The sequence below is a fragment of a genome, unplaced genomic scaffold (genome assembly GCF_019419815.1).
Source record: "Pyrus x bretschneideri cultivar Hongxiangsu unplaced genomic scaffold, Pyrus_bretschneideri_v1 Contig73, whole genome shotgun sequence".
Lineage (NCBI taxonomy): Eukaryota > Viridiplantae > Streptophyta > Magnoliopsida > Rosales > Rosaceae > Pyrus > Pyrus x bretschneideri.
In genome coordinates, this window is record NW_025999813.1 from 1,074,516 (window position 1) to 1,218,694 (window position 144,179).

The window sequence follows — 144,179 nt, forward strand, 5'->3', positions numbered from 1 at the left end:
GCTCCGCCCGTGACAATATTGTACGGATGGTTGTATCTTCAAACCTGCGTTGAGGAGAAGTGTGCACAAAATAGGGCACTTTGGGATTGCTTCTTGTAAAAGCATTTTTGCTTATAAACGCTAGCGCTTAATTACGTTAAAAGTTCACTTTTATCAAAGAAGTATTAGAGTTTCTCTAAAAAGTGCTTCTTCGTGGACCAGAAGCATTTACAAAGTTTTTATTAAATATAGTCAGAAAGAATTTTTAACTTTTTTAGAAACAACCTCAAACATGTTCATAGTATAAAGGATAATGCTAGAGAGACCAATTTTGCTAAACCAAATTTGCAAACCCAATGATGCAGTTGTTAATGATTGGATTATTACTTAACCGTTGATTAACGTGCTTATTTTCTATTGGTGACACATCATTTAATTTACAAATTTAGTTTAAAACTTCAGTTTCCCTGCTTTACCCTAGTATAAATATTTTTTGGGACCTTATTGTAAAATGTAGTATTTGACACCTTAATATAATAAATGCACCCACCACCCCATGTACAAAACTTTCATATCTCGAAATTATAGAGGAACCAAAAGGGCAGAAAAATAAAAGTCACCATGCATGTTTTTTCATATTGTGTTTAAAACCGGAAAATATGATATAAGTTCAAGTTTTTGAGCAAATATTAAAAATAGTCCAATTTATTAAAATGAATACGATTTTTTTTTTAATAAGCGATATTATCTAGACTAAGGAGAAGGGGTGGACTTAGCCTTACAATGGACTAGTAATAATGTGGTTTAAATTCGCCTTAAGCCATAATTGAACCTAAGACCTCTCATTACAAAAAGTAAATGTCTTCCTAATTATCTCTTTAATTATTTCTTCTTATTTCTTTTTGTTGCAGTCCTATTAGATTAGGAATGTGATTGTGTAAATCCTAATAGATCTAGAAATATCTCTTTATATTCCCATTAGGAGTTAATTACCTATTAAGAGTTGTAATCCTAAAAAGGTAAGGAATTAACCTTCCCTACTACTATAAATAAAGGCACAATGTGGTGGAAGAGAACATATCTCACAACTACACATCTCTCTCTTCTCTCTACTATTGCCGCACCCCTCTCTCTATGGTGTAACATCCCACATCGTCCAGGGGAGTGGATCCTGTAAACCTTATATCTATTTTCACATCTCTACCTAGCACGAGGCCTTTTGGGAGCTCACTGGCTTCGGGTTCCATTGGAACTCTGAAGTTAAGCGAGTAGCGCGCAAGAGCAATCCCATGATGGGTGACCCACTCAGAAGTTCTTGTGTGAGTTCCCATAAACAAAACCGTGAGGGCGTGGTCGGAGCCCAAAGCGAACAATATCGTGCTACAGTGGTGGAGCGGGCCCAGGAAGTGATCTGCCCCGGGCCGGGATGTGACAATTTGGTATCAGAGCCTAACCCTGGGCGCATGTATGCCAACGAGGACATCAGGCCCCTAAGGGGGTGGATTGTAACATCCTACATCGTCCGAGGCCTTTTAGGAGCTCACTAGCTTTGGGTTCCATAGGAACTCTGAAGTTAAGCGAGTAGCGCATGAGAGCAATCCTATGATGAGTGACCTACTAGGAAGTTCTCGTTTGAGTTCCCAAAAACAAAACCATGAAGGCGTGGCCAGGGCCCAAAGCGGACAATATCGTACTACGGTGGAGTCAAGCCTGGGTTGTGGTGGGGGCTCGGGCCTGGATGTGACAATTTGGTATCAGAGCCTAACCTGGGCGCGTGTGTGCCGGCGAGGACGTCGGGCCCTTAAGGGGGGTGGATTGTAACATCCCACATCGTCTAGGGGAGTGAATCTTGTAAACCTTATATGTATATTCACATCTCTACCTAGCACGAGGCCTTTTGGGAGCTCACTGGCTTCGGGTTCTATGGGAACTCCGAAGTTAAGCGAGTAGCGCACGAGAGCAATCCCATGATGGGTGACCCACTAGGAAGTTCTTGTGTGAGTTCCTAGAAACAAAATCGAGAGGGCGTCGTCGGGGCCCAAAACGAACAATATCGTACTATGGTGGAGTCGAGCCCGGGTTGTGGTGGGGGCCCAGGCCAGGATGTGACATATGGCCTCCATAATTGTTCAGTAAATTATTCCTACATCACGCTATTGACGTTACGCTAAAGAGAGTTTCATTCTTCCGGGTTGTGGTGGAGTCCGGGCCGGGATGTGACATATGGCCTCCATAATTGTTCACTAAATTATTCCTACATCATGCTATCGACGTTACGTTAAAGAGAGTTTCATTCTTCAATCAAGAGAGTATTACGCTTTAATCATTCCTTTTAAGATTAATTTATTATTTTATTGAATTGATCTACATGCTATTGATTCAATTTAATTTTTTTGTGTTGAATGTGATACAACGCATTGGAGATGCAATTCCGGCTTTCCGAGATGGATCTTTTACAAATTCAAAGGCTTTTGTTGTTTTTTTTTCCAATCAGGTACTCTTAAAATAAAGGAAGATATTTGAAACAACCATGAAGCATGAACCCCCTACATTTATATTTACCTTCCGATATATATATATTGTTTATGTTCCATATATTTGTCAATATATATATATATATATTTATACACACACATACCACACACACAAACACACGTTTCATGCATTACGCAATTATATTTGCTATGTGGAATATATGAGTCAAAGTATATTAATAAATTAGAAGCAAATCTAGGGTTTGTAAAACCTTAACAATTTTGAGAAAAAAAAAGAAGGGAAAATTGGACACCACGACACCACCACAGTCGGCAAAGTCACTGGCCTGAAGCCCAGCTGACCATCACAACAACCAGGCCTTGGCCTGGGGTCAATCTCAACAGTACCTGAAGCTCCGCGCCCACCAAAGCCGTTCTAGCCTGATTGCCAGCAAGCCTTTGTGCTTGCTGGGACTTGTTGCCCCGACTCATAGCCATTCCACCAACCCAATTGGTTGGGTCCCTTCCTACGGCCTGTGCCTCAGTTAGCAAGCCCATGGGGTAAGGTTTAGTCCTCTTATGTATAAACCCATAGGCCCACACTTCGCTAGGCCTGACCGGTGCCCCACTTCGTCCTAAATTAGAAACCCAGCTGCGGTTAGGGTTTCTCTCGCACCCGTAAGCCTTTGGGCTTGCCCCTGTGCTATGGTCTCAGCCCAATCTCACCAGCAGCTTGCTACTGGGCTCCTGTCATTTGGCCTGTGCCCTGAAGCCACTTCATGGGTTGCTATTGCAGCCATACTCGTGCCCTTTGCTCACTGCACCTAGCCCAATTTTTGGGCTATGGTATTTTCAACCCAACACTATTATTTTAGCATTATTTTACTTTTACGATAAACCCCGTTTGGTCCCAATTTATTGAATTAATTAAAAGTGACCTGCAATCCATTAATCTGATAATGAATCCAAAATTATGACCTGAAGATCACTTTTGGACATTAACGATTCAATAATTTATTTTTATACTTTGAACCATTGACATACTTTTGTAGTAACGAAGCTCTCACACTTGAGTTCTCGAAGAAACTCAAATCCACTACACTTAAATTAGTATAATACATTATGTGTTTCTTGCAAGAACCTTTCTTTTATGAACTAAACGTTCATAAACTAAATTGAACCTATAGTTTCAAATTTAGTGCCTTTGAAAACCGAAGATTTCATAAAACAATACACCCATGAAAACCCGATGTTTTCATGAAAACCATGTCTTAGAACTTGAATATTCTAACTTTGATGCTTATGGATGATTCATTCCTATAACACCAACCACGATCTTGTTCCATCCATTTAGTGGATTGTTGAACCGTAACAAGTTCGATTTCATTGATTTGGACGTTTCTTAACTAAAACCACTTTATGTGGGGTATAAGACGTGAATCTCCACTTGACCATCAAGAAACTGAGAAACCATTGTAGCCAACAATGGCATGGAAAAGCTGAATAAGCCTCCGCCATGATCTTCATTCGAAGACTTATTCTCGAAGCATTACAAATGGAAATACCTCCCGAAGCAGCAGTGTAGAAAGCATAAGTTTACCAAATTCTCGGATCTAATTACTACCACAAACGTGAAAGAAAGGTATAGACTCAGTTTGGTTGGAGTCTACCGAATGGCTCGACCTAGTTCAATCAAAGCCTACTGAATGGTGATTCTGCAGGGATACATCAAAAGGCATGCTTTACTTTAGTAGAGGTGCACCAAACGGTACTACTTTGCTTCGGTAGATACCTATCGAATAGACCCCTCCAGCTTCGACTGGAGCCTACCGAACCTAATTCGGGGTCTCTCTTTCTCACAATCCAATTTCAAGTTTGTTTTTACAACTTATGGTAAAATCAGGGCCTACCAAGGTGTGGCATCATGCCCAAAGCATGATCCTTGGTACCTAAGACCTAAAACTTCAAGAATAAGGGATAATATTCCTGAACCTTAACCTTACAGAATCTACTTCCATCTTAACGGAATAGATTATTGGTTATGCACCTGCTTGTGCCCCTACCAATGTTTTTAAGGAGTACCATTATAGTAGTCAATATGTAAGACTAATTTTGCTCCACCAAATACCGTTGGAAAGGCCAAATTTTGACATGAATGGCCTTGTTGGCCGAATCCACCATAGTAACTTTGGTTTACTTTGTGAACATTTTTCCATGTTCTTGGATTCAAGTTTGGTGTATATTTTAGTTATGGATAATTTTATTGATATTGTCCTTGAATATGAGTTAATTGGATCATGTTTCTTAATACATGTTACCCAATTCAATTAAACATGTGATTAGGTAGGAATGTGGGAAAGTTAGTTGTCTGGATGAATGCGATACTACGCACACTAACTTTACACCTAAATCACATCTCTAACAACAACTTCATGTCTATCCAACCTGATTAAGAGCATTGGCACACTCCTCGTTGTATAAATGGTACTGAATTACCATTTAAGGGACCTTAAATTCTCCATGTCGTTGAGTTTTCTTAAGGATATTCAAGTTGACAATGATCATAAATGAAACCAATGAAGAAAATAGAGTGAAATATCTTTGCACCACCTCCAAAAATGAGCCTAAAGCTTTGCTTTGGGGCCAATGGGTTGTCTCCCAATTGGGAACACACCACATGTGGCCAGCCTAGAACCTGGTGATTGAGCAGTTTACTTGCTTTTGCACGACCTTTTGGAACACTTAGGTCGAACAATGATGTTACAACACATCTTCTTACCTGAAGTAAGGAGCTTATGCCTACCAGCACACTTTACCAAACCTGCTCATTAGGGAAATTGATTTCATCCCTCGCAAAGATACGAAACGACCCTCTTTTCACAGTGGATTCAAGGAAATATATGTGGACTAATCCAACGCAAATGCAGACCATATAAATACTTATGGTTTTGGTTGATGAATCGACAAACTAGTCACATGTTTGTCCACACACATTGCTGCTAAACCTCTTGGCCGATTAAGAGCTCGCCACTCTACTTATCCCATAAAGTCCGGCAAACTGGATAATGTCAGAGACTTTATATCGACGGTTTTCGATAAAGTATTGCATGCATTTTGGGTTTATAATTGAACATCGAATTCCCATGTTTACCCTAAATAGCCTTGCCTAGCAATCATAAAACGCAATTTAAATGATCATCCAGATTTTGGTGATCGTACCAAGTTTTCAGTTTTTGCCTAGGGCTATGCAATCTTGTATGCAGCTATGTTGGTCCACCTTGAGGCCCATTGCTACCCAACCTATTTGACGTTACAGTTGGTTACTGGGTATGAACCTGACGTTTTTCATATTTAAGCATTTGGGTGTGCATTCCATGTGTCAAGTTGCGCCACCGCAACGTACCAATATGGACCCTCAACGAAGGATGTGAATCTTTGTTGATTATTATTCTCTTTCACACTAGCTGTCTTAAAGCCCTTGCACGCTATCTCTTTATCGCTCATTTGCAGGTTGTCACTTTAATGAGACAATTTTCCCGCCGTTAGGAGGAGATAAGAACGTCAACGTTCCTGGAGAATGGCGCGAATTTGCATGGATGTCACCCACTATGTCTCATCTCGATCCACAAACTGCACAAGTGTGATAAGCAAGTGCGATAAATTCTATCTCAAATTATTTCTATCTCATAAGATTAATCTGGATTACTCCCGAGGCTTGAAGTTCTTGGTCCAGTATACTAGTTTGGATGAGCTAAATGGAATTGAAATAAGATTACCATCGATTATGTTTTCACTTATATGGTAGCTACCGACATAAATGAAAAGCGACGACATCGAACCGTGTTCCGTTGATTAAGTGACAACGTAGAAACTAATTGGACAACTAAAATTACAATCCAGGTCAAATTCCTTACCAAAATGTGTTTGGACCTATCGTTCCTACACTGCCCAAGGTAACCCTATTGTGTTACAAGTGGGAAAAGAAGCGTTATGAGATGAATGAAATAGTGCATTATGATGCACGCCTTATTGTGCAAGGTTTCTCTCAAACGTCCTGTGATTGGTAGCAGCATTATGAAATGTGGTTAGTGTTTTATCCATTGGGATATTGATACAGAGATTTACATGTAAGTTCTCAAAGAATTACATGGACTGGTTCAAATAGTTCCAAACCACAAAACACCCTCTTAAATTGTTTGTGGCATTCACTTACAATATAACGGATGTGGTATACCTGTCTAAGTGATTATTTGATCAGTCAGGGATGAATTATGCCCTTACGTGTTAAACTATGAAGTCTTATTCGAATTGCTAGAGTTACAGTTTATGTCATTATCACGATTCTCACTAAGATTCTGGAAGAGCTTAAAAAAACTGCTTTGCACATGAAGATGGAATTTGAGATGAAAGATCTTAGGAAAACTCACCTATGCCTTGACTTGAAGATTGAAGCATTGTTCTGATGATATTTTGGTCTACCAGTCGAACTACACCCTGAAGGTATTACCCTTGAGTATACATGTGATCGTTCATACGTTATATGCAAATGAGACATTTGAAGAGGTTATGGAATCTGAAATTTCATATCTAAGTTCAGCTTTGCGCTTCGTTATACTTAGCTCATTGTATTAAGACATGACATCTCCTTTGCTATTGATCTTGGTAAAGATGTAGCCCAACGCATCTCCAACGGATCCAACCCCCTTTATCCTCAGAATGATGCTTGCCTTATTTGTTATGCTGATGCTGGTAACTTATCAAACCTGCACAAGGCAAATCCCCGGATGGTTATGTCTTTACCGTTAGGGATATCGCAATATCTTTGAGGTCCATGATATGACATTAGTTGCGAAATATTCAAATCATTCCAAGACTCACCTTACTTCACTACGCCACAAGTGAGACATGGTTAGGAGTTCTTGTTGAGCATATTTGAAGTACTTGCTGTGTTTTCATCCATCATTGAGTCCCAAAGACGATCCATGAAGATTATGCCGTATGTATCCACCCGACCAAGACATGATACACTAACGAAGTCAATGCCAAGACATATTGCGTCTACATCTATATCAACAAAGCATCAGAAGATTGAAGTCATGTAAGCCGATCCCAGATAACCTTGCCGACCTTTACACGACATCACTTCTGAAGTCAACCTTCTAGAAGCTTGTCCGAGGAATTGGTATGCCTAACTATCATATGCAATGCTTTTCGTTCTCATTTGGAAGTTCTGTCAAACTCGGGGGGAGTATCCAGAAGTATACTTACTTGATCTTAATGTACTTTTTTTCCCTATGATTAGAAGCATTTTTCCCACTGAGTTTTTGCTACCTAACTAGGTTTTAACGAGGCACTCATACTGGGCTGATCATACCCTTGTGAGCTCTTCTACTTGTGTCCAAAAGACGTATAGTTTTCACTTAATGCAACTTCTCACTTTTCTCTTTAGACTATGGGTTTTCCCCCACCTTAGGTTTTACAATACTGATGTTTTGTGAGTTTTACCTTTTTATGCATTCTTCTATTGATTTGAGACTCGCATTTGCTCATTGTGCTGACGACTTCATCAACTTTACTTACTTCATCGTTGAAGACCTAATGCGCCATTTACTTGAGTATTTTATACACACTCAAGGGGAAGTGTTGTGGTCCTATTAGATTAGGAATGTAATTGTGTAAATCCTAGTAGATCTAGGAATATCTCTTTATATTCCTATTAGGAGTTGATTACCTATTAAGAGTTGTAATCCTAAAAGGGTAAGGAATTAACCTTCCCTACTACTATAAATAAAGGCACAATGGGGTGAAATAGAACACACCTCACAATTACACATCTCTCTCTTCTCTCTACTATTGCCGCACCTCTCTCTCTATGGCCTCCATAATTATTCAGTAAATTATACTTACAACACTTTTTATTTATTTATTATTTCTTATTCTTCTTCCTACTCCAAACTCCATTTATAGATTATTTATTTAATTTTTATAATCAACCTATTATACATACTTATTGTATTTATCTACCCATATGACATATTCATTTTTATAATCAACTTGAAAATCACAAATTAATGTCTTGCTTGTAAGTATATTATATTTGTGTACCTTTTAGTTAGGTTTCATATCTCTCTTATAGGTGAAATATGCATTCATATATTTGTTACTTGACTTAGGGTCGTATGTTCTGTAGATGGATTTGTGTTCGTATATTAATTTTTTTTTTTTGTTAGAAGATATCAAGTGGATTGATTGGAATTAGAATATGCTTGAAATTAGAACATTTTAATTTATCTCTAATATTTTTAAATATTAAATGCCTGTAAAGGTAATAAAAGTGGAGAAAAGATAATATACTGGACTTAACCTAATAACATGTTGATTTTATGAACCCAAATCTAAATGCCCCCCAAAAAAACTTGACGGTACAACAGAGTTTTATAAAGTTAAAAAAAAAAAAAAAAAAAAGAAGTAACACTTTGTCAGAGATGTAAACCTTACCCGTTGTAGTAAACAATAAATTGAAATTGAAATACAAAAGATACAAGAAGAAGAGGGTACTTCTCACTTTGCCAAACTCTTGCATTTATAGGAACAGATTACTTGATGTTCAAGTTGTAGAGTTTGATAGTATTCTCAAAATATAATCTTGACATACTTGGAATTATCCTTAATATCCTTACAAATCATTCTCCCACCGAAACTCAATTACCACCAAGTCCCGCCTACATCGACTCAAATTAGGATTTTGAACCTAGACTTATTATGTGATCAAGTCATACTTTTGTTGGGGTTTAAAAATGCTTCACTACTCTAGATATGTTTATCTCACAAAGAAGAATGTAACGCAGCGGAATTGATAGGCAAGAGAAAGATAGAATTCTCAAAGTATTACACAAGGTTTTTATTCACTCACAAACTTAGTAAAAGAGGAAACACTCAAACACTCTCAGAAGCTTTGTTGCTTCTTCTTACTTCTTACTTGACACTCTCACTTCTTACTACTTGCTCTCTTGGTTGTTACAAATGGTGTGGATGCCTTCTCCTTTTATAGGCATGGATGGAACCTTGGAGAAGCATGGAAACATCATGCTAGAGATATCTAGATAATTCCACTACCTTCCTAAGCTAGAATTATCTACATTAATCTTGTATGTTGGTGGAATCCTCACCATTCTTCTAGACTCTTCCACCAACTTGAACTTTGCTAGAATTTTCTAGCATGTGCATGGATCTTTCTTTGTGTATGGGCCGGATCAATTATTTTTGGGCCAAGACAAGATTACAATTCAACAACTTTATCCATAAATTAATCTATTGATCGTCCCCAATCTTTCCAAAAAACCCAACTCTGATCCTCAAATAGTCTTACGTCGACTAAGACTCAGCCACGCCAGAAACCAATCTTGATCTCTAAGCAATTCTACTTCACATAGGATTCGGCCAGTAGGATTCGGCCATGCAATACATTACTGAGCAGAGACTCACATCCTTCTTTCTGGTCTGTCAACCAACTAGTCCAAAACCAGGAACGCAGGCTGAAAATCATCTTGATCTTTTAATTTTACCGCTCCAAAGATATGGGGTTGATAGTGCAAAATTGTAGCAACCAACCGAGCTGGTCAGGTGATGTATCTTACCATAGTATGCCGGCACGGTTTAAAATTCACAACAGAATTCACTTCATGTTGCACTCGTAAAGGCAAACACAAAACTCAAAAATGCAAGTGGAACTCTTGAAGTGTAAAAAGCAATTTAGACGAGAAAAATGATAAAAACTCTTTTATTTATTTATTTTCTTTTAGACATCTATGTTTAATGATTTTGTTGTTTTGTAGATGACATTTTATCACAATAACGAAAAATAATTATATCTATGCACCATAATGTGGATTCCATCCCCTCTCCCACCCCCACAACAACTAACAAATTAATGCACCGATGCTATAGTTTGTAAAAAAAAAAAAATATATAATTTTTGTTGTTTTAATTTAATTTATTCTCTGATTGCAGAAATAAAAAATAGTGTACGAAAGGCAAAAAACGATTGATGAACATTTTGCTTGCATCGCAGCTACTTTAGCGGCATACAACGTCCTTCTCGTGTTATCCATTTTCTTTCACATGATTGATGAATATTAGACCATGACTTCCAACTTCCAAAATAGCATTAAAAAATATATATAACATCAAATCCGCAATAGAAAATTAAACTGACAGAACATAACAATTAAGATGTTGATGATGATGGAATTTATTAATATTATGAATTGGAATTTATTTTTCTGCATCTCTTGATCAAAATTACAACGTGACTGGTGCTCCAATGACTTTTTTGCTTTGACCACAACCATGTTTACTCTATTTTTGTTTCTTCAATGTATCTTAAATAGTCGATCGAGGAAATGCCAAGAAGAAACTGTGAGTTAATCGGAGAGAGAATAGATTGAAGGAATTTGGAGAGAGAGAGAGAGAGAGACTATGTTCAAGAGTTGACTTTCGCGCGGGCAAGGTTGAAGTTTAAGGCAGGAATATTCTAATAGATGCTAGAATTGATTCTTGCCGTTGAAGGATCAGTAACCCTTTAAATGTCCGCTACTTTCTTCTTAGACATCCACGCCATCAACCAACAACACTTCCTCATCTCCCTCCTCAAAATGTCAAGTTCAACAAGCAGCAGGTAATTAGTCCCTGCAAACTCAGTTTTTCTTTGAACCTGCGAAATATGTGTTTGTGTGTGTGTGTGTGTGTGTGTGTGTGTGTGTGTGTGTATTCAGACTTGCATGCATGAAAAAACTTTCACTTTTTTGGAACTGGTTTTCTTAATTTGGGAACTTGATAGGGCTACTTAAAGTAGAGATAGACTTTACCTTTCTAAAAGTTAAAGGTTGTTACCATGCAAATAGGGTAGCACTCGAATATTATTTCTTTTCTTATCTTACGAACTTTTTTACTTGTTCATGAGTCAAAGCTTTTTTCTGCGCACAATTGGGCTCTTCGTTGAAAGTTGAAACTTTCCCAGTTCTTATATTTCAATTTGTTTTGCGTATTCAAATAAATAATCTAAATTTCAGTTTATGAAGTAGATTCATAATCTTCTATTTCACGCAGAGTACAGGGTCCCACTAACTTCAAAAACGTATAGCGAAGATTCATATGTGGAATAGAAAATACGTAGTGTTTGTTGATTTTAGGTCAATGTTTTAGCATCTTAGTATTCACATATGAGATAATTTGATATTTTCTTTTCTTCAATCAAAGCAACTTGCACGTCATCCCCTGCAGGCCTTTTGTTCCACCTTTCTGTCTTTAATTCCTTCAATAGAAAAGATTTTAGCCCAAATTTTCTGGAGTATTTTAGAAAACCCCAGAAAACTTTCGTTTTTTATTTAAACTACCATATCGCTAGCATAACCTTTCGTTTTCGTGTGATACATAAGAGAACTTGATATAAGTCATATTTTTTTTAGTAAATATTAGAATAGTCAACTTTATTAAAATTAGTCCGATGCTTCATTCTCAATCTGTCCCTAAATTTAAAAATGTATAGAAACATAAATTTATTGCTTATTGTCAATTCCATGCTAAGTTCTTCGACTTTTTTTTTTCTTTTTGTCCGTATTATTCTACCTTATATGGAGGAATAATTTATATTGGAATTTGTCATGGTGATAATAATAACTAAAGATAATATATATTTCTTTTGCTTCTACATGTCTTAAAATTTGCTAAATGCTTATATATCTTTGACTTAAGTATATAATTGTTTTGGTATCTTTGGTAAGTAGTAATATTTTCATTTGTATAATTGTTTTGCATCCCTTTTATAGGTAAATGAAAATGTTAATTAAATATTTTTCATAGATATAAAATTGTATTATATATTATTTCAACAACAAAAAAAAGTGTTTTGAGGAGAAAAAAAAAGTATTTTAGATATTTAATTATCATAGCTAAATAAATAAATATAATTATGAATAAATAATTGTCATAGCTAAATAAATAAATAAATATAATTATGTCGGTTGGGCAATGGAAGAGATGATTTTCTTTTCTTTGGCCAATGGAAGAGATGATTCAAATGACAAATTCAGGATAGCTGCGTGAATAGGGTTTTTTGAGTTTTCGGTGTCCAATTTGGACTTCTGATATCTTTCCAGAACTCATAGCTTTGCCAAGATATAAGATGAATTTTGACATATTAATTACGGTTTGAAGGTTAAAAAGAGCATTTAAGTTTTTAAAGGATGTTTTTGGTATTTTTGTTTTTTTTCCTGTTTTGTTTGCTTTTGCTTCTAGTTTTTTTCCCAAGACTGTAGAAACATCGTTAGGGTTGTATTTTATTTGTCTATTATTCAATTGAAATTTGAGAGTTTCTCTCAAATCTCTGGAGCTCCAAAGCTACAAAGATACCCGTTCGTGAACTCGTTATCGTATAACTTCTGCTATTTCAAAACCAAAAGACTCATTTCCTACAAACAAAAAGTTACCATGGGTTAACTGTATTATATATATGTAGTGATACCATCTTGGAACGAGGGATTTTTTTACTACATAATTGAGAAGCTAGGGGGAGAGATACTTAAATATAGTTTGCTATATCAGCTAGGGGGAGAGGTACTTAAATATACTTTAAGCTTGGGGGAGTGATACCATCTTGGAACGAGGTAATTTGCAGCCATCTATAGGAGACGAGACTTGAGACTTTGGTTTTAAAGGAGAGATGCCACTATTGAGAGCCTTTAACAAGAACGATCCTCATTTTTCTTGACCGTTGAATTGACTTTAATGAAATTGTGTGGTTGAGATTAAATTGTGTGGTTAAGATTAAATCTCAGGCTACACAATCTCAACCACACAATTTTATTAAAGCCAAATTCAACGCTTAAAAGGATGTCCTCTTTTTTTTCTTTTTTTTTTTTTAAATGAAGATCCATCTTATTAAAGAATTCCTTGAGTGACGTTTTAAAGCAAAATTTGAAAAACAAAAATATCCCTATTGAATGACGTTTTAGAACAAATTTACTGTTAGGGTGTGAAAGTCAGTTATCAACCACGGTTAATTTCCCAAAATTATTGCTTTAAACACACGCATGTACATGCGTTAGGCTTTAAGCCAAGTCGTTGATCCATCAATTTCATTAATTTAATTTATGCGGGCCCATAGTGAATAAATGACAAGAATTTGAAAATTCAATATCGTACGCTCCCTTTTGTCTCCACTCCACGGACTATATGATTCAATACTAGAAAAACAAAGGGGCTTTTGAACATTAAATATAAAAAAGATAGAAAAAAAAAAATGTTAGATTACATATGGATTTTAATTCTTTGAAGTTTCTTTTTATTAAAATTATATTCTTTTTTTGTTATTTAATGTGTTTCATTTCATGTCACCACATAAGTGTAGAGAAATGTTTGCTTAAGTGTCCTGAAATTATAGTAGCGAATATATTAAATTGATTTGTTTATATTGAAATGTTTGTACTTAAATATTATCGAAATATATTATAATAAATTACTGTATCTAAATATTTCTACCAAAATATATTTTAATGAATTAGTGCAAACTTAGGAAAAGAAAAGTCCTGAAATTACCAAATAAATAAAAAAAATGACATGGTATATAAATGTTGGCATTTAAATAAAATCAAAGGACTCAACTCAATTTTGAATCATGTACCAGGTATTAATCTAAACTTCATCTTATTAAAGGATTAAAATCCAATTTTCTAAAACAAAAAAAAGGTTTCTTCTCCAATATTTCAAATAGTCATGAACGAATTTTTCTTTTAACTGATATGCTTCTACAAAGGTTGTGGATTTTAATTTGTGACAATAAAGATGGGATTTATTATTGTTTTTTTATTTATCATATGCTCAATTAAGTAGCGCATGTAGTTTATTTTCTTTCTATTTTCTTGCTTCAGTTGATCATTACTCCTTTTTCTTATGCAGATGAACTTAATTTACAGTGAACTAGTGGAGAGGAAGATTAACATTGTTATAAGTTGTGACAATTACTAAGCTTTGTAGCAAGCAATGGCTAGAGAGCAATTGGGAGTGCTTAATGCACTAGATGTGGCCAAGACTCAATTGTACCACTTCACAGCAATTGTGATTGCTGGAATGGGATTTTTCACCGATGCTTACGATCTCTTCTGCATTTCCTTGGTGTCCAAGTTACTCGGTCGTATATACTACACCGACCTAACTCACCCAAAACCCGGCACATTGCCTCCCAATGTGGCTGCTGCTGTTAACGGTGTGGCTCTATGTGGCACCTTAGCCGGCCAGCTCTTCTTTGGTTGGCTCGGAGACAAAATGGGTCGAAAAAAGGTCTATGGTATGACCCTTATTCTCATGGTTTTATGCTCCGTTGCGTCAGGCCTTTCGTTTTCGGATCACCCAAAGAGTGTGATCTCCACACTTTGTTTCTTCCGGTTCTGGCTTGGGTTTGGCATTGGTGGTGACTATCCCCTCTCAGCCACAATCATGTCCGAGTATGCCAATAAAAAGACTCGTGGGGCATTTATTGCCGCGGTGTTTGCGATGCAAGGATTTGGGATTTTGACTGGTGGGATTGTGGCTTTGATTGTGTCATCCGCGTTTGATCACGCTTTCAAGGCTCCTGCATACTCTGTGGACAGACGTGCTTCTCTTGCACCACAAGCCGACTTTGTCTGGCGTATCATTCTAATGGTTGGCGCCCTTCCTGCTCTTTTAACTTACTACTGGCGTATGAAAATGCCCGAGACAGCTCGTTACACAGCCCTCGTAGCAAAAAATGCTAAGCAGGCTGCCACAGACATGTCTAAGGTTCTCCATGTTGAGCTTGAAGCTGAAGATGAGAAACTAGAGAAGATTACTGAAGAGAAGTCCAATAGCTTTGGCTTGTTCACCAAGCAATTCGCTGCTCGCCACGGTCTTCACTTGCTTGGCACCACGTCTACTTGGTTCTTGCTAGACATTGCCTTCTACAGCCAAAATCTGTTCCAGAAAGACATCTTTAGCGCAATTGGGTGGATCCCGAAAGCAGAAAGCATGAATGCAATCCATGAGGTGTACAGAATTGCAAGAGCACAAACCCTAATAGCTATGTGCAGCACTGTCCCTGGATACTGGTTCACTGTTGCATTCATTGATTACATGGGCAGATTTGCAATCCAATTGATGGGATTCTTCTTCATGACTGTGTTCATGTTTGCTTTGGCAATTCCTTACCACCACTGGACCCTAAAGGCCAACAATATTGGGTTCGTTGTGATTTACTCGTTGACCTTTTTCTTTGCCAATTTCGGACCCAATGCCACCACATTTGTTGTACCCGCTGAGATTTTCCCCGCACGTTTGAGGTCTACATGTCATGGAATATCAGCTGCAGCCGGTAAGGCTGGAGCAATCGTTGGGGCATTTGGGTTTTTGTATGCAGCACAAGACAAGAATCCTGCAAAGACTGATGCAGGCTACCCACCTGGCATTGGTGTGAAGAATTCTCTAATTATGCTTGGTGTGATCAACTTTTTCGGCATGGTTTTTACACTCTTGGTGCCGGAATCCAAGGGAAAATCACTTGAGGAGTTGACAGGTGAGAATGAAGAAGAAGAAGAGGCCCCAGAGCGGCAGGCAGCTTCTGCTAGAACCCTTCCAGTTTGATGTAATTTTACAATGGGTTTTATTTCATTTGCGAAGCAATAACAAAAATGAAGTTGATATATGTTTGCTTTTGGTTTGTGTAATTGAAGTAGAAGCAACTACAACTTGTTTTGAAATCCTTTTGGTTGTGCATGTAATATACCATTTTTCTTCGCCCTTGTTTTGAAATATATTTCCACCCTTCTTAATTTTAATGGCTATGTATGGCTTGAAAGTCATTGTAATTGTTACTTATGCTTATTGTAGAGGCATTTTCTAAAATGTTGTTAACTTTTGTTATATGATGGACATGTAATAAGAAATATCACGCTTGACTTCTTACTCCTAACTATGAAAGAGACGCCAAAATGAAGGATTTTTCTCTAAAAACTTTGGTGTTATTATCGACAAATATATATAAAAATGTATTGTACTCCTTATACAAGTTCTTTCTGGTAATATAAAAATTATTAAGGGTACAAGTTAGCAATACAATTAGAAATATAGTTAGCAAATTTGTTAGTATTTGGTTAGAGTTGTTGGGCTTACTAGTATAAAAACAAAGTGTGTAATCTTCATTCTTTCAATCAATACAAATCATATTACTCTCTCTCTCTCTCTCTCTCTCTCTCTCTAGATCTCTGTGTTCATCCTTCTGTTCATCATTTCTTCTTGATTTTCTCTTCAATTTCCAAACATTTCAATGTAATTAATATGGTATCATATTTCAATGTAGTTAACATGGTATCAAAGCCATCAGGCTCACGCCGTGGATTTTGGGGGTTCCGTTTTTTCTTTTTTTTTATTAGATTTCATCTTCTAGTTTTAGTTTCTCTTCAGATTTTCTTCAGAAATTCCGTCAAGTTCTTCTGTGCTTCCGCGATCATCCTGTAACTTCTAGGTTGATTTTCAATTCTTGAATTCGGGAATTTTTCAGTGTTTCATCAAGTTTTTCATATTTTAGTCGATCTAGTTTTGAGAAAGAAAATTTTCTGGGAAAATGTCGAATTCCGGGAAAGGAAAAGCATCAACTTCTGGGCAAGTGTCCGATTCCGTTGAAGGAAAGTATGATCGTTATGTTCCTGAGTTGATTGATAACACTCAAGTTCAACAGGCAAAGCTTTAAAGATATGGCGATTGGGGATCCTTCTTTGCTCGCTTCCTCTAACGAGAACTTTGTGCTTCCTCTTGTCGCCGCCTTAATAGAACTCGATTCGCAGCCAAGTGAAAGCGTTGCTGAGAATGTGGAGCCGGGGAAAAGAAAGATCTATAAGAAGGGTCCGCTCAAGAAACAAAATCTACTGCTCACTTGGGATTCAATTTCCTTCATTCTTCTCTCTTATCCCCAAATTAGATTCCGCAACCATGAAACCGCAACTGAATCTGTGTTGGTTGGCACCACGTGGAAAAAAAAAGATCGAGGCAGGGGTTGTCGGTGGAGAGATATATGGCAAGTTGTTCTCCGTCAGGCCTATTGGGGGGCTTCTTTTCATCGATATGTTGTTGAAACTCGAGACCATCAGGTCGACGAAGGGTTCGCCCGCTGCGGGTTTGTTAGACTCTGGAAGACCGAGAAAAGTTGGAGGAGCCATGGCTACGAGCTCTGTGAAAAATCACCGATCGACCGAGTCACTGAGACTTTTGTGTAGTCCAAGTGTTTGCCGAAATGCCTAGCTCAAAATTTTCATGTGAAGGTTAAGTTTTTCAGCCACTTCTTCTGAATTTTTTACTATGATTCTTTCAGTATTATGTGAATCAATTAGTTTGTTGTTGTGGGTATGAAGTCATTCAGTTGATATGTTGAGTATTAAAGAGCTTAAAGTCTTCTTTCTTGTGAATCTTTTCTTGGTTCTTCCAATTGTTTGTGACATTTGTGTTCAAGATTGTTCATTGTGTCAAGATCAGTGTTTATGATGGCCTCCATTTGATTTGTTGAGTTTTTCATAATCATATATTGTGCAATCTGTATAATGTCCAATTCTTGTCTCTCTGCTTCACTGATATTCTGCAACTCTTGATATATTTGCAGAAATGAGTGTGAATTCTTGCATTCTAGCATGTACAAGTTTATGGTTGTTTAGATTATGGTTTGTGCCAAAATGAGAAGTGTAATGTCTGAGAAGATTGTTCAAGTGCTTATTGAGGAGTTTGTGCAGTATATTTCCTTATCACAGCCTATAATGTCGAGTCTAACCAGCTCAGTTGTTAGCATGTATCTACTGTAAGTCCGGTTATACGATGAAGTGTTTGAAGAAGTTGTTAACGATAAATCCCACGAAAGGTAATTCCGTGATGTGAATAGGTAAAACCACGAAGGGTAGAAGAAGTTGTTAACAGTAAATCCCACGAAGGGTAATCCTACATAGATGTTGATTTTCTGTTGTTGAAATTGTGAAGGCTGATGTTATTGTTCAAAGAAGTTTTTTGGTAAAATCCACAACGGGCGATCCCGTGGTGCTATAGTTAAGATCGATGCCACACTATAGTTTGTTAATTCTTTGTTTTTTTGTCAATATTAAAGGCCGAAGCCAAGTTGAATGAGAATGTTGACGGTAAATCCCACAAAGGGTAATTCTGCAAGAAATTGTGACAATCGGCATGAGGGTGTGTTACAACTTTATAAGAGGTTGTTCTTTGATTGAAGCTCCTGCGAGAGGCAGAAGAATATTGGATTTTTTGGATGGGAAGATTGTATATGCAACGAGTGTAATTTGGTTTGCAGTAGCTACAGAGGTGTAGACATCAGTGTCTTTTGCAATCAACTCGAATGTTTGGTCCCAAACAGGATTCAGATTGTTATCAATAACCTTGGTCTTAACCTTGAACAGTGGACGAATGTAGACAACAACTTAACTTGTATCAACAGGCACACCACCATTTGGAACAACAATGGAGTGTGGCCACTGGAGCATGTGTATGACAATGGATCATCAATCATATCTGAAATTCCAGGGAGGGTTGTTAAGCTTCCACCAACAGCCTTCAGAGTGTAATCAATTCTCGCCTTTGGCTTTAACTGAATGGGAATGGAAGCAACAAGTGTTATCAGTGAGCAGAACTTTCAATCATGATTCTCAGCTTTGCTTCCCATATTCAAGATAGCAATTTAGCTCTGCAATTATCTCAGCAACTTTCAGTCACTAGTATTTATGTGCAGAATAATCAAGTTGGAAGGTGTTTACAATAGTAAGATCACTTGCTCAATAACTCAGATGGGAATGGTTTTGATATGGAACAAGGTGATATAAATGAAGATATTATGACATGGAATGAATCTGAGGTGGATGAAGAGGGATTGCAATATTACAGATGGTTCAACTCTATGTTTTGCTTTATGGTTTCATAACAGTGATTGCAGATATGTCCTTCCAATCTCAAACTGGGTTTCTCCAGTTGAGATTGAGGGGAGTATTAAGGGTACAAGTCAGCAATTTAGTTAGAAATATAGTTAGCAAATTTGTTAGTATTTGGTTAGAGTTGTTAGGCTTACTAGTATAAAAACAAAGTGTGTAATCTTCATTCTTTCAGTCAATCCAAATCATATTTCTCTCTCTAAGACCTCTGTGTTCATCCTTCTGTTCATTGTTTCTTCTTGATTTTCTCTTCAATTCCCAAACATTTTAATGTATTTAACAAATATGTATTGTACTCCTTATACAAATTTTTTTTTGGTAATATTTTGGGTGCTATTATTGGCACTCTAAAATTGTAATTCTACAATGTGACAAAAAATTTTTTTAATGTCTAAATAAATTAGAAGTCCAAGATGACCTTCATGGAGTCTTCATAACAACTCACAAATAAATGTCCACTGAAAAACGATGTTAGGCAAGTAGTCGATTGTCATGGTGAGGTTAGGGTTTTTCTCTTCAACCCACTATGTCCCAAGTTTGACCATCCCCTCCCCCTCCCCATTCACCTTGGTCAGCTTAGAGCAGAAATATCGTTTATATTAAAAAAATGATGTTATTAGTTAGAACATGGTTATATTTATTGTTATTGTATTAAAGAAATGCTAAAGGACTCTCTCAAAAGTCATACTCTCTGCCACCTCATATTTTTGGCACAATGTTTTATTATGTTGGCATGAAAAGTAACGTTAAACTGTAAGGTGTAAGGTGGCAGAAAGTCTATGGAGAGTCCCACTTTTAAAAGAGCCCCCTTACCATTTCTCTTATTATTATAGTTAAGCTTAGGTCCAATCCTTATATGGCTTAGGTTCATCCAATCTAATTTGTTAAGTTTTGGTTGATTCATTATATTGACAAAATGAATGCTACATAATTATCTAACACTTCTTAATACATACTAATTGGGGTGACATGACATAATAGTTGTTTAATTGTTAGAGATAAATAACATTCAGATTGAGTTCACTAAAATAAAAATAGAAAATACTGCTACCCTGGTTTATATTTAAAAGTTCGGATTATGATTCAAAAGTTCGGAATATGAGTTGGTGCTCCAAAAAGATTATTGATTTTGAAGTTCATAACTAACCTGTTTGCTTGATTGGGTTTGTTTTTGCCATAAATCAAAGAAAGTATGATTGATGTCAATACTTGATTTGCATCAAGTGTTTATTTCGGTACTAGGAAGCTTGAGATAAAGTATGAGTACAGGTGTCCCATTATTGGAGGTTGCTGACATACATTGTTTGTCACTAAATTTGATTTCTTAAGTAAACAATTGATTACTGAATGGAATGTTAGCTTGGTTAGATTTCTTTTTATGCCTCGAAGAGCGAGGCCTTTGGATACTCTGAGTTGTGCTTGCCTAAAACTTAGGTAAAGAGAAAGAAATGAAAAAAAAATGAAAAAAAAAAAAACTTTTTTTTCATCATTCCAAAACTGAAATACCATTACAATACTCAGGAAGAAATACGAAAGCTATAGGCCAAATTACATAACTAAATGAACTTAAAGGAAATACACATGAAAATACAAAGATTTTGGGCCTCGAAGAGCAAAAATTTAGTTGGAACTAGTTAGTAATGCCCTCGCGTTGTTGCAGGATTACAAATTGCATGAATAATTATGTATCATTCTCTTCAAACAGTTTCTCTAATTATGAGTTTTATTAAACAGGAAATAAGACTGTTTCTTGTCACATAATTAGCATTTTCTATGCATCAAAGCAAGTGGTAATTATTAAAATGAATATGTTAACATATAGCATAAAATCTAATAACCTGAATAATAGTATTTTAATTGACATCAACAATCAGAAACACAATTGTAAATATAAAGTTGGGTGATTTAATGGTTACAAACCATGTAAATCACCTAGACATAGAGAAATAAAAAGTAGATGAAAATTAAGGATTGACTTGAGCTTGGAGTTTACAAAATGCTTTTAAGAGTAACATATGTTCTGTTGGATTGAGTTCTTTGTAATGAGATACTCTTCTCTACACAAATTGCGTGAATAAAATTTCACCTTTCAACCACCCCTAATTTAAAATAATTAAGCTAAAGCAAGTACACAGTAAGCACTGCACAATCACAATAACAATTTTCTAATAGCATTACATTTACCAATTACTGTGCATAGGAATTTCAAAAATGGATAACTAAGCTGTAATTTAAGATCTTGGAAATTGCAATTTTATAAGTCACTAAACCCAAATTACAAATTATGCTGTCAATCTCACAACCCTCCTTATTACACATCGAAAGTTAAAAAACAATATGGTTTCTTTGAGATTTGCAAGTGGAAGTACCTCATTGAAAGTCTTTAGGAAGCACTGCAACACCTTTTGGAACCTTTGCCTCATTTTGATCCAGAGTGCAAAATGCGTAAGCAATTTAAGCATTTCCCAGCACCACAGAGCATCATATTTCCTATTATTAATCCACAATGCCTCCTCCAGCTTTGAAATAGTAGCTGGGCAAACAAACACAAATCTACATTTATAAATTCAAACTCTCAAATAACTAAATGGAAGAAGTCCCAAATTTATATTTTCAACTACCAGATAAAACATGGAGATTTCCTACATCTGAAATAATTAATCCAAAAAAAAAAAAGAGATATTTCAGGAAAATTCAAAGTTAGCACCTTGAGTTAGCTTTTTTTTATTCCAGTACATTCCAAAACTAAGACAGATTGCTCTCCGGTTCCTCTCATAATACACACATGCAGCTTCTGTTTTTTGATCAAGTAAAGCATGGTCTATTTTTTGAATCACAATTAACATTAATTAACAGAATTTTTAAATCATATATCCAATCTCGCAAAGAGATCAATCAAATAGTTGGTATTTGGCGGTGAAACTTAAAAACCAAAACTGCACTTTAATGTCCTAGAGAGAACAAAATTGCAAGCAAAAGTAGAATATTGAAACAATATCGTGATAGTCACAAAATAAGTTTATGGTTTACTAATATTGATTATTAGGTTCCAAGTTTGTCTCAATTTATCATTTTCTATTAAGCTAAAAGTGTAAACATTTTGGTACTTACCAAGAAAAAAGCAATTAATTATTTGATGCTACTTACAAAACCTATTGGCATATATAGGCTTTGATTAAAAGGTTAAGTATTTACCAAAATATTCCAGCTACAAAATGCATGGAAGATCTACAAAGTGTTTGATAAATCTGAAATTTGATTCTTTCTCTTCCTCCGTGTCACATCCCGCCCCCGGCCCCCACCATATCCCGGGTTCGACTCCACCGTAGCACGATATTGTCTGCTTTGAGCCCCTACCACACCCTCACGGTTTTGTTTCTGAGAACTCACACAAGCACTTCCCAGTGAGTCACCCATCCTGGGATTGCTCTCACGTGAACTAGCTTAACTTCGGACACCCGAAGCCAGTGAGCTCCCAAAAGGTCTTGTGCTAGGAAAAGATGGGAATATGCATATAAGGTTTACAGGATCCACTCCCCTGGACGATGTGAGATGTTACAATCCACCCCCCTTAGGGGCTTGACGTCCTCGTCGGCACACATCAGGCTAAGGATTGGCTCTGATACCAAACAGGCACACCCCGACCCAGAATGTCCACTAGGACTCCGAATCAAGATGTGCTGGCCAACACCTGAAAGGTGACAAAGCCATAAAGTGTAGTGATGTGGAAAGTGTGAATAAATTTAAACCTAAGAGTGCCTAAATACCAGAGTGCGTTGGTGAGCGGGAATGAACCCATTCACACGTGACGTTAGAGCATAAGTAAAGTACAATATAGTAGGTAAGGATTATACCCTCAGAAGTAGCCACATATACTGAGACTCACCAAGAATCCTCGTCGATATGAACTTTCAGCAGCTAAAACCTGGAAGGGCGCAAAACAGAAAATGTGAGTGGGCAAAGACAAAGTTTTTGAAAACATATTTCTCTTTCTAAACATAATAACCCATCACCGTAAAACCCGTATAATTTCCCAGAAAATAGTAATACATACCTATGTAGAAATCATGCTCGAGAGTAGTGAAAACCAATTATATGCCATGTGAAGTATCTTAGCAATAAAATAAGTAAGTCAGGTGAAATAAATTAATGTAATTGATATGTCAGCCAGAGTCACCTAACGTGACATGTACGGCTGAGCCTATAGCTCATCTACTAATCCTTGCACACGAGTCGGAACCACCTAATGTGGTCTGTAAGACAGGCTGGCGTAAATAAGTACGTTCAAGTGCTACGATCACGTGAAGGCTGTGCAACGAATCGCAGGTCACCTACCAGTCGGAACCACTTATTGTGGTCTGTACGATAGGCTGGCACCTGCCTTGGATCCAAGTTGAGCGTGTGGTGCGGGAGGTGAACGATCACGTGAAGGCTAGGCCCTGGCCATGGGCGGAGCACTAACACCGGGGTGCAGGACAATGAGCTCTATGTGCATCAATTCATAATCAACTACCATGCAACTATACCGTCAATATATACTCATCTAAACTTACCTAGGCCTCCACAGTATCATGGAATATTATGCAAAGCTATACGAATTCATATGCTAAAATGTAAAGCAAATACAACATGGCATTTTAAATGAATTTCCATTTAAAACAGCTTATGGGAAACGCCTCTGTGTGTGTGTGTGTATAGAAAACCAAAAGCCCACTCACCTCGAGTCCGTGCTATAACTCCCTAGCACAAACATCTAGGCGTCACGAACGATCAGCGCCTAAAACAAATATCAAACCACGTCTCAGAATCCTGACTAATAGAACACGTAATTTACATAAAACACATCCCCAAGGACGTTCTAGCCTTCACATGATCGTTCACCTCCCGCACTGCATGCTCAACTTAGATCTATGGCAGGTGCCAGCCTGTCGTACAGACCACATTAGGTGGTTCCGACTCGTAGGTGACCTGCGATTCATCGCACAGCCTTCACGTGATCGTAGCACTTGAGCTTACTTATTTACACCCAGCCTGTCGTACAGAGCACATTAGGTGGTTCTGACTCGTGTGCAAGAATTAGTAGATGAGATACACTGTTTATGAAACTTACTACACTGTTTATGAAACTTTTTTATAAAAACTTACGACATTGTTTATGAAATTTACGACATTATTTATGAAACTTAACGGTACTACACTATTTATGAAACTTATTACACTGTTTAGAGACGTGGTGTATCACTCCGTGTTCTGGGTACATTGAAAAATCTTTCTTCATCTTGACTACTATTGGGAAACAATACCACAAAAATAAAACTAGAAAAATGTAATTCAATTTGACATCTTTCTCTTATTCTAAGCAACATCAACAACAACAACAACAACAATAATAATAAGACAATGAGGAGAAAACAAAGTGGAAATGGGGGGCGGGGTGGGGTGTATGCGCGCCAGCAGCCAGCGCATGTGGTGTTTTTTATTTATTTATTTATTATTTTGTCCCTTATCATTAAATAAAACTAATAGATGATTTTTTATTAAAATGCAAAAATTTGAAAGCCTTATCATTAGTCCTCCTTTGAATTTAACCAAGGTTCCAAGTATAGATGCAGAGGCATATAGGCCTTAGTCCTCCTTTGAATTTAACCAAGGTTCCAAGCATAGATGCAGAGGCATATAGGCCTTTGCCTCTATTTATAGAGCTTCGTGGAGGGCATCCTTGCTCTTATCGCTGAGTTAGGTGGAGGGAGAATCTGTCATCTGCCCATGGCATTAACTGCATTTCCTATGTGGTAGATTGTTTATGTGCATTCTGGCGTTCATATGCTATTACAATGTCCATCATCTGGCCAGATGATGCTTTCCTTTCAATTTTTTTTTTTTTTTGAACAATGATGCGCTCCTTGTGACATTAAGAAGGTGCAAGATTCTCAAAGTTTTTTTTTTTTCTGGTAGCAAGGTTCACAACTTCATTAAACTAACAAAACAAATCTACATGAAAGAGGTCCAAAAACAACAAACACAAAAAAGATATGGACCCCAATATACAACCCAACACAAAGTTGTGAGCCCAAAGAAAAAGAAAAAAACCGAAGAAACTAAACAACTTGCATTTGCCGCCGTCTTCATAGGAAAGATCCCATCCAACGCCCCAGAAGCGTAGAGAAAGAAAACGCCAGCATCCTCCAAGGAGCACCCCACAGATCTACACCACAAATCGAATGAAAATCAACAGTGCCAACGAGGGAAAACTGAGGAACGGTGGTGGTCTGAACACCCGAGCCACGAGAAAACCTAAAGCTCTACGCACCTTCCCCATGAATTGCAAAAAATCGCAATGTTGATTAGTGCATGCAGAAATAGATGGCATGTTTGGCGGAGAGATGAAGCAATTGAAATAGATAGGGAAAGGATCGGTGAAAATCATGGAAGTGGATGGCAAAATAAAGTGAAATCGGAGCATCAGGACAACAAAATCAAAGGGTGATAAATGATCACCCCAACAAGAATGCAGAGGCAAAACAGCAAGTGAAAAGAGAAAGAAATAAGAGAAAAAGCAAGGAAAAAAGAGCAAAGAGCAGTCACCTACCCTAGCCAAAGCTAAGATCGGCGACAGCAAAAAGAAAACAGAAAAATTGCACAAAAAACTCACACGGTAGTGAGAAAACTCTCAGCAGAGCATAAAGCAGAGAAGTCTGGAAGGCTCTCACAGATTCTCGAAGTTTGGTTGTCTACGTGGAATGTGCCCGACCTAGGAGATGGTGCTTTGGGCTCGAAGATGAAGTCTTGAGCTCGGAGACGGAGCCTCGGGCTCGACCTTGCCACTAGCGGGCCTGGAAAACCATCTCGAATGTCAAACATTGTGGATTGCTAGAGCCATTGATGTTGGACCATCTAAAATTGGATTTGTTGTTGCTCCAAGTCTTTCATGAAAATAGAAGATTAATTTCCGAGTGTGGGACGAGGCAGGAGAATATCACTAGACAAAGCTAATTATTTATTAAATCCTTTAAATTTGAGAAGATTTTTATGGGTCATAAGGTTTTAATTTTCTAACATTGTATCACGAGATAATTATATCAATTTATGTCATTAGTCAGATTGATTGTGAGAAAATTAGAATCTCATTACCTCTTTTAAAATCACCTCAAAGCTAAAGGGTGTAAGAGTAAATAGCCCTAAAAATTTAGAAAAAGATGGAATTTATAAGAGGATGCAAGGGAGAGAAGCTTTACTAGGCTGCTTAATTAGGATAACTCTCACTTTTATATAAGATTAATTGAGATTAAAATAGAAGTGTTATACTTTTGTTAAAGTTGCCCTAAAAATAATGTGGTCAAACAACTCTATCCAATTTTCTCTAGAACTGGGGAAGGTAGACTTTTTAGCTCTTCTTTGAGTTAGAGATAACCCAGAGATAACCCAAATAAAATATAGATAAAAGATATGCATTAATGCAAAATATATTAAGCACACAAATTAAACCCTCTTCTGACAATTGTAGCAAAGTATGTAAGTAGGGATCGTTCAAAACCGGGGATTAGGAGGGATTGCTAAACTCTTGAAAACTGACCTAAGAAGTCCAAAACAAAGTTAAAAACACTAATTTGGACTCAAAGAATGAAAAACCAAAGTTAAAACACTAAAACAAAACAAAAACTCAAAACAGCAACTAGAAGACTCAAAACTGCCTAAAAACCACTTTCTGGGCAGTTTTGAGCACCTACACTAACTTGGACGAAATTGGTTGAAAACATGACTCAAAACACTTAAAAACATGAACCAAAACAATTTCTAACTAAATTGAGACTTCAAAGTAAAGGGGGATTTGATTTGGACGAAATTAAAGTTGAGAAAACAGATTGCAAAGTAAAACTGATCTTGAAACGTTTTTGGGGTTTTTAATGGATGATGGACTAGTTAGGGGTTCTTTCTCCACACATGACAAGTATGCAAATGACTCGATTTCCAGTTATTCCTTCATAGAATTATGAATGACAATGCCCCAAATTAACCGTGACATCACTAGTTAATTCTCAAGTTTTCCTTGTGTTATTGAATTGGATGACATCATACGACAACCCAAAGCATTCTTCAAAAGTTCCTTACATGACATCATAATAAAGATACAATCAAAGATCATTACGTTCAATGAAAACTATAAGCATTAACAAAGCACTTGTGACTATGACATCATGACACTTATGCTAGGAATTGAACTTAACGCGATTGTGACTAGCAATCTTCACTACTTGTGCATATAAGTGTGTGACAATTATGTGAAACAAACTTATATTCTAGCATCATATTCATGCAAGCCAATTAAGTGTCGACCCCTAATTAACAAACACAAATACGTTATTACTCGCACAGTTAAGCCAATTGCATTCACGATTCAAGAACTCATAACTGGAATTTATCAAATCAACTTGCACACATAGTTATGGCTTCGAAATCACCCCTAACCAATAGGGGTTTAGCCACTCATGTTCATAGCAAAATGAAAGGAAAATAAATTAAACATTGAAATCATAAAACGAATTACACCTAGAATGCACCAACGACGAAGCTTGAGCATCCAAGAGTCCTTCCTTCTTTCTCCTTGCTACGGCACAAAGGTGGATGGGATGGTTGGGATGTGTTTTAGGATCAGGGATTATGGAATTGGATGGAGGATAGGCACGGCAAGGTGTAGTGTTTGGTTGGAATTGTGTTTCTAGGATTTTAGGATGTGGAGAGTGGTGTGGCTAGATGAATGGACGAAAATTGGGTGAATGAGTGATTCCCCTAGTGCCTTGCTGCAAACCCTTATTTATAGGGCTAGGAAAGGTTTTGAAACACTTAAAGGATATATGTGTGTAGCTTGGACAAGGTAGGACGGCTAGTGACAAGCTAGGAAGGCTAGGAGACAAGGTAGGACGGCTAGGAGACAAGCTAGGACGGCTAGTGACAAGCTAGGATGGCTAGTGACAAGCTAGGACGACTAGGAGACAAGGTAGGACGGCTAGGAGACAAGGTAGGACGGCTAGTGACAAGCTAGGACGGCTAGGAGACAAGCTAGGACGGCTAGGAGACAAGCTAGGACGGCTAGTGACAAGCTAGGACGGCTAGGAGACAAGCTAGGACGGCTAGGAGACAAGCTAGGACGGCTAGGAGACAAGCTAGGACGGCTAGTGACAAGCTAGGACGGCTAGTGACAAGCTAGGACGGCTAGTGACAAGCTAGGACGGCTAGGAGACAAGCTAGGACGGCTAGGAGACAAGCTAGGACGGCTAGTGACAAGCTAGGACGGCTTGTTCTTCCAATACAGAAATTAGGCACCATGTGTGAATAGATAAAGCCTTCTAGAAATAAGGTTTTTAGGCCCCTTTGCAACTCCCTAACTGAATTCAAGCCTTCAAATTCGTCCATCCTCATGCCTCCATGCTTGCACTATCCAATCTTGGCCCAAAAATGCTCTAGAATGCTCCAAATTGCTTCTTTTTGCATACTTTGACACTAAAACCTGAAATTGCACGAAAATGACTTTAAACACTAAACTAACTAAGGAAAAACAACATAAATGCATGAGAACAAGCCAATTAAGTCACATAAAAATGCTCCTATCAAATTCCCCCACACTTAGCTTTTGCTAGTCCTCGAGCAAAACAAAGAAATAAAACAAGACAAAACAAACAAACATAATCTAAACCTTCCAACGTTTGCCTCAGGGATTTCCAATGCACATGACATGTTAAAGATTATCATTCCCACAGATTTGAGTCAATTTAACACTTAAGCACATGCTTAATCATAGTCACTACTTACTAGTTCACAATTAACCAATTAAAACAATGTTTTGAATGTAGTAACATGCCTTAGAGAATTCCCTCAATCCTTAATAGATTTGCACTCTATTTTCACTCAGATTTTCTAACTACACACCCTATACTAGTTATATGTGAGAGAATTGATGTAGATATAAAAACGAATGCTCACATATATGTATCACAAAGAACGCAATTTCCGGACTTAATAGGCATGTTTAGATATGATCTCATGAATGGAATGCTACTACTTAGATGCGAGAACCAGTGACACCATATGCTCATACCAAATTCAAACTCAACAAATTGAAACACATAACACTCAAGATAGAAGTTTAAGGGTTGCAACGGGGCTTGGGGTATTGGTTAACAAAGAAAGGATAGGGAAAACAAACGTTCTTCAAGCATTAGTAAGCAAAGTAATGAAGTTAAGACTTAGAATTCACTTAGTTTGCAGAAATTAACTTAAAAATACAAGGGGAAGACTTTAAACAACTTCTTGGGGCCGAATTCAACTTTTTGGACCCTTTCTTCAACAAACAACACCTTGGAACTTTTTTTCTCATATTGTTCAACTCTTTTCATACTTTATTTATTTTTTTTTTTTCACGAATTTTTCTTTTCTTTTCTTTCTACCCGTGCTTATGGCACATAATTCTCAAAATAAAAACTTCCCCCACACTTGGTTTCTGTCATAAAGGAATTCCATTTGAATCATGCTTACTATACTTTAAGAACGAGGGTATGGATAGTCCTAATCTAGGCTAGGTGAGGGTAATGTGGGTTAACAAAGAAAAGGCTAAACAAGGCTCAATGGGGTTAACACCTAAACATATAATGGAGTAGGGCACACGGCTTTTTGGCTAAAGTGGTGGTCACTACACAACTTCATCTTGAATATGTGTTATGCTAATCAATACCATGCTTTGAATGAAATGGGCATGACTTCTAGTGTTTGGAACTAAATGATGAAATGCCTTCTAAGTAGCAACCAAGCAAAGAATAATGAGATCATGCAACGATTTTAGAAAACAAAGAATGCACAGATTTGAACTCTCCAAATAAACGTTTAGGTTCAAGTCTCACAAGGTTGTAGCGTTAATTTGAGTTCCTTCCTTCAAGCATGTTACAAAAACTGATTTTTTATTTTTATTTTTATTTTTATTTTTTATGATTGCATGTGAATTCATAAGTTATAACCACAACCAAGCATAAACATAGAGTAAATCAAACTTTCATCCATGTTAATCACTCTCTTTAACAGCCATGTATTTAAAAACCAAATCCTCATCATTGTGTTGGAAGGTACCCTAAGACACAAACAAACACACAAAAACAACTCTTTTTTGGGTTTTTTAAAACAAATTTTTCAAATTTTTCTTTGATTTTCGGATTTTTACTTCAAAACATACTAAAACACACCAAAACTGCTTAAAAACACTTAAAAACAGCAAGGAACAAGTTTTGAAATAATGGGTGATAAAATCCCACGAATTTGAATGAAAAACACTTAGTTACCCCCCCACACTTAAATCAAACATTGTCCTCAATGTTTTAAGCATAGAATCACACAAAGAAACACACAAACAGCAAGTAAAACAACTAAATAGGCAGATTAGAAGGAATCAACAAAGAGAAGGGTTTAGGAACGCAAATCTGGAATTGGAGTGCTTTCTAGGTCTTCCTTTGTTGAATGGCATGGGTTGCCTCCCAAGTAGCGCTTTCTTTAACGTCTTGCAGCCGGACGAAGAACACGTTCAGGCACCATTGGTGCCCACGGCATGGAGTGAGATCTCCTCCACAACCTGCCCCATGGCATTCTCATAGTATGGCTTCAATCTATGTCCGTTGACCTTGAATTCCACCCCATTCCTTAAGCTTTGGACTTGAACTGCACCATGTGGGAAAACATTAGTAACAACAAAAGGTCCAATCCATTTAGAACGTAACTTTCCGGGAAATAAACGTAAACGAGAATTAAAAAGTAAAACTTTCTGCCCAATTGTGAAGGTTTTGCCCCTAATCATCTTGTCATGAAACGCCTTCGTCTTTTCCTTGTAAATGCGGGCATTCTCGTAGGCTTCATTCCTTAGTTCCTCAAGCTCATTCAATTGGAGCTTCCGATGCATTCCAGCAGCATCTAAGTCCAAATTGAACGTTTTGATGGCCCAATGTGCCTTATGCTCTAGCTCCACGGGTAAGTGACAAGGTTTTCCATAAACTAGCCGAAATGGAGACATCCCTAGGGGTGTTTTGTAGGCAGTGCGATATGCCCATAGTGCATCGTCTAAACGCATGCTCCAATCCTTCCGGTTAGGCCCCACGGTCTTCTCCAAGATTTGCTTGACCTCTCTATTTGATACTTCGGCTTGGCCACTTGTTTGTGGGTGATAAGGTGTTGAAACCTTATGCTTGACATTGTACTTCTTGAAGAGTGCCTCAATGGTCCTATTGCAGAAATGTGAACCTCCATCACTTATAAATACCCGCGGCATCCCAAATCTAGAGAAAATGTTAGTCTTGATGAAATCTGAAACCACTCTAGAATCGTTAGTACGGGTAGCTTTTGCTTCTACCCATTTAGAAACATAATCAACCGCAAGCAAAATATAAGTGAAACCAAATGAAGAAGGAAAAGGACCCATGAAATCAATACCCCAAACATCAAATATTTCAACATTGAAGATGGGTGTTTGCGGCATTTGGTCTTTTGCACCAATAGAACCTGTTCTTTGACATCTATCACATGTTAAGCAAAACATTCTAGCATCTTTGAACAATGTAGGCCAATAAAAACCAGATTCTAACACTTTACGAGCTGTCCTTTGGGTACCAAAATGGCCTCCACATGCATAAGAATGACAAAATGCTAGAATTGAGTTAAAATCAGAAGTTGGCACACATCTTCTAATAATCTGATCTGGGCAATATTTCCATAGATATGGATCATCCCACACATAAAATCTTGCATCATGTATCAATTTATCACGTTGGACCTTGCTTAGGGTGTTAGGAACTTGCTTAGTCACCAAGAAATTGACCAAATCGGCATACCAAGGGGTACTTACCTCAATGGACAGAAGTTGTTCATCCGGAAACATCTCAGAAATGGGGAGGGACTCTTCTTCACGCACCAATCTACTCAAGTGGTCAGCCACCACGTTTTCACAACCTTTCTTGTCCCTAATTTCAATATCGAACTCTTGAAGTAGGAGCATCCAACGAATGAGCCTTGGTTTGGCCTCCTTTTTGGTGAAAAGATACTTCAAGGCTGCATGGTCAGTGAAAACAATTACTTTAGTGCCAATAAGATATGATCTAAACTTATCTAAAGCAAATACAACCGCCAAGAGTTCTTTTTCGGTTGTAGAATAATTCAATTGAGCATCATTTAAAGTGCGGGAAGCATAATAAATAACATGTGACTGTTTATTTTTCCTTTGACCCAAAACAGCCCCAAGTGCATAATCCGAGGCATCACACATCAATTCAAATGGAATGGACCAATCCGGGGGAGTTATGATGGGTGCCGTGGTTAGGAGCTCTTTGAGATGCTTGAATGACTTCTCGCATGCCTCGTTGAACTCAAAAGACACATCTTTTTGGAGGAGGCGGCATAGGGGTTGTGCAATCTTGGAAAAGTCCTTGATAAATCGTCTATAGAATCCTGCATGACCAAGAAAAGAACGAACCTCTCTAACCGAAGTAGGAGAGGGTAAGTAGCGTACAAGATCTACTTTAGACTTATCAACTTCAATTCCTTTTTCAGAGATTATATGACCCAAAACAATACCTTGTTTAACCATAAAATGGCATTTTTCCCAATTTAAAACAAGGTTTGTTTCAACACAACGTTTCAAGATTAACGTGAGATTATCCAAGCATTTATCAAAAGAATCACCAAAAACACTAAAGTCATCCATGAATATTTCAATAATCCTTTCAACATAATCAGAAAATATGCTTACCATACACCTTTGAAACGTGGCAGGGGCATTGCACAAACCAAATGGCATGCGTCGATATGCAAATGTTCCAAAGGGACAAGTAAAAGTGGTCTTTTCTTGATCATCCGGGGCAATGACAATTTGATTATAACCTGAATATCCATCAAGAAAGCAATAAAAAGAATGACCCGCTAACCTTTCCAACATTTGATCTAGGAACGGCAATGGGAAGTGGTCCTTCCTTGTGGTGGCATTTATCTTCCTATAATCGATGCATACACGCCAACCGGTTTGGATTCTCATGGGTACAAGCTCATTCTCGGCATTCTCCACAACCGTCACTCCGGATTTCTTAGGCACACATTGGATAGGTGAAACCCAACGACTATCGGAGATAGGATAAATGACTCCACAATCAAGAAGTTTGATTATCTCTTTTTTCACAACTTCCATCATTGGAGGGTTAAGACGGCGTTGAGCCTCTCTAGTTGGTTTGGTCCCCTCCTCAAGAAATATGTGATGCATACAAGTTGTGGGGCTTATACCTTTGATATCGGCCAATGTCCATCCTAGGGCAGATTTGTACTCCTTCAACACATGCATGAGTTTTTCCTCCTCTTGTGCCGTGAGGGATGATGATATGATGGCAGGCAGTGTCTCATTTTTTCCCAAGAAAATGTACTTCAAATGGCTTGGCAAAGGTTTGAGTTCAAGGATAGGTGCCTGAATTATGGATGGAAGCAACTTGTTAGTCGAAATGGGAATGGACTCTTTGTTAGGAAACTTACCATCATGTATTGGTGATGACTCAAGGGCAGCAACTACTTCAAGAAAATCCTCACTAGGAGGCACGGCATAGGATAGTGTATTTGTGCCGTGGGGTTGCATGGATGTTGCTCCCTTGGTTTTGACTTCTACACCACTTGTAATGACTTTTTCAAGCATATCATCATTCAAATCTTCAAGGTATCCCTGCGCCAAAGAGTCAACAGTATCAATAGAGAAACATGAATGATCTTCACTAGGATACTTAATAGAATCGGAAAGATTGAAATTAACAACTTCCCCATCAAATTCCATGGACAAAGTTCCATTAAACACGTCAATCTTAGTCCGGGCCGTTTTCATGAATGGCCTTCCAAGTAGAATGGGCAGCGAGGTTGCATGATCCGATTCATCCATCTCAAGGACATAGAAATCCGCCGGAAAGATCAAATGATTAACCTGCACCAAAACATCTTCCAAAACTCCCTTTGGATAGGCATTAGATCTATCGGCCAATTGTATGATAACACCATCCTTTTTCAATGCTCCTAGGTTCATAGATGCATATATGGAATATGGCATAACATTTATAGAAGCACCTAAGTCAAGCATGGCAGATTCAAATCTAGTGTTACCTATGACACAAGGAATTGTGAAACTACCCGGATCTTTGCATTTGGGAGGTAGTTTGCGTTGCAAGATGGCGGACACATTCTCACCTACTTTTACCACTTCCTTGGTCGACATCCTCTTCCTAGTGGTGCACAACTCCTTCAAAAACTTGGCGTATCTAGGGACTTGCTTGATTGCATCCAACAAGGGTATGTTCACTTGAACTTTCCTAAATGTCTCAAGGATGTCCTTTTCAGCTTCTTCCTTCCTTGTTTGCATAAACCTACTAGGAAAAGGAGCATTCGAAGGAAAAGCATTAGTAGAAACTGAATTTGACACATTCTTACCCTTTTTGGCCGAATTAGACAGTTTTGGGGCACTAGGAACTTGCGGCAAAGACTCTCCCACCTTTGCCGTGGGTTTGCTTGATTCTTCCTCTTCAATTTGCAAGTTTTCATCACCTTTGGGACCTGATTGTGATGGTGTAGGATCTGCCCCAATCTCTTCTCCACTTCTCAAGGTTATGGCCTTTGCACTTTCGAAGCTTCCCTTTGGATTTGGAACGGTGGAACTAGGGAGCTTTCCTTGTTCACGAAACTGCCCCATAAACTCGGCAATTTGCCCCATTTGTTTCTCCAATTGATCCACCCTTTTGTCTTGGTTTTGCATAGCCTTAGCTTGATCGTCCTGCCCATTAGACAACTTAGTTAGTATCTTAAGAAGTGCATCATTGTCAAGGGACGTACCTGAGGCACTTGGGCCGGATTGGGCTTGATTTTGGGGTGGGCCGTAGGTTTTGGGAAAGAACCCAGGGGGTTGTTGCCTAAAACCTCCTTGGTTTTGAGATTGTTGGGGCTCCCTCCATTTGAAATTTGGGTGGTCTCTCCAACCGGGATTATATGTGTTGCAATAAGGATCGTTCCTTGGTTGGTTTTGGCCTTGAAACCCAATTGCATTGGCGCTTTCCCATCCACCATTTTCAATCAACTGTGGACATTTTTCAGAGGCATGTCCATGCATAGAACATACGCCACATACAATTGGTCCTTGCATCTTCATGCCCTCGGCCAACTGAGACACAATAGAAGTAAGATTAGCCAATTGTGAATTAATGTCAGAAGTAGAACTTACCTCATGAACATGTTGCCGTGGGGGTCCTCTTTGGCCTACTCCTTCGTATTGTTGATCGTTCAACGCTCGATTAGAAATCAAGGTCTTGGCAGCCATAGGTGTTTTGTCCACTAATGCTCCACCTGCCGAGGCATCGAGCATTTGACGTTCTAATGGTAGGAGGCCCTCGTAGAAGTATTGCAAAAGTAGCTCCTCCTTCATCTGATGTTGTGGACAAGAAGCAACAAGTGATTTAAAACGTTCATAGTATGCAGGAAAAGACTCACCTTCATCTTGTTGAATTCCACTTATTTTTTTACGAAGAAGAATGATGCGAGAAGTTGGGAAAAACTTCTCCAAAAACGCTCTTTTCATACTCTCCCATGAAGTGACAGTGCCAGGAGCCAACTCGTATAACCAATCCTTAGCTTTATCCATTAAAGAGAACGGAAAAGCTTTCATCTTCAAAATACTTCCGTCAACATTGACGGGAGTCATGCTTGAACAAACTACTTCAAACTCTTTAAGATGCTTGTTTGGATCTTCCATGGAAAGCCCATGGTATTTAGGAATGTGGTGCAACAAGCTTGACTTCAACTCGAATTCATCGGTCTTGCCTTGGGCAGCCGCGGGGTATTGAATGCATAATGGTGCGGCATTGGCCAACCCTGAGGCCGAAAGCTCTTTAATGGTCCGATTGTCCGCTGCCATAACTTCTTCTTCCACTTCTTCAAACTCAGATTCGGCCTCTGAACTTGAACTAGGTTCACTATGTTTGGGATGCCTCCTCTTTCTTCTCAAATCACGTTCAAAATCGTCGTTAAAGTCTAAGATATGTGCATGCACAGTTTGAGAACTCCGCGTCATGCACTAGTACCTAAAAAAAACAAGAAACAAAAATAGGTCAGAAACTAAAACAAAATCAGAAACAAAGTGAAATAAATGAAACAAAAACAATCCAAGGGATTTAGCAAAGTTGCTAATCCCCGGCAACGGCGCCAAAAATTTAATGCAAAATATATTAAGCACACAAATTAAACCCTCTTCTGACAATTGTAGCAAAGTATGTAAGTAGGGATCGTTCAAAACCGGGGATTAGGAGGGATTGCTAAACTCTTGAAAACTGACCTAAGAAGTCCAAAACAAAGTTAAAAACACTAATTTGGACTCAAAGAATGAAAAACCAAAGTTAAAACACTAAAACAAAACAAAAACTCAAAACAGCAACTAGAAGACTCAAAACTGCCTAAAAACCACTTTCTGGGCAGTTTTGAGCACCTACACTAACTTGGACGAAATTGGTTGAAAACATGACTCAAAACACTTAAAAACATGAACCAAAACAATTTCTAACTAAATTGAGACTTCAAAGTAAAGGGGGATTTGATTTGGACGAAATTAAAGTTGAGAAAACAGATTGCAAAGTAAAACTGATCTTGAAACGTTTTTGGGGTTTTTAATGGATGATGGACTAGTTAGGGGTTCTTTCTCCACACATGACAAGTATGCAAATGACTCGATTTCCAGTTATTCCTTCATAGAATTATGAATGACAATGCCCCAAATTAACCGTGACATCACTAGTTAATTCTCAAGTTTTCCTTGTGTTATTGAATTGGATGACATCATACGACAACCCAAAGCATTCTTCAAAAGTTCCTTACATGACATCATAATAAAGATACAATCAAAGATCATTACGTTCAATGAAAACTATAAGCATTAACAAAGCACTTGTGACTATGACATCATGACACTTATGCTAGGAATTGAACTTAACGCGATTGTGACTAGCAATCTTCACTACTTGTGCATATAAGTGTGTGACAATTATGTGAAACAAACTTATATTCTAGCATCATATTCATGCAAGCCAATTAAGTGTCGACCCCTAATTAACAAACACAAATACGTTATTACTCGCACAGTTAAGCCAATTGCATTCACGATTCAAGAACTCATAACTGGAATTTATCAAATCAACTTGCACACATAGTTATGGCTTCGAAATCACCCCTAACCAATAGGGGTTTAGCCACTCATGTTCATAGCAAAATGAAAGGAAAATAAATTAAACATTGAAATCATAAAACGAATTACACCTAGAATGCTCCAAATTGCTTCTTTTTGCATACTTTGACACTAAAACCTGAAATTGCACGAAAATGACTTTAAACACTAAACTAACTAAGGAAAAACAACATAAATGCATGAGAACAAGCCAATTAAGTCACATAAAAATGCTCCTATCATGCATCTTGCTTTACTTTTTCTCATCACCATTATGCATGTAATTTGAATCTCTACTACTACTTGCATATTATTCAGAATTTGCTATCTTACCTTTTGGCAAGCATACGTGCGCACCTGTACCTTGGTCCACATACAAAAATATTGAAACGTAATTCCAAACTCTTTTTCTTTTTCATGTGTTTGTGAACTAGGTCAACAAAAGCAACTTTGAAACGAAACGTGTTATTGTTAGCTAAGCTAAGAATGTTTCTCTCTTTCTGGTGAGGTTGATCAAATGAGCTCACTTTTTAGTGATTAGAACCTCAGAAACTTAGGTGGTCCAATTTTATTGGGATTCATGAGTTGTTTTAATCTACATGTAACTTTGCTTTCATCTTGGAACCATAACTGACTTTTGAGTCTTTGACGTGCAATTACTCTGTGCTAAGCATCAAACCACAATGCATGCATGCATGCATGCATCCTGCTATGAATGACAAGACGAATACTTTTCTTCGGAGATTAGATGCTTTATTTTCTATACCAAATGCTTAATTTGTGATTCAATTCAAGACATTACTAATCAATTCTATGTACTGTATTAATGTAATATCCAAATTTAGATTTTATTATCAGTTAGTGATGTACAATAAATTTAGGATGTTATTATTGACACTAAAAAAAATATGGAGAAATTAGGTTCTCATCCTTCCTTTTTTCTACTCCATTGATTAAAATCCTATTCATTTTCAATTTTTGATCAAGGTCCTTGGGTATTAATAACATTATTAATTATTTCAACAATAATTTTTTTATTTCTAAATATATTCATTTAATGTTAAAAATGTTACAATTAGTATATTTATATTTATGACTAAATTTTTTATCATATATTTTTAGTTTTAGTTTGTACCCATTTTTAATTTGTACCAATTTTCTTTTTTTTTTTAATTTGTACCCATATATTAATTTCTTTTGTGCCCATATTTTTTTAAAGTTTATTTGTATTTGTACCCATATTTTTTTTATTTGTACTTTTTATTTTGCTAAATGTACCCATGCTAATTATATGTAACCATTCATGTAAAACTTTTTATCTTAAAATGTACTCATTCTTAAATATATCAATTTGTTATATGTAAAATGTACAATTTTTTTATATAAAATCTATTCAATTTTTTTCTAATCCATTTTTAAACTTATATAGGTACATTCTTTTTTCTTTGATTTTAAAATGTATCCATGTCAAGTTTAATCGAAGAAATTTACTAATATTATTAAGCCTAATATCTCCTTTTTTTTTTTTGTGATTTTGAAGAATGTACCCATATTTTGATACAATTAATTTTATGGTTAATTTTGATGAATGTACCCATGTTTACACACACACACACAATAGTATATTTATATTTTAATATTTTTAATCCCACAAATTATGGTTTTTTTTATTTAACATATCATTTATATAAACAACTCAAATTTCTAATTTTTAACTTAAAAAAAAATATAGTAACGTACATAGAAATAAATTATCACATTAATTTCAAGGACCTTGATCAAAAATTAAAAACCAACAAGGTTTCAATTAAAGAATATTCATAACCAAGGACCGCATCCAAAGTCTCCCCAAAAATATACTAAAAAGTGTGCAAATGATAGTTTCAAAGTATCAATAATAGTACCTCAATATAAAAATTGCTAATATGAAGTTAACTTTGAAGAGTAAATTAGACGTTAGATTCACAACCTATAAGAGCTGTTAAGGGCTTATAGGCGAGAAGATGATGATATTATACTCTAAATTGCGTCAAGTGACTTAAGTTGACGAAAAGTTGGTTAGAATAGCTTTAAATATACTAGTAGGGATGAAATTCACAATTTTTAATGAATTTAGGGACTTATTTTACCGAAAAAATAATTTATGGACCTAATTTTCACTGAGGTGATAGTTTATGGACTAAATGAGTTAGTAAGGGTTCAATTAATAACTGATTTATTTTATGTTATCTGTGAATTTCTATCATATTTTAATATATATTGTACATGATTATGTCGATATATTTAATAAGTATTGAATGAGATAAAATCATTAATTGAGATGATGTTTACACATTATTTGTCACATTATGTTATATTAAAAATCTGATATATGTGGATTAATTACGTATACACCTCCTAAAGTTTTATTTTATATTTTCACAAAACTCCTTAGGTTTTCAACATACACAAACAATCCATGACGTTTTAAAATTATTTCAACTTACCGCCGTGACAAAAAAAAAAAAAAAAGTAACAGTTTCATCTCTACAATTTCATCAGTTGTCATGATATAATCTCAATTTCATCTATTATAATAATATAGTTATTATTTTTACTCAATAAAAAAGCTTTTTGACATTTTTAAATTATTTTATGCTGATGTCAGCATAAAACTAACAGAATCCTAACGGTAGGGGTTTTGTTAAATCATTTTAAAACGTCAGCATGTGTATGTGATATGTCAAAATTTTCAAGAGGTTTTGTTAAAGCACAAAAAATCTCAAGGGATGTGTATATAATTAACCCATAAAATTGCACACCTTGACCTAGTTAAATTGGTTAGAGTGGTATTTTTCACTTATGTTAAAAAAAAAAAAAAATGTGATAAGATGATCATTAGACGCCTTTTTATTTAGACAAAGTCAATAAAATGAAATCGGTATATTATTTTTGTCCATAAACTTTTTGATTTAGGTCTAAATTTTTTTTCATATTTTCTATGCCCATTTCGCTGATAAAATTAAATGACGAAATAAATTTAATATCCCTAATTATATGGATCCTTTACTTCTTAATTTGATATTTAGAAATTTTCATTTTAATCCTTGATAAAGATGACTTTATGATTAAAACCATGAGTAAGATCAAAATCTAATTTTAGTCCCTTGATACATGAATAACCTCATTTATTAATTATAATTTGATTTTTTAATTATTTCTCTTTTTTTTTCCAAATTTTTAATGTATTAATTTTATTTCATTATAATTTTCATTTTCATTTCATTTAACCTAATATATTTTATTGTAAACATTTAGATAAACTAAGTTTTGTTACACAATATATTTCAATGTAGTTTGTCTTCTTCATTTGGGTACATTAAATTCATTATAATAGATTTCGATGCATACATTTAGGTACATACATTTCGATACAAACATTTAAGTACATTAATTCAATATAATATATTTCGGCGCATACATTTCGGTACTAACATTTAAATACATTAGTTCAATATAATACATTTCATATATTAATTGAGTCTTTCAAGTTTGAAGAATGTTAAATAAAATTAATAAATTAAAAAACTCTTTTTTGGTCAAAAAATAAATTAAAATTTGTATATTTATAAATTTAAATATTTAATGGGAGACATTAAATAAATGCACATTAATTATTTTGAATTAAGGACACATCAAGGGATTATAATCAATATGTAATCTAACACTAGGTTTATTTTAAATTTTCAATCTTCTTGAAGGATTAAAGTTAAAAAAACCCCGTTGAAATTTGAATGTTGTTTTGATGCACTTGTAACAAATAGAAAAAGGATTGTCTTATTGACACTTTGTTGGGGGACTTTTAGGTCGAGGTTAAGAACGTCCTCTTGTCTCCCTTGGTTCGGTTTCGTACCAAGTCCCGGAATATCTCGAAAGAGTTAGCTTGTCTTATGAAATATAGCGGTTGGATCAACGACTCGAAGATAGCATGATTTAAGCAAATAATGACTTGATCAAGAGAAGTGTGGTGTGGAAGCTAGAAGTTCATCAGTTTAGCATGTTGAGAGAGAGTTGGCATGGTTGCATGGTGTTTTTTGGTAGATAATCTGGGTTTCCTAAGGTAGCAGCAAGGCTTAAGATAGTTGGGATTTTCAATGAAGGGCTATGGGAAATACTAAGGTTGCATGGATGACGATGCTTGAGGCTTGAAGTATGCTTCTAGACTAAGTGGAACTTTCTAGGCTTCTTCCTGAGTGGTTCTCTCTATTTCTCCTTATGTGTTACTCTAACCTCCGTCTCCGTGTTACCTTCTGCGTTGCCCCTTCTCTAATGGTTTCTCCCTCCTTATGTAAGTGAAGGGCTCTTCTCTAAGTTTCAAGGGAATATCTCTTTGTGGTTTGGTTTTCCCCTTCTTTCTCCCTAGGCTTCCTATAATTCCCCTTTTGGTATAAGATAGCTGCACTGTTGTGACCTGTAGTTTTCCTTTTCCCTATACGGCCTTTCCCAGGGAGCCCTTCTGCAGGCTCTAATTCTGGTAGCGCTCCTCACGACTTTCGCTCGTTGGTTATCTATGCAGGCTGGGAAGGGAAAATCAGCATTAAATGCCTGACTTGCTGGGTTTAACATGCATTTAATGCAAGAATCTAGTTTAGATCTAACTAAGGGAGTTAGCTTGCTAGGGAAATGGGTAAACTAGGCTAATTCTCTCTCAATGATGCTTGCATGAAATGCAAAGGGTATGGGCTTGGATCTTTGGGCTCCCAAGCAACCCAAAGTCTTCCATAGGCCCGTTAACATTCCGTAACCATCCACACCACAATCCACTTGATAACCCCCGAATATGTGACATTGGCTTAGCATGGTAGTGATTAGCATGAGAAAGCATGGTGTGATGACTAGATATGAGCATGGCATGAGTATCCAGCTTAATCACCGTAGCATGACATGTTTGTAAATATATTCCTCGTCAATCCCGTGCCTTGGTATGTATTTGGGCTTAAATGTAGGTTTTGCATGACAATTGGACCTTGAGATTTGGTTGGATTGGTGTGTGACACTTTTAGGCCCCAACACACTTCATATTTTTTTTCTGCACTAAAAAAATTTTCATTTTAAATTTTCACAATATCACCGTGTAATATGATATATCCTAGTATGGTTTGAAAGATTTTGTTCTCACATAATTTTCCTACAACATGAGATTTAACAATTTTATTGATCTATATAATTTTGCAGTTTTCAAAGAGCTTGACTTTCATAATTTTTTGTATTGATCGTGCTTTATTGTAATTTTATAAATGTAGATTCCAATGACCCTTTTGGGGATGAACTTTTTCATGAATATTTTTTCATCAAGATTTCTTTTTCATGGAATATATATAAAATGACTTTTCTTCGATGAATAGAATATCATACTTTATTTAAAAAAAAAAAGAAAATTAGTTATATCTTACAAAATGATTATTTACTCTTTAAGTATTTATTTTAAACAGAAATAAAAATTTAAAATTCTATTTTATTTCTTTTCAAACTCTCAAACTACTGTCACCCTCAAATTTTAAATAAAAAATGTAACCAATAAAAGCACAAACACATATTAGAGCATAATATGAGCTTCTACCACTCATATGGCCACACCACGATAAAAGTTCAATTCTTGGCTTTCTCATCCTGTAAGTAAAAAATTAATAACAAATACTATTTCAAGTGTCCAAATATGAAATTTATTTACACTTACGCACAGAATAATTAGAATTATTACCATTGTATTTTTTTTAATACTAATAATTAGATTCCAAAAAATAAAATTTGGTTATTAAGAAATTGACTAATTAAGAGCAGGAAAGATAGGATAAAAAAATGAGGTGAAGTGAGGTGAGAGAACGAAAGATGGGGTGAATATGCCAGGTAGAAGAAAGATTCTTCAGTACATGACTGAAAAATTTAGAGGGTCGTTTGCAGTTAAATGCGGACTCAACCCCCCTTCCCTTCCCTCCATTCCCATACTTCACTCCTCTCTTTCCTCATATCTCTCTCTTTCTGTTGTCTAAAACTAATTACATTTGGTAAAAAGCCATTTCTACGCTTTGGCCTTGTAACTTGGTCTTTGTGTTTCATTCCCAAAACTATTTCTTCATCACTACAAAGCCACTCCCTCTAACTCGATCTGGTTTTTCATCACTACTAGTTGCATGAACACACAGATACAGGTTCTCCTCGTACTGTGATTTCTGCATGATTTCGAGCCTCGGTCTCGGTTTTTAAGATTTCTTCACCTCTGTGTACGGCTTCAGATACAAGGTTTGTCTTTTCACTCTTGTGCTATTGTTTGGTTTTGTTCATTTTCTTGTTTGTGGTCTTTAATCTTCATTTGCCTGCTTATGTAATGTAATTGATCGGATCCGAAATCACATTCTTTCCATATTTGGATGGTAAGGAAATGATGACCAAATCTCTAATTATTCGTTTTACAAGATGATATTTCATCACATTTTAAACCATTCGTTTTATAGGTGCTTGGCTAACTGACCTAACTCACATCTGCAATTCATTAATATTGATCAACATGATCATTGTTACTGAAATTCTCAAATTTAACCCCATATTCCCCTCATCTTTCACAAGCTTTCATCTTTTTTTTTTTCTTTTTTTTTCTTTCTTTCCTAAAAGTGAATAAATCATAACATATTGGAGAGATTGTTTTGATGAACAGACATTTATTCTTTGTTTTGCTAAACCTTGTGTTGCACTTTGGCCTAGTATTATTAACCTTCCCCAGCTTTTAATTATTATTTGAACACCAACGTCGTTTAAACCCTAATACAAAAATTGAAAAAGGTGACGAACAGTTGGCTTTTTGTAATTTAATTTTTTTTGGTTGGATGATGATTTGGGCATGTAATGCCAAGGAATTTTCATTACAAGAATATTCATGGATGTTCTTTTCTGTTTCACCTATTCTTCACGTTTGTTCTAAAAAGAAAGAAGATCAAAAGGGAAATTGCGTGAGTTTTTTCAAGCGGTTTTTTATTCATGGAAATGAAAAAATGTAACCGAGAACAGTGGCTGCTTTGGAGAGTGCCAAAGGAGCAGCTGCACAGAGCACCATCTCCGGGAGCCTCCATTTTTAATTATATATATAACTTAATTAGTACACACCCAAATTATTTTTTATTTTGAAAATTGCTGTATCTTTTTATCTACTTCCTTTTTTTCTTGATTAAAAATTTCATTTATGTGACATATACCATAGACGATATTATGTTACAAACTTGACTTTCATACTAAGTTTCGTACTTGTAAATATATCATAGAAAAAAATTATTTTAAACACAAAAAAAATTGTACGTTGAAGGTTCCCAATTTAAATTTGCACGGGGCGTCTGAAATCCCAAAGCCGGCCCTAAGTGAAAGCATGCAATATATGATACTGTGCTCAAAAAGCACAATTCTTTCATATGTTATCTACTTCAATGTCTTAAACCTAAAGGTTGTGTTTCCGGTGGGTTTAACAAAAACTTGAATCTTTTGCACAAGGGCCTGAGGTCTGAATCTGGCACTTACTTTCATTCTTTTTAAGATTACAACATAAAATTCCTTCGTTTTGCTTAATGTAGATTGGGTTGTGTGAAAAATATATTTAAATATGTATTTGTCCGTTTATTTTTTGTCAGTTTAGAGCTCTGGAAACAAACAGCTAGCTGTAGTTGCAGATGCAGCAGTGTAATTTGACCTCAGCCCTGCTTTCAAGAATTTTAACTTCGCTTGAATTTTTTCATAGGAATATTTGACCAAAAATTACTAAAATAATAGCAAAAAATTATTTAAAATTCAAATTTCAATCCATCTCTCTGCTAATTCAGCTGCATCTATTTACTATACCAATTTAATTTGCTGTCGTTGTGAATGTATAATTCAGTTTGTGAGTTTGACACAGACAAGCTTTTGCGTCTTTTAATTATATTTCTACAAAAAGATCAAATCCATTTTTCTAATTGGAAAAAATTAATAAATTCTTATTTATTGACTCATGACTTCCTGTGTTGTGGGTCATTTTCTCATGCGTCTTTTAGTTTGAAACTGTCATCATCAAGGTCGTATGGTTCTCTTGACAAACTCACCTGTTTACGAAAGTTCACTGATTGCAGTGGAATCAAATCAACCCCTATTTTGTCTTCTTTTTTCTCTGCTATCTTCTTTTGGTTCATGAGAGAATTTAAGTTGAATTGTCTTATTTAGGACACTTTGGTTACCAGATAAGACCAAAATACAGAGTATCTTGTTTTTGTGAGAGGTGCCCTACAGAAGACACTGTCCAAATCCCTTCCCAAGTTTTTATGTGCTCACCATGTTTTGATCATCTTTGTGTCACATAATTGATAAAAAATCACATTGTTTTTCTTTTTCCTTGAATCAAAATTTTCAGGTTTTGAGCAGTTGAAGGGAATACAATAACTTGAGAGGACGGCTAACTAATTAAGGATGGCCAGTGATCAATTGGAGGTGCTGAATGCACTGGATGTGGCCAAAACACAATGGTACCATTTCACAGCAATTGTGATTGCAGGCATGGGATTTTTCACTGATGCATATGATCTCTTCTGCATTTCCCTTGTCACGAAATTGCTCGGCCGCATTTATTACCAGAAACATGGAGCTGCAGAGCCAGGCAGTTTGCCTCATAATGTTTCGGCCGCTGTCAATGGTGTTGCCTTCTGTGGCACCCTAACTGGCCAGCTCTTCTTCGGCTGGCTTGGTGACAAATTGGGCAGAAAACGCGTCTACGGCATGGTGCTTATGGTCATGGTCATTTGCTCTATTGCCTCCGGCCTCTCATTTGGTAGAGAACCCAAGGCAGTGATTTCAACACTCTGTTTTTTCAGGTTCTGGTTAGGCTTTGGCATTGGCGGCGACTACCCTCTTTCAGCCACTATCATGTCTGAGTACGCAAATAAAAAGACTCGCGGAGCCTTCATTGCTGCCGTGTTTGCTATGCAGGGTTTTGGGATTTTGGCTGGTGGAGCGGTTGCAATTATTGTGTCTGCAGCTTTTAAGGCAAGATTTCCTGCACCATCTTACGAAGCTGATCCCGCCGCCTCTATTTTCCCTGAAGCAGATTATGTTTGGCGCATTATTTTGATGTTTGGTGCTATCCCAGCTCTGGTGACTTATTACTGGCGTGCGAAAATGCCTGAAACTGCTCGGTACACTGCCTTGGTGGCCAAGAATGCCAAGCAGGCTGCTGCTGATATGTCAAAAGTTTTGCAGGTTGAAGTTGAAGCAGAACAAGGGAGAACTGAGCAAGGAGGGAATGATTTTGGTCTTTTTTCAAAGGAATTTCTTCGGCGTCATGGTCTTCACTTGCTCGGAACTACCAGCACATGGTTCTTGCTTGATATTGCCTTCTACAGCCAGAATCTATTTCAAAAGGACATCTTCAGTGCCATTGGTTGGATTCCAAAGGCAAAGACCATGAGTGCTCTTGAAGAAGTCTTCAAAATTGCCAGAGCGCAAACCCTCATCGCCCTATGCAGCACTGTCCCAGGGTACTGGTTCACTGTGGCATTCATCGATAGGATTGGAAGGTTCTCAATTCAAATAATGGGGTTTTTCTTCATGACTGTTTTCATGTTTGCATTAGCCATTCCTTACCAGCACTGGACTCTAAAAGAAAACCGAGTAGGGTTTGTTGTGATGTACTCATTGACCTTCTTCTTCGCCAATTTCGGTCCAAATGCCACGACATTTGTGGTGCCTGCAGAGATTTTCCCAGCAAGGTTAAGGTCAACATGTCACGGAATTTCAGCTGCGTGGGGGAAGGCCGGGGCAATGATTGGCGCATTCGGATTTCAGTACGCAGAAAAGGGAATTGGGGTGAGGAACTCCCTTATAATTTTAGGTGTGGTCAACTTGCTAGGCCTGCTATTTACATTCTTGGTCCCTGAATCAAAGGGAAGGTCATTGGAGGATTTGTCTGGTGAAGGAACGCAAGAAACTGCAGCTCCATCAGGATCAAGGCAACAAGAAAATGGAACTGCTCCGGTTTGATTAGGCTTCTTCTTATCGTATTTCTATGGCGTTATCCGGTCGAACATTTTGAATTCACCTGGTGAAGTTCTTTGATCATGTTGCTTAATCTTCATGCCTTAGTGCCTGTTTAGTCTTTGTTGTAGGGCAATTTTGGTTTTTTATTCTCATTTGCAATTAAAAGTTAAAAGAAAAGAACTTTTATAGGCTAAATGCTCCTAGTTTTCTTCAGTTTTGTTATGGTTTGTTGATGCTGTTTAATCATCTTATGCCCCCTCATTTAGCATAATCCACTTTCTAATCAAATAATAATCACATCAGTGCACTTTTCTCTGATCAAATTTATGCAATCTCATTACTTTGTTAAAGACATTTGTACGTAATTTCATCACAGAAACTATCAAAATTTATGCATATTATTAGTAATTTACTTGAGACGATGATTATCGAAATTAACATAGTTGTGCACATCCAAGGCCTTGAGGATTTGGAACTTATCGTGTCACTAGTTTCTGGTAATTCTATGATATTATTTAGTAAAAAGTATAATGAACTTCTTTTATTTGATAAATAAATAGACACAATCTAGAGAGAAACTTTGGTGCACAGTTTTCATACATTATTTGTGTTTTTCTCCCAAATCACATGAGATAATATTTAGTATTACGTATGCATTATTGTGAAATAATATGAAAAAGCTTCGACTAATTTTTTGCACTCTCACATCTTCATGTAGTGTCACAAATCCACCTGTAACGCAATATGTAGTTTTGAAGTTAAATTTTAGTTCTCTCAAAATCTCAAACAACTCAAAATATTTAACACACAGACGATCGACAAACAACAATTGCCTAGACCCAGTACGCCACAACCCAAAAAGCTCCTTAATTTTGATATTTTGATTGAGAACGGGTGATCGATACAACTGCATGCACCAAAATTCTTTGAATGTATTAATATGTACTTAACTGGACCTAACCATTACCGAGGGGGAATATTCATGACGTTTGAATATACTGTTTAACTACTCAATTACATTTTGGCCATTTCCATATTATCATTCTAACATTTTTTTTAATTTTTTTTTTTAACAAACGACTACATTAAGAGGGAAATGGTGAGCTTAACCTCACAATGAGCTAGCAATAATGTAGTTCAAGTTTGACTTTGATGAAAATCAAATTTAAGACCTCTTATTTACAAGTGAAGAAGAATACTATTAAGCCGTAGTATTAAGTGGCTCAGCATTCTACTTTAATCTCTTGCATCTCTGGATTCTGGCTGTCAACTTGGACAGCAGATTTGTCAAATTGCTTGCGTTTCTGGATAAAAGAAGGATTTGCAGTGTGTGTGCTGACAACCAAAGTTGCCTATACCATTTAAAGTTTAAACTAATATAATGTTTTCTGACAGGACAATCAAACCTACGTTCGTTTGTTTGTTTATTTATTTATTTTTTTTCAACGAGTAACGTCAGACACACAAAACTGATGCATTATTAACCATCTCTCTTAATACGGGCCAATATACTGCATGCAATCCACATCATCAAGCATCAGAAACTTTACGTCATGATTAACGACCATACAACATAATATCGAGATTGTTTAGCAAGAGATTAGTCAGTGATGATTGAGTTTCATTTACTTGGTATTTAATTTGAGAAATGTAAGTGATCAAATTAATGGAAGGCTCTAATTGTTCAGATGTAAGTTACGGAAACACATTATATAGCTAGCTCACAAGAAGAAATTATTCTTTCCCGGTGAAACAATTTTGTGGGGGGCAAACTCAGAATTCTCCGGCACTGAACTTTCCCTAAGACAACCTTCGTTACGTCCCAAAAGGCCTACCTGAAAGTCTTTACGGACAAAATGGCTTGGCCGGCGAAATTGTATCTCGGACAGCTCTTTCTCTACGGACGCATACATAATAAACATGCACACTTGCATCAACAATTTTAGCAAATTGTCTGTCAGACGTTATTAATTTGCAAATCACTGAACTCTATATCTACGATTGTGAAGGCAGAATATTTGGACAGCTGATATTAGCCAGTATTCGTTTCGTTTATAAACTACGGATTACATTGAGCTACCAAAAGGACAGACTTTACCATGCTTACTACATTATCCAGAACGGTCCTCTTTCTTGATGAACTCAGCAGCCGCCGGTGAATTCTGTATCAGAGGTGTTCATCTTCCACTGCTCCTACTCCCACAGAAGTTTGAAACAATGTGATTAAACAGCGCAATACAAGCAATGGAACTCAATATAAATAGAACCGACTATTATAACTATTGATTAGGCGAACAAAATATAGAGACAAATTCTCAGATTGAGTCATCTGTCATCCCTTCCCTACCCCCGAACAACCTGGCTAAATACATACCTAAATTTGCATCTCTAATTGTTCCTGGGGGGAACACAATAACATGTCAACCTTACTTTCATATTGATACATGTCTAATAGCATTTAATTCAGAGAGCAAACATTTTGTGTTCCACCAAAAGTGAAATTAGCTAGAAAGACAATTGATTTTGGTCTCCGTACGTGAGGAGACCGATGGAAGCATGGACGAGTTAATAGTAAAATTTAAAGTAATTTCGAGAACTGAAGAAATTCATTTAGTAGAGTGAATTTGAAACAGTATGCCAGATAAAATCATCATACGGTCAAACAAATTTTTTATTAGTTACCATTTTTGCTTGAACTCTGCTCCATATCACTCTGTTCTTGCCATGACTGCTTCATCTCAGAAGATTCACACTCCATCAAGGGGTTGCCTTCTGATGATGAACATGACTGTGGAACCGAAAATGAATTTCTGCTAGTTGTCTGCTTCTTAGAGATTGAAGATTCAGCAGTAGAGCTCGTGTCTTCATTTGTTCTCGAGGGCCCAGCTTCGTTAGGATTGTGCGGATTATCTGGGAGTGGGCTTTCGTCTTGCACAAATTTTGATCTTTTCCTAATAAACTGATTATTCTTGGAATTTTGACATGTCGGTACCTTCTGATCATTAGAGGAGTATGTAGGACAAGGAGAGGATTTCTTTAATATCACCTTTGGGATGGGCAAATCTTCACTGATGGAGTTGTCAACAACAACTTCATCTGTGCCATTTGCGCTTGCAGCCTTTGCTGCTGCTTCCATTTCCCACATCTTGAATATGGCGCTCGTCAAGCGTTCCCTAGCCAAATCTATCTCAATGATAGGTTTTGGATAGTTAAACCCAAACTCTACACCTGAAACTTTAAGAACAGAATCAGGTGCATCCCAAGGATGGTGGATCCACTCGGTTGGCAAACGTGATAACTCAGGCAGCCAATGCCTTACATATTCACCCTCTGGGTCAAATTTTGAGCCCTGAACCTAAATCCGAAAATTCAGTTAATTAAAAAGAACAGAGTGAAATAAGATTCTATGTGAACATTACTAAAGCCAAAACTTACCTCTGGACTGTCCAAACGCTCAAGCTCATGGCCATCTGGTAAACTCCCAGAGATATACTGCCAACCAAGGATATCGCTTTCCAAATCGGCATCTATAAGCGTATCCCAGAAATACTTCATTCCCCATCTCCAAGGAAGAAGCAACACTTTCACAGCAAAACTTGAAACGATCACTCTTATCCTGTTGTGTATCCACCCAGTTGCCCATAACTCTCTCATTCCTGCATCAACCAAAGGGTAACCGGTCCGACCTTGTCTCCAAGCCTTAAAATTGGCTTGGTCAGCTTGCCATGGAAAAAACTTCAAGTTGCTCAGCAGTGGTCTCTCATGAGTGAACGGGAAGTTAAAACATAGATACCGTGAGTATTCTCTAAGCCCAATGGCCCTCAGAAAAAGTGTCACACTCTCTTCCCCGGTACAGTTCCCTTCTTTTGCCCACAGTATCTGCTTCATTCGAGCTGATTGGAAAACTTTCCTCACGCTCAATTCTCCGAAGTGAAGATATGGGGACAAAAGTGATGTGGAGTTTTGTCCAACCTTCATCCTGTTGTTTGAGTAGTCAAGCAGGTGCAACTCGAAAAATTCACTTAGAGCCTTGTCAGCATTGCTCCACCCTGGAGACCATGCTCTTCTTAGGAGGGCATTGCTAGACTTTTCCGTTTCATTTTCAAGACCCAGCTCCTCGAGTGAACATTTTGCTACAGTTCCTATCACTAACAACAATAAATGTAATAAACTCCTCTTCTTTATTTGTTTGCCTGAAAACACAAACAAGCAGACGCGCACACACAAAGGTCTTTGGAAGTTGAAAAGTACCTGTTGCCGAAATCAATTTCCAAGGAGGAAGATGTGTCACAAGTTCCCGTTGCATGTGTAAGCACTTATCCCAGTATGCCTCGAAAGTTGTATAAGCTTGTCCTTTTCCAGCATATACTTCCCATGGCTCATACAACAGATCTGCATTGAAGCTTTGCACAGAAATGCCCAGCTCCACCAGCTTTCCTTTGATGTTGTGATCGCCAACAAGTGAAACGGGATCTGGGATGAAAAAAACAGGTAATATGTACAAAGTGGAAAAGAAAAGTAAATGCCTCAAACTAACCACGCAAGCAGCATCAACTCACTTAGCAGCACGACAGAGAAGGGCTGCCCTCCTACTCTTAACCTAATAGTCGACTTAATAAATTGGTTTTCGGTAAGATTTGTGACATGCCCTAGTTATAAAAGAAAACAAATTTTGACCATTTCTTGAGTGGGATTTTGTGAAATATCTCGAAGAAGCAAAACCTTCATGTTAATGATAGATAATTCATTAGTTATGTTGTGCATACGGACTCAGTTTTGTATTACCTTAGCTTTTCGGATCAATGGTAGCTTAACGGTTACAACTGTGCAGAGGCAAAATTTTAAGGATGAATAGAATCATCTTCCACTAGTCTAAAACACAGCACAAATACAGAGATCCGATGAAGGCATAAAAAGAATTAAAACTAGATAAGCTTCACTAATCTTTTCGCGAATTAAAGTTATCAGTTGATTGAAATTACTTTCAAGAGAGGTTCCGGGATATACCATAAAGATGGTTGAAAACTACTTTGGTAGCTCCAATGGCTTGAATGCACTCCAAGAGAGCAGCAAGAGTACTCTGAGTTTTGATAAGCACAAGTTCTGCCCCAAGGGATTTCAGGGACTGGTCCAAGTGAGCAAGAGACTGCTTCAGCCACCACCGTGATACTCGACCCGGGTAAAATTGCTCTTCCTCTTTGGGGCACCATATATAAACAGGGAAAACACTACCATCCCTAGCAGCAGCTGCTAATGCAGGATTGTCCTCAATCCTTAGGTCCCTCCTAAACCAAACTATAGTCTTATCGCCACTCATACTGCCTAATTCGGTTTCTTCATGATCAAAATTCAGTATCAAGCTTCACAAAACTCTCAAAAATCACCCTCCATCCTTCCCCCCACTAATTATGAACATGAAGTACTAATCAATCACGAAATCAGACTCGAGGTGCTAAAACACAGAAAACCAACAAAGCAACTCAGAATTACAAACTGCAAGTTTTCCTAACGGTATGAAGTGCTGAAAAAAAACCTCAAATTTCAGTGTCTGGATCAATTGAACCTTCCCTACATGTTTTACCAACTGAAAAAGTGAAATCCACCATAAAACCATCAATCAAACAATTCAACTGCATCAAACTAAATAATCAAATACCAATTAAACAACTTTCAAAACCTGGACAAGAAACGTACTCAAGATTATTCAAAGAACAGTTCATGCATTTTGGTGCAGCTTTTCTCCTTGAACACAAATCCACCTGCAATGGAAGATCAGCTTTCAAGTCTATAAAAAAATATATATGAATCTGAATCTGAGAGCAATCCAAATAATTATTTCATAACAATCCAACAAAAAATATTATCTTGGAAACAGATTATCCACCTAAAACAATAAATATAATCACACAAGGGGGATTTAACAAATTCCCAACTCACCTTTTTCTGGATTATCCAGAAAGATCTGAAAAACCCAACTTTCCTAACACACCAAAATCAAATAATTAGCGTGCAATTATAGGGTTTTTGTTTCAAAGATGCCTAGTTTTTCTTTTTCCACCCATATTTTCCAGGACAAATGGGTAAAAGAATAGTGCAGAAGTGGAGAGAGAAACGGGTTTACGTGAGCATTTGGTTATCCCATTTAATGTAACACCACGTGGAGGTGGAGATAGCAACATTGATTGTGTAATCTCCACTGTCAATGAAAGAGATAAGGTTAAATTCTTAGGACTTTGTCCTAAACTTACAAAAGCAATTTATAGATAGTACGAGTACACTGTTACTCTATCGTCTTTTATCTTTTCATCTTAATTTGAAATGCACATGTTATCTTGACAGCTTGCCATGTGTACTTAATACTCTGGCGAATTTATAGCTTTGATTCTTTAGCAGATTCATTTCGGCCATTAGTCAGTTTTGCACAAATTCGGACTTAAAGTTACCTAAAAACCCTTGACTGGAGGCCATCTTTTAAATACTGTTGTATCATTTTGCGAGATTCAACGCTACTATTCCAGGGTCAAATTAGTGATTTTAAAACTTACCGACAGAGTACGGCCTTGGAACGTATTCTGAAACTAACCGACAAACAGCATCACATGCTTTAAAAGGTTTTTGCCAAAGTTGACCCCGTTTGTATTATGTTTGACTGTGAATTAATGAAGGGGTTTAGCTTTTGTTGCGCCTCGTTTAAAGTTGTTGAACCTCTTTCTGACGAGTCTTATGGCTGGTTTGGTATTGTTATGCTTTGAAAAAAAATTGATTCTGCTGTGCTGTGAGAATAAGCGGCTGTGAAATAAAGCAGCAGAGTGTTTGGTAAACTTTTTTGTAAAAGTGCTTTTGAAAAAAAAAAACAGTATTATAGTGTTTGGTAAACTTTTATATAAAACAGATGTAAAACTTTTATATAAAACAGATGTGAAAAAAAACCGATTTTTCAAAGCTGTGTTTTGCAGCTTCTTGTTTTTGGCTTTTTTTCACCCAAAACTGTGAAAAAAAGCTGAAGCTGAATGTTTACCAAACACAAAAACAACTCCCAGCTTTTTTTTATACCAACTTTTTTCAGAATTACCTCATTACCAAACCAACCCTTAATCCTATGTTTTCATTAACTGGTTTTGTCCTGTTTGCATGCATACCATGTTCATCTTCATGGCCGACAAATTAAGTACGCTAAACTTTATATGTCATGTCTGTCTAACCAAATTAGTAAAAATGTAATTTACGGCAGTTTCTCAGATGTAAGTTTTCATTTCATTTTCAGGTATTAGTTTTGATTTTATTGTAAGAAATAGAAGTGAAATGCTAAGATCATCTCCGCCCTTGTGTTACAATTTAAATTTTTAATACAAGATTATTAAATAATGATTTAGGCTAAATTTTTTTTCGGCTACTTTTTTCAAAATAAAATTTATGTAAATTATCATAATTTATTTTTATGAACATTTTAAATTAAAAATATTTAGATTCCCAAAAAGACTAAAGATTCACTAAACCAACCCTATAAAACACGTATTTATAGAGTTTTTGAGTAAATTTTGATTTAAAAATATTTTTAATGGTTTTAGCTGTTAAATTTAATTTTGGGCTATTAGATCATTTTTTTTACTGTTAAATTTGATCATATTTGGTCTCAGTCGTTAGATTTAATGTATTTGTAGACCTAACCCTTGAGGAATGATTGAGTTAGTTTAAAACCTAAATTTGGTGGGCCAGCCTTTTAACCCTGGCCTAAATTATGGGTTAAATTTGCCCAAATTTTGAGTTTATCTACAACCTGTAAATATTAGGTAATGTGATTTCAAAGTTGGTAGGAGATCGAATTGTGGCTGGACTTAAACTAACAAAAAAATTCCTATGCATTTAATTTTATTACACACAAAAAAGTATTTTTTTAGGTTTTTCTTTTTTTTTTCATTTTTCATTTTGAAATTTATTTTTAGTGAAGTGGGATGAAGTTCCTAATATATGCCTAAATTTAACAGAAAATAGATAGCATTAGTGAAAATGACCAATTGTACAACATATTATTAAGTTCGATGACCAAAGAAACTAATATAAGAATTTAGGGACAAAAATTAAACTGAGAGTAAAATCCTGAGACCATTGTTACAATTCAGCCTAAAATAACTAATGGCCCTAAATTTATCTTTTCTAATCTCTTATTTGGTCACACTTCTCTTTTTTTTTTTCTTTATGGGTAGTTTTTGTTACTTCAGACCACTTCAACATTTAAAAGATGAGTACCAGTAGACTCGGGCGTTGTTGGGTCTGGGCTACTTTTGTTTGGAACATAATTGAGTGATGTAGTCTCATACGGTGACTAAGCAGAAAATTTATTTTCACCGACTATTTGATCAAAACGCAAGATGCTCACATCGGAACAATAAATGTTATTGGTTTTTGAAAAGGACAATACCTAGCCTTGTACCTAATCCACGACCATGGAGCCCAATATCGAAGCCTTGAGCACCAAACTTCAAACTTCACATAAACGTCTAGGAGGACCTCGCAACCAAACCACTAACCTTGGACATTTGGACTTGTGCATTTGACCTAAATCATGGACTACGAGCCCACAATTTTACCAAAATAGAAGAAAATAACATAGATACTAAACAATATAATTGCTTTCCTTTTTAATTTTTCCAAGTGATCTAAAAAATTAACTGTTAGATCTTGCACATAAGAATCTGTTGAATTTTGCAACAATTATGTTGAAGATAAAAATTAATCACATCCACTAGGAATACGCCATGTGACTAAAAGCTCAATATGAAGATTTTTGTGAGAGTAATGTTATTCATACCATGTTTTTATACCACATTTTCGTATCACCTTAGGTGACATTTGATGTGGACAGCCACATCATTTGAATTAATCATTTTTTAAATTTAGTTCATTATTTAATAAACTAATAATTAAAAAAAAACTAGTTAATTAAATGATAATTGTTGTATATGAGAAGTTTTTCTGCTTCCTTTCCTATAGTATTACCTTCTCCACTTCACTTTGTCAAGCATAACTGCCCATTGCTTGCTCCATTAGTATGCCTACCGGCAGACAACTTAAGGGCAAAAATTGGTAATCGCCACTTTGGTACTACTCAGAACTCTCTAGCTTAAGTTTTCATTGGATTTTTTTGACCTAAGCAACCGGAGACCATTTGACAAACATCATCATCATCCTCCTCCTCCTCCTCAGTTATTTGTTAATTAACCGAACAGCGTTATTTGTTTTGCAGGTCTAACAGGAAAATTTGCACACAAGATAAATCTTGCGTACCTAATAATGTAGCTTGACTTTTTCGTAAGGTTCTTTCAAGTTTTCAATCTCATCTTCGTTCCATTTCTGCTACCGAGTAAAATTCATGTTTTATCATTATTAAAATCTTTCTGCAATTGGATTCTAGACTTGCAGTACTGCCGCCATTGGACCAGGCATGAATCCTAGATAATTAAAAATAAAAATATAAAAGGAAAGCAAGATACCTTGAATAGCTAGAGAGAAGGGTTTTGCACAGTCGGGGAGTTAATTAATTAGCTTAAGAGGACGAAAAGTTCAACAAATGACCACCCGATGAATATATACCGTCCGTAGTCAGCTACAAAACACACTTCAGATTGAAAGAGACAAAAGCATACAGCAAATGAAAATATAAAAATCACTGCTATATAAATAACAGTCACTCAGCGGTTGCTTGGGCTTGGATTAGCTCGCAAAATACGACTACAGATAGAGACGTGTTCGTGACTGCCCCAAGATAAACTGAGTCGTTTTTTATTTTCTATTTTTTTCAACAGTATGGTTCTGATTTCTATTAAATTATGAACAATTCTTGAAAGAGATTAAAAAAAAAAACGACCGGTACATTGAAAATACTTAAATGTATTTCGGCAGTTGGCAGGCTCGGATTTAAAAGCATCGTGAAGTAATTTTACAAGTAAAAGAAGAGCAATACACAACACTCGCTCGTTTTTTTTTCTTTTTCAAAACCCTAGCCTCCAAAGAAAATTTACAGCAAAAGTCGCTGGAGGAGGAAAGGCAAAACCCTGTAATAGTTCTCTTTGTGGTGATTTCTGTGTCTAAGATTGTTTAGATTTGAGTTTTCCATCACTATTTTTTTGTTGTCTTTTCTCATGGTGGCGTTGGTGCGGTTTATCCTAATGCAACCGGTAGCTTCTTTGGTAGTTTTGTGCACAAATCTCCATTATATCGGTCACTATTTGTTTCTTTTGCCATTTCTCTTCAGAGTTGGCGTTGCTTCTACACCAAGAGGTTCCCTTACCTGTTTTGTTGACGATTTTTTTGCACACTCTCCCATGAAGCGAATTATGAAGTGATGAGTTTCTAGTTGCCAACATTGAAAGTTCTTTCGACTTTGGAGTGCTATTGTTCTCATGCTTGTCACACCCAAAGATCCCCCAATTGTGGCTATAAATGGGCCAAGTTGGTCACGTTTTTTGTTTTGAAGTTCTTTTTATTTGAGGATCATTCGAATTTAATTCAGGATTTCCTATTTGAAATTTGTACTTTTCTTAAAATGCTAATAAAACTGCTATCATTATGCCTAAAAAAAGTCATAAAATCTATTAGTAAATATTAAAGACCATAATTGAAAAAAGAACATTGCAAAAATAATTGTATTTTGGTTCCAAGTTGTCATGGGTATCTCAAAACTATTTGTGGTACACTTTTGTGGAATAACAACCAATTATAAACATAAAAAAGGTGAAGTTCGTTTAGTGTCTGCTACAACTTTATAAAGAAAATATTGACATAAAATGGCACATCTCCCTTCTTCCTAAAAACAAATCTCACTTTTTATTAGAAATTTTGAATATGATACTTAGAAGGAGAAATTAAATTCTCATCCCTTGTCTTCCTATTTCATTGCTGAAAATTGTGATAACCCGTTCCTAATTTTACGTTTTTATAACTTTTGTTTGAGTGAATTGACGAAAATGCCCTAGAGGCAAGGATTTTAGTTTCCGTTGACCATCATTTAGAGGGACGGATGAGAAGAGAGAGAAAAAGAAAGAAAAGAAGGGAAGGGGGAAGTTGAACAGAAGAGAAGAGAGAATGTCACATCCCGACCTGGGCTCCACCACATCTCTGGCTCGACTCCGCCGTAACACGTTATTGTCTGCTTTAGGCCCCGACCACGCCCTCAAGGTTTTGTTTCTGGAAACTTATACAAGAACTTTCCAGTGGGTCACCCATCATGGGATTGCTCTTGCGCGAACTCGCTTAACTTCGAACTTCAAAGCCAGTAAGTTCCCAAAAGGCCTCGTGCTATATGGAGGTGGGCATGTACATATAAGGCACATTACCCCCTATCCGTTGGTCGATGTGGGATGTTACAATCCATCCCCCTTAGGGGGCCCGACGTTCTCGTTGGCACACCTGCACCGAACGGCAGAGTGGCTTTAAAACCAAATTGTCATATCCCTACTCAGGCTCTACCACATTCGGGCTCGACTCTGCCGTAGCACGATATTGTCCACTTTCGGCCCTGACCACGCCCTCACAGTTTTCTTTTTGGGAACTCACACGCGAACTTCCCAGTGGGTCACCCATCCTAGGATTGCTCTCTCGCGAACTCGCTTAACTTCGAACTCCGAAGCCAGTGAGTTGTAAAAAAGCCTCGTGCTATATGGAGGTGGGTATGTACATATAAGGCACATCACCCCTTCTCCATTGATCGATGTGGTCTCTCGCGAACTCTCTTAACTTCGAACTCCGAAGCCAGTGAGTTGTCAAAAAGCCTCGTGCTATATGGAGGTGGGTATGTACATATAAGGCACATCACCCCTTCTCCATTGATCGATGTGGGATGTTATAATCCAACCCCCTTAGGGGCCCAACGTCCTCGTCGGCACACTCGCACCGAACGACATAGTGACTTCGATACCAAATTGTCACATCCCGACGCGAGCCCCACCACATCCCAGGCTCGACTCCACCGTAGCACAATATTGTCCGCCTTGGGCCCCGACCACGCCCTTACGGTTTTGTTTCTGGGAACTCACATGAGAACTTCCCAGTGGGTCACCTATACTGGGATTGCTCTCGTGCAAACTCGCTTAACTTCCGAGTTCTGATAAACTTCAAAGCCAGTGAGTTCCCAAAATGCCTCGTGTTATATAAAGGTGGGCATGTACATATAAGGAAAATCACCCCCTCTCTGTTGGTCGATGTGGGATGTTACAGAGAAAATGAGGAAAAATGAGGGAGGCTCGGCCAATGAGAAGGAATGAGAAAATGAAGGGTGACCAATTAGAAGAATGAGAAAGGAGAGAAAAGAGGAAGGAGAGGAAGCAGCCAACCTGGACCTTCACTCAACCCGGTTTCTAACCCAACTACATACCTGGTTTTTCTTGCACCATTTCAGCGAAATTTGTCTGCTTTTCGACGAATTAGTATTCATCAAATCGTCATTTCCCCTTCATTTTCCACCTAAACCCAACTGGGTTTAAGCTTAGTTTCGTAGAGAACAAACCAGTGGGTTCCATGAGTGTCTCCGTGGCGATTTGCCGTTTCTGCAACCACCATCGATGACCACCACGATGGTTCAACTTCTCTTGAACCCAGGAATAAGTCCCAAGCTTTGGTTGGCGCGGCGAAGCGTCGGAGAGGGTGAATTGAAGCCAACCCATTTCTAAGGTTTCCGGTGAGTTTCAGAGAAATTGGAGCTTTTTCCGACCAAATTGGACTTGGCCACATGTATAAAACTTGCTATACTCATTGAGATCTTTATTTCTGTGAAATTTGGTAATTTTTGGAAATAGTTGATTTTTCCAGTGAGTCGGGCCGGCCGGCTGCCGCCACTGAGACCCCACCTGACCATCCTAGGAAAATTTTGATGACCCGATTTCATATTTGACATCCAATTAGTGAAATTCCAAAGTTTTAACGTAGTTGATTGCCACTTGATTATTGTATGAATTAACTATCCAACCGTTGGATCGTCACCAAACCTTAATACGTTATAGTACATAATATTTAAGAATATTAAGAACTGACAAATTGAGAATCTGACATACGAATCTTCCCAGATGGATTTTCTAAGTTTATAAACCTAAACGTCGGTCGTCACTTAAGTTTGACGATTGGTGGAGATCCGACCGTTGGATCGTTCTGAAACTTTAGGATGTTGTTCTAGAAGTTTATTGAAACTCTTGGGAAGCTACGGATCAGAAATCCGTGGTGAAAATCTCCCAGATCAAGTTACGTAGGGTTGTGGACCCTACCGTAAACCTTTGACCATTTATGCATGTGAAAAAGAATTTCTTATGTACGCTTGGATTAGACTAAAGCTTATAAGAATTACAAAATGACAGAATTTATGAAATATGCTACATCTTACGGGATGCTCAGGTATGTTTATAACCTTTGATACCATAATTATATCTACGGCTATGAATGTTAGTATGTTGATTAGACATATTGAATCACTGTGACATGCTTATATTTACGTAGTTTGCTTATCATTGCTACACCCCGATATTAGTGCTCACCCAGGGCCAAGGCCAGTCTTTCATGTGTATGTTCACCTCTGCATCACACGCTCGCCTTGGAACCAAGTAGGTGCTAGTCCTGTCATACAAGTTGCATTAGGCAACTTCGACTTGTACGTGATCATGAATAGCGCTAGTCTTCACGTGATTGTAGCACTATAGTGTATATTATGATTACACGTAGTCCTGTCGTACAAGTCGCATTAGGCAACTCCAATTCGTGTGCTAGCATAGATTGATGAGCATCAGTTTAGTCATACAGGTCGCATTAGGCGACTCCGACCTGTGTGCTAACATAGATTGTTTAAGCACCTGATTTTACTTATGTTACTGTTGAGATTTTGTGATTTTGGATATCTTGCCCTTAGTTGCAAGATATTGTGCTGTAAAAGGTTTTTATAAAACTTTATTTTCAGGCCCACTCACCCTTATTTTTTGCCCCTCCAATTTTTAGCTGCTGAACTTTTGTATCGACGAGGACTCTTGGCAAATCTCAGTATAAGTGGTTATCTCCGAGGGTATAATTCTCAATCCACTCTACTGTACTTTACTTATGCTCTGATGACATGTGTGAAATGCGTTCATTCCTGCTCACTAACGCACTCTTATATTTAGGCACTTTTAGGTTTAAATTTATTCATATTTTCCACATCACTACACTTTATGCCTTTGTCACCTTCTAGGTTTTAGCTAGCACAGCTCGATTCAGAGTTCTAGCGGACATTTCAGGTCGGGGTGTGTCAAAAATCTTATTCATTCAATTTTTTATCAAGATTCTTTAGTTTTTATTCACGTCATTATTTCAATAATAAAATATTTACATTCAACATATTTAAATTGTATAATTAAAAACTATTTAACCATTACCAAATATATTCATTTAATGTTAAAAACGTTATATTTGGTGTACTTATATTTTTAGTTTGTTCCTATTTCTTTAATTTGTAACCATTTTAATGGTGATTTTGTATAAAATCAATCAGATGTTAGGATATTGACAATATGTCAATCAAATTTATTTAAATTATAAATAAATCAATAAGAATTTAAGCTACATCAAAACACCTCAATCAAATAAAAATTACAATTCGTGCCACTATCATTTAAAACACCCAACCTTTACATCTCTCTCATTGTAAACCGCGCAAAACGCTCTTAGACTTCAACCTCCATCACCTCGCAATCATAAAACGCTCCTCAGACTTCAACCTTCATTGCCTCCCACCACCTTCAACCTCCATTTTTTTACCTCACAACACCTGCCTTGTAAACTTTGTTTCACTCCGAACAATTTCATACGTAATTTTGCCCTGATTCCGACAAACAATTTGCACTTGCATCTGAGAAATCACGATCAAGTTATTTTTTTTCTTCCTATTTTCTTCTTGTTCTTCAATTTTTACGTTTTAGGTTATTTGAGTTGTGTTTTTTAGGGATTTGGTGTAATTTTGCGCTCTACACCTTTTGGTTTTAAAATTGAGCTTGTTTAGATTTTAAAATTGGTTTGGGCATATCACAAATTTAGTCTATTTGGGTATATTTGTTGGCTCTGCGTATGTTTATTTATTCATGGTGGTTATGTCGTTTAGTCTAATCGTCATTCCTCGTGCTCTTTTTCTTAGGTTATGTGCTCCACTTCAAATTCTAAGTTTTGTGGATTCAAACACTGCAACGCAATGTTTGTTTCCTGTTCTACAATTGTACATTGAAATTCAAAAAGTTTTATGGATTCAGACAATGTGTAGCAGCATCTATTTCCTATTCTGTGATTGTACATTGATATTCAAAGTTTGTGATTCAGACACTGTAGCGCAATGCCTTTTTCTTGTTACGTGGATTCAGACACTTTGTTGCAGTGTCTGTCTCATGTTCTGTGATTGTGCATTGATATTCAAATAGTTTTCGTGGATTTAGACATTACGTTGTAGTGTTTGTTTCTTGTTCTGTCATTGTACTTTGATATTCAAACGTTTATGTGATTTCGACACTGTGTTACAGTGTCTGTTTCCGGCTATGTAGATTCAGATACTGCAGTGTCTATTTCATGTGCTATGATTGTACATTGATACTCAAATAGTTTATGTGGATTCAGACAATATGTTGCCGTGTTAGTTTCATGTTCTGTGATTGTACTTTGACATTCAAAAGTTTATGTGATTCCGACACTATGTTGTAGTGTCTTTTTTCTGTTCTAAAGATTCAAACACTTCGTTGCGATGTTAGAGAGAGAGAGAGAGAGATAAAGAGAGAGAAGAGAAGAGACAATAAAGATGAGATAGTTAAAGGCTGGTTGGACATAACGTGTGCTAAAATATAAAGAGAAATAAGGAAAGATGGATAGAAAAGTCAAATTCCAAGTATTTATAATCACTTAAAGCCTTCATGACATTCATCATTGACCTATGCCTAATTAATAAAAATATATCATTGATTAATTCCAAAACAAAAATATGTCATTGATATATGGTTAAGTAGTAAAGTTTTTTTTTTTTTTTTGGCTAAATTTGTGACAGCCCGTTCCGGAATTTTCAAACCGTAAGTGTGAAATGACGATTTTGCCCCTAGTGTGATTTTTATGTTGTGTGGTTATTTTTGAGCTTGGTTTGGCTGGTTGTGGACCACACACATTTCCCCACACACACCCTCACATTTCCCTGCCCTGCACCCCCTGTCTCGAGCCCTCTCTCTCCCATTTTCACCTCCATTTGTACGGACATACCTAAAAACCACCCAAATCTTCACAGATCGAAGAAACAAAGTATATATTCTTGCTCGTGAGGTCCGTAGAAGTTCAACCATACCCATTTCAGGTAAGGATACCTTCGTTTTCACGTCGAACTCGGGATAGCCCGATTTTGTCACTGTTCATGCACACGTTAATTCTTGTGTTTTTGGGAATTTCAAGCTTGTAGGAAACTTGGTGAGGTCCTTAGGAGGCTAGGGGTGGTTCGTTTGAAGGTTTTGGACGTCAGGATCGTGAGTTACAAGGTTGGCTGGAGTTGGTGGTGTTTTCCCGACGAGATTTCGTGTGTTTTAGCACTTGAAAGTGGTATGGATTTGTTCCTCTCGTTGTAAGCTTCATTTTGGTACCAATTTTGTGAAATTTGGTTGAAAAACGAAGAAGATATGAAGGTTTGAAATTTCACGATTTTCCGGCACCGGCGACGGCGTCGGAGCCTCGCCGGAGAAGACGACGGAATATTCCTAACGGCGTCAACGGAATCCGTTAAAGTTAACGGAATATTCTTGACGGCGTTAACTGACGCCGTTAGCGTGCCAGGCACGTGCCTGCGCGTGAGGGCGCGTGCGACGGTGGAAAATTTTTCTAAAAATATGGGGATGTTCTTGAGGTTGAGTAGATCACGTTAGTGTATTCATACACCCCATTTAAGCATTGTATGAGAAGTTATTTCATAAGGTTGGTTATGTGCTTTAAAATTAACATTTTTATAGTTGTTTCGCATATAGATGATACCTATCCTGAGGACGAGCGCGGTCACTTGAGGCAAGGGGGTTACGACCCTTCTACATACCAGTGAGTGGGCTTTTGGTTTCCGTATATACCTATATACTTATGTTTTTCTCAGAAATTGATTTGAAACGTTTATACGTTTATATGCCATGCTTATTATTTGCCATTATTTACGCATTATGAGTCGTATATGTATATATATGTTTGGTGCTGCGGACGTACAGGTAAGTGCTAGGTGAGTTATGATTTATGTTTACGTTCAGTAATGATTTGAGTCGCATAGAGAGCTCATAACCTGCACCCCCGGTGTTAGTGCTCCCGCCCAGAGTTGGGCACAGTCCTTCACGTGATGTTCACCTCCCGCACCACACGCTCATCTTGGATCCAAGTTAGGTGCACAGTCCTGTCGTACAGACCACTTTAGGTGGTTCCGATTCGTAGGTGACCCGTGATTATTCGCCCAGCCTTCACGTGATCGTAGCACTTGAGCGTACTTATATTACACCCAGGCTTGTCGTACAGACCACTTTAGGTGATTCCGACTCGTGTGCAGGTATAGTTAGTGAGATAGAGATTTGAGCTCTAGATTTAGCCGTACATGTCACGTTAGGTGACTCCGGCTGACAGCTTATATGGCATTGATTTGATATTCCTGAGCACTTGCATTCTATTTAGAGACATGTGACATGGCATATTTCGGAGCATGATTTATATATATATGTATATTCTATTTTTCTGGGAAGTATACAGGTTTTACGGCGAGAGGTTAGAATCTTGTTTATGAAATGGTTTTTGAAAAGCTTTGTTTTTGCCCACTCACACTTTTTGCTTTGCGCCCCTCCAGGTTCTAGTTGGCTAGCACTCTTGGTGGCTTCCCGGAGGATTTCCCCGGCATATCTGACAGATTATTACCAGTGTAGGACCATCTTCGGGTGTGCTTTTGTTGTGTCGTTTTCTCCCGAACTGCATTAGGTCTTCGTGCTCTGAACTTTGTGTTCACACTTATGCTTGCACATGTTTGTTATTACTTTGTGTAAAGCTGGATTTTATTTATTCGTACTACTTTTATTATTATTTTATTAGCTTCCTCACTGTGCACTTGGTTACGTCACTTCCACGTGACGGCCAGCATGCCCTGATCTCGATCGGGGTGTGTCAAAATTACCTTTTCTTTTATATGTACCAATTTTCTTTTTAGTTTTAATTTATATTCATAAATTTAATTTCCTTTTGTGCTCATATTTTTACAATTTTATTTGTACCCAACGTATCATATTTTAAAATTTTAATATGTACAATCATTTCAAATATCAATTATTTTTATTTAAAGCAATTTACATGTTGTCGCAACATTTTTTTTTTTTTTTGAAAAAGAATAATCGCTGAATTCCCAAGAAAAGGATCCGGCGATGATGCTTTTCCTCTTTTTTTTTTTTTTTTTTTTTTCCTTCTTGGTATGATGGGTGATAAATGTTTTTTTTTTTTTTTTTTTTTTTTTTCGGGGGTGGTTTGCTTTCTTAGTTCCCTCTATTCATTGATATGATGGGTGACGAAATATTGGCGGGTACTTTCTCAGTTACTTCTATTCATTTGTCTTTTCCCTGTACCCCATTTAATCTTGTATTTGAAATGAAATCTTCTGGGTACAATTATCCCTTATGGGGTAAATTTTCTTCTCGTAGGTAGATTATTTTCTTCGTATGGGTAAATTTTATCTCGTTGGTGTATTTCATTGCATTGGGGTCCATTTTTTTCATATGAAATCAAAATTTGTTTTAAATTCAAATTCAAGGGATCATGTAGATCTCTAAACAAGAGGAAATGAATAATAATCATAAGGCTACCAATAGGCTAGGATAAAAATGGAAAAGGCTAATTAAGCTTTGAAATAAATAATATAATTACTTACGTGTAAATATATTAATATTAAAATGATGAGTAGTAAAAATTTTTGATAAAAAACTGAAAGCTAATAAAGTTTCAGTCAAGAATATTGATAATTAAAGGCTGCATTCAAAATCTCCTCTTATACATGCTTTTTTTTTTTTTTATATATAAAAAACATATCTGACAGGCAGATGATAATTTTATTAACAAATATAGTACAATCATTATATGAAAGAAAGATGTAATTAAAGTCATGTGCCCAAATTCTTTACCTGCTCACTAGAGTATATTACCTCCTGTATATGACGAGGCAAGCTTTAACTTTTGCTATGTCAATCAGCAAGGTGGAAGTTGCGTGTGTGACACAAAGGGGAGAAATCAAATTTCATCCAAAACTGTATACGTATTTACATGACCATGATGGGATGTCTGTTAATTATGAATATAAATTTTTTTTGTCGAAATTATGAATATAAAATTAGTCTTGGCGCAAATTATCTAATTACCTAAGGTACACGAAGAGATTTTTTTTTTTATTTTTTTTTATTTCCATATGATGAATAGTTAACTACTTTTTGAAATGAATGAATTCATGTAATTATTAAGTATATGACGTACTTAATTTATATAATCAGTAAACTTATGAATAATAAGCGTATAATACCCAAAGTTACATATTTTTTTTAAAATTCTTTTGTTATTCATACACGTTTTAATAATTTCATTAAATCACACAAAATTTTTAAAGCTCCAATATACAATATGCGTATAATATATAGATACTTTTCACGTTTAATATGTTAATTTCAAACATTTTTAATAATATATATTATTACGTATTTTTAGCATATTAATTATAATATCCCACATCGCTCAAGGGAGTGGATCCTGTAAGCCTTATATGTATATTCCCATCTCTACCTAGCACGAGACCTTTTGGGAGCTCACTGGCTTCGGTTTCCATCGGAACTCCGAAGTTAAGCGAGTTGTGTGACAGCCCATTCCGGATTTTCGAACCGTAGGGGTGAAATGACGGTTTTGCCGTGTGGTTGTTTCGTTGTGTGGTTGTTTTTTGGATGTTGCTTGGCTGATTTTGGACCACACACATACCACACTCACTCACCCTCTCTCCCTGCCCTGTTCCGAGCCCTTTCTCTTTCCCATTCCTATTCTTCTTGTACGTACACACTCAAAAACCATTGAAACCTTCACAGATCGAGAAAACAAATTACATATTCGTGCTCGTGAGGTCTTTAGGAGTTCAACCACACCCATTTTAGGTAAGGATACCTTCGTTTTCACGTCGAACTCGGGATACCCCGATTTGGTCACTGTTCATGCACACTTTAATTCTTGTGTTTTTAGGAATTTCAAGCTTGTAGGAAGCTTGGTGAGGTCCTTAGGAGGCTCGGGATGGTTCGTTTGAAGGTTTTGGACGTCGGGATCGTGAGTTACAAGCTTGGCCGGAGTTGGTGGTGTTTTCCCGGCAAGATTATGTGGGTTTTAGTACTTGAAAGTGGTATGGATTTGTTCCTCTTGTTGTAAGCTTCAGTTTGGTACCAATTTTGTGAAATTTGGTTGAAAAACGAAGAAGATACAAGGTTTTAAAGTTTTCTCGGTTTTCCGGCGCCGTCCGGAGAAGATGACGGAATATTCCGTTAGTTTGGACGGAATATTCCTAACGGCGTTAACGGCATCAGCTAGATTTAACGGAATATTCCTGACGGCTTTAACTGACGCCATTAGTGTGCCAGGCACGTGCCTGCGCGTAGGTGGCGTGTAGGGGCGTGTGCGGCGTCAGAAAAATTTTCTAAAAATATGGGGATGTTCCTGAGGTTGAGTAGATCACGTTGGTGTATTCATACACCCCATTTGAGCATTGTATGAGAAGTTATTTCATGATGTTGGTTATGTGCTTTAAAATTAACATTTTTATAGTTGTTTCGCATATAGGTGAGACCTATTCCGAGGACGAGCGTGGTCACTCGAGGCAAGGGGGTTACGACCCTTTTACATACCAGTGAGTGGGCTTTTGGTTTTCCGTATATACCTATATACTTACGTTTTTCTCAGAAAGTGAATGGAAACGTTTATACATTTATATGCCATGCATTATGTTTGCCGTTTGTTTATGTATTATTAGTAGCGTATATATGTTTGTATGTTGGTGCTGCAGGCGCACAGGTAAGTGCCAGGTGAGTATGGTTTATGCTTATGTTCAGTAGTGATTTGATATGTATAAAAAGCTCATAACCTGCACCCCCGGTGTTAGTGCTCCCGCCCAGAGTTGGGCACAGTCCTTCATGTGATGTTCACCTCCCGCACCACACGCTCATCTTGGATCCAAGTTAGGTGCATAGTCCTATCGTACAGACCACTTTAGGTGGTTCTGACTCGTAGGTGACCTGCGATTATTCGCCCAGCCTTCACATGATCGTAGTACTCGAGCGTACTTATTACACCCAGTCCTGTCGTACAGACCACTCTAGGTGGTTCCGACTTGTGTGCAGGTATAGTTAGTGAGATGGAGATTTGAGCTTTAGATTCAGCCGTACAGGTCACGTTAGGTGACTCCGGCTGACAGATTACATGGCATTGATTTGACATTTCCTGAGCACTTGCAATCTATTTAGAGACATTTGACATGGCATATTTCCGAGCATGATTTATATATATGTTTATATTCTATTTTTCTGGGAAGTATACAGGTTTTACGGCGAGGGGTTAGAACTTTGTTTATGAAATGGTTTTTGAAAAACTTTGTTTTTGCCCACTCACACTTTTTGTTTTGCGCCCCTCCAGGTTCTAGTTGGCTAGCACTTGTGGTGGCTCCCCAGAGGATTTTCCTGGCATATCTGACAGATTATCACCAGTGTAGGACCACCTTTGGGTGTGTTTTTGTAATGTTGTTTCTCCTGGACTGCATTAGGTCTTCGTGCTCTGAACTTTGTTTTCACACTTATGCTTGCACATGTATGTTTCTATGCTGTGTATAGCTGGTTTTTATTTATTCGTACTTTTATTATTATTTTATTAGCTTTCGCACTGTGCACATGGTTACGTCACTTCCACGTGACGGCCAGCATGCCCTTATCTCGGTCGGGGTGTGTCAAGTTGGGGGCGAGAGCATTTCCAGGATGGATGACCCATTGGGAAGTTCTCGTGTGAATTCCTAGAAACAAAACCGTGAGGGCGTGGTCGGGGCCCAAAGCGGACAATATTGTGCTACGATGAAGTCAAGCCCGGGATGTGGTGGGGGCCTGGGCTGGGATGTGACAATTTGGTATCAGAGTCAATCCCTAGCCGGAAGTGTGCCGACGAGGACGTCGGGCCCCTAAGGGGGTGGATTATAACATCCCACATCGCCCAGGGGAGTGGATCATGTAAGCCTTATATGTATATTCTCATCTCTACCTAGCACGAGGCCTTTGGGGAGCTCACTGAGTTCGGATTCCACCGAAACTCCAAAGTTAAGCGAGTTGGGGGTGAGAGCATTCCCAGGATGGGTGACCCATTGGGAAGTTCTCATGTGAGTTCTTAGAAACAAAACCGTGAAGGCGTGGTCGGGGCCCAAAACGGACAATATCGTGCTACGGTGGAGTCAAGCCAGGGATGTGGTGAGGACTCGGGCCGGGATGTGACATTAATGATGAAATAAAAGTTAACAAATATTTTAAATAAAAAATGTTAAGATTTAAAAAATGACTGAACTTTTTAATTAATTAATAACTTTATTTTTATTTTTTTTTGTAAAGTTGTCGAATTATACTGTACATATTTTTCACGTACCAAATGAGTCCTAACTATAGTACAAATTAAGATCTCCATGGTGTAAACACAAAATTACGGTCTCCGTGATGAGCTGCATTGCTCGGAAAGTACGGGGGAACTTCAACTAAATGACATGCAAATACAACAACATCTGGCCCAAGAATGACAAATTTGTGTAAAAGATACCCATGAGCTAAGTGACTGGGTAACGATGACTAAGTAATATGAAATGAAGTCAGTGCCTTATCAACAGAAAGAAATCAAAGAAATCGAAGAAAGTGGGATGACTAGGGCAACATTAAAAGTATGAACTGGACTAAGACTTTACTTGTATTACTCAATGATAATGAAATCGAACCAATAAAAGCCAAGGAATTAAAAAACATATATTTGTAGACATTGGACCGCAGTCTCATTTTCGTATATACAAGTCTATGAGATAAAAATCAAATAAATTGATCATAAGTCATTTAAAAAAAATAGTCAAGTCAACAATATTATTTTTCTCGCATTTAGCGTAATCATTCTGTCGCTTAGTGATATTTTCTCTTTACTAAGTTAATCACAAAACCACAATCATGGAGTTTTAGGAAGAAAAATGATGAACCAAAACGAAAAGGAAATCAGAAATTGTAAGAGAAACGAGAGACTAATTTTCGAGATCAAATCTTCTGCAGACAAAATAGATATGATTTTTCCTGTAACCCAAATAAATATTTAACACATATTAAATTTATAATAAAAAAATTAAGAAATGTTAAGATAATAAATAACATTGCATAATAAAGCCTATAAAGCCTGAATGTTTGACTTGTAAGCAACGGCATGACTGCCTCTAACAAACTAAGCCAATATAAGACTTACACGTGTCACCAATAATAAACTAATATCTGTCCCTTACTCTCTAATTGACTACCGTTATTAAAAGTAAGAAATTTTAAGTTCGATTCTCGTGAATAATGAGTTCAATACTAATTATGATAGACATATTATATGACTTTGCCTAAATCTCATCCCTGAATGTAAACATATAATTATATCAAAATAAATGTTATAAAACGCTAGATACCCTCTTGGAAAAAGATTTGAAGTTTTGTTTTATTTTTAAAAATTAAATAGTGAAGTGGGAATTGGATACTTTAATTTATGTGCGTAACGTGATTTAAGAAAGTGTTCTTTGCACTTCAGAAACAGCTATTGCATGACAAGTGCAAAAGGAGAAGACTTACTAGTAGTGCTTACACACAGAAAGGATAGTACGAAAAGAGATATAATTAGTTCAAAACTACTACTTTTATTATATTTTGTGTACCACATTTATATGAATTTTCCAATAAAAATGAGACCTAACCCCATTGTACAAATGATAAAACAAGACTAAAGCAGTAATGTCGACGATAGAGAGAGGATGAGTTTGAAGGATTTCATGAAGTGTTGCCTTCCCCTCCTATTATTCACTGTGACAATCAGCCCGCTATTGCTTTAAGCTCCAATCCAATTCAACATTTCAGGATTAAGAACTTGGAAATTGATTACCATTTTGTTAGGAACAGAGTGCAAAAATGGGACATAGAAGTGCAAGTTATACCAGCTGAAGGTTATCTCAAGAGTAGTACACGCATCAAACGTAAAATCTTACACAAAACCCGAGCAGGTCAACAGGCGCTTAAGTTTTTGGATTTTGACTTTATCTAGTGATTTCACGAAGGTTATTTCATAATATGAGTAAGATCGATCGACCAATCATTTGTCTTTTGGCTTGTTAGTGATTGGAGAATATCGCACCCGCGCATGCGTCTTTCTTTGATCCTTGAGAAGAATACCAGTCAAACTTTGGCTTTCCATGTATCCCCTTACCCACATTGATATTCAACGATCAAATTCATGAAAACACTTACGAATTTTTTTGACCCAACCCTACAGAAATCATTGTCTTCGTCAAAGCGTTTGAAGACGAGATCACTTCAATCAGTTGAATAACTCAAAATCATTTGATTCAGTGGACAATGATTTTATTTGCATCTAAAAAACTTCATGGCTTCCCTAATTTTTTTTTTTTTTTAAGTATATCGATATTTTTACACTAGGAGGAGGGGGAGTTCAGCTAAGTCACACAATAAGTAGCCTAATTTGATATTGACTTCACAATCCACGAAATTTAAACCTAAAACCTCTCACTTCTAAACGAATAGGAATACTATCAGACCATAGTACTGAGTGGCCTTCCCTAATTTACCACCATTGTTTGTTTGTTTTTAAAGTTAAAATAATATTTCAAAAATAAAAATTTTGAAGTGTCATACAAATTTATACTCAATTTTCAATTTGTCATATAAACTAAAATTTTAAGCAGCATACCATATCAATTTCCGAAATCATTAATTTTTCATCTCATTCCGTTAAGTTTCCCATCCAAAATAAGTCAGGTGCTTAGCACTTGTTTTCGAGTTTGTTTCAGACATTTTAACTCCTTGCTCGATCCCCTTCAATATTATTTTGGACATTTCAAGGTTATTTTAGACATTTTAACAGCTTTTTTTTCTAATCTTTTAATGGACATTATTGACCCTATTGAATTCTAAAAACTTGTAATTAGTTAAACTTCATGTTAGTGAACTTAATTTATTTTTTTTAATAGTTCACCATAAATTTTTGAAATGAACATGGATATATTCTTTTTGACACACACCGACCGAAATCAGGGCATGCTAGCCGTCACGTGGAAGTGACGTAACCATGTGCATAGTGCGGAAGCTAATAAAGTAATAATAAAAATACAAATAAATAAAAACCAGCTATACACAACGTAGGAACATACATGTGCAAGCGTAAGTGTGAAAAACAAAGTTCAGAGCTCGAAGACCTAATGCAGTCCGGGAGAAATAACGCTACAAAAACACACCCAAAGGTGGTCCTACACTGGTAATAATATGTCAGATATGCCGGGGAAATCCTCTGGGAAGCCACCAAACGTGCTAGCCAACTAGAACCTGGAGGGGCGCAAAACAAAAAGTGTGAGTGGGCAAAAACAAAGCTTTTCAAAAACCATTTCACAAACAAGTTCTAACCCCTCGCCGTAAAACCTGTATACTTCCTAGAAAAGTAGAATATACATATACATATATATAAGTCATGCTCAGAAATATGCCATGCCAAATGCCTCGAATAAATGCAAGTGCTCAGGAAAATTCAAAATTAATGCCATGAATCTGTCAGCCGGAGTCACCTAACGTGACATGTACGGCTGAATCTAGAGCTCAAATCTCCATCTCACTAACTATACCTGCACACGAGTCGGAACCACCTAAAGTGGTCTGTACGACAGGACTGGGTGTAATTTAAGTACGCTCAAGTGCTACGATCACGTGAAGGCTGGGCAAATAATCGCAGGTCACCTACGAGTTGGAACCACCTAAAGTGGTCTGTACGACAGGACTGTGCACCTAACTTGGATCCAAGATGAGCGTGTGGTGCAGGAGGTGAACATCATGTGAAGGACTGTGCCCAACTCTGGGCGAGAGCATTAACACCGGGGGTGCAGGTTATGAGCTCTCTATGCATCTCAAATCACTAATGAACATCAACATAAATCATAACTCACCTGACACTTACCTGTGCGTCCGCAGTACCAAACATATATATACATATGCGACTAATAATGCGTAAATAAATGGCAAACAATAAGCATGGCATATAAACGTAAAAACGTTTCAATTCATTTTCTGGGAAAAGCATAAGTATATAGGTATATACGGAAAACCAAAAGCCCACTCACTGGTATGTAGAAGGGTCATAACCCCCTTGCCTCGAGTGACCGCGCTCGTCCTCGGGATAGGTCTCATCTATATGCGAAACAACTATAAAAACGTTAATTTTTAAAGCACATAACCAACAACATGAAACAACTTCTCATACAATGCTCAAATGGGGTGTATGAATACACCAACGTGATCTACTCAACCTCAGAAACATCCCCAAATTTTTAGAAAAATTTTCCACCGCCGCACGCGCCCCCACGCGCCGGCCAAGGCACGGCCACACGCGCCGCCCACGCGCAGGCACGTGCTTGGCACACTAACGGCGTCAGTTAACGCCGTCAGGAATATTCCATTAACTTTAACGGATTCCGTTAACGCCGTTAGGAATATTCCGTCCAAACTGACGGAATATTCCGTCATCTTCTCCGGCGAAGCTTCAGCGTCGGAAAATCGGGAAAACTTTAAAACCTTGTAACTTCTTCGTTTTTCAACCAAATTTCACAAAATTGGTACCAAAATGAAGCTTACAACAAGAGGAACAAATCCATACCACTTTCAAGCACCAAAACACACGGGATCACGCCGGGAAAACACCACCAACTCCGGCCAACCTTGTAACTCACGATCCTGACGTCCAAAACCTTCAAACGAACCACCCCGAGCCTCCTAAGGACCTCACCAAGCTTCCTACAAGCTTGAAATTCCCAAAAACACAAGAATTAATGTGTGCATGAACAGTGACCAAATCGAGGTATCCTGAGTTCGACGTGAAAACGAAGGTATCCTTACTTGAAATGGGTATGGTTGAACTCCTACAGACCTCACGAGCACGAATATGTAATTTGTTTCCTCGATCTGTGAAGGTTTGGATGGTTTTTGGGTGTGTCCGTACAAGAAGGATAGAAATGGGAGAGAGAAAGGGCTCGGGATAGGGGTGTAGGACAGGGGAAAAGGTGAGGGGGTGTGGGAGAGTGTGTGTGTGGTCCAAAACCTACCAACAAAACCCAAAAACAACCACACAACGAAAAAAAATCACACTAGGGCAAAAACGTCATTTCACCCCTACAGTTCGAAAATCCGAAACGGGCTGTCACACTTTTACTAGCCAAACTTTCTAGGTTCGTACTAAAGAGAGGTAGAAAACTTGTGAAAATGACGTCAAAAGTTTAAAGCCAATTTATTTCCCCACCTCTAGTGTACATATATTTTTTGTATAAAAATAATTAATATATAAATTGTGAAAAAAGGAGGTCAAAAGCCCTGAACACAAATTTATTTTGGATGAAAAACTTAGTAGAGTTAGGGTAAGATGCCAAATTAATAATTTCGAAAAATTAATATGACAAATCGCCTAAAAATTTCATATGATAAATTAAAAATGTGTGCAAGTTCATATGAAATTCTAAAAATTGTCCCACAAAAAAATGAAGTCTTTTGATTTAGTTTAACCGAACATTTATGTGGCTTTAAATCAAACCTATTTTTTGCATTTATTTTTAAATTTTATGACTATTTTGCCCATGATAGTAAATATGAAATTAAATTGAGAATTCCTGAATTAGTATACGTTTTTCTTTTTTCGAATGTATTGAATCATGTGATTTACATCTTCAAAACATTCAAACAAATCAATCAATGAGCATGATATCTACCAACTATTTACCGATAATAATGATATCTATAACTTTTTTTTTTTTTTTTTTTATGAAATAAATATAACAAAATGTTCCCTACACATACACACACACGCGCGCACACACACACACAAAGATAATTCAACCAAAAATCAATAAAATTTTTACTATTAAGCCATATATCAATGACATATTTTTGTTTTGGACTTAATCAATGATATATTGTTATTAATTAGGCAAGGTCAATGATGAATGCCACACATGCTTTAAGTTATTATAAATAGTTAGAATTTGACTCTTTTATCCTTCTCTCTCTTTCCCTCTCTATGAACGTCATATAGGCATTAAGGTAGTATAAGTAGGGATTTAGATCCTATCCTAATCAGTTTTGTGAGGTGCGGAGGATCCGATGGATATCATCCATTGATACAAATCCAACGGCCAAAATCTCTACTCCTTCCCTCTCTTCCCCTCAACTCTTCTCTTTCTCCCTCACTTTGAAGCTCTCAACCTTAAACCACCAAAGCCCCAAATTCCAGATCAAATTCATCCCCACCTCAAAATCAGCCCTAACACCACCACAATCGACCTAGCCCACAACCCTCAATTGCAGGTCCCTCACCTTACCCTCCCAAAATCAGCCCCAGCACCACCACATCTCTCAGTTGCAGGTCTTTCAACCCTAAAATCTCAGCCGATGTTAACAAAGGAACAAAGAGAGAGGTCGTGCAAATTGGTGTCTTTTGGTTGCAGAGATCTTTTTCATAACTATAGAACAATTACAAAGAGAGAAACAAAGTTACAGTAGACAGAGAAAGCTCAAATATGTGGAAGAAGAAAGAGACGACAAATAAAAAGCTAAAAGTAAAAGATAGCACAAATGACTTGCAATTGAATTTAGGTCTTGTTAACCGCAGTGGGGTGTGTCAGGGCAAGGAAGAAAGAAGAGATGAGGGGGAAGAGATGAAGGGGAAGAGGTTTTGCCCGTTGGATTTCAATCCCCATTAAACTGATCGGAGAGGATTTGAATTCTATAAATATTTTGAACATGCATATTCTATCACTCACTCACTCACTCCCTCTCTCTCTCTCTCTCTCTCTCTCTCTCTCTCTCGCCATTTGATTACACGGAGGAGTCTGCTCAACTAAAAAGAACGAAACTAGGAAACAAACACTGTATTGTAGTGTCTGAATCCAAATGTAAAAACCAAAGCTTGGAAACTGACACTCCATTACAGTGTTTGAAACATAGTAGACATGTGGAGTGATGGAAAAAACTGAACCAGGAAATGGACACTGCAATGCAACATTTGAATCCAAAAATAAAAAACAAAACTAGGAAACGGCAGGGTTTGAATCCAAATGTGAAAAGGAACATGTAGGAGGCGTGTGAATAATGGAAAAAACAAAACCAGTAAATGGACATTGCAACGCTGTGTCTGAATCTAAATGTAAAAATAGAATCAGGAAATAGACACTGCAACATTTGATCCATATTGACGTATTCCAAAATACAAAAACTATGAGAAATAGAGTGTTAGTGGAAGTGGGTGCCAACTGTAGTGATGGAATTGATAATTTTTGTTTATTTTAAATGCATTTAAGTATAACAATACATGATAGTCCTATTTATAATTAACATAAATATTGTTAATATTGTAAACCTTTTTTTTATGATTTTACACAAAATAACCCTAAATGCAATTGATGTTAATTTTAAGCGGAAGAAATATATTTAGCAATTATTCTTTTTAATAAAAACTCATCTGCGACGTCATAACTCCATGGCCATAAACTTAACAGAAAGTTGAACATAAATTGCGATGACCATATTTTTGCGATGGCGTTGGCGTCGCCCAGTATTTCGACGACTCACTGCATGTCGCCCTGCCGCCGCATAATGCTTTTGCGACGACATTGATGACATATATTCATTATTTTGCGATGGATAATGTTAGAAAGATCAAATTTATAAACAAAATAATATGACTGTTGGTGATTGGACTATTACTTAAACATTGATTAGCAGACTTATTTCCTACTGATAACACATCATTTGATTTGCAAATTTGATTTAAAATTTTGATCTCCTTAATATTACCCTGTTGCGACAGAGTTACCAACGCCAAAGCAATTTTCCCTAGTAGTGACCACAAGCCTCATAGCCGACCACCACCTCCCTCTATTTATCTCGTCCCCTAAATCCAACCTCCCAAAAGCCGAGCTACACCCCGTTACCCTCCTCCCCTCTCCACGCCCCTTCCCTTCACTCGAACCCTCACCCCTCTCATTTTTCCTCTTTGAAAACCTACAACCGACCCAAAACGGAGGCCGATGATCTAAGTCAAACAATTTAGGGCCATAAAGCTCCAAAATGTAAGTGACATGGAGAGGGTGAAGGAGATTTCGGATAAACGGTAGATTATGCCCTTCTGATTATGCTTTTATGATGGAAACTTGGAACCTTTTGGTAAAAGGGGCATAGGATTGAGGACGTGCAAAAGGCGTAGTGGCACAGAGTCCAAAATTTTTTAGGCGCCCTGAAAATTTGATCCTCCTATATATTTCATATGAGTATAAATTTTCTTCTAAAAATGAATTTTATTGAAAAGAGAAATCACCGTCATATATAATTTTATCTGTATTACAATTGATTAATTGGAATCTATACATAATATATTTATTTTTCACTTTTTCTCCAGCAATAAAAACTTGTGTATTATTTTCTTTCACAAACACAAGCGTATTTCGTATCTCTCTTTCAACCATACTCTATTTTTTCATGGACGAACCCTAAATCGTAATTTCATGACAATTGGAGATTATTCAATTTGTAAAAGTGAGATGCTGGTTTCAATTACGTTTGAAGATTGATTGTTGAATTATGTATAAATATATTGTCTGAAAAGTTATTATTGTTGTAAGTAAGAATGATCTTTTATATGAAATACGCAGAGGACCCTCCAAATGTCAAGAGACGACCCTGATAGGGAGAAATTTTTTTATTATGATTGGAATACGGGTGGTACACCACATGTTTTTATATAAGTGGTGAAAATTTTTTTTTTTCAAGTTATTAACTTTTTAACACACATAACTCACCATTTGTATAGTGACACGTGATGTACCATCCCGTGTTCCGATCACACTAAAAAATCTCTCCCTAATGAGAGGAAAGGAGGGAAACGGATTGGGCATTTGGTGATGGGATGTTGGATTAGGAGAGGTGAGAGAGCGAGAGCGAGAGGTGGTGGTTATGATTAGTTGGGGTGGAAACTTGGATGTGAACATGGTGGTTGGGTTGGCGGCGGCTGTCGAGGTGGAGAAGTGGTAGTTAGAGCCTACACTGTCTACAAAATCAGGAGGCCAGATTCACCATATCAGCAGACAAAAGAAATATCTGACTGAGTTAGCACAAAGGGACTAACGTTACACAATTTGACGAATTTTGAGAACAACATTTAATAAATTTGTAGTCCATGACTAAAGTTATAATTAAATCATAGTTCAAGGAATATTTCTCCATTTTACTGTTGAGCAAATCTACGAGAAAAGGTTGCTGTCTATGCCAAATTACTTTGGCTGCTTCAACTATCTAACGTCACACTACTAGTTTCCCTTGTTTACTCATTATTTTATGAGATCATTGCCAACATTTTTTGTCTGCTACACGTCCTCTGTCGCATTTTATTGGTAATGTTAGGAAAATTAAATTTGTAGATAAAATTTTGTAAATTAAATTATATGAAAATTGATGATGGATTATAATCTAAGTGTTGAATAACATGTTTATTTTTTTATTAGTGGCACATCATTTGGTTTGCAAATTTAGTCAACATATTTAATTTGTCTAGCATTTCTTTATTTTATTAGTCACTAAAAGCCAAAACCTATTGATCTGCAACTCTAAATCGTAATCATAACAACAAATTGCTAAACTAGTAATTAAGTTATTATTTTAAGAATAATGTTATTCACACATTCGTTTTACGTTTCAAAATTTTGTTAATTTATTCTCATTGGCTTTTTTCAATTCATTTAATTCGATGACGGAAAATTGAGAATTAAAAATGTGTATGGAGATGACACTACCCTATTTTGATTGATAGATTTTTAGCTCTGCCTGGGAGAATTTTTTTTAATGTGCTAGGAATATCACCTTGTACATCAAGTTTAATATTATAATTGGTTAGAAATTAAAAATAAAAAATTCAACTAATTGTATTATGATACTTAGTCTAACCGGCTGTGTTTCCTACACTATAATACATCTCACTTCGTGGAACTTTCCAGTCTTTTTAATTTATTTTATTGGTCCTTTCAAATATCCTTTTTTTGTACACTGGATCTTAAGATAAATAGCCAGGCCAATGCCTCAGAAATATTGAGCTCTCAAATTCAAAGTAATACTGTATTATTCTGAGTGAGAGAGAGAGAGAGAGAGAGAGAGCGAGAGAGAGAGAGATGGGGAGAGCTCCTTGCTGTGAGAAGATGGGACTGAAGAAGGGGCCATGGACTTCTGAAGAAGATCAAATTCTTACATCCTTTATCCAAAAATATGGTCATGGAAATTGGCGTGCCCTTCCAAAGCAAGCTGGTAATTACAAGTTACCTCATCTGGGTTTTTTCTCTCAAGCTAGATTTATAGGCCACAAAACTCGGTTCTTTAACCAAGATAATCATCTTTGCATTGCATGATGACAAATTTACAGTTCTATATACAACTTTATACATTTACATACCATTTGCAAACCTGAGCTAAGTTACCTATAGAAGTATGTTCTCCTATTTGCACCCAACTTTGAATTCCGCTCATTGAAGTTATAGATGAATTTAGTGTAGAATATAGATGGTATAAAAAGTTACATACAATTTATGCATGTTTCATGTTGAATTAATAACAACTGCAAAATTCTTAATACCTGCTAAATTCCAGTTGCTACTTGCTTTGAGCTTTGTACTCATCTTTTTCACTTGTTTTTTTATTCTTGAAATAGGTTTGTTGAGATGTGGGAAGAGTTGCAGACTCCGGTGGATAAACTATTTGAGGCCGGATACTAAGAGAGGAAACTTTACAAGAGAAGAAGAGGAAGCTATCATTAAGTTGCATGATATGCTGGGTAACAGGTACATATATCAAAGCACCAACTTCTAATTTTCATTCAACTTTTAATTTGTAAGCTATAAATTCAAAACATGCATGTTTTACCATTGACCAAGATATATATATAGCCGTTTACCCTGCTGCCAACTATCAACAGCATACTCAACAAGGCTTGTTGTTACAACAAAGAAAAGCATTTACACATGTACTCAAGGTATAAGGTGGAAGCACAAATTCCTTCTCTCCTTAGCCTCCCTTATAAACAAAAAATAAAATAACCAGAGTCAGGATCGTTTCTCGAACACACAAATCAAAGACACTGATTTTCTGTCAAAGAATAGCAAGTGGGAGCTGATCAAAAGATTCTCTATTGGAAGCCACCACAATAGACTTGTAATTTAATTGTAAATCACAACCAACCATGCATTTGATAAATAATACGTGTTGTAGTTTTTTGTCTTTAATTGCTATGCAGGCACATCTCATAACGTTGCAGTCAAAATTCAAATTTAAGCTTAAAATTTTAGGGCAATTAGTTACAATATATATATATATATATATTTTTTTTTTTTGAAATTTCATTACAGAATAATTAGTGTTTATTATGTTGTCATTATATTATTGTTGTATAGTTATTATGTTAACGTTGTGTCATCAACATATAATTAATATGTCTACGTTACTGAACAATGATCATTTCTCCAAACCAAATATCAAAATATGTTTATTATAGTTATTTTCCTAATTTTATACATACTTGCTTAACAATAGTTAAACTATCTTGCAAATGCTTAATTTAATTCATTTCTTTCGTGTTCAGGTGGTCAGCAATTGCAGCAAGATTACCAGGACGAACCGATAACGAAATAAAAAATGTATGGCACACCCACTTGAAAAAAAGACTCAAAGACCATACTACAATAACATCGCCAGCAAGTAGCAGTAATTGTACTTTCATTGTCACAAGCCAGTCTACTGATCAACCTGAAAATATGAATTATCCACAGCCATCTTCTAGTGATGTTTCCTCCTCAGTCACAGAAGTCTCAGGTGCATTGAGAAGCGATCAGGATACGATCGTCGTCAAAGGTGAAAACATGGAGCCGTGGGAAACCTTCCCTGAAATCGATGACAGCTTCTGGTCAGAGGCACTCTCAGCTAACAATTCCAGCACCCCATTACTATTTCCAAAGGCCGAAAATGATGAAACAATATCTGAGTTTCCGATCACTGCCAACGATTCGGAGGAATTGGGTTTTACTTTTGGTCTAAACTTGGATGATGGCATGGAATTTTGGTATGATCTTTTCGTTAGAACTGGTCATGGGGGAACACCAGAATTTTGAGTTCTACTATTTCCTCTCTTTGGAGTTTAGGAGGAATTAATTGGCGGTGAGAAATGTTATTTTTTTTATCTTGTACTTGACCGTTCACAAATTCTGGTCTGAACAGAAATTTCAATTGGGAGGAGGGGGGGGGGGGGGGGGGGGGGGGGGGGGTGGGGTGGGGTGTGGGGGGTGTGGAGGGCGGGGCGTGGAAACTATGTCCTCGTGTGTCCAATAGTTAGTTAGACTACCACCTTGTGCATTATATAAAAAAGAGAAAGAAGGTGGATAAAGAAATTGATGATGACGGAAATGATGTAGCTGCATTAATATTTATATTTCAGAGACTTTGTTGATATATAATCCTCCTTAGCAGGTTCTTATTTGTCCAAAGTTTATGTGTAACAATAATGATTGTGACGAAAACGATGTAACTGGACTTTTTTTTTTACACCAAAATAAAAACTCATTGTTCTAATGTATGTAAATTTAATATGTATGTGTATGTATTCCATTTTGCAGTAATTCAGTTACATATTACGTGTTAAAAAAGGATATACAGTAAAACCAAAATTAAATTGTTCTAGTAAAAATATAAAATAAAAAGCTTATAACAACATAGTTCTAAGTTAGAACTTCTAACAATTGTATCCAAAGAAAAAGAAAACATAGTTCTAACAATCAACACAATAATATCAATACAAGAGTATTAAAAAGATGAATGGAGGTTTATCAAAAGGCTATTTCGATTTCAAATACTCACCACTAACTAATACTCATGTCGACAATATGATTACATACAAGACAATGCTTGAACAAGAAGTCAAATAAGTACACAAATTTTGTTAGCACAAGCATACGTACACTAGATAAAACAGTGATTCATACAGAACATAAGAATCAAAAGTATAACAAGTAGCAAAGCAATATTATTATTAAACTACTAGCTAATTTTCTTCTTGTTCGACCTCCAAGTTTTTGAAATGCTATTTCCACTTAGGCGTATCTAAATCAACTCGAGAAAAAAAATCTCTAAATAAGTGTCTAGCATCATGTAATATGTGTATGCAGGAAAAGAGAAATAAAACGATCGAATATCAAGATAAAAAGTACCAAGAGTTGGTTGAATATTTTCTCGAGTCTTTGCTCGTAATTTTTTTTGTTCTTTCTTTTTTGTAGTGGGTTTATACATTTTAAATTGATATTAGGAAAACGGAGCAAGTTCCTGTATCTTGTTCACCATTTCATATTCCAAAAGAGAGTTCTATTCATGTATTTTTCTCATAACTTTACAAACTCCCGTGTCCGAGTGTAAATAACATTGTCAACGCATTTTCCACAACTTCTCAATCCATGACTGATGAAGTTACCTTTTTTTATATTAGGGTAATGCTAGAAAGACTAAATTTGTAAACAAAAGTTTGGAAACTAAATGACATGAAAGTTGCTTATTGGTTTATTACTTAAGTATTGATAAATGTGCACAAATCTATTAGTGACACATCATTATTTTGTTAATTTTGTCTGTAAATTTAGTCTCTTTAGCATTACCTTTTTTTGTTAACAATGACATATAGACTTTAAGACCATCTCCAAAGGAGATGTCAAATATGCCAAATAGAATTAAAAGACATTTAGTGTTCTCCAATGGATATGTCATATATGATGTGGCATGTGAGTCATTTGACTTCTTGCTTTCTAATTGCCTTTTTTGACAGCAAACAAATAATGAGTCAAATATATTTAATTTAATTTTTAATGCATGGGTCCCATTAACAACCAATAGAATAAAAATTAAAACTAATTTTGATATTTTTTAATAGTTAATGTAATTCTAGGCCTAATAAAATAATAAAATAAATATTTGACACATCCATTTGAAAAGAAGAGAATTTAGCATTTGTATTCAATTTGTCATATCAACCATCAACTAAAATTTTGGCATATTATATTTAATATCTCTTTTAGAGATGCTCTAAGTTGTTGAAACTAGAGGGAAAAAAATGAGTGTTTCACAACCTCAATTTCCAAGAAGATTTGATGCGCTTGTTAAAGTAGGAGTGAGTAAAACAATAAAGGGGCCAACGACTTAAAAGCTTATTTATGGTCTTTGTTCTTTGTTTAATTAGGCTATTAATTAAAAAGTGGAATCAAAATATCCATTTCATTAGTGGTCCTTAGTTGTTTGTTTTTTTACTAATTAGTCTCCAGTCAATTTTCTTTTTCGAAAAGGTAATCACCAATGACTTTCCAGTCATCCACAAATCTGTTAGTCCTGATGGCTGCTTTTCACTGAACGCACAAATAAACTGAAAAGATATTTAATGATCAATGTCACATGCACGAACGATAACGGAAATGTGTGATTTAACTAGGGGAGGAAGGCTCAGTCACTACATATACATTGTGGTACAATCTATATTGGCTATAGGATGTCGACACACAAACTAGAACGACAAATTTGATTTGGCTTTTGAAATGAGTTATCAGCTGCTGACTATTGAATTTTCTTTACCTCCAATGCCAGAAAAAAATGGCAACAACCACAGAGCAAGTCTGATTATTGTTGGCGTAGCTAGCTAAAACATGTTAAAAGGTCAAAAAGTGTGACGTCACGTTTATAGGAATAACTACTTTAGCAACAGCCACGCTTACTTCGTGATTATTTGCTCTTTTTCTTGTAGTGCGTTTAGACAACTACCGATCAATATAAAATTTGATGATGCATTTGAGTTATGATCCTTAGAGAGTTATGGTAGATATAATCAGTTTTCTGACAGTACACTAATATATTAAGTGTGAACACTTACCAATTACTTATTAAATGGAGTATTTAGGTCATCCCTAATAGGTTGGAAAATTGAGATTGACTTCAGTGGGTCAAAAAATTTAAGTTCTATCATAGTGATTCTAATTCTTATGTCATTTTGATTCCTATACAACAATAAATTACCCACTTTTTTGGGGAGGAAAAAAAGTGAATAACCGATAGTAGGACAAATATTAGATGACTAGAGACTCACCTCTGTTAAACTCACAATGTAGCAATTATGTTATAGGATTCAATTTCACTTGAACCATTATGAAAGGCCTTAGAGCAACTCAATTTTGTAGTAGACCTTTCAATTGGAGCTATTCCACTCAATTGAACCTATGAAGATGATACTTTTATGTCTTCATATTCAATAAGTCAAGTGTTCGTATTCAACAAGTCAATGTAATAGATGACTGCAAAACTTAATTAACAAGATACTTGTAGGTGTTCGATCACATTGAATAGGTCAATGTACCTGCCGTAGAAAAACTCCAGACATAAGAAAAGGGATGACTTGCAAGTATCAAGGGATTTATGCTAAATATAGTTAAAAGGGAAGTGCAAAAACTTGGAGGGATTTGAAATAAGTGGATATAATGCATCAAGGTTGAAATGAGTCATTTGTAAATCTTTGTTTATGTCTTTGCAATGCATTTCAAAACTCCTCCATCTAATCTTATGCAGTTCATTTCTAACTATATTTAGTCTAAATTCATTGGTATTTGCATATCGCCTACCCAAACATAGACTAAGTGACACAACTATTTAAAGCCTTTTCCTTGCATCAAAACAATGTAGTATGTTGGCCTGCTACTTAGTTCTTCCTTATGAAACACAGTTAGGATATTCGATTCCACCTAAGTTGCGCATAAAAAGCCCAAAGTCGATCCAAAGGAATGGCGTCGTAGTTTTGAACAAGTACAATAACACGACTCACAAACAACACCAAACTGAGTTGAGGATAATGTTGTTCATGTCGAAACCTTCTTGACCTATTTACTAAGCTTCAGGATAAGCTTACCAGTGGTCGTAGACCTTAACCAATTGCAGATGATAGTAGAAATGGACATGGAGATGGAAGGAAGAAGGAAGGATTACAGCTCCACTATTTTTGTATTATAATATTTTATCAAAATGACCGTTACAATTTTCTTTGGAGCTAGTGCTCTTATACAACTCACCACTAAGTTAATTGCCAACAGGAATTTCTAACAAACTTCGTAAAAACAAATTCAATTTATATGCCGCCTTGCCAATCCTTCAATTTCAACTGGAACTTCTAACAAATTTCCTAAAAAAAATTTCATATGTTTCTTCATACGGCTGACATGAAATACAGGGTGAATTTTGGTACCATTTCTGCAATTTCAATTTACAGGCCGCCTTGCCAATTCTTTCTAGCACTTCATAAGGGACCATAGACCTTGGGTATAACTTGTGACGAGAATGAGAGGTCAAAGACTGCAGTTGATAAGGAATCAAACTGAGATAAACTAATAATGGACTCGGATCAACCCAAAATCATGTCAAAGCCCAATCTAGACTTGAAACCGCTATGATAATTAATTCATCTTTTAATAATTATTTTGTCACTCCTTGTTGCTCCGTATGATTGATAGTATTAATCATCCCAACACTGTGTTAGTCATCTCACACAAAAAGTACGGTGTGCAATCATTAGATTCTGATCGACGAGGACGTGAGACGATGCAAAACTCTTGATTGTTTTGGCAGATTAAAACCTAATCTTTTAATCCACCTTATTGTGAAGAGCTTATTTGACTCTTCAAGGCTTCACTGATTATGTGTGGATATCTAGCCATATACCATAGTCCCCAAGCCCATACATAATGTATGCGGAGCATCTATTCAATTGCACCTTATGATGTAATACGATCTCTCTCCACACAATACTCTCAATGTCATTGTTAGCATATGGATAGTCTATGTCAAACCCGAATTTGATTCTTTTATACACATATGATACTACCCTTAAGCTATCACAAATATATTCTCTATCATGTTTAATACCTTGGAAGATTCCTTGATCATGTCGTAGAGTATTCTACTTTGTTGCACATTTACATGCACTACGAATAAGGGGATCACCTGAACATAGCATCTCTCTAGCCCTAGGACATGATACATGTCATAAAATCAACGACCTACCCATCTGACAACTACTATGTCTCAGATCCAAAGATTTGTATGCATAATTGCAATTCAAAGTCAATTGCTTGATATATAAACTCTATGTAACAACTCTGGTTTGTCAAGCAATTCAGAGTCAATTGCTTGATATATAAACTCCATGAAAACCAGGACCGAATTGGCTGATACCAATCATATAATCCAATTCAACCTTAACTAATTGCAGATGATAATGGAGATGCAGATGGAAGGAAAAAGCAGAGGTATTTATACACGAGCTGCGACTTCAATAGATCTAGTCTCCCACGAGGAACATATTGAAAAGTGTATTTTCATTTCTTAATCAATAAGATTACACACTGAGGTATTTATACACAAGGTACTAGAACACTTGTATTGACAGCTCACCTAACTAACCAAATACACAAATAAAACTGAAATAACGAAACTTAACATTGTTAAATTTTGTTATAATGTTATTTACAATATTACCCCTAATATCCTCCCTCAAACTAAAATGAGGTAATCTGAGTGAAAGTTTGTCTCTTAGAAGAAGAAATCTGGCTTTTGACAAAGCTTTAATACAAATGTTTGCAGTTTGATTTTGAGTGCAAACAAAATGAACAGAGACTTCCTTAGAAAGAACTTTCTCTCGAATGTAGTGGTAATTGATTTCCACATGTTTGGTCCAGGCATGAAAATTTGGGTTCTTTGCTAAGGAATTAGCAGATATGTTATCACACCAAAGCTTGGGAGGACAAGGTAGAATTAACCCAACATCAGTTAACAACTTGCAAATCTAAGTAATTTTAGCATAAATGTTAGCTAAAAACTTGTACTCAACTTCAGTAGATGAGCATGCCACTGTTGGTTGTTTCTTGGCACTCCTGCTAATGATAGAGTCTCCCAAAAATATACAAAAAACCTCAAGTGGATCTTCTATCCGTATGACAACCTGCCTAATCTGCATTGGAGAAAGCATTGATGCTGAGAGGCTTTGAACACTTGGGAAACCAAAGACCAAGATCAAGAGTACCCTTGAGGTGCCTGAGAATCTTTTAACTACCTGAAAGTGTGATTCTCTGGGTTGTTCCATGAATTGACAAACCAAATTAACTGCAAATGATAAGTTTGGCCTAGACCAAGTTAAGTACTACAAACCACCAACTAAAGACCTGTATTATGTAGGATCCTGCAGAAAGGGAGAGTTGTGATCCAGAGAGGAAGTGTTGAAAAGGGTAGTACATGGTTTTGCACCATCCATGCATGCTTTCTTGAAAAGATCCAAGATATATTTCATTTGGGAAATGAATATCCCATAAGAAGACCTTTTTACTTCAATGCCAAGGAAATAATGGAGAGGACCCAAATTCTTGATAGAAAAAAATGCACTGAGTTGAGATATAGTATCCTTGTAGGCTTGAGAATTTGGACTAGTGACAAGAATGTTATCCACATAGACCAAAACAAACACTAAGGCAAGAGACTTTTTGAAAAATAAAGAGTGATCATTTTGTGAACTAGTAAAACCATGAAAAGATAAAGCTTTGTGCAACTTTTCATACCAAGCTCAAGGAGCTTATTTTAAGCCATATAAGGACTTATGTAGTTTACACATATGATTGAGTTTAGTAGGTTCCTTACAACCAAGAGGTTGGACCATGAGCACATATTCTGAGATATTATCATGCAGAAATCATTGCTCATATCTAATTGATTCAAAAACCAATTGAATTTCGCTACCATAGTGAAAAGTAACCTGATTGTAACTGGTTTGGCAACTGGACTAAAAGTTTCTGTGTAGTCCAAGCCCTGTTGTTGATGGAACCTTTGTAACCAATCTGACTTTGTAACTGTTCATACAACCATCAGACTTTCTTTTTATCTTGAATACCTATTTGCATCCCACCAAATTATTTGAAGAAGTGTATGGAACCAAGGACCGAGTACCAGTACTGAGAACAACATTCAATTCCTCCTGCATAGCTTGTCTTCATTGAGGGTGTTTTGAGGCTTAGAGATAAGTAGAAGGGATATAACCTTAAGATATATGAGATAGGATAGAATGTTTAGTTGTTGTAAAACCTTTAGGTTTGAAAATTCCAGATTTGGATTTGATTTGCATAGGGTGAAGGTTAGGATTAGTTAGAGGGTTGGTTGCAGAATGTGTTGCAGGGTTAATAGCAGTATGAACTGCAGGTGTAGGCCTAGAGACAGGAGTGAGCGCATGATTTGGATGCATTGGTGCAGGGGAAAAGGTATTGAAAGTTAGGGATGTAGAAATGGAATTCATGGAGGATTGAACCTGTGTAACTATGGAGGATGCTGAAATGAGTTGTATGTGATGAAATAGGAAATAAACCTCATCAAATATAACATGTCTTGAGAGATAGATGTTCCTTGTAGTGAAATCCAAGCATTTGTAACCTTTGTGTTGCAGACTGTATCTCAAAAACACACAAGATTGACTCTTGGGATCAAGCTTGGAAGAGACATGTGGCTTTACCTAAGGAAAACATCCGTAGGCAAAAACCCTTAGTGTGGAATAATCTAGTGATCTGTGAAAGAGAGATTCCCAAAGAGAACATTTTATAGCAGCAGGCATGCGATTGATCAAATAAACAACTGTTGAGAAAACATCTACCTAGTATTCATGAGGAACCTTAGAAGTTGCAAAGAGAGTTCTTGTAGTTCCTGCCAGATGTCGGTGCTTCCTTTCAGCACAACCATTCTGCTTTGGAGTATGAGGACAACTGAGTTGATGAGATATGCCATGATATTTCAAGAATTGAGAGAACTTAGTGCTAATAAATTCTCCATCAGAGTCAGATCGAAGCGCAATAATCTTGGCATTTAATAGATTTTCAACCATTGACTTGAATGTAATAAAAGTATGAAGCACATTAGACTTGTATTGAAAAGGAAAAAACAAACAGTACATGGTGTAATCATCCACAAATATTATGTAATATCTGAAACCATTTACAGAGAATAAGAGTGCTAGTCCCCAAACATTAGTGTGCACTAGCTCTAATGGTTTGCTTGTATTACAAGGTACTAAAGTGAAAGACAATTTGGAACATTTTTACAAAGCACAACTTGAACACAAGGGACTTATTCAATCGATTAGAAATAGAAATACATGATTGAGAGACAATTTTATTTAAGATTTTGAAGGAATGATGGCCTAAATGTTGTTGCCATACATCTTGAGAGGTTTTAGATGTTGTAGTAAGAGCATGTTGAGTACCAGCAATGGAGGAAGATGTGTGAAATGGATAAAAGCCATCTTTCACAGAGCCTTTAAAAAGAATCTTCTCCGAAGAAAGATCATTCACAATAAAGTGAAAAGGATATAGGTGAATTGAGCACCAATTGTCAAGAATGAATTTGTTTGCAGAGAGCAAATCTTGTTTTAATGCAGGAACATGTAAAACATTCTTAAGATTAAAACATTTAATGCAGGAACATGTAAAACATTCTTAAGATTAAAACAATGTGTAGAAGTAGGAATAGTAGAAGAACCAGAGTGAAGAATGGGCAAACCTTTGCCATGTCCAATGTACACTTGCTCAGGACCACTATAACACTCAGGATTCTGCAAATGAGCATATGAGTTGGTCATGTGAGAACTCACACTAGAGTCAAGAATCCAAGATGAAGCAGTGGATGATGTTGTAGCACAGGAAGCAGACTGAGAATCCTTGCTGCCATAGGATTCATGCGATAAGGACAGTCAATAGCCATATGATCATACTGCCGACAAATTTGACATGGATTTCTTCTGCCAGAGTAGTTGAAATTAGATATTAAACCATGATTATTGTACCTTTGATTATTGTTGCGAGAGATATTCTCCTGATTATTGTTGTTGTTCTTGAAATTGTGGAAATTCAATGATTATGTGAATTTTTAAGGTTTGAGAATTTGCAATCCACACCACGGCCTTGATTGGAGTTGAAATAGGATGCATTCTAAGCAACATAGGCCTGAGAATTTGGAGAATCTGTTGGTATAGGGAGAATACCAGCAGATGAATGTAAGGCTTAAATTGGAGCCGAGGAGGATTTCTTGCGATTGTTGAGTTAAACTTCCTTACTGAGCAGATGACCATGAAGTTCATCAAGATTTGTGGATCCGAGACGGAATTGAACCGCATCAACAAAAGAATCGTATTTAGGAGGCAATTTGTGCAAGGTAATTAAGACGAGTTTTGAATCATCAACAGGAGCACCAGCGTTGGCAAGAGCGTCAACAATTTTTTCGATTTGCTGGAGATAGATCACAACAGTTGATTGGCCATTGGTGATGTTGCGAAGACGAGAACGAAGCTCGTGAATGTGAGACTATGAAGTCGTCGCAAGTCTAGATTCAAGCTTAGACTAGAGTTCCCAAGCAAAATTAACACCAACAATGTATGTTATCAGAGAATAAGAGAGAGTGGAGTTTAAGCCAGATCAAAATGTTTTGATCATTCTCATACCAAATCACAAATTCAAGATTAAGTGTTGGAAGTACAATTTCCTAATGAATCGTGAAGAAATTTGGGAAGAGCAGTCACAGAGCCGTCGATGATTCCAATGATGTTGTAACAGTGGAAGATCGCAGCAAATAAAGCACTCCAGGTGAGGTAATTTGTGGTGGTAAGCTTAATCGGAACCATTGATCCAATGTTGTTGATCGTGACTGAAGAAATCGATGGTGGTGCAAAAGAATTAGGGCACAGATTGGTGACTTAAGAGAGCTCAGGATGAACTTGAGAGGTAGAAACAGAGGAGAGTGGGAGCAGCTGCCATTGTTGCAGGCTAGGGTTTGAAGAATTTTCAAAGGTCGGTGAGCAGGAAGCGAAGAGGATAGTAAAGGTTGTTAGGCAATGGCGGTGTATACCATATTGGAAAGTGCATTTTCATTTCGTAATCAATAAGATTACACACTAAGGTATTTATACACAAGATACACACTTATATTGAAGGCTCACCTAACTAACCAAATACACAAATACAACTGAAATAACAAAACTTGACAATATTAAGTTTTATCCTTTACAATATTACCCCTAATACAACAGACCCCTAGCGTCCATAGACATGACTCTTCGACACAACACAAACGACAGGCAAACACTATTGCTACCACAAGAAGAAAATTAGTTTGCAACTAGGTTGCAGTAAGGCCTGAAGTTACTTCAGAAAAACATAAGTATATACCAAGCTGAATTCGATTCCATCGAACTTTATAGTTCCGATGTTTATCGTTTCGCTAAATTAACACAAATGATACAACAAAAATGGAGAAGTAGGAGAGCTGCAGCAAAACAACAAGGAAGGGACATCTCGAAAAGACAAGCCAAAACACAACAAAACAAACACACAAGGCTAATCCAGGTTTGTCTGTCCTTATAGCCGTCCTCCATTCACTTGTAAGAACACCAACGAAATCAATCACAAATCATTAAAGATATAGACGCATGACCGTGTTCAACATTCCCTGTGTCTTCACAGTAGATATTACCGTTTAAATAGAACCCCAAATTGGAGCTAAATGAACACCAAAACGGATCATATTTGTCATTGAAACCCTAAAGGCCTCAGAGCGGTAATTTAAGTTGCACAAAACATGGGACGCCTTGCAAGTCTAGGAAATGAACATAACCACAAGCGACAACAAATTAGAATCAAGGCAGATATGGATTATTTTACGTCTCGATTCCATTGACGTTCAAATATGCAACTACAAAAGAAAAAACAGTCAAAGCGTCCGAATATAATAATGGGCTCAACAACTGTAAGACCCACAAAAGCAGCTTATGCATCATTAACAGATTTCTCTATCTTAACAATGGCATTATTCAAAACTTCAGCTACTTCCGTTTTTCACACATTGCAGGGAGGCCAAACTTACAACCCCACAAAGGAATGGACGAGAGCATCTAAGAGAGGCAAGAGTATGCCAAAGCTTTCTCCTCACTAAGCTCATCTGCAGTTGCATCCAACTTCTTCCTCGAAAACTCGTCAATAGAGAGTCCTATACAAATGTAAACAAGAAAAAAATTATTAGAACTCTGAATAGTCACAATCAAATTAAATTGTCAAGTAATGCAGAGACTGCAGACTCTTACCTTGAACAATCTTCCACTCTCCATTTTGGCAAGTGACTGGGAATGAAAAAATGAGACCCGAAGGTACATTGTACGAGCCGTCTGAGTAGACACCCATGGATACCCAAGTGCCCTGAATGTATGGTCAAATAAATAATAAGCATATAATAGATCCCTATGACATGTTATAATTGAAAATCAAACAGAACCATAGGTACCTCTGGGGTTCCAAGTACCCAATCACGAATGTGATCACAGGCAGAACTTGCAGCAGATAATGCACTTGACAGCTTACGGGCCTTGATGATTGCAGCACCACGTTGTTGAACAGTGGAAATGAATTCTCCATTCAACCTTCAAAAAACCCAAGTGCTTCACTGTAAGTAAACCTAATAATAAGACTAAAGTGAGTTTTAAACCTAGATCAAATCTTGTACCATGCATCATCAGCAACAAGCTCACGGACACATTTCTCTCCAGATGGTGTCTTGACAGTTGCATGGTTGACATCAGGATACTGAGATGATGAATGGTTTCCCCAGATGATAACATTCTTAACATCGGAAACTTGAACATTCAATCTCTCTGAGACCTGGCCCAAAGCCCTGTTATGATCTAGTCTAGTCAGACAAGTGATGTTTTTCTCAGGAATTGATGGTGCAAATTCCTTCAAGATCAATGCATTGGTGTTTGCGGGATTAGCAACAACCAAAACCTGCAAAATAGGAAAGGGAGATTGTAATGTCAACTCAATTTGAGTTTCTAACTGCAACAAGTGTTCTTGTTGTATAGAAAAGCAAAAATTCTTATGCGATCAATTAGATCCGATCCTAAATGATGAAGGTGATTGAAAACAACAAAAAGCTATTTGGTTTCCAAGGGGGTTGATCAAACCCCTTATGCAAAACATAATATATTATTAAACTTGCATCTGTGGAACCAGCTACATAATTTAAATAAGAAAACAGAGAAGATAGCATAACACCGTTGAAACAAAATGACGAAATCAGCCATCTGCATGAAAATAGAGTTGTGTATCTGAATCGTGCACAAATCCATATCATTACCAAGTAACATATGCCTAATAAAATCAACAAACTACCCAATAATTTTTGTTACATTTAAATACTTTTTTACCTTGCAGTTGGGAGCGGCATGCTTTTCCAGTGCAGAAGCTTGGGATTTGTAGATGGAAACGTTCTTTGTCATGACGTCTTTCCTTTCCATGCCTTCTTTCCTTGGGAAGCCACCCACCATCACGGCGATGTTGACTCCAGTGCACGCCTCTACAACATCAGTTGTAGCAACAACACCTGATACAATACACAACAAGTACCAATTACATCAAACTCCGCCACAACATACACACATAAAAACACAGTTCCATATACAGATAACAAATCAGTCGAGTATTTCTATTCAATATTTACCTTTAAGCAGAGGGAAAGCGGCATCCACCAACTCCATCTTGACACCATTCAAAGCCTCAGCAGCTGGTGGAATATCGAGCAAGTGCAGAATCACTGGCTGATCCACTCCGAGCATGATTCCCCTTGCGATCATTGGCACAAGCGCATATCCAATTTGTCCTTCAAATCCACAGTATAAACAATTTCACACATCCCTCACTCGAAAATCATCCAAATTCACAACTCATCCAAATCGGATCGCCACTTCAACAAATCACATTCCATATCATTTCAAAACATCGATCTAATTACTGCTTCGTCCATCCTCTCACTCTCAGTCCTAGCACATGCATACACACCCCCCCCCCCACATATACACATACATACAGATACATACGTGTATATATTTATATATAAGATTAATCATGTACAGATCTAAACGGTGCATCAATCATATAAACTTACAAGTTAACAAGCAAGAACAAGATCGTAGATCTAGAAGATCGACCAGGACTAACTTAAAAATCGAAGAAACAGTGAGATTATGGATTCCATACAGTACCTGCGGCTCCAGTGACAAGGACGCGAGCTGGTTCTTTCGCCATGGATTCCGAAGAACTGAGGAGGGAGACGAATCGATCGTTCTGAGGTAGCGAAGTGGATTTGCAGATGAGAAGAGCCTACAGTGAGAGAGTAAAGGAAGCGGAGGGAAGAGGTCTTTATAGCGTGGAATTTATGTTGCCAAGGAGATGCGATAGCTAAAGAGGGGATAGCTCGAAACGACCGCGTTTTGAAATTAAGTGGACGCGGCATGTTTCGGCGTCAAGCCAGTGACTCGGAGAGGACGTGGTGGTAAGGTGCGTGATGCGGAAGAGGCGGAGGAGGGATATTCCGTTTAGATTCGGTCTCGTGATGTGTGTCCTAACTACCAATCGTCATGATCCATGCGTAGTTTTTAATGTTTATAAACCAATGGGTCTTGTTTAAGCTGAAGTTGCCACGTGGGTAGAGAGTACACCAACAAGCCAATGAGATAGATGAGTGAGAATAACTTTCTCCACTGCATTTTCATTTCCTTTCTCACCTTGCCCCAATCCCTAATTCCTAAATCCTAAACCATTGTTTGAATCTCAATGTCCACTAATTTTGTACCAAACATGATTAACCAAACAACTAATTTTGTACCAAACATGATTACCAAACAAAAGAGTAGAGTTAACTTTTCTCTCCTTTTCTGAGAGCTTCTTCCCCCCCCCCGGGGGGTCTTGGTGAGGGTCTTCATTTTGCCCACCTTCTCTAGTGCTGACTCTAGCTTCTACCGAAGTCGGTCGCCCCTTCTCCCTTCCTCCTTCTGTTTTCTCCTCCTTTTTCCTTCTCTACCAGTTCCTCTTTCTTCTCTACTTCTTCTTCTTCTTCTTCTTCTTTTTCTTTTCTTTTTGCTTTTTCTGATGCTTCTTCCTTTTCTCCCCTGCTCTCCTTTTCGATCTGGCCATTTCTTCCTACCCCCAGCGGCGTTCCTCCTTGTTCATCTCTACTCCGATCTACAGCCGCTTCAAAACCGCAATTTGTTGCGGTACTTCGAGATGGTGTGTAGAGTTCCGGTGTTCCCACCAGCTCAGGTGTTCAACACCACCACCTTCTTACTGTCTCTACCTTTTTTGGTAGTGTTGTTCGTGGGTTGCCACGAACTTCATCCTGATTGTTGGCTTCTTCCGACCACTTGTTGGCTATACTTACTTTGTGTTTGTGCTCGGGACGTTCATCGAGGTGTGATGCTGCAATTACTCTCGCGATGCTTGGTTGTGGACGAGGACTTGGTCCGTTCGCAATTAGCGGCGACTGGTGTAGAACTTTCTTGTGTTTGTGGTCTTTTGTGCTTTTTGGGCTTCAACTTCTGGTTAGCCCTTTGTAGTTTATTTTTTGGGCCCATGTTTTACTTCTTTATGTGTGTTGTTTGGGCCTTGGGTTTGCTTATGTGTATGTTTTAGTTTGTAATAGAAGTGAAGAAGCATTTTTCCACAAAAAAAAAAAAAAAAACATGATTTGTGCAAGTCTTTTCTGAGTTCTTAATGCTAGTTGAGTACTCGATTGTCCAATAGATTGACCAGCAATAATACTTACAGCTTCTCCCAATTCAACCAAGTCGTCATGAGTGGAGCTCCTACCATAACATAATTAGCAGATCCAAGATGTACTCTTACAAGTAAAGGAGGTTCTTAGAAAGTAAACATTTTCTTCCCTGTAAAATATAAAAAATATGCATAATAATTAATTTTACTTTTTGCTAGATTTATGTCTCGTCATATACTTATTTTGTCAGACTATGAATTTTAATTACATGCGCAACACGTATGAAAAATTAATACTGAATTAGGCATTAGCTATTTAATTCACACCAAGTAAACTCATTGCTAACTAGTTAAGAGAAAAGCATGTTTGTATTAACCAGTAAAATTCAAGTTACATACTTATGTTGTCAGATCTCAAATTTCGATAACATGACACAAGATTCATTAAAAAATTAATGTCTATGTATTACGAATAATTAACGTACTGTTGACTAGTTAAACCATCTTGTGGTTTTTTTAAACCTGCGGAATTTGCTAATGACCTGTTATTTTTTCGTTGTCATCTTTGGTTACATGTTCTTTCAACATTTATTCTTTGAAACATGTTTATGCCTTAAAGCATGAAAGTAAACCTTACTTAATTTGTGTGTAAAAACCGCATGAAACCACTCTAGTTCACTTGACTCGATCAGTTTGAATGCTTTTTTGGCACAGCCTAAGAAAAATACCAAAAGCTTTTCGGCCAAAATGATAGACATATCATGGCGAAGTCACTAACTGGGTCGTTAAAATCCCAAATGTTTTTTTTTTTGTTTTTTTTCGGATAAGCGGCCCAATCACAACTCTAAGATCATCAAATAGTTCCCCATATAAATACCCCGTCATATGAAATAATCGCTTTCGGTGTTCCTCTATTTTTCAAGAACATTCTCCGCTCCTTTGGCGCTGCTCTTCCTGCATTCAATCTCATTCATGACTACTGCATCAGGTAAAGTTTCAGACTTTGATATATCGTCGCCTCCCCAGTTCTCGAGTCTCCCGCCTTTCAAATCCAAATTATTACTGGGTTTTGTTTGTCGCTAACTATTTTAGAATCTTGAAGAACAAGGAGCAAACGACGGCTTAAATTTTGAAGAAAATTCCTTTCTTTTGCGTTTCTAGAGTGAATCATCAAAATATGCGTAGTTTTTTGGGGGATTTTTAATTTTTGGGAAGATTGGTCTGAGTTTTTGAATAATCATGAAAATTAACCCATCTATTGAAAATTAAAATTTATTGGATTATTTTTTTAATTTTGGGATAAATTTAAACGCGATATAATGGGAAGAAGATGGATTAAGTTATCGACATTTTGTTTGCATAGTGTGAGTAAGGGTGAGAGTGATTAATGGTATTTCAGATATGTACTTCTGCACAATAATTGGGGAATGAAATTGATCCCCCTTTGTTAATGTAACGACTAACTATTTATAATGTACTACCGTAAATTCGCATAAGTTATCAAGTACAATTACTCTAACCATTTATAATGTACTACTGCAAATTCGCGTAAGTTATGCATAAATTTATGGACAACAACATCATATACCAATATTGGAGTGAATTGTTTGATTTCACCTTTGTATTTGTTTCGAGAGAATTGTATTATGGTTTTGATGCAGCAACTTATGCTCGTATCACTGAGACGTACGAAGCTAGAAGGAAGTACCTGAAGGAGCTGCAGATAAAAAAGTTGGAGGAGAAAAATAATAAGCTGATTGGGGAAGGGGTGAAGATGATGAGGATGACGATGCTCAGAAGGTAGATGAGGCCAAGGTTGACGAAAGCAAACAGATGAATTTTGCAAAGGTTGAGAAGTGTTAGTGTATAAGCATTGAGCTAAGCTGAGTTTAGGATAAATAAGCCTTGTATTTAGTTGTGTATCCACTTTGGTTAATTTCACCAAATGTAGGGCTCATATTGTAAGTGACATGCGGAAGGATCCTTGAACGTAGCTAGATGTGTGGCTGAGATCATTTTTGTTTTGTAATGGTGGGAATCCTTATGCATAACTAACCGTTATGCAGTGTAATGTGTGAGAAGGAATAGAGAGAGAGAAACATTCTCTCTGCGATTTTAGCAGAGTGAAGCATCCATTTTCTTCTCGTTTTTTCTGTAATTAATTTCTTCTTCTCTGTTCAATTAACACACACTAAATCAAACTTCATCATGGCCTCAGAGCCAAGTTTGATCATTTGAGATCTGGGCTTAAACTGTGAAGCTAACGTCATTGACGTTGAAGCAATGGAGTTGCATTCAAGCTCGTTCTGGTTCACGTGAAATCGTCGAAACTCCATAGAATCCGATTTCGATTTGTGTTCGTACCATCTAAGCTAAAAGATGGCTGGATCTGGAAGTTCTGAGGTGAGAACTCTGATCTTCTCTAGTGAGAACTACGAGTTTTGGAGAATCAAGATGGTGACGATCTTCAAATCTCATGGGTTATGGAAATTAGTTGAGAAAGGGGTTACTACCTCAGATTCGAATAAGAATAAGAAGGTTGAAGAAAGCTCAGAAGAGGAAGCCGATGAGAAAACAGTGGCTGCACATATGCAAGATGCAAAAGCTCTGGGTATTATCCAGAGTGTAGTCTCGGATCACATTTCCCTCAAATTACAAACGCTGATTCAGCGAAGATGGCATGGGATATGCTATATGGAGAATACCATGGTGGTGATCAGGTATGGTCGGTTAAACTCCAAAATCTTCGACATGAATTTAAGTATATTAGAATGCGTGATGATGAATCATTATCCAGGTATCTTACACGTTTGAATGAAATGATTAACCAGATGAAGACGTTTGGTGAAGTGTTATCTAATGAAAGACTTGTGCAAAAGGTTTTAATTAGTCTTAGCAAACCCTATAATCCCATTTGCCTTGTGATTGAGAATACAAAATGTATAGAGACTGTTGAATTACATGAGGTTCTAGCAATCCTTAAAAGCCAGGAATAACGTTTTGATTTGCACACTGTTGACGCTATTGATAAGGCATTTGCCTCATTCTCTGTGAGTTCGAAGGGGCAACAGAATAGGGGTAACTCTCAACCCAATAGGTTTAAATCTCAAAAAACTAGAATGCAAAAGCCAAGAAGTGGGATTCAAACCTTAAGTTTCAGCAAAGGTCATTTATGGGTCATGCACAGAATGCAAACTCTTCATTCTCCATGAATCAAGAAGTGACAAAACTTCAGTGCAAAGTATGCTCAAAGTTTCACTTTGGTGAGTGCAGATATAAGGGAAAATCCAAATGTCACAAGTGTGATAAATTTGGACATTGGGCTAAGGAGTGCACTGTGGGTAAGGTTTTTCAAAAGGCTAACTGTGCAAATCAAATGAGGGTATCTGGTAATCTATTATATGCTAACTGTGCAACTACAGAAGCAAAGGTGAATGGAAGTTGGTATATTGACAGTGGATGCATAAACCATATGACATGAAATGTCAATATTCTTGTTAATGTGAGAACCAATGTGGCAAGAAAAGTGCAAATGCCAATTGGTGATCTAGTTAATGTGGCAGGATTGAGATCTCTTGTGATTGATACAACCAAAGGCAGGAAATATATCAGAGAAGTGATGTATTTACCAGGGTTGAAAGAGAACTTACTAAGTGTTGGTCAGATGGATGAGCATGGATATTACTTGCTATTTGGAGGAAAAGTGTGTAGTGTTTTGATGGACCATCAATTGATAATTTGGTTATAAAAGTGAGAATGAAAGAGAATAGATGTTACCATCTATCTTTGATGCATAATGATCAGATTGTGTTAAAGACAAGTATCACTCCTTGTACCTGGACTTGGCATAAAAGGCTAGGTCATCTCAATCTCAAGAGCCTTAAGCAGCTTAGAGAGAATGATATGGTGCATGGTCTTCCACATCTCGAAGATGTTGATGGTGTATGTGAATGATGCTAGTTAGGAAAACAACATCGAGATTGGTTTCCAAAAGAGCAAGCTTGGAGAACAAGTAGTCCACTGGAGCTAATACACATTAACTTGTGTGGTCCCATGCAAAATGAATCAATTGTTGGGAACAAATATTTTATGCTTCTTATTAATGATCACACAAGGATGTCATGGGTTTATTTCCTATGACACAAATTTGAGGCCTTAACTTGCTTCAAAAAGTTCAAAGCAATGTTGGAATTACAGTGTGGTTTCAAAGTGAAGGGTCTAAGGAGTGACAAAATGGGTGAGTTTGTGTCAAATGAGTTCGATAGGTTCTTAGATACTTAAGGAATTCAAAGGGAGCTATCTATGGCCTATGCTCCATAGCAGAATGAAGTAGTGGAGAGAAAGAATAGAACATTTGTAGAGATAACCAAGGCAATGCTTCATGATAAAAGCATGCCATATTTCCTATGGGCTGAAGCTATACATACAGCTGTTCACATTCTAAATAGGTTACCTACAAAAGCTCTTGGCAATTTAACTCCATTTGAGGCCTACAGTAGCAGAAAACCAAGTATTGGACATTTAAAAGTGTTTGGATCACTCTATTATGTGCATATACCAACTGAGATAAGACAAAAGCTTGATGCAAAGAGTGACAAAGGTGTGTTTGTGGGATATGCAACATGTGAGAAGGGGTACATAATATTTGATCCATGCACTAAGAAGTTGATTTTGTCCAAAGATGTAATTTTTGATGAAACCATGTCCTGGAATTGGAAGGAAAACTCAGAGAATTCTGTTGTTGTGACCTATATTCCAAATCAATCTGAGAATGTGATTGGTGTGAGTTCACATAGATTGAGTGAGGTTGAAGAAAGTCCCTCCAGTTCTAGTACTTTTTCAAGCACTGAAGAACAAGAAAGTGTTACTCATGAGTCTAGAAAGATTTCACAGTCTTATGATCATACTCCAGTGAAATGGAGGAATGTAAGTGATATTCTAGGTCAGTGCAATCTTTGCATTGTGAAGCCTAAGAAATATGAAGAAGTTGCACAAGATAAGTCCTCGATAAAGGGAGCTTGTAGATAGACTAGTTGATAAACAAGTCATTGGAGTTAAATAGGTATTCAAAACCAAACTGAATTTGGATGGTTCAGTGCAAAAGAACAAGGCAAGATTGGTTGCTAAGAGGTATGTGCATAAACCAGGAATTGATTATAATGAGAAATTTGCTCCAGTTGCTAGACTACATACAATTAGAACATTAATTGCCCTTGCTGCACAAAGAAGCTAGAAGATGTACCAACTAGATGTTAAATCTGCTTTTTTGAATGGAAAATTGCAGGAATAAGTGTATGTTGACCAACCTGAGGGATTTGTAATTAATGGCAAGGAAGACAAGGTTTACAGATTGCACAAGGCTTTTTATGGACTAAAATAAGCACCTAGAGCCTGGTGTGGGGAGATTGACAACTACTTTGCTTAGTGTGGATTTGAGAAAAGCTTGAGTGAAGCAACTCTCTATACTAAGAGAAGGGGAGATAAAGATATCCTAATTGTGTTTATCTATGTAGATGACATAGTATATACTAGAAGCAATGAAGAGATGTTGAATGAATTTAAAAAAGATATGAAGGTGAAATATGAAATGATAGATTTAGGACTCCTTCATCATTTCCTAGGAATGGGAGTGATACAAACTGACTCAAGCATTTTCATTCATCAAAGCATGTTTCTTCCTTATTGGATAAATTTGGCTTGAAAGAGTGCAAATCTATCTTCATCCCTCTTGTTGCCATTGAAAAATTTAGCAAGGATGATGGAAATGGTGCAACAAATGAAGAGCAATATAGGAAGATTTTGGGCAGCTTATTATACCTCACTACAACAAGGCCATATGTGATGTATGCAGCTAGCTTACTAGCTAGATACATGCATTGTCCCACAAATAAACACTATGGGATAACCAAGAGAGTTCTTAGACATGTCAAAGGGACACTGGATTACGGACTGAAGTAAAAGGAAATGATGCAATGCTAATTGGATATTGTGATAGTGACTGGGGAGGTTCCATTGATTATAGCAAAATCATATATGGCTATGCATTCTCATTTGGAAGTGGAGTTTTCTCATGGGCATTTGTTAAGTAGAATTGTGTTGCACTCTCAACTGTAGAGGCATAGTATATCAATGCATCAGAAGCTACAACTCAAGCTATCTAGCTTAGATTTGTTCTAGAGGATTTTGGGGAATTACAAATTGAAGCAACTCATTTGGAATGTGACAATACATCTGCAATCTCAATAACCAAGAATCCAGTGTTTCACCAGCGCACAAAACACATTGATAGAAGGTATTACTTTATCAAAGATGGCTTGCAGCAAGGAATTATTGACTTAGTCTATTGTCTTACCAAAGAGCAAGTAGCAGACATTTTTACCGAAGCCTTACCAAGGGAAAGGTTCACCTATCTCAAAGATAAGCTTGGAGTTATATCAGCTCAAAGCTTAACCGGAAGTGTTAGTGTATAAGCATTAAGCTAATATGAGTTTATGATAAATAAGCCTTGTGTTTAGTTGTATACCCACTTTGGTTAATTTCACCAAGTGTAGGGCTCATATTGTAATTCTGTCTAAGTGACATGTGGAAAGATCCTTGAACTTAGCTAGATGTGCGGCTGAGATCATTTTTGTTTTGTTATGCTGGGAATCCTTATGCATAACTAACCGTTGCAGTGTAATGTGTGAGAAGGAATAGAGAGAGAGAAATTTCTCTTTGCGAATTTAGCAGAAAGTGAAGCATCCATTTTCTTCTCCTTTTTTTTCTGTAATTAATTTCTTCTTCTCTCTTCAATTAACAACTTCATCAAGAAGCGTGTTTGCACGACTAGTGGTGGAAGCACTGGAACTGTCAAGCATGTATTGTTATCTCCTTGATTGTCTGTGTGTTGTTTAATATAAAACATTTTTATTTTGTGTCTAGCATTCCCCTGAAAGATGATTCACACATGGGTTTAATTTTGAATTCTCTTCGTTTAGATATTTGCGCATTCGGGAGGACACAACTAAATATCATTTGAATCTTGATGTCAATTCTGCTTACTATGATCCCAAAACTCGGTCTATGCGTGAAGATCCTCTCCTGATGCTGACACGAATAAGAAGTTTTATGGAGTGAGTTGTCGAACTTAGAATATTGTTTATTTATTTTGTTAATTCTGTGAATGTGACAAAAAATTGATTTGCCAACTTGCCATTTTACAATGAGATAACAAGTATAGAGCAAGTGGGCAAGCTCTAGAGTTCAAGCAGCTCAATATTCATGCATGGGAGGCATTTGAAAAAGGGCAAGACATTCACATGTAGGTTGCTCTATCTCAAGCAGAATTATTGTATAATAACTATATGGTCATTAAGGAGAAGTTGAAGTCGTAAATGAAAGACGCCATTATGGAGAAGTATGTCAATGCTGCTACTGAAGAAGAACTTCCAAATGAGCTCTTTCTGGGACAGTCTGAGAAACAAGTTGAATATGATCGTGCTGGTAGAGATGTAAAGAGCATGGTATGATGCAGGAAAGACCAAAGATAAATAGAAAGAACAGAGGATAGATACTTGGGAATCACTCAACCAGGAGCAATGGAGCTCGCTCACGTCGCTAATCGTGGATTCGCTCACACGACCAAGTCAAATGCTTGATTTTAGAAGGAGAAACAACTCACTTTGATTGCATTAAGCAAATACAATTTTAATTCATTGAAATCTCCCTTCAAGGCTTTCTAGTACAATATTTATAAGGGTTTACAAATTAATTAACCTTAAGTTTCTATAACACCCTTACAACTTCCAAAATAACTTAACAAATTCCCAAATAATTAAAATACAAAACCTTTGTTATTCCAAAGCATATTAATGCTTTCAAATTGTTTTCTCCTAGGCCTGCTTCCCGCATCATGGTATAAATAATATTAAATTCTTTTTCAAATCAGTTCCATTTTGATATCTTGCCTTTCGTTAAAGATCTTTTTACCCTTAATTTATCTGTATGCAAAATAAGAGGGGGAGGATTGTGTTTGTGTGCATGTCTTATGCATCTATAATCTTTTTACACAAATTCAGTCTTATTAACAATTTTATTGGCTTCCATTTCTTTCTGAACCGTGCTAAAAGTTTATTGTTTGATGTTGATATGTTGTTGCTAGTCAATATCCTAATTAGATTCCTGGATGATTGATCTAAATTATTTTGGAGCTATTTAGGCAGGTTCTTTCTCACACCTTAGTGTGGGATTGCCGGAGGGTCTGAAAGATTATGCTCTTATGCAAGATAAGTATTTTTGTCAGTGAATATGTGTGACTAAAATATTATTGGACATCAAATGTTTTTGAAGGAAATTAAAGCAAGTGCTAGTTTGTTAGAACATCATCTATGGTCCAGTAGTCCAAGTGGTCTGGTGTAGACTCCTCGGAAGGAAATTAACAATTTTTTCTTCTGATTTTCCTTTGAAGGAGACATCCCTTCCAAAAAAGTAAGTATGAAGAGGATGTTTACATCAATAACCACACAAGTGTTTAGGGATCATGGTGGAAGGATCACCAATGGGGATACAGGTGTTCTAAGCAAACAATTCGGAACATTTATTGCACTGGTGCAGCTGGAATTGAGGCAGCCAAGGCAGTAGCAGACCTAATGAAGGTGAACATTAATGCCCGCAAAGTAGCCTCTGAAGGTTTGTATCTTTCACATATATTTTTGTTTATTTATTTAATGTTTGAGAATTTGTTTTTATTTTTCACCCAGAGTGCTTTATCTATATGAAGTAATTTCATCTGATTTCGTTTATTGTGGTTGATTTTCGCATTTTCTTTATTTCGTTTGTTCTTGTTGATTTCAGCATTGTTTATTGTGATTACCCTACTGTACTGATTCTTCAAGTTTGTTGTAGAGGCACCTGCTCCAACAGAAGAAAAAAGGGTTGTTACGTGATGAACTAACACACCCGATGACTTGGTCCTTGACCAGAAAAAACTTGATGATGCTCTTAAGAAGGTCATTTCGTGGGCTTCATTTTCAATTTACTACTTTTAATGTCACGTTATATATTTAATTTAAGATATGGCTCAACTCACATCTCAACCGTACTAACCATTATGCTTTTAGACATTATTGATTATTTATTTATGCACGTCTTTTTTCCAGGAGGATGACAGAAGGGCGGAAGAGAAGGATGAAAGAAAACACAAATATAATGTTAAATCTGACGATGAGGTATAAATAATTACTCATTATGCTTCAATTGTGTTTACTATTCTTATTTTTAGTGTTAGGTTTCTTTTCTTTGTATGAAGTTGCTCGAGTGTCGCGACTTCTCGATAAATGTCTTCGCACCACAGCATGCATTTTGTAGGTTACTCCTGAGGAGATGAAGGCGTATCGGATGAAAAAGATACGTCATGGTGATCCCATAAAAGAATTTGTGCATTAAAGAGTCAACTGTGTTTTGCCTTTCATCTGGGTACTATAAGGTGTAAGCACATAAATATTAGTTAGCATTTTGTCGATTAAGGTTCGAGAAATATTTGCAGAAACCTGCAGTTGTCTCAGCTCTTTGGACCTTGCTTTTTTTTTTTTTTTTGTACATCTTAATCTATATATAAAGTCGGAGGCTCAATTCGGTGTTACTAGCTTAGACAAAAATAATCGGACCAAACTGCCCCTTAGCCAAAAAAATTCAAAACCTGCCCAAAATAATATATCAAATCATGCAAGGGTAAGTTGGTAATTTGGTCATCATAAAATATAATATAAATATAAATGGGGAGAGAGAAAGAAATAAAAAAAATGAAAGGGAAGAGAGAAAAAAATAAACAAATGACAAAGTTGATGGTGCCCACGTGATGAGGAAGAAAAATATAATAAAAAATAAGAAAAATCATGAATGTTGTGTTCAAAACATCTTAAGAGGCGCGTAGCGGAGGTGATAAAAAAAGAAAATAACGAAATAAAAAAATATTTAAGCAATTCATGCATATAAATACATTGAAAACGTCTAAGTCGCGTTTAGTGCGCTATGATTCAAAAAATGTATGTTGCACGTGATTGTTTATTAAATATTATTTCTCAATTTTTAAACACTTAAGAGGTGCGTAGTGCTAGTTATAAAAAAGTCTCTCGCACGCGCATAATAATGTGATTCAATTGTCAAATGATATTTTTTTTTTTTTTAACAAACGATGTTATCTATACTAAGAGGAGGGAGTGAGTTTAGCTTCACAATGGACAAGCAATTAGTTGTTTATTAAATATTATTTTTTTCTAATCTTAATGTAAATTCATTAAAATGTAGATGGAAATTGAAAGACCGCTTTTATTAATATGGATTCAGCTGCTTTGATTAGTTAAAAGACCGCTTTTATTAAATGTATTTATTATTCATTTCCATCTACATTAATAAATACATTTAAAACATGTAAATCACGTGTAGCACGCCGTGATTAAAAAAATGCCATCTGCACGCGCATGAGTGCATGAAGCTAGTATACTGTGAATTTTGGTGCATTAATACATTAGTTGTGAATGATTTATAGTGGTGGGAAAATCCTAGGATACTAACATACAAATATGTGCAAGGGGCTTGTAGCATTTGAGTTTCTGTACGTCTGATTCAGTCCTCCGTCGGTAATTGCTAGCATAAAAAAAACTAAAATGCTGGCCTCCTACACAATTATATTTTATTTTAGCTCATTGATTGGATAAAACAAATTAGAATGAATAACAAACAACAACCGCCATAAAACTTTATCCCACCAAGTGAGGTCGGCTATGTGAATCTTATAACGCTATTGCGCTTGGCTTTGCATCATGTGTCTGCTAGCCCTTAGTACTTTGTATCTTTTCTTAAAGACTTGGAATGTCTCTTTCTCTACTCCTTTTGCCCTAGGCCTCTTTATAGGTGCATCTTCTAACAGAAGCATCTGTAGGTTTTCTGTTCACGTGTCCAAACTACCTTAACCGATTTTTTCGCATCATAACTTCAATTGCTGTCACTCTTACTTTACCTCAGATATCCTCGTTCTTAATCATATTCTTTGTTGCGTGCCCACACATCCAACGAAACATTCTCATTTCTGCTGACCTTATTTTTTGCAAGTGTAGATTTTCGACTGCCTAACACTCCATGCCATAAAGCATTACTGGCCTTATTGTCGTTTGATAAAATTTTCTCTTGAGCTTTAATAGCATACGACGATCGTACAATACACTTGATGCACTCTTCCACTTCATCCATCTAGCTTGTATTTTATAGTTGAGATCCCTGTCTAATTCTCCGCTCTTTTGTAAGATAGATCTAAGATAACGAAAGAGTTCGCTTTTTGGTACTTCATGGTCTCCAATCCTCATTCCTATCTCATTTGGACCCTTTTCCCCACTGAACTTGCACTCCATATATTTTTTTCTTTGACTTACTGATGTGAAGACCTTTAGATTCCAACACTTCCCGACAAAGGTTAAACTTCACATTTACTCCCTCCTGTTTTTATCTATCAATACTATATCATCTCCGAAAAGCATACACTAAGGAATATCATCTTGAATATGTCATGTTAACTCGTCTATTACCAATGCCAAAAAGTAAGGACTTAAAGTTGAGCATTTGTGTAACCTTATGGTTATTAGTTTGTCCTTCATGAGTTCCTACTGCGTTCCTTACTCCATTATATATATTATATTATTTATTGTTTGGATATATGCTAATCGGTTACTATGATCACAACTAAACCTCTCAAAAGGGGTGAAGATGTGCAAATTCATGTATTTATATAAAACACAATTTTCTCATGGGAAATCAATGGTTGGAGTTTATCCAAATCAAGTACACTACTTACAACCAAATTTAGACTCACCATTGATTCAATAATCGACTTCAACAAAGTAATGCATTATATATTAGACATAAATCATTTCATTATTTCAGATCCACACACAAAATCTTTAATCTTAAACTTTCGATCAATTCACCAATCCACAATAAATCATTTCCATTTATATGAAAGCCCCCCAAAAAAAATTAAATAAAAATTGAAAGAAAACCTAAAACTCTCTATGCATCTTCACACTTTCTGCAGAAAACCACTGTATTTGTCAAACCCTGAAACCCAAAAACGAGCAAAACCTTCAAGCTTGTTCAATCACTTCCATATTTTGTATGGGAAAAAAAAAAAAATGAAACTAACCAAAGTAATAAAGCTAATTATAATTAATTTAAGAACTGCGAGCCAACATCTCCTGGAACTCGAGAAGGGATTTCTCCTTCTGAAGCTTCATGTCTTGCCTAAACTTGTGAATGAACTCCTCCGCTCTTTCATCCACCACCCGCAGCTGAGGCGACTTAGCAACCACCGCCTGCCATGCATCTTCAACGCTATACATACTCTTCTTATCTCTTGTCACAACCTTCAAGTCATCGTCCACATCGACTGCCTGTTTTCCTTTGGTCGTTTCTGCTTGCTCACCAAAATGTGGATCCTTCTTGGCGTCCACACAGGTGGCAGGCTCTTCAAAGAGCTCGTCTATGTGTATGGCTGCCGTATGCTTAGTATGATGAAGCTTGTTGTGGTACTGGTAGCTAGATCTTCCCTGTGCATAATCGATGCGGGATTCAAAGATATAGTGATGGTTATAGTATCGGTTATTAGGGAAGCCAGAGGAACTTCTGGTGAAAGCGCGGAGTTTGGATGGGATAAGAAAATGAAACTTGCTCCGCAAGGCACAGAGACGTCGGGCGGTGGTTTTGATTGCTTTGGGGATGTTGAGCTTGTGGAGTTTTGATTGTACTTTATCGGTGAAGCTCCTCCACGCCCTCTTCGCGCAGCCAAACTTCTTTGCCAGCGTCTGGCGTGACATAGAATTATTGGACCGTAACGAAATCATCGTTTCCTCTTTACACAAAAACTTCGCTGCAATGATAAGGCAAATGAGGGTATGATCTATGATGGTTCTTATGGAAGAAGTTTTGATACCTTACTTTTCTGTTTTGCTCTACAGAAAATATTCTCGTTTTTCGTTTAAATTTCCGGAAATGCCATTGTAGTCATAGCAGCCAGCCAACTAAGAAAGATTCAGCTTTTGGAATTAGAATGGCAAATTGGCAATAAAGAAATGAATGATGAGTTGGTTGCTTAGCCTAAGTGGTTTCAACTTTCGGCAAAGCTTGGAGGCCCCAGTTGAGCGCTTGGAGCAAACTTGGGTCCTAAGTTTGGTAAGAAAAGACGGCCAACCAAAGAAACAAATGATGTTTTAGTATTTGAAAACTTTTGAGTTGTATATGTGGTGGGGTTTCCAGCATGTCACGTTGTGTTTCTTGTTCAGTGGGCTGCAGAAGTTGTGTGATTTGAGAAGAGATCCTCTTCAAATCTCTTCCACCAAAGCCACCAAATTTATTAATCCGGATCCTTGAAGTTTGATCCAACGGCTACAAATAGAGGGTCATTTTTAAAGTTATATATATACGTAGACCCTTTATGCAAATGGATCCTCATGGTTTGAAAAACAAAATGGGGATTAGGTGTGGGGCCCATTCCATATCGAATTTTAACGATCCGAACCGTCTATTTTGTAAGTCTCGATTCATAGATCATCCTTGCAAAAATTCAATTCAATCTGATACCATTTTCCTATTTAATTATCAAGATCAAATTTCATTGTTTCTTATATAACAAAGTATTCGTTCATTTCTCTGAACTCAATTAGATGTCTTAAATATTTCCGATTTAGCTAATATTTTGCAAGGATGATTTATGAGGTACAACTTGAAAAATAGACCGTTTAAATCGTTAAAGTTCGATGCAGTGTGAACCCCACAACTAATCCCCATTTTTATAAAAAAAATTGGGGATCCCTCCCCTTAAAGGTTTCCTATATATATATATATGTATGTATGTATATGTATATATGTGTGTGTGTGTGTATATATATATATATATATAAAGGGTTCTTTATAGAAAGACTCTTGAAACTTCTATTTTTTGAACAAAAATTATCACATCCCAGCCCAGGCCCCTACCACATCTCGGGCTCGACTTCGCCATAGCATGATATTGTTCGCTTTGGGTCCCGACCACGCCCTCACAGTTTTGTTTCTGGGAACTCACGCGAGAACTTCCTAATGGATCACCCATCCTGGGATTGCTCTCGCCCAAACTCACTTAACTTCGGAGTTCCAATGAACTCTGAAGCCAGTGAGCTCCCAAAAGGCCTCGTGCTAGGTAGAGATCGGAATATACATATAAGGCTTACATGATCCACTCCCCTCGGCGATGTGGGATGTAACAATCCACCCCCCTTGGGGCCCGACGTCCTTGTCAACACACTCGACTAGGGATTGACTCTGATACCAAACTGTCACATCCCGGCCCAGGCCTTACCACATCCAGGCTCGACTCCGCCGTATCATGAAATTGTCCGTTTTGGGCCCCGACCATGCCTTCACGGTTTTGTTTCTGGGAACTCACACGAGAACTTCCTAGTGAGTCACCCATCATGGGATTGCTCTCCCTCGAACTCGCTTGACTTCGGAGTTCCAATGAACTCTGAAGCCAGTGAGCTACCAAAAGGCCTCGTGCTAGGTAGAGATGAGAATATACATATAAGGCTTACAGGATCCACTCCCCTGGGCGATGTGGGATGTAACAATCTACCCCCCTTAGAGGCCCGATGTCCTCGTCGACACACTCGACCAGGGATTGATTCTGATAGCAAATTGTCACATCTTGGCTAGGGCCCCCACCACATCCGGGGCTCGACTTCGCCGTAGCACAATATTATTCGCTTTGGGCCTCGACCACACCCTCACAGTTTTGTTTTTGGGAACTCACACGAGAACTTCCTAGTGGGTCACCCTTCCTGGGATTGCTCTCGCCCGAACTCGCTTAACTTCGGAGTTCCGATGAACTCCTAAGCTAGTAAGCTCCCAAAAGGCCTCATGCTAGGTAGAGATGGAAATATACGTATAAGACTTACAAGATCCACTCCCCTGGGTGATGTGGGATGTAACAAAAACCCAACTAATTTAAACATTCAAATAAAATCCAAATTTCAAATAGACTACCATGTAGATAAATATATAACCAATTATTACAACATATTTACAACTTATGCCACAAAACCCTAATTGTGTTAATAAATATTATTACTCACCATAATTATGATTAGCAATTAACCCCATATGGAAATTTTACCTTTTTTGTTTCATAAATATTATTAACATATATATATATATTAATTAATTTACCCATACTCATAAACAATTATAGGCACATTTTTCGTATGAAAAAAAAGGATCCTTTGTATAATCAGTTATTTTGCATCAAATAATATTGTTTGATAAAGAAAACAAGGCTCAATTAATATTCTTTTATTTTATAGGTAAATTATTTTACACAAATTATTACATACACTAGCCATTTTGATTTGTTATTATATATGCGTGTCAAAAATAATTTTTCTATATTTATATGTAAAGTATAAGTAAATTAATTTTTTTTATAAGAACTAAACAATAGGTAAATTATAACTACATAAACAAAAGTAGTAGAATATTATCTTTTCAATCAAATTACATTCCTTTATTTTGTAGATAAATTTTTTTAAAGCATTATTACGTATCCCGGGCACATTTTACTAATATATACACACACGTGTGTGTGCGCGCGCAAATATATATTAGTTTTAGTAGGAATTATATATTGTAGGTACATTATGTTTGTACAAAAAAAGAAAGAAAGAAAAAAAAGGTAAATTAAGATTCATAAACAAAAAGTAATAGATATATTATTTTTTTAATCAACTTACGTACCTTTATTTTGTATGTAAATAATTTTACATGCATTATTACATATATTGGGCACATTTTAGTAATATATATGTGCAATTATATTTTATTATATCAAATATAGATAAATTAATATTGAATCAAATAACATTTTTTTTTTGTAGGTAAATTATTTTGCATGTATTATTACATATACTGGGAATATTTTAAGATAATTTTGCCAAAAGTCAATAAAAACTTTACAATTTAATCATATATCAATGACATATTTTTGTTTTGGACTTAATCAATGAAATATTTTTATTAATTAGAGATGAGTCAATAATGAATGCCACATGTGCTTTATGTCATTACCAATGGGGATAAAGGACATGGTGAGAAGAGCAATCGCCAGTGCAGGGAGGGCAAGCGGATGAGGAGGAATAAGAAAAGTGGGAGACGGCGAGTAAGCCCTCCATGAAGTGCCAATATAGAGGTGGGCCCACTATGTACCTGCCTACGCACAGCCCAGCTATCACCAGACCTGCCTTCAGTATCAACGGACTCGTCGCTATCTCTCTCTCCTCAGCTTCTAAAATCAAATTGGAATTAGCAGAATTGGGAATTGACGACATCGATTCTCAATGGTTCGACTGCCAGTGTTTAGGTGGGATTTGTGGAGATCAAACACATGAGCTTTCTCATCTATGAAAGGCTGTGAAGTTCTGTAACTTCTTAAGGTCTTTAAATCTATAAAGCACAATGGGGTGATGATATTGTAAAGTCAATGTTTGAAGAAAGAATTCATTAAGTCAGGAAAACATTTAGATACCAACGATGAAACTTGAGTAGGATTAAAAACTATTTTTTTGTAGTCGACTTGATGTATCAGAGAGGAAACAGTTTCGCAAATTCTTGGAGCTTGACAATTTCGATTGCTAATTAAGCAATTGAAATTGTTTGGGTTTTTTTAATCCCCTTTCACAAAACTGTTTCCGTACACATTTGCATTTTTTCCACCTACGTTTACCCGCCTACAACGCGAAACCAGAAAACAGACACTGTGGTCAGCAATTCAAAATCAGAAAATGCAGATTGCTAGGATCAACAATTGAAAATCAGGAAATGGATACTGCGTTGCAATGTCGGAATCCAAATGAAAAAAACAAAACAAGAAACGAACACTGTGTTGCAGTGTTCGAATCCAAATGTAAAAAACAGAACATGAAATGAACACTGCGTTGCAATGTCTGAGTCCAAATGTAGAAATCAAGAGTCATGCGAGGTGTTAAGCATATAAGGCATGTGAGTGATGAAAAAAAAATAGAACTAGGAAACAGACACTTCAACGCAATGTCTGAATCGAAAAATAAAAACATAATACCAGGTAACAAATACTGCATTACCATGTTTGAATTCAAATGTAAAAACGAGTACGTATGAGGCATGTAAGTGATGGAAAAAATAAAACTATGAAATGGACACTGCAACACAGTGTCTGAATTCAAATGAAAAAAAAAAACAGAATTAGGAAATATGAGAAATCTGGTGTCGGTTGAAGTGGGTGCCAGCTGTAATGGCAGATTCTATAATTTTTGTTTATTTAAAATGCATTTAAGTGTCACAAATACATGATTGACCTATTTATAATTAATATAAATAGGGAAGTGTTATTGACACTCCAAAAATCTCATTCTACACTCCTTACAAGTGTATTTTTCTTTCCTAATATAGAAAATTTGGAGTAGAGAATGAGATTTTTGGAGTGCCAATAACAATTCTCTATAAATATTGTTGATCTATTATCAATGTGGTGACTTTGTATTGATTTTATACAAAATCACCCAATATTTTATTACTAACACGTATGTCCAAATAATTTACCTATATTTTTATGTAAATTACTCCATAGTTCCTTTTTAGTTTTCATTTGGTAAGAAAATGACAAGATTAAATTAAAATTGTCTAATTTTATGCAAATTTGGAAAAAAATTACGAAATCTGAAGGAAAGTATAACATTAATGTTTATTTATTTATTTATTAACAAACAATTTGTTATGATATATTAATATGCAATGAATTTAAATATTAATACATTTTTTTTCATTAATCCCTCCCTTCAAATATGCATAGAATTAAATGTATACATTAAAATTGTAATTAGGGGTATTTTACGCATCTAGAAAATGCAAAATGTGTAAAGTCAAACACAATTAATGAATTTGCTTATGTGGAGCCTAGTTATCGGGTTTTATTCAATTAAAAAGACTAAGTTGGGTTTTATGTAAAAATACTTGAGTTTCAAGAGTTAAAATCATATTTCAGAGAGAGAGAGAGAGAGAGAGAGAGAGAGAGAGAGAGAGAGAGATATATATATATATATATATATATATATATATAAATAATATTACCTATTACCGTGAAAGATAATATGGAGAAGGCAAGAGAAGCATAGAATTCTGGGTATATGTTCTTGATTAGTTGTGGTTTCAATTGTACATGAGTCATCACATCAGTATATATAATTACAAGAGTATTGAATTTCTGTACAAAGAATACACGCTTAAAAGGAAAAATAATCGTATTGATTTAAATTGAAGTTTGATTTTGATGCATCAGAAAGTGATTTGGGTAAGAAATATGTTCGTGATTTGCATGTGTAACGTTTATCACGATATAATATAATAAATAGATGTCTATCTTTTTTTTTTTTTTTATCAGAAATGATATATAGCATGATTTCATTGATAAACAAATGGTTACAAGGGGCGCTAAAATGGAGACATATATTTTAGTGATCAAATCCTTGATTTTGAAAATCAATTCGCACAAATAACAAAAAGAATAAAACTCCTAAACATCTATCACACAAAACAAATGTAATAGTACAAATCTGTTACAGTGATAATAGACACAACAGACATATACAAAGCACACATCAAGCCATCTCTATGTTGAGGATATTAAACTCATATCGAGAAATTTTTTTTTTTTTTAATTTTGTATGTGCTTATAAGTTAGTAAACTATTTTTTATATTGTCAATTAATTTTATAGTAGAATCGCAATTTTGTTCACGCTATACATGGACCCCATAATGAGATGTCTATTTGGCACCCCTGACCCGGAATGTTCACTTGGACTTCGAATCGAGTTATGATGGCCAACACTTAGAAGGTGACGAAGCCATAAAATGTAGTGTGGTGGAATTTGTGAATAAATTTAAACCTAAAAGTGCATAAATATAAGAGTGCGCTGTGAGCTGGAATGAACCCATTTCACACGTGAAGTCAGAGCATAAGTACAGTGCAGTAAGATAGGGTGAAAATTATACCAAGAATCCTTGTTGATAAGAAAGCTCAGCTACTAAAACCTGGAGGGGCGAAAAACAAGGGTGAGTGAACCTGAAAATAAAGTTTTAATAAAAACCTTTGAAAACATTATAACCCCTCGCTGTAAAACATGTATAGTTTCAAGAAAATCATACTACGTATAAGTATGAAATCAATTGCAAATCAACAATAATTCCATAAATATACCAATCATAATATCTCATCAATAGCATAATAAAATCAGATGCTCATCGATCTATGCTAACACACAAGTCGGAGTCGCCTAATGCAACCTGTACGACTAAACTGATTCTCATCAATCTATGCTAGCACACAAGTCGGAGTTGCCTAATGCAATCTATATGACGGGATTGGGTGTAATCATAATATATGCTCTAGTGCTACATTCACGTGAAGATTGGCGCTATTTGTGGTCACATACGAGTCGGAGTTGACTATTGCAACCTGTACGACATGACTGGCACCCACTTAGATCCAAGGTAAGCGTGTGGTGTGGATGTGAACGTATACGTGAAAGATTGGCCCTGACCCTGGACGAGCACTAACATTGGTGCAGCAAATGATGAGCAAAATAACATAATTATAATCATTCCATAGCCATTCGACAATTCCAGTCAATATCATACTATTCATGAACATAAATATAATTAAGTCCCCTTATAGTAAGCTTGCCTGTGCATTTCGTAGGATTATCTCATCATTTCCCAACAATAAGGCATTTCTTATAAACATAAGTTTAATTATGGCAATCTCGTAGAGAATTTATTAATAATTGTATATATGGAAACTAACCAATATATATATATATACATATATATATATATATATATGTATATCAAAGAAAAGAAAAGACTCATTCACCTAAAGTTCGCGCTATAATTCCCTAGCACGAATATTGAAGCGTCACAAACGATCATCACCTAAAACAAATATCAAATCACGTCTCAGAATTCTTATCGATAGAACACGTAACTTACATAAAATACATCCCTAAGGACGTTCTAGAATGATTTGTAACCTATTGACCAAAAGTCAACCGTCGGTTAAAGGTCGACGGTAAGGTCCACAACCCTACGTAACTTAATCCGAAAGATCCATACCTTGGATTTTTGATCTGTAACTTCCTAAGAGTTTCAATAAGGTTCTAGAACAACATCCTAAAGTTTCAGAACAATCCAATGGTCAGATCTCCACCAATCACTAAAATTAAGTGGCAGCCAACGTTTAGATTTACAAACTTAGAAAACTCATCCGGAAAGATCCCTACATCAGATTCCCTATCTGTCAGTTCCTAATATCCTTAAATATTATGTACTATTACGTATTAAAGTTTAGTGATGATCCAATGGTCAGATCGTTGAATCATATAATAACTAAGTGGCGGCCCTTAACGGAAATATAATCAAACAATGGAATTCCATCAATTCGATGTCTAATATGAAATCGGGGCACCAATTTTAGCCTAGGGAGGTCAAATGGTATCTCTGCCCACGCGCCGCCGCATGCGGCTCCCGACCACCCTGGCTCACTGGAAAATTCAACTAATTCCAAAAATTCTCAAATTTTACAGTTATGAAGATCTCAATGAATAGAGCAAGTTTTATACCTGTGGCCAAGTCCAATTTGGCCAAGAAAGGCCCTAAATTAGCTCGCACACATCGGAAACCCTAAAATGGATGAGCTTCGATTCGCCGTCGCCGGTGCTCCGCCACCCCTACCACCGATTGGGTCTTGTTTCTAAATCCTAGGGGAGTTGATTAAAGGTGATGGTGGGTGATGAAACTTGTCGGAACGGTGGATTGCCGTTGAGAACCCCAAGACGATGTGCGTCGTCCTCACGGTTTAGGAGCCAAAAGGCTCAGTTTTTGGAAAGGAAAAGGGTTGCACAAAGGTTGTGTGTTGTTAGCAAGTGAAGGTTGGGCGAAAATTGCCTGAAAAATGGTGGAAGTTGGTTGGAAATCCCTCCGGGTCGAAACTAGGGTGCTGCGCGTGGATAGGTTGACGGGAAAGCTGAGAGCTTTCTCTCGCTTTCCTTATTGGTCTCTCTTTCCTCCCTAATTTCTGATTGGTCCTAAAAAAATAATATGATTGGTTCCAATTCCCACATGGTGGGAGTTTTAATTAATTTAAAATCCATAGTTTAGTAAAACGACCTCAAATGTCCATAACTATACCATTAAAACCCGGATTCGCAAACAGCTTTCACCTATCCGTTCGCGGTTTTGAGATCTATTTGAAAACGTTACTTGTGATCTTGAAAGGTCAACGAATTTTTAAAGGTTAATTACGAAAATTCAAACTCGATAATTATTCTATTTAATTCCTAAAATTAACGGAATTAAAATTAACTAATACAGATAACGTAAACGTTAAATACGAATTTAAATAACGAGATACGTAATGAATAGTGAAATTTCGAGGACCGGATTTCACAAAGACGGTCAACGAAAATCAACAATCTCGCCTCTAGGGTATTTCATTCAATTCACATTTTTTAAATTTATAAAATCGTAAAAGTAGGATCAAGTTGTCACACTATTTCTTGACGAGGAGGAGAACATTTTTTTGGTTTCAAACAACGGTTGTGTCTGTATGACACATAAAGTGACAAAAACTCTCTTATTTGATTTCAAACAATTGCTCATATCTGTCTCAGTGTAAGTATACCCGGTGTAGCCTTTTGGAAAAGCAGGGGCTCTTCTAGATGAAATTTGAAGAATATTATGCCTTCTCTTTAAAAACCAAATACAAAAAATTCTAAACCTAGTTTATAGGTTACTTTCCAACCTGGTAAAGGCGTTGGCGCCCTCATTAAAAAAAGAATTCCTCCTCAAAATACGAGAGTATTCATAGAATTTCTTACTTAAGATTAAAATTGTTTATACTATAAATCATTCTGTAAAAATTATTTTTGTAAAAGTCAATTAAAATTAAGATCGTTTAGTTAATTAATTGTAACAAATAAATAGTTTATAATTCTTTTATCGAATTTGTCCATCTATTTTTATACAGTTCGATGACTAAACGATATTAGTTTTAGTTGATTTTTATAAAGATAATTTCTACAGAATGATTTATAATATGAACGGTTTCGATTATAATTAAACACAAAGTTATTTGATCATGCCACGACGTACTTTAAGCAAGAATTCTTCCTCAATCCTTGAGGAATCAAGTCTTTGTCCTCTAATTATATACTTGTCTTTTTTCTTTTAGCTCATTCAAAAATCCATGACCTTGGGCAAATGCATGGACGACAAAGGCACTTGCTTTTCTAAAACCTGTAAAGAATGCAATTGCAAATCAACTTGAAACTTTTTAAAAAATAAAGCAGTGACCATCTTTCTTCTTAACTTTGCTTTCCAGGTCAGTCTATTAAAAGTTTGAAGCAGACATATGAAGCCCTGCACAACCAAATCACTAGCTACTGTGATTTGAACCTCGTTGCTTTCACTTTTAACATGTGGATGCAAATTTCTTCCTCCTTATTCTTGGACAAAATTATACCTACAAAACAAATAGCACTTTAGGTTAAGGCCAAGAGCCTCATGCGCCCACGATGAAGTTGGGGGGGAAGGGGGGGCTTTGGCCAAAGAACCTCCGAGGCCAAAGTTAGAATTTTGAGGGAAAAATGTTTGGAGAACTTAGAGAATTTAACAAGAGAATTGAAATTGAGTTTTGGAGAAAATGAGATGGTATTTATAGGGGTGTGGTGGACCCCGTTGGAAGGATGGGAACTGGCCACTTGGATGGTGTTTTGGGTGAGATTCATGATTTGTTAGCTAATTAATAAATTAATTAGCTAATTAATAAAATTAGAAATGAATGATTTGGGGGTTACCTTGTGGAGAAGATTTGATGAGGATGGATGAAATAGGTTTTGAATAAATACCTATTTTGGGCACTTTTAACTTGATTGAGTGATGACTGTCCACTACTCGCGCGTAGGAGTTCCAGTGTTCCTCAAGGGTAATTTTGTCCTTTTCATCCTAGAATCCACGTGTCACCTCTGTATTCTTCCTGATTATTTTTGGCTCCACAAATGCCCCTACACCTGTTAGGCTGCTCGCAGGAAATGGCAGCAAGTGTATAGATGTTCTTGCTATAGGAAACATAGGATCGCTTCCTATTTTGATGTAGATTCCCTTTTTAATTGGAAATTAGATCCTTCTAGGAAAAGGAAATAAATCACTTCTAAATTAAATGATTAAATCAACTTCAAAGAGCAATTTATTCTACCCTACAAGAGAGATAAGGCTAGAGGATATTTGTTCCCCATCCCCTAGCAATCTTCTACACTTACCTGCACGTAGGATCATCTTTCGTTACTTTCTTTATCTTCTCCACACCACAGAGGTAAGAAAAATTTAATTTTCCATGTCCTTTTCTTGGATAGTGCTATCGCGGGGTAGCCATCGGGGTGGTGCGGCACGTCAGCTAGCAGAGACCAGGAGTCGGCTCGGCGTGGGTCAAGGAGTGTTGTGGTTGGGACCACTGCTTAGGCTACTCGTCTTGGCTAAAGCCAAGAGCAGTTGTGCGGCTAGGGCCGCAGATTGTGGCGTTAGGGCGCAATGCAAGGTGAGTTGCATGGCTCATGTCTTTTGGGCTCTTGGACTTGTCACGAGCCAGGCTGGTGATTAAGAGAAATTAGGAGATCACAGGACTCGTGGGTTGCTGGAATGCTGGGTATGCAAGCCTCTTGCCTGCTAGTCCGAAAGAAAAATGAGGGAAAAGCCAGCTTGGATTGAGTTCCCCTACTGAGTACCATGAATGGCATTGGCTGCTTAGTCCTCTTCGCGGGGAAAATGTGGGTTGCTCCCAAGAGAAGAGATGAATAAGATAAAGGCGGATGCATTGGCTCGTCTGATCGCTGTTATGGATCCCGCTACAAGTGAAGCTGGGAAAAAAGATTTTCCCCGCTTGCTCAAGAGATGCCGGTTAATAAAAAACCAAAGACTTATTCCGTTATTCACGAGGGTTTGCCGGCTGCCCCCAAGCTTGCGATTGACTTAACTTCTTCCAAGGGGACGAAATATGAGGCTGCTAGATTTGAGCCAGTGACGCCTGTTATGCCAAAGATGGCTAGTTCAATTATTGATAGGATTGCTCAGCGTAGAGATTCCGTCGTGCCCCTAGTGCCGAAACTAGTGCTAAGGCATCTGTTGGGAGCTAAGTCTAGTTCACCTTTGGAGAGGCTTGTTAATATGATGAGCGATAAAGTGGACTCTGCTGCTAAAGTGGTGCCAAGGCCTACTCATCCTGCTGTTGAGACTGATTGAAGGAGGAGACTACTTGCATGGGCAGTTGTGAGAAATTCACCAAGCCTGCTTATGGGGAGGTTACTGAGATCTATGCGCTTTTGAAACCAAATATGCTTGAAGACATAGACGTTAGTGCCAAGTTTGTCGATGGTGTTAGAGGGGTTGTTTAGCCAAGCTCCTTTGCGACGCATACGACCGAGTATTAAAAGATTGCTCTACTTGCCATGATGCAAAAGACGGCTATTCTGGTAGTCGAGTTTGTGCTTCTTGACCAAGAGGATACCAAAGCTACTAAGGAGATGGCAAAGGTTGTGGTAAGCAAAACTTATTCTTCTACCAAGAAGATCAAGAGGTTGAAATCGGAGCTCGTCACTTTGAAGGGGTTTAATATCTCTGCCCTCACTTCTTTGTAGCTTGAGACCGCTTGCCAAGAGATCGTTGACTTAAAAACTAGGTTTGACACGATCCAGGTTGAGTATGAAAGTGCAGATGAGGAGATCGGATGTTACATACCTCAGATTCAAGATCTTGAGAGTGTTATTTATGAGCTTTGTTTTGCTGCTTATACAAAGGGTGAAGAGTTGATTGCTGCTTATAATTAAGTGATCCACTTCAAGAAGGTCGTTGATAGGCTTGAACCCCAAGTATTGGAACTCCAAGGTGCTTTGAAGATCAACGAGAGTCCGAAGAAGGAAGTTGATGAAATGTAGCGCGTCCGTGTGGGTTTGCTCAAGGAGAACGAGTAGCTGAAGGGTGAGAAGACTGGACTCGAGGCTTCCCTTATGCAGAGTCTGTTCGATTTCTATAAGTTAGGTTATGTAGATCATCTCTTTGGTAAGCCGTCTAACTTTGAGTTTGCTGGGAAATACTTCGAGACGTTCTCTATTTCTCCGGAGGACTTGCATGCCTTTACTTTTGAGGCTTCTATTGGTGAAGTAGTCAGAGATGCTGGTACCCAAGTTGGAGCAGCCAGGGGGGAAGCTCCGGATGGTACCGTTGTTGAAATGGTACCCAGGCTAAACGTGTGACGACCGAGTAGTCGTGGAGTGCCCAAGCTGCTAAAGAGTAGTCTTTTAGGTAGTCTTTAGGATTTTCTCCCTTGTTTCTTTTTGCTTTGCTTGAACTCCTTCGATATTTGCTAGTTGTTTATCAATTTTGCTAGAAAATTTACTAAACTTGCTTCCTTTGCTTTTCTCCATCTTCGCTTCTTTTGTGCATGCCCTAACCTTTAGACTTTATAGACCAGTGGCAAGCGTGCTACTTTTCTATAAGCGGACAGACAGCGTAGCCTATGCAGCTGTAAGTGTTAGTGTAGAACTTTACAAAGTTGTTAGCCATATAGTCGGCAGCTGGACGCCTTACTTACATAAGCAGACAAGTCCGCGTGACCACTAGGTTGTTAACCTTGGCTTTCTCCAATTTCGTAGGTTACGTAACAAGTATCACAACACTTTAAGACTTAGTGTAGGTCGTTCCACACTTGGCAGAGGTGAAGTTTATCGACTACGTAGTATGTCGGCAATGGATAAAGATTCGCATATGCACGCTAGCTTGTTTAACCTTTCACAAGAATCTGTGGTTGTATAAGTCTAGTGCGGTTTTATTGCTCGAATGGCAAGCCGTAGACAGTCTTCTGGAAACTGTAGGCTACCTTAGTCACTCGGTAACAGCTTTAGGGTTCCATGGCAACCGTCCTTAGGGCATATTATGTAATGTTCTCCCTCTATCTCTAGGGCCAAGTTTCCCTCTGATTAGGCCAAGAGACCCAAAATCCTTCAGTTATTTAAGTCTTGAAAAAGACCATTATGGCTACTTCTAGGAATCCCGGTACAAGCCATCGTGCATCTAGTTATACTAGGGCAGCCCGGCTCATCCATGTCTAAATATTTGGAGTGTAAGTTTATTCTCCCACTTTGGAGAACATACCCATATAGATGTCAGGGAATTGGTTTACCCTCTCGCACTAAAGAGCAATTAGTTTATCCTCTCACATTGGAGAGCATGGTTGGTCCATCGGGGGGCGCAATCCCTACGATGAGTCCCTAAGAATGATGTAGTCTTCTTTTGAAGTGCATGAATGATTAGTTGTTGTAATCATGCAGTCGAGCCAAGTTGTAGATTACTTCTGAATTCCTTATTGAAAAACGAGTGAAACGAACGAGAACTTAATTGTAAGGTAGGAATTGCATAACAACTGAATAGTCATCTGCTTGGGAGGTAGTGCCCATCGAGCTACTTAAGTCTTCGGGCTTTGATGTAGTGAGAGGTCACGTATAGTACTTCCTCAGATTGTAGGCGTTCCACTGTTTTTCGATCTTTTTGTTGTTTATGGTGGCATGTGTGTAGCTACTTTTGCCGCCTACTCTGCTAGATCTTGTACGGACCTTCCTAGATGGGATCTATCTTTTTGAAGCATTCTTTACGGGCAATGATGAAGGCTTTTCTTAGGACTAAATCTTCATGCTGGAATTGCCAGATCTTGGCCCTTTTGTTGTAGCTGGAGAGGAGCTGTTGCTGGTAGGCTACAATACAGGTGATGGTCTGCTCGTGCTTCTCCTCTGCCAGACATAAGCTTGTGGCCATCTTCTTACTGTTCTGCTTAATGCTTGGTAGTAGAGTGCTGATACTTGGTTCGATGACATTAGGATGAATGATTGCTTCTAAGCCAAATGCCAAAGAGAAAAGAGTCTCATCGGTTGCTCGTCTTTTGGTGGTGCAATATGCCCATAAACATCCAAGGAGTTTGTCTGGCCATTTTCCCTTCTTGTTGGTAAGGGATTTCTTGAGGTAGTTGAGAATCATCTTGTTGGACACTTCGGCCTGCTTATTGCCTTGAGGATATCTTGGCGTGGACATGTGCTGCTTGATGCCATATTTTTGGAAGAACTTCACCAAATCTTTGCCCACGAATTACTGGCCATTGTCGGTGATGATGGATTGAAATACTCTAAATCAGCAAATGATGTTCCTCTATGTGAAGCGCTTTATGTCTATCTGAGTCATGGTTGTCATGGGCTTTGCTTCTACCCATTTGGTGAAGTAATCGGTTGCCACGATCATCATGCATTTAACCCCAATAATGGGCGGCATTAACCTTACCAAGTCGATTGCCCATTGCGTGAACGTCTAAGGACTCGTCTGTGGGTGTAGCTTGCTGGTAGGTAATGTTGGTACCGACTTGTAGCATTGGTAGCGGTCACACTTTTGCACTAACTCCTTAGCATCTTGATGCATGGTAGGCTAATATTAGCTTGCTTTAAGAGCCTTTTGCGCTAAAGATTGGCCTCCGAAGTGATTTCCACAAACGCCTTTGTGGATTAAGCTTAGAACCTTTAGGTCGTCGGGAGGCGCTAGGCAGCAGAGATGTAGTCTAGTGTAGGATCTTCAAGTGAAATGCCGTTCGACATGTACTAGCGTGCTGCCTTTATTTGGAGCTTTCTAAACTCCAACCTTTCCATAAGTCACCCTGTTGTGTCGTCTAAGCTAGGCGTGAAGGCGCAGTAGGGAGCCGTGGAACTGGGGTCATGTTACACGTAGCAGAAAATGCTCAACTACCAGTATCGAGCGGCTTTAAAGTTGAATTATGGGGCAAGGGTTGGCTAAGGCCGTGTGACGCGCTGCAAAATATGGTGCTCAACTTGCCGGTACATGTTGCTCATATGTAGAATCTTTCGAGGCGACGAGGACAAAACTTGCTTTCAAGTGTCCTTTTAGTGTTCATCTGCCCTTGGCGTGCCTTTTGAGTTGAGTTGTTGCGTTCGTAAAAAAACTTTGCACTGCTAGTGTCTGCGCCTATATCGTCACGCGTCTAGATTGGACGAAATAGTGCATCATGAGGATGACTGCGTGCGTTTGAAGGTATAACTTGAGTTTCCAGGTTGCAACAATTGTCGCCAAAGTTAGCTTCTGAAGTAGTTGGTTTCCATATCGAGGAAAGCTTTTGAACTGTGGAATACAGGGCCTCTAGCTCTTCTCGTATGAGGGTTGAGCTTATTGTTGCTTCAGATGCGGCTGCTTGTCCAATCAGACCTTGAATCACCTTCAGAGTAGTGGGGGACTTCATATTCAAAATCGCTTGGATTTGCCTTGAATGCACATCATTCAAAGGGGATGGAGACCCGGAGAGACACCTAAAGCACTACCACAGTGCAATGATCCTCTATTGAAACAACGACAATGTCATGTGCAAGATATCCGCTACCATTCTACAAGACGAGGTGTAAGATTGGTTCTACACCCTGCTGCCACAATCCATTTGGAGTTTTAACAAATTTTCTTTGGTTTTCACCAAAGAATATCCATCATATCGCTCGATCAAGAAAAAGTCCTACCATTTGTTCAACATTAAGAAGAACCCAAAAGAGTCGTTTCACGACTATGTGAAGAAGTTCAAAGCAGAGAAGGTAAAGATAGTCGGATGCAACTACTCGATAGCTAGAGCAGCCTTCCAAAAATGACTCCCAACAGACCATTCGCAGTTTGGAGATTGATCATGAAAGAAGATCTAACTCTAGCAGACTCTTTCACTCTGGCAAATAAGCATGCACTTTGGGACGAAGTTTGCCGATGAATGTGGCATGCTGAACTTGTATAGAGGTTCTGCCTGCTCGATCTCGTTAGTGAAGGGTGACCTGCTTCTGTTGGTCATGTCTCATCATAGTGCCTCATTAGTGACCTTGTTGCGTTGGAAATCGTGCAATCACTCGGTCAGGAGCCTTTATACTTCTTTCAGAATTTGCCTTTGTTGGGGTAAAGAAGATCTCAGCTGCCCCTGGTTTGACCTACTGGTCTAGGCTGCTCTTCTACGTACTTGGCTCATCTATGTCGTGGCTGCAATGTATGTGGTTCATTCCTAGTAGGCGAGGGAATTCTTCGCAGGTTACTGGTTGAACTTGAGCCAAACTAAGTGACTGTTTTTCTCCGTCCTTCATGCTGCCTACTTCGATGTGAGGTGGATGACACTCCTTGTGGGCGTAGCCACGAATGAATACTTCGCCTGAAAGGTTTCTCATGTTGACTATCGGATTATGGCCCTAACCGTGAATGTATACTCATCTGTGGGCCTAGTTGAGAGTGCACGCTCTTCTGCGTGCTAAGACAAGAGTATACGCTATCTCGGGGGCCTAATCGGAAGTGTACACTACCAAAACGTTCGGTTCGTGGCTGGTCAGGTGGCTACTTGCCGAGACGTTGCGGGAGAGGTTCTTTGTCTACCCTTATCCTACTTCAGGACACCTCGTTTGGGGCACGTTACATCTCGGTGCGCTGCAAGAGCTGATTTATCAAGGTCGTCTGATGTGCAAGGGCACTCGTCAATTCTATGACTTGTCGAAACAAATGTTCTCTATTTAAGTTGGAAAAGCTTGGAAGAAATGCGCCTCCTTGAGCAGTGGAAGTGTGGTAGATTCATGGCGTGAGATTTGAGTTGGGAAATGTCAAATCTGCGAAGAAATATGGTGAAAATGCCCCTGGTTCAATCGTAGGCCCAGAAATTTGAAGCTGGGATAGTTAAATTAATTTTGGACAGATTTGGGTTGCTTGGAAAGCCACGGGAGCAGAAAGGGCCGTGGGAGCAGGCTGGGCGACGAAAGCAGGCTGGGCCGCTATAGCAAGCTGGGCCAAAGAAGTAGGATGCTCGGTGTGTGGCGTACATGGGTGCGAGGCTAGAGCTCGACTTGGCAACGATTTAGGTTCGCGTCGGGCTTAAGTGGCTCATGTTGTCTTGCCTTGGGCTTGGGCCCATGTGGGCTTGAATGGCATTGCTTAGGCTGTGGTTATGGCACCGTGGGCCTTGCCAAGTATGGCTGTCGTGGTGGTTGCCACGGTGGTGCCTCGTGGGGGTGGTGCCGTTCCACTCATAAATCACCACAGTCATAATCCTTGAATGTTGGAATGTTCGTTCATCGAGGTTTCTGAATCTCTTGCCATTGTACTTTTCCTTCACGTTTTATCGAAGAATTTTTAAAAATAAAAATTCCAAGAATAAGAATGTACAAAAAATCTACAAATGAACAAGAAAACGAAAAACCTTGAAGGCAAGAATCTTTTGTGAACGTTTGATCAAGACCTCTCAATGAAAACACCAATTTGTGGATACAAATTTCTTCCTCTTTGTTATTGGACAAAATTGCACCTACAAAACAAATAACACCTTAGGTCAAGGCCAAGAGCCTCACGCTCCCACAATGAATGGGAAGGCTTTAGCCGAAGAACCACTAATGCCAAAATTAGAATTTTGAGGAAAAAGTGTTTGGAGAATTTAGAGAATTTAGCAAGAGAATTGAAATTGAATTTTGGAGAAAATGAGATGGTATTTATAGGGGTGTGGCCGGCCCCTTTGGAAGGATGGGGAGAATAAATACCTTTGGGCACTTTTGACTTGATTGAGAGATGATTGTCCACTGCTCCCGTGTAGGAGTTCCGGTGTTCCGGTAAATTTGTCCTTTTCACCGTAGAATCCACGTGTCGCCTCCATATTCTTCCTGATTATTTTTGGCTCCACAATGCATAATCAAAAGGTCCACTTAAAAGACTTCTTTTGGTGCGTGTAATTAGGGATGGTAATTCTAACCGTTAAACCCAATAACCATGGATAACCGCCCGAATGGATTGGATTTGGATATGAAAATTCGGGTATGGTATGGATATGGGGACAAACCGTGAACTTTATTTGGTTATGGTTTTGGATATGGTTATAGGGGTCCCTAATTCATATCCGTCCCCGAATCCGACCCGAATATTATATATATATATATATTTAATATATAATATAATTTTATTCAATTTACCGAACCCTCCCTATATTAATTCATTATGCATGCATCAAACCCTATACTATCTTTATTATGCACCAAACAACATGCATAGGGCATACCAACAACCTCATCAATTCAATACTCTTATTGTTATACTCAACCAAATTAATTCATTGAATCATTTTATATATCAATTATCAAATGTTACAAGTTTATCAAATTCATCTCTCTTCAAGAGTCTCACTGTCAATAAATTGGTGCATGTTATCATAAACAACTTCAAATATATTGTTATGTTTTTTATAATTGGATGTTGTTATTTAATGACGGAATTAGTATCTACTCATATTTATAATGCGTCAATTGGATTAATATAAATTTTTTTTGTTTTTTGACGAAGATGGATATAACCGATAACTGATTGAAAATTCGTTACCCGGTGGATATGGTTATGGATAATCCCTGATGGTTAATTTGCAGTTATGGATATGGTTAATTTTCATTGTTATGAGGATGAATATAGTATTTCCGTCCCCAAATCGAACCGTTGCCATCCTTACGTGTGATCTCCACTTCTCTTCAGTCGCACCAAATTTATGATTGCTCATCTCCATCACAAGAAAAACTTGTGTGGGGCTTGTCTTGCCACTGGATCATGCTAAGTGGCACTACCACACCATTCATAACTTGCCATGTGTTAAGCATTGTTGCATTAATATAATTTCTTATTTTCAATTTATATCATAATTAATAAAATTAATAAAAAAAAATATGGAAAAAGTTTTTTAAAAGGCCTGACTCTGAGGGACACCATAATCGCAAGGTTATATCTCACGGCCTTGCATGGTTGCTAGGAAATTGTGTAGAATTTGTGTAATTACTGGTTCAAGGGTTCATTAATCCATCTTAAATGAATCAGGTTTCTGACTAACCTCAGTATTTTTATAACTTATTGAATAATTATCATGGACACATAAATTATGGTGAAGAACCCAATTATCAAAGCCACCTTCCTTCACCAGTTGTTAGTAGTTCCAGTTTTCAAATACTATGGACTATTGATGTGAAATTGAATTAGTTATAAGCAATCATGAGAGAGAAAGATGAGAGATGTGGGAATCAGGGAAGGGGGAGGTTGAGTAGTAAGGGAGGAGAATTGACGGCGTTGGGGACACCGACCGACGAGAGAGAAGAGTCTATGGGCGAGTTTGCAGATGGAGGAAGGTTGAACTGGGATTTGTGAGTTTTATTTTAGTTTCGTGAAGAAATAATGTTTTTTAAGTGTTTAGTTTTATATTGACATAAAACGAAAAATAAGAAATCGTATTTAATGTTTAACACACGGCAAGTTATGAGTGGTGTGTAGTGTCACTCAGCATGGTCCAGTGGCAAGTTAAGCCCCACACAAGTTTTTCTCCTCCGTCACAGATTGTTAATTTCTCCTATCATCCTAAGTAACCATACTTTTGTAGTATATTGGCTCCTAGAAAAATCTAGGACACCTTTAATAACCATTCAATTTTTGGTTTTTAATTTTTATTTTTATGTTTGAAACATGGGGAAAATATAAAGGAGAAGGAGGGATGAAGAATGATGGTGAAAGGGAGAGAAAAATAAAGAGGGAATGAAAACAAAATCTTAAAAGTGAAAACAACTTCAAATAGTCTTAACTTGATGTTATCAAACGGCCCTTAGTTGCATATGTTATTGCCAATTATAGTCCCTATCCGATCATATTGTGTGATCCATTTAGTTGCAGATGTTCAAATTATAGTCCCTTCACTACGTTTGTTGTTCGTTGGTCTCATAAATATCCGATCATAATGTAATGTGGGGAGTCTAGGGACAAAGATTGATCCACATCGTGACGAATCAAGGATCATTACTCACGAATTTTTATTTGAAGACTAAAATTCTAATTAGATTAAAGTTTAGAGACTAATGAAGCTAATTTTCAGCTTTCTAAAACAGTTAGGAAACAAGGTGTATCTTATTAATCAACTTCAGATAATGAAATGAGTGGTGCACCTCAATACGTAGTTAGTACCAACTCTCCCTTGTCAAATATGGAGTCTTATTTCTAACGTAGGATTTTTCAAAGTCAGTGGTGTGATGAGAGAAGACAACATATATATAAGTGGTTTTTTAACTTTAATCCTTGAAGAAAATTGAAATTTAATAAAAAAAATCTAGTTTTAGATTACATATTGATTATAGTTCCTTGATGTGTACTTAATTCAAATTAAGAAATTTGTATTTTACAATGTTCTAAAAATCCCCGCGTAGGGCAGCCTAGGTGCTAGACGGCTGGCCACCACCCCGATTATTGCTTAGGCGTTTGAAAATTAAGAAAGGGCACCTAGACCTACTAAGGCGCCCGCCTAGACCTCCTAGGCACCCGTCTAGCCCGTCTAGACCCGCCTAGACAACTGCCTAGGTTGCGATTCACTTAGATAGAAAATAGATACTTTCCTTTTGATTTTATTGTTTACAATAAATTGTAAGAGACTTATTGAATATTTGAATAAACACACATTATATGTTTGCTCCCCATGTTTTCATTATGTTCCAATACTTCATAATATATATGTCATTGTATTTTCTAGTTTATGATGAAATTATATATATTTTAAGTATAAATAGAGACTTATTTACATGAAATATAATAGATTTACTTAAATCTGCATAGTCCGCTTAGGCGCTAGGCTTCAGCTCGCCACCTGACTAGCGCCTAGCGTCTTTTATAACATTGGTACTATTTTATTCAATGTCTCCTATTAAAATATTTAAATTTATTAATATACACATTTTAATTTATTTTTTTACCAAAAAAAGTTTTATTAATTTATTAATTTTATTTAACATTCTTCAAACTTGAAGACACAATTAATGTACCTAAATGTTAATTTCGAGATGTATTATATTAAATTAATGTACCTAAATGTTAGTACCAAAATATATGTACCAAAATGTATGCACTAAAATATAGGCACCAAAATGTATTATATTGAATTAATATACCTAAATGTGTGTACCAAAATGTATGCACCAAAATATATTATATTAAATTAATGTACCTAAATATTTGTATCAAAATGTATGTACTGAAATGTGTATACCTAAAGTATGCACCGAATTGTGTTATAATGAATTTAATGTACCTAAATAAAGAAGACAAAGTATATCGAAATATATTGTATAACAAAAATTAGTTCGTTTAAATGTTTTTTTTGTTTTTTTTTTTTTTTTTTGAGTTGAAACAGTAGTGGTTTATTAAGATAGAAAAAATCTCATATAGATTCTAAGAGGGCCCCCACAATCAAGTCTGGAGGCTCCTAAAACCAACAAAAATCAGAGGTAGAAGAAATAGCCAACTTGGGCATATGATGTGTCACGACATTGGCGGTACGGTGAACATAACAAACTTGTGAATCCTCATAGCCCTGCAAACTAGCTCGAATGTCTTCCACAAATAAATCCATGTGCAAAGACCCTTGCTTTAGGCTTCCAATAGCTTGAACAACCTGCAAAGAATTGCTTTCCACAATAATTCACCGCAAGTTCTGTTGCAAAGCCCATTAAACACCATCACAGACAGCAAGTAGTTCCATCATCGTGGGCTTCGATGAAGGGGATATTTGACAAACGAAACCTCCAGCATAGCTACCAGCTTTGTCATGAAATACCGCACCTATACGTCCTAGATTCGTAATAGAAAGAAAGGAACTATCCACATTGATTTTCACCTACCCAGACGGAATGGGACACCAGCATGACGGAACGTGTAGCGAGCGAGAGCCGAGACAAGTTTAGCCCTGATGAATTCATCCAATTAAAGCTTAGAGAAATGACTAACTAGAGCCGGGTTTTCACTTTACTATCCCTGAGCAAAGAGTTCCTAGCACGCCATATAGCGTGAATGAGAATTAACAGCAAAGCTAACTGATTTGTGGATAAATACTCCACACATGAAGACATCCAATCACACCGAGGATTGTACCGGAGGCCTTGAACCCAAATTTAAATGTAAGGAGAAAAAAACTGTTGATGCAAATGGACACTCATTGAACATGTATACCGCTGACTCCGAAGAGGAACTACAAAGAAGACAAATATTGTCCACCGCCATTCCTTTTTTCTCCAAATTAGCACGGGTAGGCAGGATATGAAGACAAGCCCTCCAAGCACACATTTTCACTTTACTAGGGACATTGGATTTCCAAAGAGCTTTCCACATAGAGACACCAATAGAACTTGGGTGCGAAGTAGAAGCCTTATTACACAAATTGAAAGCAACTTATAAGCACTTTTTACTAAGAATAAACCTTTCAAATCATAATGCCACATCAACTTATCCAGGGGTAATCTGTGGCTCAACGAGGTTGCAAATATCAGAGTAGCATACCTTGAGTAGATAAAAGGCACACACAATGTATGTTTAAAAAAAATGAAATTAAAATAAAGAAAACAGAAAAAGTAGAAAGTGGGAGAGAGAAGGTGAAGGAATAAAATTATGGTTCTATGCAGGTCATGGAAGGAAAAAAACAACAAACTTTTTTTTTTGTGCAAATTTACATTTCTGCCTATGATTTTATGTTGTGTTTTTATTAAATTGTAAGTAAAGGACTAATTGTCTTTTTATTCTTTTTTGGTTGACAAAGTGGCTTATATTAATAGACAGTATAGATTATTTAAACACCATTCTTTTCTTTCAAGCAAACTTTAAAATTGACTCATTGAGCCTTTTAGAGTTTTGTTTGAGGCACCATATGTTTTATGTTAGGTACCAAGACTTGCGTGCAGTTGTTTCGAGACGTTAGCTAAAATGAAAATCCAGCATAGATGACTAATTTAATCTTCATATAAAATTATAAGCGGATCCAAATGATCAAAGATCTAAAAATCAATTGTTAATGTCGAACATAATAATAGTACAAGCTGGGTCTAGGGTTTCTTTTTCCTCCAATTGGTATTTTAACCGTTTTTTTCTAGACAATAACTGAAAATTACTGTGATATTGCTACATTTGATGTGAAATCCCTTCCCTGGATTTCACTATTTAAAATTATATATCTCGTATTTCGTATTCATATTCTTAGTTTCGACACTTTCATAGTTACAGCGTATATTTTTTTTTTTTACAAGTAAAATGACAAAAGTGGGCCTATTGTATTAAACAGAATGTATTTGATGTTTTCATGATTTTTCAAATTTCTTTACATATTTGGATAGTACGTATCGATACAAATGCGTGGGCGTATACAGAACGTAATTTGGAGTTATAAACGATTGAAGTTGAGGGTAAAATGGTCCTTTAGTTATTAATCTAGAAGGCTCCAAATTTGTTGGAAAATGAACAGCTGAGATAAAGCCACGTGTGTGGCTGTGATGGAAAAAAGAGAAGAGAAATGAGAGAAAGGATGAAGCGTGAGGGCCAATCAGAAAACAGAGTAAGGAGGGGAAATGAGGGAGAGAAAACCACCTAATCCAAATCATCTCTCTTGACCCGTTTCAGACCCGATTTTGACCCGGTTCCTGGGGACTGTTTTCATCGATTTTTGTCCATTTTTCTGGCGAATTTCCCTCAGCCGTCACCTGTACACTCCACCCCCAACCTCTATTCTCCCACTTCCACAAAAAAAATATGGGAGTTGGCCTTGATTTTGTGAAACACACACGGTGGGTGCAACGGGTTCAAAGGCGGCAATCGGCCAATTTTGAAAGCCTCACCGTCGACCACCACCCATTTTCAACTTCTCTTAAGTCCAGGAACAAAGCCTAGGGCTGGGTTATGGCGTCGGAGCTTGTTTGGAGTCGAATCAAGAGCACCCAATTCTAGGGTTACCAAAGGATCGAGGGTGATTTAAGGTGTTTCCCGGCCGAACTAGGCTTTGGTCCAGGTATGAAAATTATTCCCCTTGACCTACTCTACATTTCTGTGAAATTCAGTAATTTTTGGAAATAGTTGAATTTTCCGACAAGTCGAAGCGTTCGACCACTGCGTGCTGCGGCGCATGGCGATGGCATATGGGCTGTGATCTCACCTAACCTTTCTAGGCTAATTTTGATATCCCGATTCCATATTTTACATCCGTGTAGTGAAATTTTAATGTTTTAATATAGTTTCATAATTGACCACCTAGTTGACCGTTGGATCGTTACCAAACTTTAATTTGTTGTAGAACGTAATATTTGAGGATGTTCAGAACTGATGGATTGGGAATCCGACTAACGGATCTTCCCAAATTGGATTTCTAAGTTTGTAAAACTAATTGTTGACCGCCACCTAATTTTAATAATTGACGAAGATCCGACTGTCAGATCGCGCTGAGATTTTAATATGTTATTCTATGAGCATAATGAGGACCTTAGGAAGTTAAGGATCCAAAGTACGATGTGCTGATCTTCCGGATTGAATTGCTAGGATTGTGGACCCCACAGTTTATTGAGAGTTGACTTTAGGTCAACATGTCTCGAACCGTTTGAAATGCCAAAATTAGTATTACTAGAGACTCAATGAGGCTTTGCGGGCTTATCTCAGTGAGTGACTTTAATATATGCGTGATATTGTTATTACCCTAAAACCTTCTTGTGCTAGTATACTTTGTGGATACAGCATGAATTTCTAAATTATGTTTTATGCTAAATAATTGTTTTTAGGCTTTTTAGCCAAAATGGTCCCTCATATTTGTATAGCATATAACTTTGGTCCCTGAGATTTAAAATCAATAGAAATGCTCCATGAGATTGTCCACCATCCATAATTTTGGTCATTCTGTTAAAAAACTCCGTTAAGTTGAGGGTATTTTTGTAAGATCAACCCACAACCCCTCCTTCAACCTTTCATTCCCCAAAACCACATCCCCACCAAATCAACAATGAGCTCAGTCTCTGGCCTCAGAATCAAAACCCCTTATTCAACACACAACAGCAAGTCCCTCCAATGCTCGCACCCGACAACATACTGAAAAGGGCCTCTTCTCCTCAACCCTCTGCTTCCACAACATATAAAGCTCCTCAATTTCCAGCCTTAGCCTAACGCTTCCGTCGTTGTTATTGACGTTTTTGGGTTCTTTGATTGAGTCCTCCATAAGCCATTTGAGTTCTCTGCGCAAAAAGGTTGAGTCTGACATTACTTTCTGCTGCTGATAATTCCCCAAAGGTCCACCATTACTCTCTGGACCAATAACCCCATCACTAACAATTGTTAAGCATACAACCCCGAGCTCGAAACCAGCGAAAAGTAATTCGTTAATGGCAGCTCCATCTTAGCACCCCCTTTGAACTAGAAAACCAATTCCAGAAACTCCAATTTTTCCTCTTTCAAAATATCGGAACAGGTTCTCAATCCCGTTTTGGTTTCCAAGTCTTTTCCTCTCGTGTAATTTGCCATATGTGACTCAAACCCTTGCGCCACGGCTTCGAAAACCGACTTCTCCATAAACGTGATGGTCGATCCGGAATCCACGATCGTCCTGCCATTGGTATTTGCTCCAAGGACCAGAAACTTGTACGAAAACTTCACGTGCTTCTTGCCCACAATGATTTTTTTTAGCATTATGTAGTAGTATTCGCAAAATGCAGAGTTTGAATGACCTGGGTTTTTTTTGAAACAGCGTGTAGATCGAGCTCTGAGCTTTTGTTTCATTTCTTCTGGTCGAAGAAATGGGGGGTTCGTCGGCGCTGCTATCATCGATGTATAGAACAGAGTCGCTGCTTTGTGGGATATCGTCGAATTTATGGGAGACTAAGCAGTAAGAGAATTTGGAGAGCTTCATTTGGGATGGCAGCGATTCCAATCCGCAGCTGAATCCGATGATTCCGGCGGGCTGCTGGATGGAGAAGAACGAGCAGCCGAAGAGAAAACAATTTTCTCAGGAAATTTTAGGGACTCAGAAAGTAAAATCCCAGCTGTTATAAGAGAAATGAGAGAAAAATGGTGAAAAAGAAAGTGGAGAATTTGGTTTTACAAAAATACCCTTAACTTAACGGAGCTTTTTAACGGAATGACCAAAATTATGGATGGTGGACAATCTCAAGGACCATTTCTATTGATTTAAAATCTCAAGGATCAAAGTTATGTGTTATGCAAATTTCAGGGACCATTTTGGCTAAAAAGCCTTGTTTTTATAAAGTTGCCATCGATTTACTTTATGAAATGTTATGTGACTTGCTTATTGAAATGTTTATGAATTGTGTTTTAAAATATATATTTGAAATGTTAAGAAATGTGAGGGCTAGTAGAGGACTGTTACCCTAGTGTCACAGGGCTAGGTGACACCGAGTTTGCACAATGTAGTAGTGGTACGTGGGTGGTCATGCTTGGTTAATCTGCGATGGGGGACCATACTATTTATGGATTATGCTTGGTTAATCCGCAATGGGTGATCCTTATGGCCATACATACTTAGGGGTGATCATGCTTGGTTAATCCGCGATGGGTGATCACTGCCTAGCAGTTTCGTTGGTGCAACCCTGCTTGGTTAATCCGTAATGGGGGGTCACTACCTACTTGGTTACCTTCTCAGAGGTGGTCCTACTTGGTTAATCCGCGATAGGGGACCATAGTCCTGCTTGGTTAATCCACAATGGGGGACCATACTATTTATGGATCATGCTTGGTTAATCCATGATGGGCGATCCTTATAGCTATACATACTTAGGGGTGATCATGCTTGGTTAATCTGCAATGAGTGATCACTGCCTAACAGTTTTGTAGGTGTGACTTTGCTTGGTTAATTCGCGATGGGGGGTCATTACCTATTTGGTTACCTTCTCAGGGGTGGCTCTGCTGGGTTAATCCGCTATGGGGGGGCCACTTCCTCTTTGGTTACTTATGTAGGCTTTGGCCGAATTGCATCCCTTTAGCCCTAGTTTTTAATGCATTTATGAATGATAGTTTTTGAGAATCTTTGTGATTTGAATTAGAAGAGCCGTTGGATGTCTGGGTGACTCCTTTGGAGTTTTTAAAGACTTGACTATGATTTCAAAAGTATGAATTTATAATTGAGATTTATAAACTCTGATCGATGGTCTTTTTTTATTTATTATCACATACATTGTATTATTGTCACTCACCCAAGCTTCGCAGCTTATTCGAGTTCTTGTTGGCCGATGCACCATTTTCCTAGTGTAGGCACTAATTGTACAAGTGACAGGTCTGAGTAGATTACGAGAGATCGCTTGGTAATCTGATTCCGTTGAGTGGTTCAAAATCCTTGCTCCTACTTATTTTCATAAGTTAGTCTAGAACCCTTGATTCGAGTGAATGGGAATTACCCACAATAGACCTTAAGAGTATAAATTAGATTTACCATGTTATTACTCACAATCCAAGTAGGGAATTATGTAGAGTTCTTTAATTAAATTCATGAAATGATACGTAATCTCATTGATTGATTAACATAGTCAACTGTTAAATTGTGCATCTTTGATTCATGGAATTGATTAATTGACGTGATTGCGGAATGACGAATATGATTGTGTTTATGACTATATGAGTTGATCAATGTGGCTTGAGAATAATTATGTGCTTCATTGGTTGTTACATGCTGTGGATGGAGGTATCATGTTGAAAACATAGTGAGTTATATGATGGATGGAATGGAAATCTTAAATGTCATGTGGGTTTGTTAGTAGCCCTGAACCTAGTAATTCCATGCTTGTTAAGTTCTAATAATTGATTGAGGAATGCTATGCTTTTCGGCTTGAACGTAATATGATAAACGTCGGAGTATAGTGAATGACGAACTACGAATGGCTTGATCTCTTCTTAGGGTATGTAGGCAGTTTAACGAGAAGGTTAGATGCAGCCATAAAGTATACGAAAATTACTACAAAATTCGAAACTTGAGTTGTGCTTTGTACATATCACGGAGGTGGGGTATGTTACATATACAAATACTTAATAACGTCACGTGTCAATCCTAGACATATGTCGGGATCGAGGCGTGACATTTAAGGCTTCCAATTCTTCATAGGACACTTATAAAACCCTTTGGGAATTTGGATCGCATGTAAGTTAGAGGACACCATAAGTTAGATGTATGTCTGCTGCCTGCTGTCAGTTTGTTTCATTTGTTTAACTGATCTTTGTAAAACTTGTTGACAGTACAAGATTTGACTTGTTTAAGTGCTAAATTACATTTGCTTGCGGATATCTTCCCTTTTGGTGGACGTCGACATGGTTGGGCTGTCTATCCTGATGCCAACCTGTTTCTTTTATTGTTGGCACCTTTATAGTGTGCGTTGAGACGTAGGAGAGATGCATATGATGCCATGCTTACCTTTTTCCTCTAAATTGTAGGGAATCCAATTCCTTCAAATTTTGAATTCAGATTTTAAAATTTGCATGGTCCCATCAAACGTTTAATTCTTCAACATTTGTTTAACACAAGAATATCCTATAATCAAAGTTCAATTTTACTTTTTGATTCGGGTTACCTTTATGTAAATGTGCCATAAACTATTGACATACTATATATTGGTGTAGAAATGGACAACCACATTTTAAATGATATTTACAACAGACATAAATTTCTGGAATTTGTGAAGTTTCTTGTTTGACTAGTGCATAATTGGAATTTTAATGAAGTTATAAATCCATAAATTTTAATCGCCTTAATTACAATGTAATTCAAATACAAAATCTACTGTACATCTAAATTCATCAATCTACAAACGAGAGAAATGACACTTGACAAATGCGGTGCTGGTCTTTAAGATGGTGGATGATTGCCCGTGCAACGGTGGTGTCATTGGTAATGGTGGGGCACTGACGATGGTGGGAGTTGGGCTGATGGCAACATAAATGTGGTGGCATGGTAGATTGGGGGAGATAGTGGCGACAAAGATATGGGGCATCGAAGGTGGTGAGCATGGTTGTGATGGAGAAATTTTTAGTTGTGGCAAAAATACAGATGGTACATCACGTATTTTTATGTAAGTGGTAGAAAATTTTAATTTTTAAGTTATTAATCTTTTAACACGCATATCTCACCATTTATATAAGGAGACGACGAGTTTTCCGGCAACGGAACTTTTAATGCAAGTGGTCATTTACCACTGTGGTGGAAAGGTGTTGTGCCTTTGCATGACGGCGTGGGTTCAAACCCCATCAGTGACTAATCTAACATTTAACTTACTAACGCTATTGTTTCATTCAAAAAATTTTAAAAAAAATAAAAAATATATGTGTGTGTGTGTGATGGCGACGATGGTAGTGGGTGTGGATTTGTAAGGGTCCGACCCACATGCCCAACTACTACCACTCAGTTAAGATCACCAGAGTCACACACTTCTCATAGAGCTGCATTGATCTTTTGCAGCAGTTGGATTTCGATAAGTTAGCAACGGAGCAAGAAATTCTGATCCGTCGCCATGGCTTTGTGCTCCACCGCCTTTCTCTGCAACCATGCAGCGGCAGCAGCACCGTGGTCACCTCGTAAAAGTAGAGCCAGAAGCTTCCGGCGGCAGAGGAGCTCTATCATCAAAGCAACCTTCACCTTCGATGCCAAGCAAGACCTTAATACCTCGTTGCAATACAGGAAGCTTGATGACTCGAACCATGTAATTAGCGAAATCACTCTCCAAACCATGACTTTCAGTGAGCAAAACACTGAGATAAAAGCTCACGAGATTCTCTACGCAGTTGAAAATGGGATTAATGCTTTCGACACTGCCGAGGCCGCGAGTGACATGGTCTACCATTAATATAATCAATATTGTTCAAACTTAACCACCTATTAATAGGTACTAGGTTTTATGACAAAAGATCTCGATGGTATTAGTGATGGAAACACTCATATAGTAATTGTGTATTATTTTGTTACATGACCGATGTGGAATCCTATTCTCTAATAGTGAGTCCTTGTGAATTGCTTGGTTAATTAATGGCCTCGAATGTGCTTTGTTTAGTTTCGTTTGGTCTCGGTTTTGATTAAAGTTTGAATCTTTGTTGTTGTTCCCATGAAGGAGGAGACATAGGGAAACACTGATCGCGACATTGCCAGTTGGCTTAAGTCACAGCTCGGCGATAAAGTATTTGATAGTTATCGGTTTCTCAACTGAGTCTACAACCTTCAGTCCCATAATAAGGTTCTTCAACCAGATTGCTTGTTTGGTGGCAGTGTAGCAACCAATAAACTCAGCCTCCATAGTTGAAGAGGCAATCACCTTTTGCTTGGAGCTTTTCCACGAAATTGCACCAACAGCAAAGAGAAAAACATATCCACTCGTATACTTTCTGTCATCAATGCAGCCTGCCAAGTCTGAGTCGGAATAAGCCACAATTTCCAACCTTTCAACCTCCTGGTATACCAGTGCAAGGTTCCTTGTTCTTTTTAAGTACCTTAGTACTTTCTTTGCTGCAGTCCAGTGAGAAGTACCGGGATTAGACTGAAAACGACCTAGAACACTAACTGCAAACCCTAGATCAGGCCTTGTGCATACTTGAGCATACATGATGCTGCCAACAAGTGATGCGTAAGGCTTGTCGTTCATTCCATTTTTCTCGAGATCATTTTTAGGGCATTGGTCCGTGCTAAGCTTATCATCCTTTACTATGGGAAGCTCACCACCTGCGCATTTTTCCATGTTGAACATCTTCATGATTCTGTCAATATAAGATCTTTGAGACAACCTCAGCATCCTTTTGGATCTGTCTCTCTCAATCTCAATGCCAAGAATGAAATGCGCCTCACCAAGATCTTTCATTTCAAAACTCTTGGTTAACATGGTCTTAGTGGTGTGCAAAAGAGTCAAGTCTGAGCTTGCTAAGAGAATATCATCCACATACAAGACCAAAAATATAAATTTCGTGCCACTGACCTTGAGATATATGCAGTCATCAATCTTGTTTTCTTCAAAACCAAAAGCAGAAACCACTTGATAGAATTTGATGTACCACTGCCTGGATGATTGCTTTAAACCATAGATCGATTTGTTGAGTTTGCAAACCATAATCTCTTTCCCTTTCTCCTCAAAACCTGGTGGTTGAACCATCAGAATTTCTTCATCTAAAACACCATTAAGAAAGGCCGATTTTACATCCATTTGATCTAATTCCAAGTTGAAATGGGCTGTTAATGCCATGATCACCCTCAAGGAGTCTTTGGATAAAACTGGTGAAAAAGTTTCATTATAGTCAATTCATTCCCTTTGTGTGAAACCCTTAGCTACAAGTCTAGCTTTGTGTCTTTCAACCTTTCCCCCTACATTTCTTTTGGTTTTGAACACCCATTTACAACCAATAGGCTTAGCATTGCATGAAAGCGGCACCAATGTCCAAACCTGGTTCTTTTCCATAGCTACAAGTTCTTCAACCATAGCTGCATGCCATAGATCCGCTCTTGAGCTATTGATAGCTTGATTGAATGTTAAGGGATCATCATCATCTCCTATGTCATATTCAGTCGCTTGTAAATACACAAAATCAGGTAGGATCACCGGTTTTCTTTGCCTGCTTGAATGCCTAATAGGCAATTGCGCTTGTTGCAATGGTGGAGCTCTTTCCTCAAGTACTTGGTTTTCAGGGATTTGAGGTTTAGGATCATAAGCATGCACTGTTTCAGAAAGAGACATAGTGCTTACTGATGAAGCAGTTGGTAAAACAATTAGGAGAGAAATCAAGTTTTCTTGAGTTCCAAGTAACGATGCATCAGTTGTTGTGGATAACTGACCATCTTCATTTTCAATTTCTTCGAATTCTGAAGTGTTGTGATGTACTCTTTCTTCTTCCAAATCTTCAATAAACTTTGCATAGTTTGTCTCCTGAATTCTAGTGTGAGAATCAGGATAGTAAAACTTAAAACCCTTGGACTTGTCTGCATACCCAATAAACCTGCAAGTAACAGTTCTCGGGTCCAACTTCCTCTTGTGAGGATTATAAAACCGTGCTTCAGCTCTACAACCCCATACATGAAAATGATTAAAACTTGGCTTTCTTCCTGTCCAAGCTTCAAAAGGTATAACTTTGACAGACTTGCTTGGAACCCTATTGAGTGTGTAATTGGCTGTTTTAAGTGCTTCTCCCCATAGGAAAATGGGAAGTGTAGACCTTGAAAACATGGATCGAATCATGTCCTTGAGGGTTCTATTCTTCCTTTCTGCCACTCCATTTTGATGTGGAGTACCTGGAGTGGTGTTTAAAGCAATGATCCCCGAGCCTTCAAGATAATATGCAAAAGCTCCCTTGTGTTGTCCAGTCTCTGTGAACCTGCCAAAATACTCACCACCCCTATCCGATCTCACTATTTTGATACTTTTTTCTAGTTGGTTCTCAACCTCAGTTTTATATGTTTTAAAACAATCAAGAACAGAAGATTTTTCAGATATAAGATACACATAACAATATCTTGAGAAATCATCAATGAATGTAACAAAATAGGAGTTGCCACATATAGTTTGATTTGGAAAAGGGCCACACACATCTGTATGAATTATCTCTAAGAGTTGGTTGCTTCTTGTGGATCCTAATTTTCTGGTGTTGGTCGTTTTTCCCTTAAAACAATCAATACAGGTTGGAAGACTTTGAAAATCAAGATTTGGAATGAGATTTTGTTTAGTTAAAATCACAAGTCTTTCTTTGGATATATGTCCGAGCCTTTTATGCCAAAGTGTAGGAGAGGTTTCATTTGAAGATAATCTTTTGGAACCAATGTGACAAACTGTGAAACATTCATGTAGATAGTCACACTGCAGTTGCCACATATCAATATGAAGTAAGGCATAACCAAGCAAGGTGTCTAATTTATTCGAATGAAAAAGTTTTACACTCTCATTGTCTCCAATAAAAGTATAACCTGATTTGACTAACTTAGAAGCTGAAATCAAATTCCTTCTCATAGAAGGTACATAGAGTACTGGACTTAGAAACAAAACAAAACCAGAAGAAAGCTTTAAAGAGACACTGCCAACAGACTCGACTGCTACCTTGCTCTCATTCCCAACAAAAACATTGTAAACTTCATTATTTCTCTCCTTTAGGTTTGTGAATCCCTGCAAGGTATTTGTAATATGAATTGAGCAACCAGTATCAAAGCACCAACTAAAAGGAGGAACATAAATCAAATTTGACTCGAAACAAACACAAACATTGATTTCATTACCTTTCTTAACAAGCCAATTTTTAAAACCAGTGCAATCTTTCCTTAGATGACCAACTTCTTTGCAGAAATAACAAGGCTTTGGTTCTTCAGAATTAGCTTTAAACTTTTGAGATCGTTTAAGGGGGTTAGCATTTTTAAAAGAAGAAAAATGTAACATTTTCTTCTGCTTACCAGCAGCCACAGATAATTGATCAACTGCAACACGTTTGCCCTTTGCAGTAGTGTGAACAAGGTTCACAGTCTCCACCTTATCAGTTGATAATCTCAATTCCTCTTGAGCACACATGGAAATCAAGTCATCAATGTCCCATGTTGCTTTCTGAGTGTTGTATGACACTTTCAGCTGGCCATACTACGCAGGTAATGAATTCAACGCCATATGCACTAGAAACTGATCTGTGATTGGATGCTCCAGTTCCTTCAGCTTTTGTGCAATGTCTGACATCTTCAGTATGTGTTCTCTCACGTTACCAACACCATCAAACTTCATGGATGTCAGTTTTGTGAGAAAATTCCCCGTTTTAGCTTTCTCGGACTCCTTAAATTTGTTTCCCACTGCATCAAAAAATTGTTTTGCACTATCACTCTTTGGTATGCCACCTTTCACACTGCTTGTCATGGCCCTCCTCATAGTCATAAGAGCCATTCTGTTTGCCTTCTCCCATTGAGCAAACTTTAGTATTTCATCTGCTGTACTTGTAGTTGTTATTGCTGCAGGTTTATCCTCCCTTAAGGCCAAATCGAAGTCCATCATACCAAGAGCTATCTCCAGGTCATCCTTCCACCTTTTGTAGTTGGATCCAGTTAGTGTTTTGATATTGGAGAAATTAAGAGAAGTCATAGCTATATCAACAACATACGCTTCAGTATTTGTGCTCATAAGTTCTTCATTAAGGGTTCACGATATGAACAATTAATGGCATCAAAACATATAATACTAGTCACATCTTTAGATCGAAAACTGATTATATTAGGTTTTGCACAAACAAAATACAAAATTCCCATTAGCAACACAATTTTAATACTTTTGAGCAGATAAAATTGCATTTATACTAATTTTGTATCTCACTTAAACACCAATTAAACATGACTGAATATAAGAATTCTTTAGAATTATCTCAAAACATATTCATCATCAGTTTAATCGTTCTGTTCAATTTGAACTGATAATTTGAAACATGATACAAACACTTTTGAGTTGAAATTGATCATGATCCAAAATTTGACTGTCAG

At 37.2% G+C, this 144,179-nt stretch overlaps 7 protein-coding genes and 1 pseudogene across 12 annotated transcripts; 3 read left to right on the forward strand and 5 right to left on the reverse strand.

The window, feature by feature from the left end:
* Nucleotides 1-10,977: 10,977 nt before the first annotated feature.
* Nucleotides 10,978-16,300, forward strand: LOC103967464 (inorganic phosphate transporter 1-4). The gene is made up of 2 exons (XM_009380718.3): nt 10,978-11,130; nt 14,409-16,300. The coding sequence occupies exon 2, from the start codon at nt 14,493-14,495 to the stop codon at nt 16,104-16,106; it is 1,614 nt and encodes a 537-aa protein (XP_009378993.2). The 5' UTR covers nt 10,978-11,130; nt 14,409-14,492; the 3' UTR covers nt 16,107-16,300.
* Nucleotides 16,301-45,976: 29,676 nt separating this feature from the next.
* Nucleotides 45,977-47,924, forward strand: LOC103967463 (probable inorganic phosphate transporter 1-7). Its single transcript, XM_009380717.3, has one exon. It carries the CDS (start codon nt 46,149-46,151, stop codon nt 47,712-47,714), a length of 1,566 nt encoding a protein of 521 aa, XP_009378992.2. The 5' UTR covers nt 45,977-46,148; the 3' UTR covers nt 47,715-47,924.
* A 1,732-nt stretch (nt 47,925-49,656) lies between these two features.
* LOC103967461 (cryptochrome-1) lies at nt 49,657-53,828 on the reverse strand. 6 transcript variants are annotated; one of them, XM_048574567.1, is made up of 8 exons: nt 53,649-53,828; nt 53,406-53,470; nt 53,245-53,295; nt 52,719-53,163; nt 51,963-52,184; nt 51,147-51,853; nt 50,394-51,066; nt 49,657-49,904 (listed from the first exon to the last, which is right to left on the reverse strand). In XM_048574567.1, exons 4-8 carry the CDS (start codon nt 53,026-53,028, stop codon nt 49,879-49,881), a joined length of 1,938 nt encoding a protein of 645 aa, XP_048430524.1. In that variant the 5' UTR covers nt 53,029-53,163; nt 53,245-53,295; nt 53,406-53,470; nt 53,649-53,828; the 3' UTR covers nt 49,657-49,878. The 6 variants fall into 6 exon arrangements, with proteins under 6 accessions (XP_048430524.1, XP_048430520.1, XP_048430519.1 ...); XM_048574563.1 differs by having other exon boundaries at nt 51,147-51,859; nt 52,719-53,113; nt 53,649-53,825; XM_048574562.1 differs by having other exon boundaries at nt 51,147-51,859; nt 53,649-53,825.
* Nucleotides 53,829-80,134: 26,306 nt separating this feature from the next.
* On the forward strand, nt 80,135-82,286 carry LOC125472789 (transcription factor MYB30-like). The gene is made up of 3 exons (XM_048574631.1): nt 80,135-80,350; nt 80,751-80,880; nt 81,678-82,286. The coding sequence occupies exons 1-3, from the start codon at nt 80,218-80,220 to the stop codon at nt 82,201-82,203; spliced, it is 789 nt and encodes a 262-aa protein (XP_048430588.1). The 5' UTR covers nt 80,135-80,217; the 3' UTR covers nt 82,204-82,286.
* Nucleotides 82,287-92,816: 10,530 nt separating this feature from the next.
* Nucleotides 92,817-95,380, reverse strand: LOC103931821 (malate dehydrogenase). The gene is made up of 7 exons (XM_009341348.3): nt 95,217-95,380; nt 94,676-94,834; nt 94,383-94,558; nt 93,683-93,960; nt 93,464-93,599; nt 93,267-93,378; nt 92,817-93,172 (listed from the first exon to the last, which is right to left on the reverse strand). Exons 1-7 carry the CDS (start codon nt 95,257-95,259, stop codon nt 93,078-93,080), a joined length of 999 nt encoding a protein of 332 aa, XP_009339623.2. The 5' UTR covers nt 95,260-95,380; the 3' UTR covers nt 92,817-93,077.
* A 13,343-nt stretch (nt 95,381-108,723) lies between these two features.
* Nucleotides 108,724-109,807, reverse strand: LOC103931823. The gene has a single exon (XM_009341351.3). The coding sequence runs from the start codon at nt 109,590-109,592 to the stop codon at nt 108,924-108,926; it is 669 nt and encodes a 222-aa protein (XP_009339626.2). The 5' UTR covers nt 109,593-109,807; the 3' UTR covers nt 108,724-108,923.
* Nucleotides 109,808-131,129: 21,322 nt separating this feature from the next.
* Nucleotides 131,130-135,757, reverse strand: LOC125472772 (annotated as a pseudogene).
* A 7,541-nt stretch (nt 135,758-143,298) lies between these two features.
* LOC125472773 lies at nt 143,299-143,787 on the reverse strand. Its single transcript, XM_048574597.1, has one exon. The coding sequence runs from the start codon at nt 143,785-143,787 to the stop codon at nt 143,299-143,301; it is 489 nt and encodes a 162-aa protein (XP_048430554.1).
* Between the last annotated feature and the right edge of the window lie 392 nt (nt 143,788-144,179).

Coding starts and splice junctions, on each gene's coding strand:
- LOC125472789 (XM_048574631.1), top strand. CDS start 80,218: ATGGGGAGAGCTCCTTGCTGTGAGAAGATGGGACTGAAGAAGGGGCCA. Junction 80,351..80,750: donor TGCCCTTCCAAAGCAAGCTG/GTAATTACAAGT, acceptor TTCTTGAAATAG/GTTTGTTGAGATGTGGGAAG. Junction 80,881..81,677: donor CATGATATGCTGGGTAACAG/GTACATATATCA, acceptor TTTCGTGTTCAG/GTGGTCAGCAATTGCAGCAA.
- LOC103967463 (XM_009380717.3), top strand. CDS start 46,149: ATGGCCAGTGATCAATTGGAGGTGCTGAATGCACTGGATGTGGCCAAA.
- LOC103967464 (XM_009380718.3), top strand. CDS start 14,493: ATGGCTAGAGAGCAATTGGGAGTGCTTAATGCACTAGATGTGGCCAAG.
- LOC125472773 (XM_048574597.1), bottom strand. CDS start 143,787: ATGACTTCTCTTAATTTCTCCAATATCAAAACACTAACTGGATCCAAC.
- LOC103967461 (XM_048574564.1), bottom strand. CDS start 53,028: ATGAGTGGCGATAAGACTATAGTTTGGTTTAGGAGGGACCTAAGGATT. Junction 52,185..52,718: donor AGTTTTCAACCATCTTTATG/GTATATCCCGGA, acceptor TTTTCATCCCAG/ATCCCGTTTCACTTGTTGGC. Junction 51,860..51,962: donor GAAATTGATTTCGGCAACAG/GTACTTTTCAAC, acceptor TATTGTTGTTAG/TGATAGGAACTGTAGCAAAA.
- LOC103931821 (XM_009341348.3), bottom strand. CDS start 95,259: ATGGCGAAAGAACCAGCTCGCGTCCTTGTCACTGGAGCCGCAG. Junction 94,835..95,216: donor CCTTGTCACTGGAGCCGCAG/GTACTGTATGGA, acceptor GTGGATTTGAAG/GACAAATTGGATATGCGCTT. Junction 93,173..93,266: donor AGAGTGGAAGATTGTTCAAG/GTAAGAGTCTGC, acceptor ACATTTGTATAG/GACTCTCTATTGACGAGTTT.
- LOC103931823 (XM_009341351.3), bottom strand. CDS start 109,592: ATGATTTCGTTACGGTCCAATAATTCTATGTCACGCCAGACGCTGGCA.